This window comes from Phascolarctos cinereus, unplaced genomic scaffold (genome assembly GCF_003287225.1).
Source record: "Phascolarctos cinereus isolate Bilbo 61053 unplaced genomic scaffold, phaCin_HiC Scaffold_726;HRSCAF=1367, whole genome shotgun sequence".
Classification (NCBI taxonomy): Eukaryota; Metazoa; Chordata; class Mammalia; order Diprotodontia; family Phascolarctidae; genus Phascolarctos; species Phascolarctos cinereus.
In genome coordinates this window covers 360,031,511-360,175,689 of record NW_027556098.1, presented here as the reverse complement: position 1 = coordinate 360,175,689, position 144,179 = coordinate 360,031,511, and the positions used below count along the sequence as shown (strand labels likewise).

Genomic DNA, 144,179 nt, shown 5'->3' with positions numbered 1-144,179 from the left:
CCACCCAGAAAAGAAGTGTGCCCAGATGCTGGTGCCCTGGGCTAACTCTTCATTTGCCCTATGTAAGTTACAACTCTGGAGCCCACCACCACTGAAGATGAGAAGAACAAAATGTGTACCTTCCCTCCTCGCTTTCACCTCACACACACACATGCACACACACACACACACACACACACACACAAACACACAAGCACTCACACTAGGATTATAAACCTACAAGCTCCTCCTAGCCCAGAGCGAGGGCACTAAGCCAGGTCTTGAAGACAATTTGTCCATCCTTTGCTAGTAACATTTTAGAGAAATAACAGATTGGAGTGAGTAGAATGAGCACTAGAGTCTAGCATCAGAAGCATCTGGACCTATCCTAGGTCACAAAATCTCACTGACAATGCCAGGAATACAGTGAAATTTACTGACTCGTATGATACCCTATATGTTGGAAATCAATCTTATATTCAATTAAACAAGTATTTGTGTGCCTACTGAAGCAACTAAATGGCATTTTAGAGCCCTAGAGTTGGAGCCAGGAAGACTTGAGTTCAAATTTCACCCCAGAAATTGAGCAAGTCACATTAATCAGTCTGTTTCTTCATCTGTAAAATGGGGAAAATAATAGCATCTACCCTGCAAGGTTTCTGGGAAATTCAAATGAGCTAATACAGGTAAATCTGGACTCTCTTTAAATGCTCACTGTCACCATCATCATTGTCATTAACAAGACACCATAGGAGGCATGGGATATCCAGAGACAAGATGCGACCCTGCCCTCAGGGAGCTTACTTTCTACTGAGCTATCACACTTCAAAATAGGTGATCTCTGTCTTACAAAGTTGCCTCCACTAGTCTAGAATCTAGAGACAACCCAAAACCACTTAGGCAAGATGACGCAGAAACATATCTAGCCAAATCTTCTTTCAAAAGCTGTTGCCCTCCAGCCCTAGCCTGTAGCAAAAAGCACTGAACTTGGAATCAGGAAGACCTGATTTTAAATTCCGGTTCATCCTCTTACTAGCTGTGTGCCCCTGAGGAAGTCACTTAACTTCTTTCAGCACATTTCCTCACCTGTAAAATGGGGGTAATAGTAGCACCCATCTCCCAAGGCTGTTGTGCAGATCAAATGAGCATTTTGCAAACATTAAAGCACCAAAAGAAACATGAGCTGCTATGATTAATAACATTATTATTAATATCAATACTCCAAGGACCTCAAGTGATGCCCAGAGACTCTTTTTTCTGGCCATTCTGAAACCTCTCAAGAGAACCCAACATAGAGCCAAGGCTGACTAGCATCCTACCATAGGAAGATGGGAAGAGGCTTGTAGCCTTTCATGCATAGTCATAAAATACCAAAGCTGGAAAGGTCCTTAGAGATCATCTAGCCTTTTATAAAGGTAAAAACTGAGTCCCCAAGAGGAAGTGACTTACCCAAGGTCACAAAATGAAGTAGTGGCAAAGTTGAGACTATAACCTAGGTTTCCTGACCACCAGTATGGGGCTCTCCCCGTGGCACTCACCCTTCCTCCAAGACCTAAACAGCAACTTCCCATCCCCATTGTGATCTAAAAATACAGGGCTTGCCAAAACTGGGAGGAGTGGGATAAAAGATGGGGAGGGAAGAGGAGGAATGGAATCCTCTCCTGGCTCACACTTGGCTTTTCCACTGGGAATTCTAGACACCTTAAATAAGAGCCGTGGAAAGAATCTAGTATTAAGACAATGCTCTGGACACTCAGTTGATTTCCCCAATTTATTTCCTAGATTATTAGGCAGGTTGGCCTAAATGTAAGTAGGCATTATGTAAGCAGGAAGGAGGCTTTAAGGAAATTTTGAATGCTTCCCTCGGAAACACAGCCCAGCAGGACAAGCTGACCACGCCTGTCGGCCTCTGCCCTATACGTGTCTGAATTTAGCTGATGGGGTCTGTGCTGGGAGCTTGGTTTGTTCATGCTGCCAGCAGCCGGGAGTTTGTGGGCCTTGATTACACCCAGCAGGGAGTCCTTCTTAGTGATGAGAGAGAAAATATTCAACAACCTGTCTTTGCAATGTGCTGATCTCTGAGAGAGAGAGAGAGAGAGAGAGAGAGAGAGAGAGAGAGAGAGAGAGAGAGAGAGAGAGAGAGAACAACAGATAACAAGAAAAAGAACAAGAGACTGACAGAGAAAAAGATAGAGAGAATGAGAGAGAACAAGAAAGAAGAGAAAGAAAATGACAAAGAAAGAGAGAGAGAAATAGAGAGAGAGGGAGGAAGGAAGAGGGACAGAGAGAAACACAGAGACACAAGTGCTTGCTGCGGGGATTTCTTTATTTTTCAGGGTTTCTGAGATCATCCTTGCCATTTCCCATTCACACTTTTTATTTTCGACTTGGTGTAACTTTGGGCCAAAATAACACTCCTACCCAAGTCACAGAAGCATGGAATGTCAGAGCTGAAAGAGACCTTAGAAAATGCAATGTTATGGTATAGACCATAAAAGGACAGAGCTGGAGGGAGACCTTAGAAAGGAGAACATCGAATGTCACATCTGGGAGGGTCCTTAGAGCATAGAACATAGAACATCAGAGATAGAAATGGAACGTGGCATACATTGTCAGAAGCGATCAGATGGTGGGTCATTTTGGCTTAACCCTTTTCTTCTATTACAAAGGAGGGGTCAATGTGTATGGAGGGGCTAATGATAAAAAAAAATTATTATGGTGTAAAAATCATCAATAATTTTTTAAATTAAAATGATAAATATATTAAATCTTCAATGACATTGCTAAGAATCACTTTAAAACATAGAACAAAGAATGTCAGAGCTGGGAGTGATTTCAAAATATGGAATAAAGAATGTCAGATCTGGAAGAGACCTAAGGACATAAAACACACACTGTTAGAGCTGAGAAGGACCTTAAAATGCAAAATACAGAATGTCAAATCTAGAAGGGATCCAGTACACAAAATATTAGAGCTGGAGGATCCTTAGAACAGAGGATGTCAGAGCTGGGAAAGACCTTGGAATGTGGTGTTTTAGAACATAGAACATTAGAATCTAGACAGGGATCATTCAACCCCCTCTTCTGATAGAGGAATAAATTGAGGCCAAGAGGGAAGGGGAATGCCCAAGATCCCTGAATGAATTTTGGAGGGAAGTGGGAGATCCTGGGCATTGGGTATGGAGGCAAGACCTTGGGAGATGGTGGACTTCAGACCAGACAATGCCTGTGTATCATTTCAGGGTGTGCTCGTGTATGGACAGATGTCTATATCTGCCCTGCTCTCTCTCTGTGGATTGTCTGCGGCTCATTGTGGTTTTAAATGAGCTACCTTATGTCCCCCTTTCTCCCTCAAATAAAACTCTTCAGATACTGAGCAGGGACCTTCCCTTGAAAAGTCTATTTTAAATTTTTTCCTCAACCATTTAAGTGGGTCAGACTTGAAACAATTGAGTTTGGAACACTCCCTACGGAAGGCCCAGGACTCTAAAGTTGGGGGCAGGATTGCCCAGGCCTTCAGACCAGGGGCTGTTCCCATACCCCAAGAACTCTCCCAAACAGACATTCCTTCCAGCTGGTCTGTCCCTTGGAGCCTGTGCCATGATGAGAGAACTGTCTCCTCCTTTGTCCTCCTACTGGAGAAAGAAAAAGAGAAGGCCACAGACAATTCTCAAAGCAGCCAATAGTCTGTCTGTCCTCATGTGCTTGTGACCCACCCTACTCCTCCTGTGTGGTCACCAGGGTCACCAGAGAAGACCCTCTCCAAAGGGCATTCACAGTAAGATGTCCACCATCTCCAGCCATTCTTTTATGTACTCCTTCCACAAGGGTTTACAGGATACCTACTGGGGACAATGCCCCAGCTTCCAAGGATACAAAGATGGGAAGATGAGGTCTCTACACATAGAGAGCTTACCATCTAATAGGAGAGATACTGTGACCATGTAGGTCACTACAAAGCAAGGTGGGATGAGATACAGGCTTCGTACCAGAACATAAGGATGAAAGTCAGAAGTCCAATCCTGGCTGTGTCATATATTCCCTGTACAATTTTGGGGAAGTGACTTTCATTCTCTGGGCTCCAGTTTCCTCACTAGTAAAATGGGGGCAAGGCAGAAGGAGGCAGGTGTTAGACTCAATGATGTCTGAGTTCCCTTATAGCTCTAAATGTATGACCCTATGACTCTAGTCTCAACTCAGCCAATGACTTGCTGTGTGGCCTTGAGCAAGCAGCTGGACCTCACTGAGCCTCAGTTTCTCCTTCTGTAAAGTTGGGATTTTTAAGGTTCCTTCTAGGATTCTATGATAAATCCTCAAGGAAAGCCCTCTGGCCATCCCACCTCCCCAAGACTGAGTTTCTCCTCCATCGTTGGCCAGCCCCCAGGAGGGGTATACTGATCCAGTAGGTTTTTCAGGAGCAAGACAAGTGAGTAGCATGGGAGGGGGAAGGCCGATTCTTTGAAACAAATGAGCCCTTTCCCTCAAAACTCTTATCAACACAATAACTAATTATGACTCAGAGGACCGCAGACTTTTCAACAGAGAGGTGGTGGATTATAAGTAAAGAGCAAGGCATACATACGTTTTCAAATGTGGCCAAGGTGTTTAAATGTTTTGTTTCTTTGTTAAAGAGAAAGTCTATTAACTGGGGGAGTCACTGGGCAGCAATGTGAAAAGAATTAATAAGACTTTTTTTTTTAAACAAATGGATCCTCTCCAGGAATGGGTGTCCATCCATTGGTTCTGATGTGAGCTATGGACCCAAGTTCCCTGAGCTTTTCCCAGGCTCACCCATTTCTGCCCCATAGCAGCAGAAAAGACAATGGTAAGTCCTCCTTGGCCTGGTCCCTAAAAGGTCATCCCCGTCATCATCAAAGCAAAGGAATGATTAGACGCTGCCTCAATGAAACTTCCCAGGGAAAGTTCCTCCAACTTCGTGTGGACAAAAATAAGCGAAATGCCTAATCTCCTGTAACGGTTGGTTGGGAGGCCAGACTGCTCCTCGGATGTCTCTGCATCTCCTGCCTAAGTCTGAATTTAACACCAATAAATGAGCCCGTGCTGGAGCTCGGAGTTCGTTCGCACTGCCGGCAGCCTGCGAGTTTGTGGGCCTTGATTACACCCAGCAGGGAATCCTTTTTAGTGATGAGAGAAAAAATATTCAACAACCTGTCTTTTCAGTGGGGTTTGTTGGACACACTCCCCAGCTTCGGGATGAGACATATGCAAGTTGTGGGAGTAGAGCTCCTGTCACTGGGCCAGAAACACTCAGAAGCGTTCCCTACCGGTTGGGGGCCTGGGGGAGGGGTGCCACCTCAAGAGTGGGGCAGATTACAGGGCCCCAGCTCCCCAGGGACAGGGTGGGAAAGGGATGCAGCCAGCAGTCCGGTCTAGGGGGCTTTGTAACATCTTCGAACCCCTCTCCCCCAAAAATCCACACTTGCCAGCTCCGGTTCCTGGTTCCCATGGCCCTACAGTAGGCCCAGGGCACTGGCAGCCTGAGCAGGCCTCAGGCAGGCGAGGGGCCCAGGATGCTGCCAGGGATCTCTGGGGAATATTGTATTAAGCACCCGGGAGCTGCGTTCCTGTTCCGGGGATCTGCGTTTCACAGAACAGACGGGGTGAGAGTGTTTGTGCTATATCCAGATAGGCTTAAAATAATGTCGCTTGGGTAGCTTCTGAAACCGCGGAAACTACAGCAAAGTCATCCAAGTCTTTGCCAGGAAACTCTCCCAAGTCAGGTAGTTGGGGTGCAAGCCAGCACTAGGCCCCGCCAATGAAGGTCAGGGGTCCCCTAGGGCCTCTGGGGGCAGCAGGATCTTTTTCAAGCTACCATCCTTTTCCAGCCAGCCCCAGGGGAGTAGGGGGAGAGAAGAGCTAGAAAACACTGGACAGAGAATCAAACTAGTTCCTGTCCCCAATTTGCCTTTCCCCTGTCCGGGCCTCAGATTCCCCATTCTGTAGAATGGGGGAGGGGGGAAGAGGGCAAGTAGATTAAATGCTATCTCAGACCCCTTCCAGCTCTGTCATTCAGGGTTCCTAAGGGGGAAGGCTGCAGAGTTGAAGGTGTAGCGCCAAGCCCCACAAACACATAAAAAGGATCCTCAGACAGTCTGTAAACTCCAGGCCACATGGAGGCAGGGGTGCTCACTGCTACAGAGACCAAGTACCATCTCATGCTTTAGACAATACTAAGTTGAACTGATAGCAAAGGGGGACAGGGTGGGGGGCTTCCATTCATGTCAGTCTTGCCAAGAATGTTCATCTATTTGGTTTCTATAAAAACAGGAGAGGATGCTGGACAGTTGCTGCCTCCTCCCCTAAGAGCAAGGAACATGGCCCCACTGTCCTCCCCAAGAGGGTTTCTCCTTGGGAAGCTGCAGCTGCCCAAACTGAATCGAGTAAGAAAGCAGGAGAATGCTGGGGAAGGTAGACATCCTCGGTCTGCGCCAGGCTAGGAAAGCCCCTGGGACTAGTATTGTAGAGTGCCCATTCCAAATTGGGAACATCCCTACACCCAGGTTGAGAGTATCCTCATGCTCATGATGGGGAGGACCCCATGTCTGAACATGAACCCCATGTTAGGACATCCTCTGAGTCCAAGCTAAGGGGGTGGCAGAGAGAGTTCTGTACTTGGAGGCATGAGGGCCCCAGCCACCCACAGGACTACCATCTTAACTCACTCTCTGACTCCTCACCTCTCTTCCAGCTCTCCTTCATGTGCTGGCCTCTCCAATTAAAAGGTAAGCTCCTTCAGGGTAAGGACTGTCTTGTTTGCTTGGATTTGTAACCCTGGCACCTAAGCTAGCACACAGAATTTATCATTCTATCTATATAGCCTGCCTGTAAAATTTGGTAGTGTGATGCAGTGGACAGATAACCAAACTTGGAGCCGAGAAGACTTCATCTGTGAAAGAAAGCAGTGGGACTCGGTTACATCCACAATCCTAGTTCTAAATCTGGGATCCCATGAAATTTTCTGGGCCTTAGTTTTCTTATCTATAAAATGAAGATGGGTTTGGCGGGGCGGTCCCTTCTAACTGCAAATCCATCCCACGATCATTTTACCAGGCAAGCCAGGGCAGTGCCTGTGCCTGGTCATGACTGTCTGAGTGGTAGCATCCTGATGTCCCAGCTGGGACCATCCCCATATCTGGGTCAGGATTGGCTTGTCCCACTCTCCAGGCTGCTGAGACAGCCCCCACGTCCTGCTGGGTATAGAGAAGTCGCCATATCCAGGGTAGGGGAGCCCCTAAGTTAGGACAACCAAAGCCTCATTTGTAGGCAAGTCTTGGGGAGTCCCTATGGCTGCTCTGAAACAGAGGGCTGGGTCTGCACCAGGCAGCGAGCATTCCTCTTGTGGAGATGATCAAATGGGACAGGAAATGTAATGTATTTTTGCAAGCCTGAAAGTGCCATACAAATGTTGGCTATTAGTATTAGCGTGGTGACAATAGCAACGATAACAATATATCTCACATACGTAGAACTCTTTAAAGGTTTACAAAGTACTTTACATCCTAGGTGTCCCAAAAGTTTTAGTGAATTTGTAAGCTTTTAAAACTTACTGGGGCAACTAGGTGGCTCAGCAGATAGAGCACTGGCCCTGCAGTCAGGAGGACTTGAGTTCAAATCTGGCCTCAGACACATGACACTTACTAGCTGTGTGACCCTAGGCAAGTCACTTAACCCTGATTGCCTCACCCAAAAAAAAAAGCCAAAAAAAACCCCAAAACCTTATTGAGTCATTAAAGTTTTAATAGCTTAAGGCTGAACTAAGATTTTTGGGCCACCCTACATTATTATCTCACTTGATCCTCACAACAGTCCTGTGAGCTAATGCTATTTTTTTTTCACTTTAGCCATGTGCTATTATTATCCCATTTTTACATGTGAGGAAACTGAGGCTCAGAGAGTGACTTGCTCAGGGTCATACAGCTAGCAAGTGTCTGAGGCAGGATTTGAACACGGGTCTTCCTGACTCCAAGTCCAGCACCTATGCCACAGTGCCTCTCAGCTTGGCGAAGAGATGATCAGCAACCACAGCAGGGGTTTGGAAATTGGCACCAAGAAGAACAGAAGGAAAATGTTGTTCTTCAGTCTTCGTACACAATTCTTCATGACCCCATTTGGGGTTTTCTTGGCAAATACACCAGAGTGGTTTGCTATTTCCTTCTCCAGGTCATTTTAGAGATGAGGAAAGCTAGGCAAACAGGGTTAAGGGACTTGCCCAGGGTCACACAGCTAAGTGTTTGAGGCCAGATTTGAACTGAAGAAGATGAGTCTTCCTGGTTCTGAGCCCAGAGTTCTATCCACGGTGCCACCTAGCTGCCCCAGGCAGATAGGGAGGAGCATAGTCAGGGCCTGAGCTTCCAGGGAGTCTGGCTGTGGGCACAAGCCAATCTCCTGGGATCTGCCCCTGCTCAGCCTCCCACTGCAGCAAAATACATTTCTGGAAAATTGTAAAGAGTCTAGAGCAGGGCTGTCTTTGCCTCGGGCTAAGAGGAACACAGCCAACCCTCTCTTCCACCAAATTTCCCAAGGGAGGGTAGCTAGTGCCAGCTCTACTTCTGTCTCCATTGGCAAAAGTCTAGTGTCCAGATCATTATTAGAACTCCCATTTCTTTCACATTTTGAAGTTCACAAAATACTTTGCTCACAACCATAGGTAGTGTATTATCCCCATCTTACAGATGAACAAACTGAGGTCCAGAGATGCGAAGCACCTTGCCTAAATTCACCTCACCAGTAAGCCTCAGAGTCAAGGTCATGAGAAGTCACAGTCTTGCTGGGACTAAGAAGGGCTGGCCCTGATCAGACCTGCCTTTGGAATATTACATCTAGTTCTGAGCACCGTATTTTAGTAGTGACGTTTTAACAAACTGGTGTCCAGAGGAGGAAGACCTTGACGGCCAGAGTATGCGAAGTCCTCAAACCTTGTCCCAGAAACGTCCAAGCCATGGAAACTTAAACAAGCCACTGAAATGCTTAGTCTCAGTCTCAGCTCCCTTATGTGTAAAATGGGGATAATAGAGCAAAGGAGAACCTACCACAAAGGATTATCGAGAGGCTCTGGTGAAATCTGTGCAACCTTTGAAGAAATAAATAAATAACCAATTTATTTGTTATATTTTTATTAGTATTTATGTTTATATACAAACACATTTGTATATTTATTATATACCATATATAATATTATATATAATAATGAGTGTTTTACACATATTATATATGCATTATGTATACCTATAATAATATCATTTTGGCCTGCTTCTAGTACAAAGGACACCAACGAACACATGTATGTATGTATGTATGTATGTGTATATCCACATGTATTTATATATCCACACATATGTATATACCTGTATGTGTGTGTGTGTTGTGTATACCATATCCACACCCACACATATATGGCACAGAGGATTGACCACTGAGAGCCCAGTCATAGTAGCCAGCACAAAAGTCTGCACTTGGTGCCAACCCATACGGATGCTTGGAGAACCTGCTTACCTATAGGCATGCATCATGCAGGGCCCTGCTTTCCACTTCTGAGCATGTACAGATACGCTATGACCGCTTCCTGTCTACTTACTGGGTCATGATGAAAAGCTCTTCAATGGGCTTTCGAGTCAGACTTCGGTGTGCATAGAAAAGTCTCCAAGCAAGGAAGTCATCTGTCTTTTCTGGTGATAATCAAGTCAAGGACTTCTATAAGCCTCTGCTTGGTTCACAGAATACAAGAGGCAGCATCAGAGTTCAACTCTCCTCCCCACCTGAGCCGACCTAAAGGTGTGAGCATATGTCGTGGCTATTTTTCTGTCTCTGTTGTATGTGATTCTTTCCTAGTCTTAGGTGGACAGGGGTTGGAGATAGCACAGACTGGGCTACAGCCTTGTGTGCCTTGAAAGGTTCAGATGACCCACCAGAAGTCCAGGAACTAGAGTTCATCTGAGAGTTTGCTGGCATCCAAGCCCAGTGAGGAGCGCAGCCTTCAAGATTCAGCTCAGCCGAAGATGGACCAGACAGCCAAGACCCTTGACTTGTCCATCAGCCATGACATGCCCGGAAATAAACTCTAGGATGGAAATGATGGTAGCAACCACTTTAAGGTTGAACCCACTCTCCACAGAGACCAAGGTGATAAAGGGGAGGGTATGTCTCAGGTTGGAGGTAACCGTTTGTATTTCTGTTCTTGCTACATCTTCTCAGTACATATCCCTTTATAAAAACAAAGTGATATTAATTGGTTATCAGTAATATTGAGGGGATAACAAATCACTAGTATCAATGATAATGAAGTGATATCAAGAGCAATGACAAGTGATATTAGGAAGAAAACATCAGAATTGGGGTCTCAAGCCAATAGCATTAAAGAAAACTTTACAAACCCTTAGGATTACACCTAGAATACTGAGGGGTACATGTAGCCAATTGTACTTGGACCTGACTTGCTAGTGTGTATGTGGGTCGGGAGACTATGTTCACAGTGTATAAAGGCTACACCTACAGGCACGCCTCAGAGCTATTGTGGGTTTGGTTCCAGACCACCATGATAAAGCAAATATCACAATAAAGCAAGTCATACAAATGTTTTGGTTTGCTAATGCATATAAAAGCTATGTTTACACCATACTGTAGACTAAGTGTGAAACAGTATTATGCCTTTGAAAAATATACACACCTTAGTTTTTAAAAATACTTTATTGCTAAGAAACGCTAGCCATCATCTGAGCCTTCAGTGAGTTACAATTTTTTTGCTGGTGGAGGGTCTTGCCTCGATGTTGATGGCAGATGACTGATTAGGGTAGTGGTTGCTGAAGGCTGGGGTGGCTGTGGCAATTTCATGAAATAAGACAACAATTAAGTTTGTCACATCAATTAACTCTTCCTTTCACAAAAGATTTCTCTGTAGCAGCTGGGCATCGCCAGTCGTCCTGACCTATGCCTTGCCACTGGACTCCGATGGCTCTGGAGGAGAGAGTGGAGCCGATGACTTTGCACAGCTCTGCCTCACTTAAATTCGATTTGCTTGCAAGTCAAGACATCAGCCTCCTAATACCATCGGTCCTCTTCAAAGACAAAGGACAAACAACAAACAACAATTTCTGTAGCATGAGACACTGTTTGCTAGCATTTTGCCCACGGTAAAATTTCTTTCAAAATTGGATGCAAATCCTGCCACTGTTTTATCAACTAAGTTTACACAATATTCTTTAATATTGTTGGATTTCAGGGAGTAGGGAGGCCCAAGGAAAGGGAGAGAGATGGAGAGCGGGGGGATGACCAGTTGGTGGAGCAATCAGAACATATGCAACATTTATCCTATATGGGTATGGTTCATGGTGCCGCAAAACAGTTACAGTAGTAACATTAAAGATCACGGATCACAGATCACCATAACAGATATGATAATAATGGAAAAATTCAAAATGTTGTGAGAATCACCGACATGTGACACAGAGACACAATGTGAGCACATGCTGCTGGGAAAATGGCGCTGATAGACTCGCTCGATGCAGGGTTGCCACAAACTTTCAATTTATTTTAAAAAAAAAGCTTATCTGCAAAGTGCAATAAAGTGAAAGGCAATAAAATGAGGAATGCCTGTGTGTGTGAGGATCGATTCAAGAAACGGGAATCAACAAGCATTTAATAAGCACTTACTGTATTCTAGGAACTATACTAAGTGCTGGGAAAATAAATACAAGCAGCCCCCCCCTCAAAAGAGGGAGTCCCTGCTTTCAAGGAGCTCCACATTCTAACGGGAGAAGACAACGCATAAAAGAGAAATGAAACATTGTAGGGGAAAGGGGCATGATGGAGAATCTGTCATGGGTGGATTCAGGAGCACAGCTGAGAGAGGAGTGAATGGGTGAGCATGGCTGGCCTAGGCCCTTCCTCAAAATGGAGGTTCTGAGAGGAACTCACCAGTGGGAAGAGAGTCACAGAAGTGGAGGGATATTCCAGGGGGAGAAGGCCACAGGTGAGGAGGCATCTTCCAAAGTGAGAAGGGAGCTGAGAAATGTTGCCGGAGTCCAGAGAATCAAGCGAGGAGCCAGGAAAGGAATAGAGATGTTCGGCCTGGAGAAGAGAGGATTTGGGGAGGACGTGACAGTTTCTTCAAGTTGATGGGAAGAGGAATTAGGCTTCCTCTACTTTGCCCCAGAGGCAGAGCTAGAATTGATGGGGAGATGTTTCAAGGAGGCAGATTTCAATTCCGTGTATGGAAGAACGTCCTAAGGGTGAGAGATACCAAGAGTAGGATGGGCTGCTTGGGTAGTTAGTGGAATCTTTACTAGAGATCTCCAAGCAAAGGACAGATAACCACTTGTTGGGGAAAGAACGTATCTTGGAGTGGATTCCACTATCATCATGCCCCCAAGCTGGGTACCTTTTCCCGTCACCCCTCGCCCCCCACTTTTCAATTTCCTTTTGTGCATTGTCTTGTACACCTTATAATTTAATAGGAAAAAGAAAGACAATCTTAAAGAGCTCCTCCAAGGACAAGGATTGTCTTTCTTTTTCTTTTTTGTATCCTCGGTGACTAGTACAGTGCCTGGCACATAACAGGCACTTAATTAATGCTTATTGAATTAAATCGAATTGAAAAAATGTAGGGGTGCTTCCCAATTAGTTACAAGGAGTTCAGGGTGGCACTAAGGTTCCTGACAGCTCTGAGATCTTGTGTTTCTTTGATTCTAGGATCCTTCATCTGTCCTCTCCCCCTGCCTGGAAGCCCTTGTACCCTCTTGCCTAGGGACACAGCAGCCTAGCCCTGACTCACAGGATATGATAAAAAGAATAGATGACATTTACATAGTGCTAGAGGGTTTGCAAAATCCTCTATATGGATTATCTCATTGGAACCTCAAATAACCCTGCGAGGTTAGGTGCAATAGGCATTAGTGACTGAGGAAGCTGAGAATGAAATGAAGCAACTTGCTTGTGGTCTAATTAGTGTTGGAGAGAGGATTTGGACCCAAGTTTTCTCTACTCAAAGTCCAGTGCTTTATAAACCAGACAATGAAGCACCATCAACCCAACCATCTTGTAACCATGGAGAAATGTGCAGTTGTGTTTTTCAAAAAGCCATGTTGGGGAGAAATGGAAACTCATGGGGTGCTTATGGCTTAACCCCCTCTGCAGATCTAAAGATGCTTTTGTTTGGTTAAGTCATAAAAACCTATTATATATAATTTGGTTTGCTCATAAAATTCTCATGTTTGGGTCAATTTAGAGATGTGGAAATTGGGGGGGATAGAAGAAAATGGAGGAGGGGAATGATTTTCTTTTTTGTTTTTGTTTTTCTGAGGAGGGAGGGAGTCCAAGGCGGGGACCGAAATTTTCTTTTTCAAGAACTGTATGGTTTTCCCTCAGGGCTTCATGTCTCCCACATCTATCTCTTATCTTATTCTAGAAGCAGCATTCAATTCTATTCAGCTCAGCAATATCTACCATAATATTAGGCACTATGCTAGACACTGGGGATACAGAGACAAAAACTAAATCATGACTGCCCTCAGGAAGCTTACATTCTGGGTTGACACGTACACAAATAAACACACACACATAATATAATTTTGTGTGTGTGTGCGTGTAAATACATATATACTTACATACATATACATATACATATACATATACATATACATATACATATACATATACATATACATATACATATACATATACATATACATATACATATACATATACATATACATATACATATACATATACATATACATATACATATACATATACATATACATAGGAGGTAGGGGAGCTGTAAGGGGGAGGATTATCGAAGCACCTCCTGGAGGAAGTGGCCTTTGGTCTGAGAGTTGAAGGAACTCAGGGATTCTAAGTAGAGGTGAGAAGGGAGAACATGACAGGCATGAAGGAAAGCCCGGGCAGCAGCTCATGCTTTCATAGTGATCTACAATAAGGTCTGGCAACCTGCCAGCCTTTCAAAAAAGGGTGTCAAAGTGGGGGTGGGGCAGGTGGGGGGACTGGAGAGACCCTGGCTCTGTGATAGGTCCCTTCATAAGTGCTTGGCAGGGCCATAGAAACGCTGGCCAGTCCATGATGAGCCCCTGAAAATCAGCCTCCACGCCTTCCATTTTTTATCAAACGTGCATGCTAAGCCTAGATCATAATCTCCCCCACCAAGGAATTATTATAATCATATCAACCACATTTTTGTTGTACCTTAAGGCTTACAAATTCAAATCAATTCAATGAACACTTATGAAGTATTACTATGTTCCAGGCACTGTACTAGGCACAGGGGGTAGAAGAACAAGAGAACAAAACAGCCCCTGTCCTCACAGAACTTCCAGATGGTTGCTAATGTTCCTTGAACCCCAGGATCATTCCAGGGTGGGGAGGTTGGGAGGGGCAGCTATAGACAGTAAACCCGATATTTCAGAGGGAGAACTAACAGTTGGGGGAGAGGAGGGTAGGAAAAGCTTCCAGTAAGAGGTGGTTGGTGAACTGAGATTTGAAGCTGTGAAGGGGAGGAGAAGAATGCATTCCAGGCATGGGAGGAGATGGGAAGCCAAACTAGGGAAACTGAAAGTCAGCAAAATCAATTTCCATGGAGAGTATGTGAGGGGTAACAAGATAAAGACTGGAAAGGTGGGCTGGAATGAGATTGTAAAATTCCAGATTAGGATATTTAAATGTCAAACAGGAGTTTCTAGTTTATTCTGGAAGCAACAGGGAGGCACTGGAGCTTCTTGAGCAGGGAAGTAGCAATGTACTTTCCACACACTGGTCCCTGTTGTCTAAGTAGAATGTGTCATCAATTCGATTTTAGAGATTGGGAAACTGAGCCCTGGAAAGAATTATATGATTTAGAATTGTAAGAGAACTAAAAGGTCATCTGGGGCAACCTAATCATTTTACAGTTGAGGAAACTGAGGCTCTCAAAACACAGAGGCAATAAATATCCAAGTCAGGTCTTGAACCCAGGTCCTCTGACTTCAACCTTGCTACTCACAGAAACCATGTGCTCTTGGGAAGGGTCCCAACATTAATAATTAATTTGAGAGAAGAGGGAGACAGAGGTACTGATACCAAAATAAACCAAGAAAGAATCTCCTGGTGTGTCAAATGGAGTAGCTCTCTTTCATTCTCTCTACTTCTCCAAAACCTATCCATCCTTCAAATTCCATATCAAGTACCACCACCTCTGGGAAGCCCATCCTTGATGAGTTCAGCCCACAAGAAACCTCTCTCATTCCTCAACTTCTACAGTCCAACCTAGTCTCCTAGGATCATTGATCTAGGGTTCAAGGAACATTAGCAACCATCTGGTCCAAGGGATCTTAACCTGGGATCCCTGAACTTACTGTTTTTTCATGTCTTAACAATTACATTTCAAAATAATTGGATTACTTTGTGATCCCATGGTCTTTGTATATTTTTATATTGTGTTTTAGAGAAAGCTAGGCAGTACACTGGACAGAGTGTTGGTGTCAGGAAGACCTGAGTTCAAATCCTGCCTCAGACCCTTACTAGGATACCTAACTAGGATTCCAGTTCATCTAGGACATACAGTTTGTGAAGGAGAATAATATTAAATAAATCAGGATATATATCATTTTAGACCCCAATCAAAATTGGGTTCCCTAAACTCTACCCTTCATTCAGGGCAAACTTCGGTTCAGTGTCCATTTAAAACCACAGCTCACAAGATTTGCCCAATGTTTGATTGTTTGTTCTTAGAAACTAAGTATGGGACAGAGACTTTCAAAAAAGACACTAAATTAAAAAGTATAACAAAATGAATGACAAGGAAAAACTTCCTATACCCAAGGGTGTGTATAGGGCAAGTCAATTAAAATCTCTCATCCTCAGTTTTCTCATCTGGAAAATGAGGATAATAACAGAACCTACCTCCCAGGATTGTTGTGATGATAAAATTGGACAATATTTGTAGAGTGCTTTGCAAATCTTAAAATACTATGTAAATGCTAGCTACTAGCTACCTGTGTGACCCAGAGCAAGTCACTTAACTGCTGTCTGCCTCATTTTCCTCATCTATAAAAAAGAGGATAATGATAGTACCTACCTTTCAGGGTTGTGAGGGTCAAAGAAATTTTATTTGTAGAACACTTTGCAAACCTTTAAGCATTATATAAATGCTACCTTTTTATTTTATGTATTTTAAAACATTCTGAGGAAGGATCCATAGGCTTCACCAAAGTGCCACAGGCTTTCATAGCATATATAAAAAGTTAAGAACCCCTCATTGGATCTAATCTAGTCACTTTACAGACATTGAAATTGCAATCCAGAGAGGTTAAGTGACTCCCAGAAGGTCACACAGGTAGGAAGGGGCAGAGCTAGAGTTTTAACCAAGTCCTGCTGTTCCAAGTTCAGCACTCTTTACTGTTCCATGCCATCTCAAGGAATCCTTATTGTGTGTCAAACCTTCATTCCATTCTCCTATCCTTTCCCATTATCTAATTCCATCAGACCATTCAAAACTTTATCCCTTCAAACCAGAAAATGCAAATCTGAAATATGTTCATGAATGTCAAGCTCTTCTCCCTTTCCAGAATGAGTTCCCTAGGGGCAAGCACTGTGTTTTCCCAATCGCCTGGCTCCCTCACAACAAAGTCAACAGCAGTCCTCAGCCCACTCACGGCCCAAGAGAAAATTTGATTGAAACATCAGTGGGAGTGGACAGAGGCCTGACCAATTGTGGACTGGCTCAGTGTGACTAGAGGAAGGGTGAGAGGGTAACTCTTTGGGCTCCCCTCCTTTAGCCAGAGCGGGAGAGAGAAGTGAAATGTCATCTTGAAGCTACCTGTCCCAGCCCAGAACAAAGGATCAGCAGCAGCAAAGTGTCCCCCTGAAAGGTGGGAGGATGGGGAAAGTCAAAAAGCCCCACTCTGAGCTGATGTTTCATGACATACCTGGTGAGCTGTTCTACACTGAAGCTGACTCCCTAATTACTTGATCCCATTCATTTAAGAGAATACTCCCAAAGAGGATCCCTAAGAAGATGGCAGCTCTTCGGGATGGGTGCAACAGCAGTCACTAGTCCTGGGTTCAAGACCCAAAAGACACTGCAGCTCACTGACTGTGTGATCTTACACAAACCTTCCTCTGAGCAATTGGGGAGCTAGACTAGATAACATCTAAGATCTCTCTCAACACTGGTAGTCTGTGTTTTATGACCTTGAGGGTCAATTTTCTCCAATTTTTTCAAATGTAGCTGTATCGTCTAAGAAAGACACTGCTCTCACCTGTGGGCCATCAGGAAAGCTCTCCCAGGCTTAAGGCATTCTCATAGTTCATGAGCCTTTACCTATAGGTTTACTTTTACCAGCCAACCAGAAGATTGGCTCAAATGAAAAATGTCTAATCAGCCAGCAAAGTAGTACTATTTCTCCCATGCATATACCTGGGGTGCACTCTCTTACAGGTCATCTCAGAGAACATCTGTACTGTGAATAAGAAATACTCAAATAGAACACGTGTGTGAATCACATGTGGCCAGAGCAATTTACATACACCTCTAAAAGCCACTCACTATTGAATATCATATCTTCTCCTCGCTGGGTATAATACCTCTGCTGGCAATGTTATCTCCACTGGACATTGCTAGTGGTCTCATGGCTACCATGCTTTTCTCTAGACTTCACCTCTTCAGGGCCATCTGCTAAGCTGTTGGTGCCTATCTGCCATGGTGTAATAACTACAAAGCCTCTCCCTCACAGGAGCAGGCTAACAGTTCTTAAGCCCACAAAGCCAGGGCTACGAGCGACTATACCCAGCTAAAAACAAACAGACCATAATTATGTCTATGCTTTTGACTTATGTCTGGTGCTGATTTTAGATCTGTGGCCCCTGACAACTGTCTAATTAAGGGTTAAATATTCCTTGAAATGTCTACTTAACTTCTGATGGAGTTCCTATGACTCTCTAAAATAACCCAATCAGCGACTCTACCAAAAAAGAAAAAAAAAAGACCTTCAAGTACTGTGTGGAAACTGGGATTACAAAGCCAGTTCACTTTCAATATACTTCCCTGCAAATGCAGTTGAGTAAGAGCAAAAGCTAATCAAAAAAAGCAAGGTCATTTCACTACACCCTCCTTACCCACATTCTTGAATATTATATGTGTGTATGTTTGTGTGTACATACACACATATATGCACACATACATATATATGTACATGTGTATATATTTTATTTATATATTCTGTATAATGCACTATAATATATGATTATATTATATTTAATACATTTATTTTATGGATAATTCTATTTTATAATATATTATAATATTATATCATAAATTGTTATATATATGTGTGTATGTGTGTGTGTGTATGTACACACACACACACACATACATGAATACCAAATTGTAGAAAATTAGCTACCTCCTCTTTGACCTACTCCCTCTAAGTGGTCTTTTCTAGGGAGCATTAGGTCATTGAAACAGAGCCATTCAAGATGGACCAGCATGGGCCTTGTCCTTTACACCCTTTCTACGGCCTTAGGAGCTAGGTCCAAAGCCCAAGGCCCAAAGGATAGATCAGAGATCTTTTGAAGCAGTCTTTTGTCAGTTCCCTATGCCTCACGCTCCCTGCACCTGGAGGGAAGTCAGGTCTTTTCACCAGTATTGTAGAAGCTTTATTTTAATTAAGGATCTTAATAGAGAATTCTTTCTTGTGTGTGTTGTGGGGTTTTTTTTCCAGAATAAATTAAGGAAGTAACTTTGATGCGATATCATTTTCATCTAATCAGCACCATTCTCAAATTACCATATTGTTTTCCATTAGAAACACCCTCAGCCCCCGAATTGGATAATGGTGTAAGTGCTATCCAGCAAGATGCCTCAGTCCCCAGATTTGGTCAGGGAAAGGCAGGTGGTATGTTGTGAGTTGCTGGGCAAAGTCAAGACTTCACCAAAAGACCCCCCTTGGCCACAAGCATCCTTGTGCCCTCACCCTGGGGGACTGGCAAAGGGGAAGGATCCACCCAGGGCCCTCCCTGGGAATGTAGCCTTCTTGGGGCTGGAAGGACGCCTGCAGAGCTGGTTGGGCAAGATTGGAACCAGCCCGAGGTGCTCCTGCCTGGCACAGGGCATGAGAGGGAAGAGAGGTCAGATTACTTTTCCTGCGCCCTCCACTACCACTACACTCTGCAGGGTAGCTTCACAGAGAAAGGCGACAAAGGTGCCAGTAAAAGGCAAGATAGAGAAGAGACCCCCACTTGTAGCTTGGGTGGGTGTGTCAAAGATAGATCACACCAGGTGGGGGCCCTAAGGGCTGGTGGAAGTTTGTGAAATTTTCTCCAAATCTAATTTCTCATCTATGACATGAGTTACACAAGAGCTCAAAAGGCTTGTCTCAATAACGACCAAATCAGAGAAAGTGAAGAGGGAATCCTGAGTGTAGGCAGCCAGCAGGAGGGGAGGGGAAGATTCCAGAATCATAGTTTTTGTTTATTTGTTTCTTTCTTTGTTTGTATGTTTTTAAGGTATTAGGGAGCTTAGAGATTAGCAAGTATCATGTGGCAGCTAACTGATGTATTGGATAGAGCACTAGCGAAATAAGTTCAAATCCAACTTCAGACAACTACTAGCTGTACGGCTCTGGACAGGTCACTTAAACTATGTTAGCCTCTTTCTCCTCCTCTGCAAAATGGAAATAATAACAATAATATCCATTTTACAAGGTTGTAGAAAGGACCAAGTGGGATGATATATGTAAAATGCTTTGCAAACCTTAAAAGATACTTTACCTGTGTTAGCTATTATTACCATGTTCAGGACTCTGGATCCATTTTGCAGATGGGCAGTATTCAGAAGAGGAAAGTAACTTATCCAAGGCCACACAGCAATTAAATATCAGAGTCAAGACTAAAATATATCTCCTGATTCCAACCTCAATGTTCTTTCCATGTAGGTACATGTGTGATCATGTACATGTATGTCATGTGTCTCTTCTGTCAGAACACACGGATGCCAGATCAGGTTATAATTTCCCAGGGCAGAAAGAGGATCCTTAAGAAGTTAATTGGTACAGGGTCTTGGTTCAACAAGTGGCCAAGGCATCCCTGAGTAGATGGATAGATGGATGGCTACCTTAGTATAGCAAGGACTGGGTAGCAGGGTCAGGTCCCCAGCAACTATGAGCCACACTGGAATGTGGACAACACAGGACAGAGCAAACTGAGAGATGGGAAGCAGGGAGGGGAAGGGAAGGGTCTTGTAGATCTCACAGTTCAAACCAAACAAGGGGCTTGCCTCTAGTTCACTTTACCATAAAGAAAGAATACATCCAAGTAAGAAACCAGGATTCCAAGGTCTGGGAACAGCAAAGACAATGATGAGCAGAAACAATAAAGATAAAAAGAAGAATAAGGCTATTTTTACAGGGCTTCATTTACTAGAGGCATGATCTTGGGTGAGTTCTTTCACATCTCTAGAGCTCATTTTCCTCATCTATAAGATAGAAGCAATATTGCAATGCATGCCTCACAGGGTTTTGGAGAGGAAAGCATTCCGTAAACCTTAAGGTGCTACATAAATTGAAGCTATCATTATTTTCATCATTATTATTATCATCATCATTATTATCACTATTACAAATGAGAAAACTGAAGCTCAACATCATACAGCAGTACTAGTAATAGTAACAATAATAACAGTGGTGATTATAATAATGATAATAACTGGCATCATACAGTCTTTTGATGTCTGCAAAGCATTTTATATGCCTGTATAGCATATAGTATAAGGTGTCTCAAAAGTCTTGGTATAATTCTAAGCTATTAAAGCTCACTGCACTAAGTCTTTTGGGACATCCCTGTATAGAACTTTGACTCCCCCAAGCACGGTGTACTTTTCAGAGCCTTGCACAAAAGGCCCTTACCAGTCTTGGCAGATAAAGTTTAGAGTCCAGAGTTGATCAATCAAGAAGCATTTATTAAGCACTTACTATGTGCCAGGCACCTTGCTAAGGAACAGTGTATACAAAGAAAGGCAAAACCAGGACCTGCCCTCAAGGAGCTTATATTCTAAATCCAAGAGATAAGGAACCAAAAGAAAGTTTAGTTAGAGAGAAGAGGCTTTCTTCTCTAAGAAGGAAAAGCTCCCAGACAGAAAGAAGACCAGCCCTTGTGGACCTGCCACAAGGCCCAGCCAGCTTTTTTTTTTCCTTGTCTATTCTATTTCTACTAGCTTTTTCTCCCAAGCTGCTGGTGGTGAGGGCTAGATAGAGGGGCCCATCTCCCAGCTCTTCTGGCCTCAGCACGAACATGGTCTTCCTTTGCTTTAATTTCAGACAGAGGTTATGTTTCTCAAAGGATCTTTCCCAAGAAAAGGGAGGGGCCACGTGGTGCAATGGGAAGGGCTCTGGGCTGGAAGGCAGAAGGCTTAGGTTCAGCCCACCTCTGCCACCAACTCACTGCCCTCATCTGGACTTCAGTTTCTCCATCCCTAAAACTAGACACAAGAATCTCTGCCCTCTGTGAACCTGGGCCGTTTTCTTCACCTCTCTGGGCCTCAGTGTCTTCATATATAAAATGAGGAAACTGGGTATTAATGCCTCTATTACAGCCCTAAAAATAATTCCTAAAGCCTATGAGGTATAGTTTTTCAAAAGAACTTTATAATCTTTAAAGAGTCTTAGAAATTTGAGCCGCTATTAATTAATATGAGCTGCTAATTATCTTTTTTTTTTTGGTGAGGCAATTGGGGTTATGTGATTTGCCCGCAGAGTCACACAGCTAGTGAGTGTTATGTGTCTGAGGCTGGATTTGAACTCAGGTCCTCCTGACTCCAAGGCCCATGCTCTATCCACTGTGACATCTAGCTGCCCCCTAATTATCCCTTTTTATTTAAAGGTTGAAGGAAGTTAAGTCTGAAAAGTATAGAGCAGTACACTTGACTTCTATTCCAAGAAATACTCTAAAACACATTGTTAAAGGGATGGTTTGTGAGCATTTAGAAAGGGAAATAATAACCACTAAAAGCCAGCATGACTTCATCAGAAACAAGTCATACAAGACAAATTTTGACCCAATTTTTTAAAAAGGGGGAAGACAATAGAGTCCAGAAACTTTAAGCCAGTGAGTCTGACTCTATCAAAAATTCTAGAATGCATTATTAAAGGGTTGGTTAGTGAAAGTCTAGACAAGAAGGCATGATCACCAAGATTCAGTATGGCTTCATCAAGAACAGGTCATGCTGGACTAAGCTTGTCTCCTTTTTTGACAGGGTTACAAGGCAGGTAGGTCAGGGAAATGCTGCAGATACAGTTTACCTGGATTTTAGCTACGCTTGGAACAAAGTCACTCCTGCTATTCTTGCCGTAGGGTGAATTCAGACTGGTTGAATGGACAAGCCCCGAAGGTAGGCGTTAATGGTTCAATGTCCACTTGAAAGGAGGTCCTTAATGTAGTGTGCCCCAGGGATCTGTCCTTAGTGCTGCTGTGCTATTAAAGTTTTAGAAAGACTTAGATAAAAGTTTTGATGAAATGCTTACGATATTTTCAGATGACATAAAGCTAGGAGGGACAACTAACATGTTGAATGGCAAAATCAGGATCCCCAAAGATCATGGCAACTAGAAACCCGAATAAAATCTAATGAAATGATATTTTTAATCCAGAGTTGTAATTTAATAAGAGTAGGGAACTTGCAATCTTCACTTGTGCATATGAGCAACTAATGTGTAACTTATCATCTTGGAGAACCGTCTGGGGCACGAAAATATAAAGTGATTTGCCCATTGTTAGTGATATAACTAATAGATGTCAGAGGCAGGACACGAACCTGCTGCACTGCATTAAGAAAGTAAAACTTAATAGGAATAAACATCAAGTCTTGCATTCGACTTCAAAAAAATCACCTTCATAAACCCAGGATAAAGTTCTAGGGGCAGCCAGACATCAGTTCATCTGACAAAGATCCAGTGAGTAGGAGTTAACAGCGTTCATTGGATTAAAGAGTGTGGAGCTAGTGGAGTCTAATGCCTTCCGCTCCAAGAATGGATCGGATTGGAATATGTGAGCAGTGATTTGAATATCACTATATTAGTGATTAGCTCCAATTTATCCTGGGTATAGTTCATAGTTTGAGTGTTGTCTCCCCATTAGACCATAAGCTGCTTGAAGACAGGGAATGTCTTTTGGCTTTTTTTTTTGTATCCTCAGTAGTTAGGCAGGAAGGAAGGAAGGAAGGAAGGAGGGAGGGAGGGAAGGAGGGAAGGAAGGAGGGAAGGAAGGAAGGAAGGAGGGAGGGAAGGAGGGAAGGAGGGAAGGGGGGAAGGAGGGAAGGAAGGAAGGGAGGAGGGAAGGAGGGAGGGAGGGAAGGAGGGAGGAGGGAAGGAGGGAAGGAGGGAAGGAATGAGGGAAGGAAGGAAGGAAGGAAGGGAGGAAGGAAGGAAGGAAGGAGGGAGGGAGGAAGGAAGGAAGGAAGGAAGGAAGGAAGGAAGGAAGGGAGGAAGGAAGGAAGGAAGGAGGGAGGAGGAAGGAAGAGGAAGGAAGAAGGAAGGAAGGAAGGAAGGAAGGAAGGAGGGAAGGAAGGAGGGAAGGAGGGAGGGAGGGAGGGAGGGAGGGAGGGAAGGAGGGAAGGAGGGAAGGAGGGAGGGAAGGAGGGAAGGAGGGAAGGAGGGAGGGAGGGAAGGAGGGAAGGAGGGAAAGAAGGAGGGAAGGAAGGAAGGGAGGGAGGGAAGGAGGAAGGAGGGAGGAGGGAGGGAGGGAAGGAGGGAAGGAAGGAAGGGAGGAAGGAAGGAAGGAAGGAAGGAGGAAGGGAGGGAGGAGGAGGAAGGAAGGAAAGAGAGGGAAAGGGAGGGAAGCAGAGAAGGAGGAAAGCATTTAGATTTCAACAAAGCTTTTGACAAATTCAGATGCTATACTTGTGGATAAAGTGAAGAAATGTAGCCCGAATGAAGGAACAGTTTGTTGTTATTCATTCGTTTTAGTTGTCTCTGACTCTCTGTGATCTCATTTTGGGGTTTTCTTGGCAAAGATACTGAAGTGGTTTGCCATTTCCTTCTCCAGCTCATTTTACAAATGAGGAACTGCGGCAAACAGGGTTAAGTGACTTGCCCAGGGTTGCACAATCAGTAAGGCCAGATTTGAACTCATAAAGAAGAGTCTTCCCAATTCCAAGCCCGGCACTTTATCCCCTGCTTGGATGAATGAACAAGCCCAAGAATAGTCATGAATTTGGTCAGTGTCAACTTGGAAAAGAAGTCTCTAGTGGAGTGCCCCAAGGATCTGTTCTTAGTTTTGTGCTGTCCAAAATTTTCACTGATGACTTGGATAAAAACATAGCTAGCACACTTGTCAAAATTGCTGATGACACAAATCAAAAAGGGATAACAAGTATGAAGGATGACAGGATCAAGATTCAAAACTATCTCAACAACCCAGAAAAATTAGCCAGATCTAACAAGATGAAATCTATTTTTGAACTTAAAATTTTGTTGATAAAAAATGACAGTGAGATGTGCACCTAAGGAAAATCACTTCAGCAGCAGTGTGAAGGATGGACTAGAATGGAAAAGCTTGAGGCAGAGAGACTAAGCCATTTCTTCTCTCTGAGCCTGTTTCCTCATCTGTAAAGTGAGGAGGTTGGGCGCAGAGACCTCTAAGAGTCCTTTCTAGCTCTAAAACTAGGATCTTTTGAGCCTATGCTCTTTACCTTCTGTATTCTGTACTCCATTCTGCCCATATTTTGTGCTCCTTCTGCCCATATTCTGTGCTGCAGCCAAACTGAACAACTCTCTTTGCCCCACCCTCATTCTGTCCTCTCTCACATATGTGAATTCATGAACATTGTCATTCATGGCTAGAACTCACCCCCTCCTCATCTACTCCATTCAGTGACTCCTCCTGCTTCAAGGTCCAGCTCTGGTACCACTTCCTCCATGAAGCATTTCCTGATCTTTCTCCTCTCCTCTCCCCCCGTATTCTTGGGGATATTGATCTGACTGTCTCCTTTGGCCCTGTCTCCCATCACAGACTAGAGAAAGAGCTACTAACCTGTCTACGGCTTTTGTGTCCAGGTCCAACGAGTTACTCCATGTTCTACCTTCTATTGTGTTAATAATAATATTAATACATTTATATATCATTTTGAAGTTTACAAAGGGTTTTTATTTGCACTGTATATGATTTTAATTAACAGTCCTACAAGGGAGGTACCACTAACACTGTAACTGGCTATGTTTGTACCCAAGGCATCACAAACCATGCTAAGAACAAACACGCTCTCAAGCCAGAACACCATATCCCAAGAGTGATGATCCTGGGACTACTGGGAGGGAGGGGTTTCACTGATGGGATGAGGAGAAGAGCTCACCTAGGCTATAGCTACTGTTGTGAAGAAGCAGATTATTTGGTCATTTCCTATTTTAGCTAATTATTCTTAACTTGGTGCTGAGCTATGTTATTTCTTTTGCTTTCAACACCCTCTAAATTCAAAGCCCTGGGACAAAGCCCCATCTCCCTGTCCTATGTTATTCTACTATTACTATCCCTATTTACAATACCTAATTACCTTTCCACCCTTCCTGCAACCTCACCCCTTCTCCAAACTTTTCTATTTCTCCCAAGGGTACTGCTTTGTTCCGTTGGCCAGATTTCATAGGCTCCCATATTCAGTTGGTTGCCAAGTCTTTTGGTTGCATCTCCATGACATGTCTCTGATCTATCCCCTTGTCTCTACTCAGGAGGGCCATCTCCAATCACCCTGATCTATATCTGGCCACTGGACCCAGATGGCTCCAGATGAGAAAGTGAGGCTGGTGACTTTACACAGCCCTGCCTCAGTCAAATCCAACTCACTTGCACATCATGACTTCACCTTCCTGATGTCCTGGTCCTCTTCTTGAACAAAGAATAAACAACAAACCCGAGATCAGTGTCTACGAACACTGCCACCACCCTAGTGGTGGCATATCCTGCTCATCCCAAACCGTCTGACATACACATATCTGTTTTCATGGTGTATCTCTCCCGTAGAACATGAGCATCTCAGGGTGCTTTTTCCTTTTGTCTTTGTAGCTCCAGAGCTTGGGATGAGTGCTTTCCACATGGGAGAGAGGAAGGGAGTCTGAACCTGTGATTTCATTGCCATAAGAAATTCCCCATGAGGAAACCTCTACCAACATAAATCAACTCTTCTGCAGCTGACAGCCTTAGAGTAAGGATTAGAGTAAGCCTGGGGGCCCATGAACCTGTTTCTTTAATATTTGGATAATGGTATTTCAGCATGGCTGGTTTTCTTTGTAATCCTATATGTTTTACTTTATGCATGTAAAATCATGTTTATGAATAGGGGTTCATAGGCTTCACTCAACTGACTGGACCCCAAGAACACACAAAAAAGGTTAAAAATCCCTGTCTTAGTGAGTTGCCTGGGGCACTAAGAGGTTCAGTAATTTGCCCAGGATCACACTGTGTATAATCAGAGGCTAGACTTGAACCCAGGTCTTGCTGACTCCAAAGCCAGGTACCTTTTTATCTACTCAGTCGCCCAATCTAGCACATAACAGCTGCTTATTCAGCATTTGTTGGGTAGGATTGGAATCTACAGATGAGGAAAATGAGGTTTGGTGGTCCCACAACTAGTAAGAATTCAGATTCAGGTCTCCTGACCCCAAAATCCCGAGCTCTGTCCACTACACCATTCTGTCTCTAAGTAAGTATAGGTCTCATCTCCCCTTAATTTAAGGGGAGGGACTCTGTTATTGCCCTTCTTTGCCAAGCACAGGGTCTAGAGCCTATAGAAGGCACAGATGCAATGTTTGTAGAATTGAATCGAATTGATGCACTTACCTGAGACTAGACCCAACAGGTTCTGTCCCCAGGCCATAGTCAGAGTCTTCTGCGCTTGGTAGGACCTGCTAGAGCTTGCCCTTCACTGGCAGAGCCTCCAATAGCTCAGGGTCAGCTCCATGCCACCATGGAGCCATTGGAGGGGGATGGTACTGAAGGGGAAATTTCTACATACAACATGCACAAAAAGAGTCACTGACATAGCGATACACCTCTATTATGACAATACTTTTTGTCCATCATCTCATTTGAATGCCACTCCAGCTCTCTGAGGTTGGCAGTCCAAGTATTATTATGCCCATGGCACACAGGAAGAAACATGAGGCTCAGAGAGGTCGCACGGTGAGTTACAGAATCAGGACTCAGCTTGATCCTGGGGACAAGAGTATATTTTAGCCGCATCCACCTTTGAGCCTGCCCCAGCATGTCCAGACAGAGCTCACAACACGTGAGGTGCATTAAACAGGTATCCCTTCTGCACAGGTGGGGAAACTGAGGTTCAGAGAGGTTAGGTGAAGTGTCCAAGGTCACACAGTGAGTTAGTTGCAGTCAGGACTCAGCTTGATTCTGGGGACTAAAGTGTATCTTAATTGCATCCACCTTTGAGGCTACCCTAGCGTGTCTGGGCAGAGCTCATAACCTATGAAGTGCATACTACATGCATCCCTTCTGTACAGATGGGGAAACTGAGCCTCAGAGAGTTTAACTACCTATGATCACACAGTTAGTTAAGTATTAGAGGTGGATTTGGACCAAATCTCTCTTGATTTCAGGTCCAGCACTCTCTGCAAAGAGTTATGATGCCTCTGGCATGAGGGGCTGGCTCCTGGAGGAAGAGGCAGGACTTCCGTGTCCCAATTGTGACACCCAACAGCCCCAGCTTGTGGTCTGATCCAGGCTGTGGGTGCAAAGGGAGCCCACAGGGGTTTGAAAGCTGTTCCTAGCAGGGCAGAGAGTTGAAAAGAGTGGGAGCTCCACCCCAGCCCCCCCTCACCCCACCCTACCCAGGTGATCTCATACCTGCCTCACACCTCTGGTATTCAGCCTGATGCTATCTCCCCAGCCCTGAGGTTACTCCCTAGAGATGGGAGGCAGATGAGCCTGCAGATGGAGCCGATTACCCAAAGCAGCAGTGAGCTGCGGCTGCCAGGCCCCAGCCCAGCCTGTCCCCTGCCCCCGCCCCCGCCCCCACCCCCGCTTGCTGCCTTCCTCATGGGCCCAACGATAGGGATTGTGGGAGCCCATGAGAAACAACTATCATGGTACAGTGATTCCTGCCTCTCCTCTGCTCTGCAAATGGGGGCCAGGTGGCACCCATTCTGCCATCTGGACTAAAACAAGATTAGGTAATAATGCCTAGGAAGGCAGTGTGGTCCAGTGAGAAGAGAGCCACACTAAGGATCTAGAGGTCAGAGTCGGAGTCCCAGCACCAGCCCCTTTGGGTCACCTTTCTCTTCCTGCTCTTTCTTCAGAACTCTGTCCAGGCTCATGCCCTTTCCTGGTCTTCCACGTTCATTATCTTGGTGATAGCTAATTTGTCACTTTCCTCCTCTTCACCTAGGTCATTGATCCAGAACTGGAAAGACAGTGTAGGACTCTAGACACCAGGGTCCTGCTCCCAGCACTTCAACTTCCTGGTTATCAAGTTATCAAGTACAAACCTCCTGTTCTACAAATAAGGAAACTGAGGCCCAAAGAGGTTAGGTGACCAAGGTCACACAAGCAGTAAGTGACAGAGCAAGGATTCAAACTCAGGTCTGGTTACTCCAAGATCAGCACTCTGTGCTTGACTAGGCATAGTTGTCACAAGTTTTTTCTTTTTCTTTTCTTTTTGTCTTCTTCCAATGGAAACAGGGAAGAGTTGGGAGAGAGAGAAAACAAATGCTCATCAATTGAAAAATAAAATAAATATAAGTAAAATAATAAGTATAAGTAAATAAATAAAATAAAAGATCAGCCCTCTACACTCAGCCTTCTTTCCACAAGTCCACATTACTACCTTCCCCTAGATTAACGGTGATCAAGTCTTGCCAATCCCACCTCTTCTATGTCTTCTAGAGGAGCAATAGAGCAAATTGGAAAGAACACTGGACCAGGCTTCAGGGGATCTGCAGATTCTGGATCCACCACTTCTCTTCACGCAGCTTGGGCAAGTCACTTTACTGTTATGGGCCTCAGTTTCCCTCCCTGTAAAATGAAGGAAATAGACTAGAGGAACTCTGAGACCCTTCTGGCTCTAAATCTAGGACCTTATGACTTTGCATCTAGCCCTTTCCCTCTATCCCCACTGTTGTTACCACAATATAGGCCCTCATTACCACCTGCCTCACTGTCCTCCACCTTGGTCAGATCTTAATTGGAGCACTGTCCTTGGTGCCCATTTTAGAAGCTCCAACATTGATTAACCAGAGCACATCCAAAGGAAGATAAGCCAGGACTATCATACAAAGATTAATTGAAAGAACTTGGCATGTTTAGCATGAAGAAGAGAAGACTTGGGAGAAACTTGATAACTGTATTCAAGTATTTGAAGGGCCGTCACATGGAAGAGGGTTCAGACTTGTTCTTCTTGGCCCCAGAGAAAAGAATGAGAGGTAATGGCTGGGGGAAAGGGAGAGAAGTTCCACAGAGGCAGATCTTTGGCCCCACATAAGGAAAAACTTTTTAACAATCTGAGTTGTCCAAATGAGCTGGCTCCCGAGGTAGTGAGTTCCACATCACAGGAAGTCTTCAAACAGAGGCTGGCTAACTAGAAGAATCAATTCAGAGACAGAAGTGACTTTAGAGGTCATCTGGTCTAATGCCCTCATTTTATCGATGAGAAAACTGATGTTAAGTAACGCGCCCAAGGCTCCACAGCTAGTAAGTATCAGATCCAGGACACTTGTCCCCAGGTCCTCAGACACCAAATTCTCTTACTACTTTCTCATGCCACTTCTCCCTGTCAGGGATGCTGCAGAGGCAACTTCTGTTTAGGCTGGGATTGGACTAGACCACTCTGAGGTCATTTCTTGGACCTCATTTTAGGACACTGGTCAGCAGGAGAAAATCCAGAGGAGGATGCCCAGGACGGTGAGGGAAGTAGAGATCAGGCTATATAAGAATGAGTCGCAGGAACTGGAGATGTTTAACTTAGAGCAGAGAAGATTTAGGGCAAATCTCCAGCTTGGAGATGCTGTAATTGCCTCTGCACAGATTTCTCTGCCTCCAGCTTCTCTTGACTCCAATTTGTCCTTCACATGTTCCCAGATTCAGCTCCCATAAGCACAGACCTGGTCATATTGTTTCTACGATTCTACAAGAAGGCGTAACATTTTGTCTCAAAGAGTTTACAATCTAGTTTCAGAGCCAAGATCTGCAACAAAGAGAGGTCCCCACACAGCGCTATTCTGGGGGCCAGTCTATAAATTACTCAGGATCAAAGGCCTTCATTTCTGGTCAGTGGGGATTTGACCCAGATCAAGGCATCAAATATTGGCTAAGTGGCTATCGTGTGTAGAGCCCCAGTGCTGGGCCCTGGAATGGGGCTACTACAGGTTTGATCTAGGACATGGTACCCCCCCACCAAAGAGCTTACAGTCTAGAAGGGGGCCAAAACATAACAAATAAAATATATAAGACTCCATGAAAAGGAAGTACATCAGAGAGGTGAAAACCCAAATATTGTACGGAAGGTCTTTATGGACCAGAGGGTTTCAAGGAAAGAGGAAGTAATATTTGAATTGGGCTTTAAAGGGTCTTTAGGAAGCCAACAGAGGGAGGGGAAAGAATGGCATTCATGAGCAAAAGTGGAGATGCTAGAGAGCAAGGAAGATGCCCAAGATTTGTTAAGTAACTTGGTTTGGCCCAGAGTATATGAAGGGAGGGAGAAAATCTAGAAAGATAAGGGGGGATCGAATGCAGAGAGCATTGAATGTGAGACTCAGGAATTAAAAGTTTTACTCTATAGGCAAAAGCAGTCCCCCACCCCCATGGCATGGCCCTTTTCCTCCCCCAATCCAGTCCTTCTCCTTTGTTTTCCTCATATCCTCTCTCCAGTCTTTCTTCGTACCAAATATGTATACAGACACATATGTATGGGTGTATGTGTGTATAAACATATATGTGTCTGTATGTGTGTATGTAGTTGCTGTTTAGTCATTTTTCACTAATGTCCAAATCTTCGTGACCCCATCTGGGTTTTTCTTGGCAGAGATACTGGAGTGGTTTGCCATTTCCTTCTCCTGATATATATATAGATACAGATATATAGAGACACACACATACATATACTGCCAGATACAGATATGGATATAGATATAGATATAGATATAGATATAGATATAGATATAGATATAGATATAGATATAGATATAGATATAGATATAGGTATAGTATAGTATAGTATAGATATAGATATAGATATAGATATAGATATAGATATAGATATAGATATAGATATAGATATAGATATAGATATAGATATAGATATAGTATAGTAGTATAGGTATAGTATAGATATAGATATAGATATAGATATAGATATATATAGATATAGATATAGATATAGATATAGATATAGATATAGATATAGATATAGATATAGATATAGATATAGATATAGATATAGATATAGATATAGATATAGATATAGACATCCATGTCCCCTTGTTTTATGGATTTGGGAAACTATAGCCCTAGAATCATAAAAATCTCAAGGCCCCAGAAGCCATCTTGTTGTTAAGTTATGTCCAACTCTTTGGAACTTCATAGACCATACTGTCCATGGGATTTTCTTGGCAATGATACTAGAATTCCATTTCCTTCTCCAGTAGATTAAGGTAAATAGAGGTTAAGTGATTTGCCCAGGGTCACATAGCCAGTCAGTGCCTGAGGCCCGATTTGAACTGTAGGTCCTCCTGACTCCAGGGCCAGTGCTCTATCCACCAAGAAGCCTAGCTGCCTCCAGAGGCCTTCTAGTCCCATCCATACTTTAACTCTCTTCTGCAACATGCCTGAGAAGTTGCCACCCAGCCTGAAGAACTCTGGCAAAGAGGAGCCCCATTTCACTTTTGGACAATTCTAATTGTTGGGAGGTTTTTCCCTATGTAGAGCCAAAATTCTGCCTCTTAGTAACATCAACCCACTGCTCCTAGGTCTGACCTCTAGGGCCAAGGAGAACAAGTCATCTGACCTCTCTTTTCCATTATAGCCATTCTGATATTTGAAGATGGCCAGCACATTTGCCCTGAATCTTCTCTTCTCTAAGCTAAACATCTCCAGTTCCTGTGACTCATTCTTATATAGCCTGATCTCTACTTCCCTCACCGTCCTGGGCATCCTCCTCTGGATTTTCTCCTGCTGACCAGTGTCCTAAAATGTGCAGCCCAGAACTGAAAACAGTCCTCCATAGATGGTCGAACATTGGGACCATCACCTTCCTCATCCTGAAAACTATCCTTGTCTTATGCAGCCCAGGATCACATCAGATGTTCTGATTACCATAAAGCATTGTTTAAATTCAAGCCACTACAGGTTAGGGTTAGAAAGGGTGGTCTTGGAACCTGGACTCAAGCCTTGTCTCTGACTCGTGCTGGCTGTATGATCCTGAGCAAGTCACTTTACTCCTTTGGGGTCCATACAACTATGAGATTTGAAATTGTAGAGAAAGTGCCAACCTGCATCAGTAGAAGATGTTTACTCACCTGGGAGTTCCCCATCCAATGAGATCACAAACTTAGGCAGCAACCCTATGACCATAGAATTGTTGACACAAGCTCAGCTTGAGAACAATTAACATGACGACCAAAATGACGGAAAAGAAAACAACTTTGAAAGCCTTCAGAACTCTGAACACCTCAGTGATCAACAATGGACAGAGGACTGCTGGTGAAGTGTGGATCTTCCCCTCTCTTGGCAAAAGAGAGGATGCATGAATGTATTTTCAGACACGGGGCGGGGAGAGGGTTGGGAGTCTGTGGGAAGGAACAGTGATATAAAAAAGAGAGTGTATCAATAAAACAATTTTAATGATGTAGAGGGAAAATTGAGCTTAGAGTCCCCTGAAAATCCCTAGTTTCTTTCACATGAACTGCTGTCTAGCAAGTAGCTTAGTTGCATTTCAATAGGACCCTCTTGGAGACAGAATGCCTTAACCAAAAAGATAGGTGGAAAATTCTGGAAATTCAGGCAGTTAGTGGGGACAGGCAGATAGATAGGGTGAGGGAACCAAGCAGATAGCCTCCTCTCCATGTATGTAGAGGCTAACCTTGGGTCTGGGAGGAGCTCAGGAACAGAGGGGCCAGTAGCAGAAAGGCCCCTGGATTAGAAATCAAGAGTTGAGATTTCAAATTCAGATTTTGAGTCTGACTCTGAGAACATGGGAAAATCACTGTGTCTTCTGGGCCACAATTTGTTAAATCCGTAAAACAAGAGGACAAGGTTAAATGATCTGTAAAGTTCCTTCTCTATGTTCTGGGTGGCTCAGTGGATAGAGTCCTGAACTTGGGGTCAGGAAGACCTGGGTTTAAACCCTGCCTTAGACCTTCACTAGCTGTGTGACCCTGGGCAAGTCACTGAACCTCTGTCTGCCTCAGTTTCCTCATCTGTAAAATGGGGATTGTTATAGCACCCACATCTCAGGATTTTTGTGAGGATCAAATGAGATGATATTTGTAAAAGCTTTGCAAATCTTAAAGTACTATATAAAAATGCTAGCTATTATTACCATAACATTTTATGCCCTACAGTCTCATCTGCTTTTTTTTCCCTTTTTTGGCTAGGCAATCAGGGTTAAGTGACTTGCCCAGGGTCACACAGCTAGTAAGTGTCAAGTGTCTGAGCCTAGATTTGAACTCAGGTCCTTCTTGACTCCAAGGCTGGTGCTCTATCCACTGTGCCACCTACCTGCCTCCTCATCTGCTTCTATAGCTAAGGTCCATTCTAACTCAGACATTCCATGTTCTAAGGGTTCTCCCAGCTCTGGCACTCTATGTTCTAAGGTCCCTCCCAGCTCTGACATTATCTGTTCCAAGGTCCCTCCCAACTCTAACATTCCATGTTCTAAGGCCCCTTCTACCTCTAATATCCTCTGTTCTAAAGTCCCTCCAGCTCTAGTATTCTGGGTTCTAAGGTCCTTTCCCATGCCAAAAAAAAAAAAAAATCTCTGCATTTGTCCTTGCTGCCAGCCCTCACCAGGCCCTCTCAACATTGGCGGCTGTGAGTGGCTGCTGTTACAAGGTGGGGGCCAGGGACCAGGGAAAAGGGGGCGGGGGAGGGGAAGAGGATTTCCCTCTGGTGTTCTGAACCTTTCAGGTGGTGATTGACACATTCTCCCTGACATTTGCCGGGCTGTTCGTCTTCCCTCTATCTGAGGAGCTGGCGCGGGGGCCTGCTCGTAAACTCCAGGCGCAGCATAGCGCCGGGTGGGCTGGGGGCCCCAGTGGGGAGGCCAGCCCGAGGGCTGATTGATGACCCGTGGATGCTTCCTGATGCCACCAGCGTGTTTTATGATGTCATTAGGAGACTTCAGCCGCATTAAGGAATCCCTCATGACATCATAAAGGACTTGATATTTCGCTAATGTTATTTCGGTGGAGAGGCACGGGGACATTTTATCGTCCCCAACACTCCCCCAAGAATTAGGAGTTGTCTAACAGCATCCAGGAAGAAATGCAAAACTAGTCAAATTCACACTCCCCGGGCGATGGCTGGAGAATGCTAATAGGCCTGCATTCCTTGGGGGCCAGAGTGGTTTTAGGTGGGAAGCATGATGTGTTTGTCAAAGCGGGCCCAAAAAGCCATTCTCCCCGGTCCCTACCCTTCCCAGAACTGGGCACCATTTGCTTTGGAAGTAGCAATGAGCAGCCAGACTAGAAACCAGAAAGCCTGTGGTCTGACTCTGACATTAACTCATTTTGTGACCTTGGTCAAGACATTTCATCGCTCTAGGACTGTGCAAAGATTGTGCAAAGCAGTGTCTCTCTGCATGTTAGGGTGACGGGTTCAGGCAGGACCCACCTCCACATAGAACTCTGTCCCTAAAGTGATCAGTGACCTGTGCTCAATCTCAATCCTGCTCTCATGTGGGAGTGCATGTCATAGGATTGTGGGTGCAGAGCTGGAAGAAACCTCAGAGCCCGTCCAACCCAAGGGTTCTTAACTTTGTATTGTGTCATGATGCCCTCCGGCAGCTTGGTGAAACAGATAGACCCCCTTCTCAGATGAATGCTTTTAAATGGGCAAAATAAAATACATACAATTACAAAGAAAACTGATTGTATTGAAATAGTTAGTACAATATTTCAAAAAAAAATTCACAGATCAAAGATTAAAGGTCCTTCCAGCTGAGGAAACTGAGACTCATACCTGTCAAAGGTCATGTAAGTAGTAAACAGAAGAGCCCAGATTGAAAGCTGATATTCTTTCCGCTCTAACTCACCGGGTCAGATTCTCAGGCTGTGGTTCCAGAGGCACAGGTCTTGTCTTCTGTGCTGCTCTGCCCCAAAGATTCCTGGGGCTGGCTCTGGGTGAGAGAATAGGGAGGGAAGGTTTATATTTGGGTACTGTCCGCTGGTCTATCTGTGTCTTAAAGAAGTTCAGATAATAGTTGTAGCTGCTCAGGTAGCCAGAGTCAGTGACCTCTGATGGCAAAAAGCTCCCAGAATATTCTGGCAGGACTCATTTCTGAAAATATAATTCGGAGGTCCCCTCCAATCCCCTGGATTGTCTAATAAATATTCTAACGAGAAAGGGACAATGCTGCTGTAATAGGTGTGGCTACGTGGGGGGACAGGGGCAGGTGGGAGCTTGTGATTGTTCATTCCTTCCCACCTGCTAGGACTTTCCTTAACAAATTAATGCTTGATGAATTGAACTGAATTGAATTTTAGTCTACAAAGAAACCCCTCATCAGGCAGGTTCAGGCTTCTGTGCAGCTCCTCAAAAGTCTCCATCTGTCCGATCATATTGCACTGCGAAGGGCCCTGGGTTCTGGTCCCATTTGTTCCCCATCATATTGTCTAGGTCAGTGAGGTCAAACTGAAATAGAAAGGAGGCCCACAAAATTGTACATGAGGATCTTTGCCAGTATGAGTCAACAGAAAAAGCACAGGTCAACATTGCTTATGTTTTATTCTATTCTTATTTGTCTTGTTAAATATTTCCCAAATTACATTTTAATCTCATTTAGCCACACTCCAGAGTGTTGTGAGCTACATGTTTGACAGCCCTGGTCTAGGTAACCTTGACTATGGTCACTTCCTATGTCTGGGCCTCAGTTTCTCATCTGTGAGATGGGAACAATAATCCTGGTTCTGCCCCACTTCACAGGACTAATGTGAGGACCAGACCTTAGTATGTATGGGAAACCCCTTTGAAAAATTGTAAAACAGGGGCAGCTAGGTGGCACAGTAGATAGACTACCAGCCCTGAAGTTAGGAGGACCTGAGTTCAAATCCAGCCTCAGATCAAACACTTGACACTTACTAGCTGTGTGACCCTGGGCAAGTCACTTAACCCCCGTTGCCCAAAAAACAAAACAAAATTGTAAAACATTGTGAAAACATGAAAACTGTGATTAAGAATTTTCACTTCAGGGCTATCCCTAAGGAAACAGAAAAAAATGAGACTGATGGATTCAGAGAGGGCAGAAAGCAGCCTCAGTGAAGAAAAGAGGAGAGCCTGACAGGCAAAGGCAAAGGGTAGAAGAGAGATGGGTGGTGGGACTCTACCACTGACACACTGGATAACTACAGTCAAGTCATCCCCCAAATTTGGCCTCTGACACTGTGTGATCCTGGACAAGTCACTTAATCTCTGGTTACCTCAGTATCTTCATCTGTAAATTGGGCATAGTAATAGCACCCACCTCCCAGGTTTGTTGTGAGAATTAAATGAGATAATAATAATAAAGTGCTTAGCACAGTGCCTGGTACATAATAAATCCTATATAAATATTAGCTATCATTATTGTCATTACTGGGCAGCTGAGCGCTATGCCTGGTATTAGGATAACACATCTTGCTGAGTTCAAATCTGGCCACAAACACTTACTAGCTGTGTGACCCCAGGCAAGTCACTTAACCCTGTTTGCCTCAGTGTTCTCATCTGTAAAATGAGCTGGAGAAGGAAAGGGCAAATCACCCCAGTATCTTTGCCTAGAAAACCCCAAATGGGGTCACAAATATTCAGACATGACTGAAAAACATTGGATCAACAATAATAAAAAGTATTATTATTATTATTATGACCTAATCCAGGCTTAATAGAATCCTAGATTCCAAGCTGGAAGGAAGGTCATCTAGTGCAACCCCCTTATTTTATGGAAACAGAGGCCCAGAGAAGTTAAGCAGATTGCCTGAGGTCACACAGGGAGGGAGTGGCAGAGGCAGAATTCAAACCCAGGTCTTCTACATCCCAACACATCATTCTTTCTTCTTCACTAAACTGCACTTCACAAGAGGAAAGGAGAAGAGCGTGCTGCAGAGACTGGAAAAGTGAAGACCGAGAGGAAGGAAGGGAGGGAAGGAAGGAGGGAGGGAGACACAGGAAGAGGAAGGGAGAGCCGGGAAGAGCATGAAGAGACACTAAAAGGCAGATAATTATCAGCTGTCAGTCAGGGCATGGCAGCCAGCCAGGGAAGCACTCAGAGCCTCGCCAGCCAGTGCAGCCCCATACTGCTGCCTCCCAAGTTGCAGAAAGTGCAATATTTGTCTTGAAACAGCATAATTCGCCATCCAGAAAATGAAGTGCTATTAGAATCATTATAGAGGGATACGTTATTAGATCAGAAAACGTCTGAGGGGAAGAACCACCCATTCGGTGACTTTCAGCCCTTCCTGAAGTTTTCTTGGTCCAGGCCGAGGGGACCAGCCCTTCCTCTTCACCCAGGGAGGACAACCACCTTCCACCTGCCCTGATCATTGGAAATAGTTGTATTTAGACTTTCAGGGCCTTGCTCCTTCAGAGGCCTCGTTAAGCAGGGCACTAGAAAAATGAGAAGATGAAGACAATTGGGGAGGCAGCCTGATAGAGCAGATAGAGTATTGGATTAGGAGTCAGGGGAATAGGCTTCAAATCCTGGGTCTGTCACTTACTAAGTGACCTTGGTCAAGTCATTTCCCTTTCTAGACTCCAGTTTCTTCAACTGTAAGATGACATTCCTTCTAGCTTTAAATCTGTGATCCTGTGACTTGTTCCATGACCCAACACACAGTCTCCCACCCTCAATAGCTGTTGTTGTCGCTGGGTCGTTTCAGTGACGTCTGACTCTTTGTGACCCCATTTGGGGTTTTCTTGGGGAAGATGCTGGGGTGGTTCACCATTTCCTTCTCCAGCTCATTTTACAGATGAGGAAACTGAGGCAAACAGGTTTAAATGACTTGCCAAGGGTCACACAGCTAGTAAGTGTCTAAGGCCAGATTTGAACTCATGAAGATGAGTCTTCCTGACTCCAGGCCAGTCCTCTGGGCACTACGGCGCCACCTAGCTGCCTGATAGCACTTTGGATCTAACCTAAATCCTTCATCTTAGAACTGTTAGAAGGTCAGAGATGTCATTCCATCACTTCCTAGTTGCTGCAAGTCACTTCTACTGTCTTAGCCTCAGTTTCCTTCTCCATAAAATGAGGATTTGGATTCAGAAGACTTGAGTTCTAATTCTGACTCCACTTCTTCTCATATGTTTGCCTTGACCCAAGCAGCATAGGGCTGAGCCCTGGATTGTCTCTACCCTGCCAGAGGAGAAAAGACAACTTCAAGGGACGCAAGAAGGAAGGCCCAAGACTGAGATCCTACAGGGAGATGGAAGGAAGGAGGAGAGGAAAGAGAAAAGAGAGAAACTGAGGGAAAAGGGAATAGGAGAGAGGGAAAAAAGGGAGAAATGAATGGTGTTGCAATGAGGAATTCTTACACTATATGGGCGTGGCAAAGCTGGGGAAGAGCAGGCCAGTGGTTAAGGGTTGAGGAAGAGGACAGTCCACCCAGGTACATTTTTACTGGGAAAGGAGGCAGCTCATCCCCCAGAGAGCATGGTTCCTTTAACTCCTCCCAAATCTTGGTCACAGGCAAAGTGAAGGGAAAGAGGGACATCAAGGGAGGTAGTACCCTAGGGACTGTGGCTGAGTTAAAATGAGGGGATGGTGGGCTACACATTGGACGGCTATATGGGAAGGAATCATGCCCCACTTAGATGTGGGCACCCTGGGGCAAAACCCCAAATACCCCTGCATTAACTACAGAAGGAAGAGAGATAGTAAAAAGAGGAGAGAGAAACCGGAGTAGAAAAGATGAGGAAGAAGCTTCTTCCTCCCTCTGCTCCCAAAGATCCCTATTGCAGGGGGGATGGGATTCTGAGGTGAGAAAGAACAAGGCAAGCAGGTAGACATCCCCTCTGACTCAGATGAGTCTGACTCTGTTTTTCAGCTGTCTTGTGGCTGGTGCCTGGTTTGAAGAGTCCGCCTGGGTAAGAGCAGCAATGGAATAGATCTGGATAGATTTTTTCTTTCTTTCTTTGTATCTGCAGCTCTTTGCACAATGCCTGACATTGAGCTCTTAACAAATGCTTGCTGGCCGACAATGAAAAAAATCCTGTGGCTCTCAGTTTGTTAGCTGCCTCTTCTTTTTCAAGAAGAAAACTAAAAACCAGTCAAAGGTTTCTTGAAGAAACTGGAGATGTTTCATCTGCAAAAGAAAAGAACATTTTTCCTCACACTTGTAAATTTGTGATGTTTCTAAAATGCTTTTCTTCCCACACCACAATTCTAAAAGATAGATATTTGAAGCATGATTATTTATCCCAATTTGCAAAAGAAATAATTGAAAACTCTAAGAGGTCAAGTCACTTATACATAGGCACACATCTTATAAATGCAGTGTCAGGAAGTAAACCTATACATGCCAAATCTATCATCTGTAAGTCCTTTGTCTGGCATTAAAAGCCTGGTCCCTAAGGTCCTGCCTTACCCATCTTCCTACACCTGAGAATCCCAAAACAGTTCAGCAGCACCGGCCTTCTTGCTTCATCTCCTAATTGCTTTGCCATGATCTGTCCCCCTACCTAAAATGTTCTGCCCTTTCACCCCTTCCCAGGCTTCCTTCAAGGATCAGCTCAAATCCCACCATCTACAGGAGGCTTTTCCCAGTCCCCCCAGCTGCTAATACCTCACCCTTTCATATTATCTTCATCTACACTGTATATATCTTGTATATACCTAGTTATTTACATATCTTCTCCCTTCTGCTTAGAATGTAAGCTCCCTGAGGGCAAGGGCTTTTTTTTTTTTGCTTTAAATGTATCCCCTGCATTTAGCATAGTGCCTAGCATATAGTAAGAATTTAATAAGTACTCAGGAAGACCTGAGTTCAAATTTGACCTTGACACTTACTAGCTGGGTGACCCTGGGCAAGTCACATAACCTCTCTCTGCCTCAGTTTCTGCAGTTACAAGATAGAAGTAAGATAACTCCCATCTCTCGAGGTTGTTGTGAGGATCAAATGAGAAAATACTTGTATAGCACTATGTGTCTGGCACATAGAAGGTACTTTAAAAATGCTGGTTCCTCTATGCCCAAAGGGCTATAAAAATGTGCATACCCTTTGACCCAGCAATACCACTTCTAGGTCTGTATCCCAAAGAGATCATAAAAATGGGAAAGGACCCACATGTACAAAACATTTATAGCAGCTCTTTTTGTGGTGGCAAAGAACTGGAAATTGAGGGGGTGCACACCAGTTGGGGAATGGCTGAACAAGTGGTTTATGGATGTAATAGAATACTATTGTGTTATAAGACTTCAGAAAAACCTGGAAAGAATTATATGAACTGATGCTGAGTGAAGTGAGCAGAACCTGGAGAACGTTGTACACAGTAACAGCCACATTGTGTAATGATTAACTTTGATAGACTTGTCTCTTCTTAGCAACTCAAGGATTTAAGACAATGCCAAAGACTCATGATGGAAAATGCTGTCCACATCCAGAAAAAGAACTATGGAGTTTGAATACAGATAGAAGCATAGTATTTGCTCTTTTTTCCCTTTTTTTGTTTGTTTCTTCTTTCTCATGCTTTCTTCCATTGGTTCTAATTCTTCTTTATAACATGACTAATGTGAAAATAGGTTTGAATATGAATGTATATGTAGAGCCTATATCAAATTGCATGCCATCTTGGGGTGGGGGAGGGGAGAGATGAAGAGAATATTTGGAACTCAAAATCTTATGGAAGTGAATGTTGAAAACTAAAAATAAATAAATTTTTTAAAATGCTTGTTTCTTTTCCCTCTCAAGACAAAACTAAGATTTATAAGAAGGAAGGGACAACACATGATAGCTACCTTCACATATCTGAACCACTAGGTGAATCCATGGTGGAAGAGAGAGCATAACCTCACGGAAAATGGAAGTCCAAATCAACCTACGTTTGTCTTGTAATACTTCCTAGGTATGTGATTTGGGACAAGTCACTTCTCTGATCACCAGTTTCCCCATCTGTAAAATAAGGATACTAATATTCTCAACAGCTACCCCCATAGGGCTGTTTCAAGGAAAGTGCTTTGCCAACATTAAAGTCCTAGAGAAAGGTGATAGCACTCTTAGCTCTAGAGAATAGAGAATGGGGAATGGACAGTAGGGAGGCAGGCCTTAGCTCAATAGAAGGAAGGGCCTCATTAAGGTCTTGAGGTCTTCAAGCACAGCCCAGATGACCATTTGTCAGGTAAGGAATAGAGGTGACTCCTTTACTGTATGGGTTAAGCTGGATGGCTGATGAGGTCCTTTCTGATTCTCAAATTCTGTGATTTTAAGCTCTAACACTCAAAGTTGTCCAGCAATAGAATGAGCTACCTCATGAGGTAATGAGTTCCTCATCACTGGAAATACTCAAGTAGAGGCTGGATGATTCATTCACCTCCCACCCTCTTCTTTTTCACCTTATCCTTTCTTACCTCTCTGCTCCCTAAGGAATCTTTTAAGAGAATGTCTGCATGGGGTCTAAGGATGGACCTCAGAAGTGCCTCCCAGCTCCCAGATTCCCTGTTTCAGGCCTGGAGGAGCAGAGCATCTCCCCAGGGTTCCCGTGCCCTCCTCACCTCTTTCAGCACTGGCTTCTCACCCCCGCTGAGGAGGAGACAGCTCAGGCGCCCTATTTACCATTGTCTCTGGAACATGAGCTGTCATCAGCCCACCTCTCCTGACTGTCTTGCCAGATTCCTTCTGGGATCAAAACCCCGCAGATGCCGCCTCTCAAACACAGCTTCCTGCTCCCCTCACCACCACCAGCCCAGCCCTCAGCCTCCCCCCGCATTCCCGACTGTCAGATTTCTCCAGTCACCTCAGGGAAGGTGCCTCCTACTATTCCTGCTGCCCTCCCCGCTGAGAGGGAAGAAATCTCGGGTTCTGGTATAGAAGGGGCAGTGAAAGCAGAAAGTGCAGGTGAGGAACGTAATCCAGAAATTCAGTACTTACCTAGAGAATGTGGATAGATTTCAGGGGGATTGGAAAGATGGATGGGGAAAAGCAGTGTCTGTATTTTCAATAACTAAATGAAATTTAGTATTTCCTTCAATTATTTAAAAACACGATCCTGGACGGTGGTCTTTAGACTTCACCAGACTGCCAAAGGTGTCCATGATACCAGACAGGGTCAAGAGCCCCTTATCCACCATGGCCCTCTGCTTACACAGCTGAGAAGATGGAGGCCCAGACAGGGAAGGAATTTGCCCAAGGTCATACTGCCAGTTGGTAAGACAGTCAGGATTCGAATCCAGGTCTTCTGGTTTACAAGTCCAGGGCTTGTGGCAATATGCCATTTGGACCCCTACAGCTTCTGCGGGGGAGGGGCAGTAGCTGGACCCTCCCTTCTGCTTAACCACATTCAGCAACAATACAGCTCGTTATATGATTTATAATTGCCCAGTAGGCACTGGTTTACCAGTACCCTCATTACCTCTCATCTAAATTATCCCAACAGCTAATTGGTCTCCCTGTTTCTAGTCTTTTTCCCCTCTTTCTAATCCATCCTCTACATGGCTTCCAGAATAATCCTCTGAAAGCACAGGCCTGACCTCATCACTCTCCTGCTTCAGGACCTTCAGGGGCTCCCTGTCACCCCTAGGATGACAGACAAACCTGTCTGCTTGGCATTCGAAGCCCTCCCTTCACAATCGGTCTCTTACCTACCTTTGCAGTCTTATTTCAGGTTGCTCTCCTTCACATACTCTATTCCAGCCAAAATGACCTCCTTGCTTACTTGGTATTCTCTGAACTCGGCATCCTAACTCCATCCTCCAAACTTTTGCCCAGGCTGTGCCCCCCTCCTGGGATGCATTTCCTCCTAACAACTGACTCTCAGAAACCTTCTGTTCCTTCAAGGCCCAGGTGCCACCTCCTACAAAAGGACTGGCCTGATCCCCCAAGTTGTTAGCACTCCCCCCCATACTCAAATTATCTTACATAACACTTACCTGTTTACATATTGTATCCCTTACTGGAATGTAAACTCTTTGAGGACAGAGAACAGTCTTTGCTTCTTTGTCTTTACCTTTGCAACCCGAGGACGTAGTACATGGTTGGGACTTAAAAATATTTATTGAATTGAATTTCCTCCCAACAGTCCTGGGAGGTGGATAATGCTGGTATTATTATATCCATTTTGTGGGAGAGAAAATTGAGAGGGCACCAAGAGATAGAGGGACATAAAAAGACAGAGACAAAAAACAGGGGAACAGAGAGTAACAGAGACAGACAGAGAGACACATACAGACAGAAACCAATGGATGATATGAGACAGAGACAGATAGCAACATATACAGAGAGACAGCAAGAGAGAGACATAGACAGACTCACAGAGACAATGCCAAAAACAGGCAGAGAGGGGAAGGACTGGCCCCAGGTCACAAGAATAATCAGAGCAAGAGCTGAGATTCAAACCCAGAACTTCTGACTCTAAATGCAGGGGTCTTTCAGTCAGCCAGTCAATGAACAATTAATTACTGCTTGGGGTCTATCGTGAGCACAGAAATGTGTCGGGCACTGTGAGTGAGAGTATAAAAGGACAAAATCAATGAATAAGCATTTATTAAGTACCTACTGTTTCCAGGCATTGTGGAGAAAGGGGAGGCAGAAGGGAATAAATGTTTATACTGTGTTTGCTACACGCCAGGCACTTTACAAAAATTACCTCATTTGATCCTCACAACAACCCTGTAAGATAGATGCCATTATTATCCCCATTTTACATTTGAAGAAACTGAGGGAAACAAGTTAAATGACTTGGCCAGGGTCACATATCTAATACATGTCTGAAGCTGAATTTAAACTCAGGCCTTCCTGACTCCGTGCCCAGCACTCTATCCACTGCACCATCTAACTGCACCATGTGCTACATGCAAGGGCTACAAAGACAGAAATGAAATAGGCCCTGCCCTCAGGAAGCTTGAATTCTACAAAGCAGACAAACTGGGAGCCTCAGAGGCAGGGGGCACTATAACATCCAAGGGCTTGGCTTGCAAATAGCTTGGATTTCCCCCTTCCTCCCAAATCAAAATAACCAAATAAACCCTCCCAGTTTTGCAGATTGTCTGACGGTTTCTGAGCTTCAGAATGGGAAACAAGGTCCTCGGGGCTCACGGCATAATAGCTCACATTTATGTAGCCCACCCTCCCAATTATGCAAACTCTTTATGAGAGTCATCTATACGCAAACTGAAGGCATGTTGGTAGGGAGCAAGCAGGATTTCGAAAGGAATACTCAACCCCGGACTACATCCTTACCGTTTCACAATTAATGAAAAGATGCAGAGGACAGAAGATCCCCGCATGCTTGTTGTCTGCTGGTTATAACAAAAAAAAAAAAAGAAGGTACGTGATTCAGCAGAGCAAACTACCACTTCGCAACTCTCTTGCAACAAGGTGTCTCCCATACATACATCAAAATCATTCAAGATTCCTTGAAAGATGTTAACAACAGAATAATAATAGCTCGCATTTGCATAGAACTTTAAAATTTGCAAAACATTTTACATGTATTATCTCATTTGATCCTCATAACAACTCCTGTGAGGCAGGTGCTATTAATTTCCCCATTTTGCAGACTGGGAAACTGAGGCTGAGAGGGGTCAAGCGATTAACCAAGTATCTGAGGCAGGATTCTTGACTTTTGAGTCCAGCCCTCTATCCACTGAGTCACTTGGCTACTCATTCAATGCCCTTCTGATAATAAACACCAGATGAAGCATCCAATGGGGAGGTAGATGGTCACCCAAGGTACCGGCCACTGTGTTCAGGGTCCAGACTGAAGAGGGATTCCCTGTAGATGGTGAGGTCTTCCAGATCCTAATTCGCAGATAGACATGCTGATTGGATAAAGGCCCTGGATGTTGCCAGAGCCTACCACAAGAGATCTGTAAAAGTTCAAAGGAATTTGGCCTGACCGTCCACGCAGGACAGACAAAGTGGGGGGTGAAGGATACCTATGGGCCAGATTTCAACGTGTCTTTGGATGGGGACCCTAGAGAATTTGTCCAACAGTAGCTGTGCCTGGGCTAGGCGATACAGATGGACAGCACAAGAGGGGTCCAGAGTTGAACAGGAAGAGGAGAGCAGGACCACCGGCCTTGGGGAAATTGTAAAGTTCCTTTATTAACTCCCCCAGTTTCCCATAAAAGCAAAGCCCCATCTTATCAATACTAACATTCTACTGGTGTTGCTAGAAGGAGTGAGACATGGAACACAATTGCCTCTGAAGAATGAAAAATGAGCATCACATGCAGGGGGCAGTGGAGAGATACACGGTGAGTGTGAGAAGACTGCACCATGTGAATCAACTAGGAAGTCCAAACAGCCAGAGGAGCAGACAGACGTCACCAAGGAGCGGTGTGGTAGAAGGTCACGTGGCGAGGGAGGGATGGCAGGTGGACAGCCAGATTGTCTCATGGGTACCCTTGCAATGTCAAGGGAAACTTGAACACAGATCTGATAACCCCTACATCCAATAGCATGTTGTCTACCTGTTTCTGTCTGTTTCTGTATGTCTATCTCTCTTCTCTCTCTCTGTCTCTGTCTCTCTCTCTCCTCTCACTCTGTCTCTGCCTCTGTGTGTGTCTCTCTCTGTGTCTCTCTGTCTCTGTGTCTCTGTTTCTCTCTGTGTCTCTGTGTGTGTGTGTCTCTCTCTCTCTCTCTCTCTCTCTCTCTCTCTCTCTCTCTCTCTCTCTCTCTCTCTCTCTCTCCCCCCCTCTCTGTCTAGGCAGTAGCCTGGTGGTCCCCTGCTCCCAGGGGCTCACTCTGTTAGTGACCTACTTAGAGAAGACACCCTATCAGCTTTATCGGTCCTACATCTCAGAACTCCAGAATTCAAGCAATCCACCAGTCCAGAGTCAGTGTCTCCCAGGATCAAGGATTACAGGCATGTACCACCACACCCAGCATTTGGGCCCTTTTTGTTTCTCCAGCTCTTAACCCACTGTCTGGCACATAACAAACCCTTAATAAATGCTGGTTAACTGGCAGACTAGAAGACAGATTCTCTATATATGATGACTGCACTTGTTTTCAAATGCCATTGCCTCCCAACCACCCTTACCCCCTACCCACCTAAGTTGAAGTGCCAGGAGCCAATGTGGATTTTTCCTCTTGAGTACATTTCCATGGAATTATCTTTGCTCACAGACTGAGTTCTTTGAGGCAAGGCTTAGTTAGATGGGACCTTCTGAGAAGCTGGGGTGGGTGCCAAGAAGCCTGTTGGGAACTGGGAAGTACCCTACAATGGTTTGTCTCAGGGACACCACTAGGTGGGGGATCCTCTTATCCCCCTCAATGGCAGAGCCAAGTAACACCAGTGCCTGTAATAAATGTCAAGATCACTGGAAGAAATAGGTGCTGCCATATTGAAAGGGCCCTGGGACTGGTGAAACTCCATGATTCAAACCCTCAGGAGGCTCTATGTCTCACCAAGGACCAAGAAAGGGCCACTGGATTTGATTGTAACAGAAAAGGAAGACTGCGTTTTGTTTCATTTGGCCCCGGTGGACCTAGAGGGGGATTGGGAATTTTAGCTAGGCAGATTTAGACCCTGCAATAAGAAAGATATTCCCAGCAATCAAAGCTATTTAGCAATTGAGTTGACTGCCTCAGAAAGCAGTAAGCTTCCCATCACTGAAGGTTTTCAAGTGGAGGCTGAGGATGTGAGATTCACGCTTAATTAGGAAAATTGGGCTGGATATCCTAAGATCCCTTCCAATTCTGTGACACTATGATATTATAATATTATGAAAATACTTTATTGTAGTTAATCAGGCAAGGCATGGAAAGAACAGGACAATCAATCAATTAGCATTTATTAAGTGCCTACTGTGTTCCCGGCACTGTGCTAAGCACTAGACAGAGAACAGGTAAATTTTGATTAGGGTGGTAGGTATGGGCAAAGGGAAAGACACCTTAGGGAAATTCACTCATGGAGGAGAAATGTTGGAATGTCTGGAAAGAGGGTTCCCCACCATTTGGTATTATGGTAAGCAAGGCGTTGAATAAAAAAAACTAAGAAGCATTATGTCTAATGCAGTTACAAAAAAAAAGAAAGGAAAGGAAAGGAAAGGAAAAGAAAAGAAAGGAAAGGAAAGGAAAGGAAAGGAAAGGAAAGGAAAGGAAAGGAAAGGAAAGGAAAGGAAAGGAAAGGAAAGGAAAGGAAAGGAAAGGAAAGGAAAGGAAAGGAAAGGAAAGGAAGGAAAGGAAAGGAAAGGAAAAGAAAGAAAAGAAAAGAAAAGAAAAGAAAAGAAAAGAAAAGAAAAGAAAAGAAAAGAAAAGAAAAGAAAAGAAAAGAAAAGAAAAGAAGCAAAGAGAAGAACATGGCTTCAGTTCAGACAACGTGGGCTCAAATCCAAACTCTGCTTCTTACTGCCTGAGTGACTTTGGGCAAGTCACTTAAACTCTCTGATGCCTCGGTTTCCTCATCTGTAAAATAGAGAGTGGAGGTCATCATAGTATCCTCCATCTAGATGCCAACTGATCCAAACTCCCAGATTTACACATGAGGAAACTGAGGGGGAAAGAGGTTAAGTGATTTATGTAAGGTCACATAGGTATTAAGTGACAGAGCAAGACCTGAACCCAGGTCCTCTGGCTCTAAATGCAGATCACCTGGAAAGTTTCTCCCAGATTTAAATCTTTGACCCCATGATCCCCATGATGGACACTGGAGTAAGTCTGAATAAGAAAAAGGTTCCTTTCCCTGAAAGAGACAACAAATCCAGGAGTTCAAATCCAGTCTCAGACACTTACTAGCTGCCGCTTAACTTCTCTCTGCCTCAGTTTTTCTGTCTGTAAAATGGAGACAATAACACCTGCTTCCCAGGGTTGTTGTGAGGATTATGTGAGATGATATTTGTAAAGTGCCATGTAAATGTTGTTGTTGATGTTGTTGTTATTAAGGGACAAAACACCAATACAGATAGCCGCAATATACATAACATAATCAGCACACTTGAGAAGTACTAGCACAGTGTTCTGGAACAGGAGGGTAAAATGTTTACCACCAGAAGGATCAGGGGATGGGAGGGGAAAGGACCTAAAAGGTAAAGTCCCAAAGAGGCTGAGGGACATCAGAGACAAATTTTCCCTGTGCCACCACCAGCCTAGGAGTACCAAAGACAGGTGGGCCAGGCAATCATGCTGGGCCATGCATGGAGGAGCCCTCAGGGGGCTATCAGATGAGGAGCATCGAATCAGATAGCAATGGCAGTTCCTTCCCCCTCCCTGCCTGTCGCTCTCCCCCTTCTCCAGGCTCAGATGCCAAATGAGCTCTCTGGCCCATGGCTCGGCAGGAGGTCCCACAACCCAGGAGCTGCTAGAGGCATCTGGTGGGCTGCTGGAGCACAGCTGGGAGGAAGCTTCTTGAAAAGGAAGGAGGAAAGGTCACAGGCTTCAGTGCCCAGCTGCTGAGGGAGATTATTCAAATGGGATGGTGAAAGCTTCATCTTTAATTGATAGAGCTCTGGGAGCTAGTCGAGCAGAAGTTAACACCTGGCAGGGGTGGGACTCTACTACCTGGGCAGGTGAGGCAGGCAATAAGGGGGCTAGGAAATATTGGACTTTAGCACTTCCACAACAAAGCCCAATTGTCCTCCAGCTCCGCAAGAGCTGGGCTAGCCTATATGGGGAAGTAAGGGGCAGAGCCCTGGACCAAGGGTCCCGAGTTTCTAGTCTCACTCCTAACCCCATATCTGTGACCTTTGGGACTCTTTTCTCATCTATAAAATAAAAGAGTTGCCAAGGATGTCAAAAACAGAGAGAAAGGCCCCACATACACCAAAATATTAATAGCAGCACTTTTTTCCTGTAGAAAAAAAAATGAAAACAATATGGGAGTCCATCAACTGGGGAATGGCTGAACAGATATATGAATTTATTGGAAGATTATTGTGCCATAGGAAAAGATGAATATATGGAATTGGGAGAAGTATGAGAAGACTCATATGGATTGATGCAGAGTGAAGTGAGTAAAACCAAGAGAAAAAATATACATGATGACTGCAGTAATGTGAATGAAAACAATACTGAAAAGCAGCCAAACTCTAATTAAGAGGAATGACCACTATTGGCCCTAAAGATGATGAAAAACTTACCTCCTTAGTGGAGAGGTGGGGGCTACGGATGCAAAATGTTGCATACACTGTTTGGATAAGGTCCCTAAGTGGATTGGTTTATTGGTTTATTCTGCTCTGTTACAAAGGAGGGTTCAATGAGGGAGGGGAATATTAGGAAAAATAGATGAACAAAAGTCATCACTAAACCCTTTTTATTAAGTGAAATAAAATGAAGGGATGGGACTTGATCTCTAATGTCCACTCTAGCTCTAGTAATCTCAAAATAAATCCAAAGGAACAGCTTTAGAACAAACTCTCACAGAACCATGAAATCTCTGAAGTCATAGAATTCAGAGCTAGAAAGAAAGGATTACATAGCTCATCTAGTCTGGCCCAGCCTGACCAAAAATTTCTTACAACATCCAACTTACAGTGATGGAAAGAAACATACAGTGATGGAAAACTCACTATTAATGAAATGAATAGGGAGGGAACATGGTCAGCTCTGTTTTTGTGGCTTCATTTTAGCAGCTAGGAGAGAGAATAATTGGAAAAAGAAGAGACTGGAGGCAGGGAGTCCAATTAGGAGGCTGTTCCAATAGTCCAGACAATGGCAGTGAGGGATCTGTTTATACATTTATCTGTAAGCTTAGAGTGGGAGGTCTTCTAGTCTGGTTGGACTAGAAGAGGACATTTTCTCAGTTTACAGATGGGGAAAGTGAATTGCCCCAAGGTCAGTCATCTAGATAGGGGGCTGGGAAATACTGGATTTTAGCACTTCCCTGACAAAGCCCAATTGTCCTCCAGCTCCACAAGACCTGGGCTAGCCTATATAACCAAGATAGTAATTCATTAGTTCACTGGAGAAATGGGACTTAGCACCGTGTGCCAGGTTCTGTGTATAGTATTGGTGGATTAAAAGAAATACACATACTCATCCATAGGTAGAAAGGATATTCGCACACAAATATTGCATGTACTGCACACATATAGAGATACACACCCACATTCACACAGTCTAAACTCACAGGCCTAGGCTGACTTGCCTAGACTCTGAGGTCAGGTACCCGGTACCTATCATTGCCTGCCCTCAGTCCAATCAAGGCCTCCTCCCCTGGCACACACCAACACCTAGGAACAGAGATCAGTCTAAGCTTCTCTCCTGTGCCCAAGCAGGGCTCCCCCTCCTGCAGGCCCACAAGCCCATTGGCCCAGGACTCCAGCCCCAGGCTGGTGTTAGCCTGCTCTCCTGATCTTGCTGGCTTGGTGAGCTCAGACCCAGCCAACTTTCACACCCAGATGTGGATCGGGGCCAGCCTGAGGCTTGTACCAGCCTGACAGAGGTGTGAACAGAGACAGGGTAAAAGCAAGAAATTCCTTCTATAGGAGTGAAAGCTAAGCATCCCTAGCTGGGCGGTCCCAGCACTCAGGCCACTCTAGTGCAGTCCTAGGCATCATGGGAATAACCTTAGGCTGGGCTGGGCTGGGCTGAGCTAGAACATGTGGCCTAGAACGTGTGGGCAGGAACCAGTACTGACAGTTTTCCCGAAGTGCTCACTGGCTTTCCCTTCTACCATCAACGTAAGTAAGTTCCCTTCTCCTCCCCAACAGGGCAGAAGCAAGGCCATGTGACTGCCTGCTCGGCCCAAATGAGCCTGGTGAGGTCTTTGTTGGGGCCTCCAGATGTAGTAAATAGGAGGGTCAGAGAGCTAGAAGCCCAGAGCGACCCCAACCCCTCGGCCTATCAACCTCAGCCTGCTGCCTAGGAAAGGCAATCTAGAGATGAAATATGAGGGCCTAGAAACTCAGGAGACTTGGTGACACCAAGTGACTCACCCAAGGTCACACACATAGTAAGTGTCAAAGCCAGACCTCAAATCGAGATCTTTTGATTCTAAGCCTGATGTTCTTTCTATTACAATCAGTCAGTAGGCATTTAGTAAGCTCTGACTATGCCCCAGGCCGGGCCAAGTGTCGGGGATACAAAGAAAGGCAAAAACCAAGTCCCTTTCCTTGGGAAGCTCCCGTTCTAATGGGGAAGATAAACACACCAGCAAGTAGATTTGAGAAAGGTGTAAGAGTATAAATGGAAAGCAAATGGACTCAGAGGGAAGGACAACTGGTGAAGGCTTCTTGAAGAATAAGGTTGGAGCTGAGTTTTGAAGAAAGCCATAGAAGCCAGGAGGCAAAGGTGAAGAGGGACGGCATTCCAAGCATGGGGGACATCCAGGAGAAAGTCACCGAGTCCTGAGATGGAGTGTCATCCACCAAGAAGGGGAAGGAAATACGCATTCGTAAAACGCCTACTGTGTGCCAGTGCAGCACTTAACAGTTATCAGCTCATGTGACTAATGTAGAAAGAGTGGCAAGAAAGCTGGAACCCACTGGATCCTGGAGAACCCAAAAGGGCGTAAGACTTCTTTGTTGAAAGCAAAGTGTAAGACTGGGAAGATAGGAAGCAGGCAGCCTCGTGAAGGACTTTGAAATCCAGAGGACTTTAATATTGTTGGGAAGGACCACTTTGACATTTGAGTAGAAGTGGACTAGAGTGGGGAGACACTCGAGGCAGGCAGACCAACCGGTAAGCAGGTTATTGCAATGGTCCACGAGGGAGGTGATGGAAGGGGACAAGTTCAAGAGAGGCGTCAAGGATGTCACCAAGGTTGCACTCTACCTAATGCTTCCCCTTCCCTCTCTGGGGCAGAGTATTGGGTTAGATGACCCTCCCATTCAATCACACAGTTTTTCCCACCTCTGACTTTCATTTTGCTAAGGACTCCCCTCATACACATTCTACGTTCTATGCTCCACTAACATTCTGTTCTATGTGTTCTAAGATCCCCTCTGGCTCTGATATTCTATGTTCTACGGTTCCTTCCAGGTCTAACTTTCTATGTTCCACATGTTCTAAGGTTCCCTCCTAGTCTGCCATTCTGCATCCTAAGGTCTCTTCCAGCTTTGACATTCTGTGCTCTATGAGTCCCCAGTGAAGGGCAGCTACCAGGCCACCAGGTAGGCCTCAAGTGGTGGTTACTGGATAAGACGATGTCAGGTAGGAGGGAGCCAATTCCCAGCTTCAGCTGCATCTCTAGCACCTCAGAAAGCAGGCTTGGCCACTCCAAACAAGAGGGGATTGGTTTCACTAATTAGTTTGAATAATTCTTTTGACCCTAATTAGCTGCCTGTAATGTCCCATTTGCATATAAGAAAAGCCTGCCTATTTGCATATTTGTAAATCAGGAGGGTTTGTTGCCCAGCAGGCTCTGGCAACACTGGTGCCAGGGAGCTGCCCCGTGATGGGAGTGACTGGCTAAGGGCCAGGGAGGCTGTAGGCACCTTCCCCTGCCGGCCAGGGGGGGCAGCCCCACTGAGCCACTGGGAAGGAAGAATGGGTTAATTACAGGTCAGGTTGGATGGAGGAGGGAGCCTAAAGCTGCTATTTTGATGGAGACAGAAAGAAGGGGAAACAAAAAGGGATTTCAGGACGCTCTGTGCTGGGAGACCTTCTGTTCACGTTCTCAGACTCGATCTGCAAACATTTGGAAGCAGGAAAATTAGCTCTCAATAAGACGAGGAAGGGTGGGAGCTGAGGGTACACACATGCAAGTACAAACCCAAGCACAGATGTACAACCCCCCCCAGAGGCACATTTACCTGCACACAGAGAGACAGACCTACCCCCAACCCCAACACCCAACCCCGACCTTCCTTATACTACTTTCACTTTCCAAGGCGTGCACACAGGCACATGGACTTACAGAGTTATTTATGCTGAGGGGCACACTCAGGCTTGCACACCTCCACAGACTCACTCGTGAAGAGGTCCAAGCTCACATACCTACACAGACTGACACACGTTCAACTTAAATAAATATCGATTAAATTCCCACTGCATGCATAACCCAAGTTCAGCACTGGAGAAACATAAAGTGCCCTGCTCTCCAAGAGGCCTCCACTCTGATGGGGACTATAAGACAGATAATGAACATACAGCATCACATGGGCATCTTAGGCAAAGAAAGTGCTATAAGGAGGCCTGAGGTAGGGGTTTGCTGGAAGCACCTCAACCTCCTGGAAGCCGGTTGTTAAATTTTCTGTGTAAACATTTACACCTTGGAAATCAAAGGCTGCAAATCAAGGTTTGATTTACTGTTTTATTGATTGTCCGGACTTCAGGGAGTGATGGAGAAAGTGTATACAATTCAGATTAAATTTTAAAGCATGTGTTTTCAGAGAGCCTGTTGTTAAACTTTTGCTAGCATGCCACTCCCTGAGAAAAAATGCATAGACCAAGGTTATCAGGGAAGATTTCATGAAGGAACAGCTCCTTCAACAAAAAAAAAAAGGTTCTGTTTTCTAGGCAGAGATGTAATGGGGGCCATGTATCTGGCAATAATTCCAGGCTGTCATTGCTGCTCTGGGATCCTTCCTTCTTCCCCGTAATGTCCCCCTTGGGAAAAAAAAGGGAAAGGGCACAACATTGCTCTCCTTCCATAGAGACCCCATCAGTTACTCAACAAACAAGCACTTATTAAGCACCTACTATGTATCAGGCACTATGCCAAGGATACAAAGAAAGACAAAAACAGTTCCTGCCCTCAGGGAGCTCCTATTCCAATGGGGAAACAACATAGAAACAACCGTGTACATACATGATACAAGGCTTGTCAGGAGGCAGGTGGAGTCACTTAGCCAGTGTATGAAGAGTCCTATGTGATACTCGGGCATCAGGATTCCCCAAGGGCTCAGGTCAAGAGGGTCAAGTCTCTGACCCTAGCATTATACTTGGTATGCGCCCAGGGTCTGGGAGAAGGGAAGCAGGCCCTACCTTATACCCACAACAGCCTTGGACGCCAGGCAGAATTGGACCTCTATACCTCACACTTCAGAGTGATGCCCTCCCTGATGCCTACAGGCACCCCAGGTCCAAGCCGCAAGCGTAGGAATCATAATTCACCCTTGTGCGCTGCGCTAAAATTTACAAAGAGCTTTCTTCATCACACCCCTTCCAAGGTGAGCCATATAAACATTACACTTCATTTTACAAATGTCAGAGAGGGTTAGAAATAGCTTATCCAAGGTTATCCAGCTGTTAAGGGTCAGAGCTGGTATTCAGACTAAGGCCTCCTGACCCCAGGTCTAACAACTTTTCCACTACAGCCCATTTTCTCTCTTGTAAAGAAGATGGACAAGACTAGATCCTTAGCCCCAGGTCCCCTGCCTTTGTCCAGGTTCCACACCAGGGCACTGGGTTCAGAGACACAATCAAAGACACAATCTGCCCTCCGGGTCACTAGCAGCTCTTCTCCAGGGCCTGTGTTTCCAAAGGGAACATAAATCATCATCATGATAATAATTAATATCTTTATTATATATATATGCATATATATATATGGTTTCAAAAGGTTTCTCCAGTTAGATTCAACAAACATCCATTAAGCACCAACTGTGTGCAAGGCATTATGAAAAGGAAAAAATAATGAAACTGTTCTTGCCCTCAAGGGGCTTACATTCTTCAAGGCTGGGGATTCAACAAATAGACAGGTAAGCAAGTGCAAAGTATACACAATAGAATACAGTGATTTCAAAAGAAAAGGCATGCTAATAGCCAGGAGAATCAGGAAAGGCCTCAAATAGGAGGTGGCCAGCTGTGAGCAGAGGTGAGGAGGGAAAGCATTCCAGGCACAGAGGACAGCCTATGTAAAGGAATGGAAACAGAAGATGAAATCATGGTCAGGGAACGGCTGGAAGGCGAGTTGGAATTGAACAGGGAGTGCACAAAGGGGAATACGAGATAAAATAAGACTTGAAAAGTCAGGGGGGACTCAGATTGGGAGGAGGAGGGGGTTTAAATGCCAGGCTGAGGAGCTTGCATCTGAGCCTAGAGGAAATAGGGAGCCAGGGAAGAGTTTTGAGTCAGATCTGCCATGTTAGGAATATCAGTGTGGCAGTTCTGTGGGAGGTGATAGCGGAAGCATTATTATTCCCATTTTACATAGAAGGAAACTGAGGCTATCAAGCGAGAGGCCAGATTGAAAATCCAGGTCTTCTGCCTCCAATGCTGTCCTCACTACCTCGGGCTGCCTCTGCATGGAAAGGTGGGTCTTGTCATAAACAGGTAGATGTCTGTCCCTTAAACCTAGGCTGAGCCTCAGCATTTAAAGATGGGGGAGGTGGAGGGAGAAAGAGAAAAAGGAGTAAGGAAAGGGGGGGGAAGAAATACTGGGAAAGTCTGGCTGATGCAGATTGCTTGAGACATGAATATTCATCAGCGAATGGGGAGAGCAGGGAGTTTGCCTAACAGCTCCACCCACCTAACTGAAATAAATGTCATCGCCTTTGCCAAGAAAGTGCCAAAGGAAGCTGGCGGTGGCTCCCAGGCAGACAGCGCCAACCGGCTGGCTTTCAGACTCAGGCGGAGTGGTCCTTTCCTATACCAGGAACTGGGCTTTGAGAGCTTGGGAGAATAGTGGTTAGAAGGGAACCAGCCAGGAAAAGGTTCACTCTGCCACGCACCAGAGGCCCCACAGCTTGGGGGCTGCTGCTCTGCCAGAACTTTCCCCAGAGCCCATTAAGCCGTTCAAGGGAGGCCCCTGGGCGCCCACACCACATTCCCAGGATTAGCACAGTGAAGAGCAGCTCCCCAAGAAATAACACCTGTGGATTCTAGACTCTGGGCTGGAAGGGACTTCCGGAGGGTGCCAAGCCCAGCTCCCACAAAGCCACAGCATCCAGGCTGCTTGGATACCACTAAGGCTGGGGAGATCACAACGCCCCCAAGGCAACTCACTCCATTGGTGGCTACCTGTTAACTGTTGGGAAGGTCTTCCTTCTATTGAGTAGAAATTTTCCTCTTCGAAATTTCCGCTGTTGTGGCTACTTCTGTTCTCCAAGGCCATGGAAAAACAAGTTTAATCCTTAGTCCTCCTACATGAAGACAGACATCATAGGATAATAATCCCTGCAACTGAAAATAAAACTAATAATCATAGTAATGGTCATAAAGGGGGCTTGAAAGTTGATGAAGCACTTTCTTCTGAGGTAGGTATGGAAAGTATTGTCCTTCTCATTTTGGAGGTGAGGAAACTGAGGGTCAGTAACTTGGCCAGGCTCACAAAACCAGTCAAATCAAAGCCAAAATCTGAGCCAGGGCTCTCCTTGGTCCCAAGCCTAGCATTCTTCCTACCCCAGCTTCCTTCAAGTCTCAATTACAACCCACTTTCTACAGGAAGCCTTTCCCAATCCCCTTAATGCTAGTGCCTTCTCTTTCAGTTTTATCCATGTTATTCTGTTTCCATCTTATTTGTACACCATTGTATATGTTGTCTCCCCCATTATACTGTGAGCTCTTTGAGACCTTTTAGCTTTCTTGTATCTCTAGTGTCTGGTACATAGTAGGTGCTTAATAAATGTTTATTGACTGACTGACTGTACCACATTGCCCCTCCTGACAATAGAGTAGGATCCAGGGCAGAAAAAGCCCTTCGAGATCATCTAGTCCAAAGCCCTCCTTTTACTTTTGAGGATCCTGAGGCCCAGAAAGGTTAAATGACTTGTCCGTGACCACACAGAAAAGAAGCACAACCAGGACTTGAAACCAGCATGCTTTCTGACTCTAAATCAGATATGGCCTGGCCCTAAGGCAATAAGATAGACTAGGTGGTCCCTGGAGGTTCTGGGAATCCACAAACTACTTGGACTCATGGCAGGCCAGGCAAAGATCTAAACTTTGCCAACTATCTTTACCACCTGTGTCTTACTCTGTTCTCTTCCAGCCTAACCCAACCCAATCCAACTTGGCCTTGGCCCTTCTTGCTGTCTCTCAAGTACCGCTTTGGACACCTTCCTCCTGACAAGCACCTCAAGTCATAACAGAGACTTCATTAGGCTCCCTCCACACTAGATTTTGAATCTGGGAGCCCTCTCCCAATTCCCTTTTTCCCAACCCAATTCCCCCAGATCACATTAGCTTTTCTGGCCTAATTTCATTATACTGACTGATGGACACCTTCCCACCCTGCACTGTTGAATCTGTTTGATCTAATTAATAAGAGTCTACCATATCACCAAATGACAAAATGTCAAAACTAAAAGAAGGCTTCCATACAGAACACAGAATGTCAGAGCCTGGAGGGACATTGGAATCTAGAATGTCAGAGCTAAGAAGGGATCTCAGAACCCAGATTATTAGAACCAGAAGGAACCTTAGAACATAGACTATCAAAGCTAGAACAAGGCCTCAGAGCAAATACTGTAGAACATTAAAGGTAGAAGCAGCCTTAGAACATATACTGTCAGATGTGGAAGGGATCTTAGAGCGCACTGAACATCAGAGCTAGAAAAGAACCTTAAAATATATCATATGTCAGAGCTGGAGGGAACCTTAGAACATAGAATATTAGATTCTGGAGGGCCCATAAGGGCATAGAATGTCAGAGCTAGAAAGGGACCTAAGAACACAGATTATTAAAGATAGAAGGAACCTTAGAACATAGACTATCAAATCTAGAAAGGGGCCTCAGAGGAAACATTAGAGGTAGAAGAAGCCTTAGAACATATACTGTCAGACCTGGAAGGGATCTTAAAGCACACTGAACATCAGAGCTAGAAAGGAACCTTAAAATATAGTAAGTCAGAGCTGGAAGGAACCTTAGAACATAGAATATTGGACTTGGAGATCCCATAGGAGCACAGAATTTCAGAGCTAAAAAAGGACCTTAGAATATAGAATGTTCTATTTGAGAGGGATCTTAGAACATAAAACGTAGAATCTTAGAGCTGGGAGACCACAGAACACAGAATGCCAGGGCCAGAAGTGACCTTGGAGCATAGAGCATAGAAAATATCAAGGTAGGAAAGGATCTTAACGATGACCTAGTTTAAATCACTCCGTTTACAAAGGGGGAGACTGAGAACCTCAGAGTCGTAGCTTAAACAGTAAATATTGGTTGGATTTCTACCTTATGCAGCACACACAGATAGATAGAAAGTAACAGAGTCAGACTTCAAGTTCAGGGCTCTGAGCCCTTCCAGCCAGCCATCATTCTGCCCCACCAAGTGACTTGGGAGAAGCAGAGATCAGAGGGAGCACATTCTCTCCCCGTTTCTCCACATAGCGCAGAACAGCTCCACTCAGCATGAAGTCTGTGGGCGGCTCAGCTCTCCAGCTGCTGCTCATCTTATGTAGTTCAGTGTGTACACATGTGGTTTAATGAGTTTATGTGTGTTTTCTTACCTTCACAAATTGTTCATTTCAAACACAATTTCCAAGATGGGGTTTGGGGAAATAATGTACTTATAGCAGCCTGGGCTAACTGAGTGAATCCAAGAACCCTTCCCCAGATGACTTCAGTGCTGCGTTGGGGAAACAAAGGAGACTTATTAGGGTAAATAAAGGAAGCTATATCCACCGATGAATCAGAGTTGAAAGGGACCCCAGAGGCCATGGAGTCCAACCCCATCATTTTACAGATGAGGAAACTGAGGCACATGGAGATGAAATGATTTGCCCAGGGTCACATAGGTTTCAAACTCAGGCCTCCCTGACTCCACATTTAGTCCTCTATCCACTAGGACACTTAGCTACCTTTCTATGCAACTAGATCCCACAATTTAATAAACGTGTCTTCAGTTCTGACTGCGTACAGAACCCTGTATTCCATTCCAGGGGAGATACAAGGTCTAGATAAACCACATTCCCTGCCTTGCTGGGAGCTCACAGTCTAATAAGAGGACAAGATACACCCAGGACACCATTATAAGCAATAATGCAGGGTGAGTGATTTGGAGAGGTACAAAACAACATGCCCCATGAGGACTGAGGGGGAAGGATTATAGGATCATACATTCAAAGCTAGGAGGGACCTTTGAGGTCCCACTGTTTCATTTTACAGACAAGAAAACTGAGGCTCAAAAATGTAAGTGACTTGCCCAAGGTTACATAGCTCATAAGTAACTGAGGCAGGACTCGAACCCAGGTCTTCCTTACTCTGAGTCCAAGGGGGATTAAGGAAGGCTTCATGGAAAGGGGTGATATTGCAGACCAATAAGCATTTATTAAGCACCTACTATAAGGAAGAGGAGAGGCTGGCAGGAAACCTGGATCCAGATCCTGCCTCTTACCCAGCTGTGTGACCATGGGTTATTATTATATACTATTATATTATATAATATAACATAACATATATTATATACTAAGATTACTTAGCCTCCCAGGTCCTTTAAAGGAAAGCCTTTGTTCCCTCATTGTGAGTTTACTACACTGGTGAACTTTACACAGGTCTAAACAACAACATATATGCCAAGTACTGTGCAAAGCTCTAGGAATACAATGATAAAATGAAAAACAGTACCTGTCATCAAGGAGGTTGGGGGGGAGGGGTGTGGGCAGAGGGATACAGAGGGAATTTGGAGTTCAAGGACTTGGGTTCAAATCCAACCTCTGCCATTCACCACCTGTATGACCTAGAAAAAGTCACTCAGTCTCTCTGGGCCTCAGTTTCCTCATTTGTAAAAAGGTGACTCAACTATATGGCCTCTAAAGTCCCTTCCAGTTCTAAATCTGTGTTCCTAAGACATATCAGGATCAGATCTGGGAGAGTAACTATTTGTGGATTGGGGCCTCAGGGGCTTTATTGAATAAGATCACAAGAACATAGACTTGGAACCACAGAAGGGACCTCGCAGACCATCAAGTCCAACCCCTCATTTCACTGATGAAGGGCTGAGGCCAAGGGACCTGCCCAAGGTCATAATGACAGTAAGAGGCAGGGTATTGATCTCCATCAATGAGAAGAGAGACCTATACCAATAGGTTCTCAGGTTACACTTGTAATACCTATCTCATAGAACTATTGTTAGGGGGAGCAGGGAGAAAGTATCTAGTAAGCTTTAAAGTGCTGCAGAAACATAACAATCCGGGCAACTAGATGGCACAGTGGATTAAGCTCTGGCCTTGGAGTCAGGAGGACCTGAGTTCAAATCTGATCTCAGACACTTGACATGTACTAGCTGTGTGACCCTGGGCAAGTCACTTACCCCCGACTGCCTCACCAAAATGCAAAAATAATTAAAAAAAAAAACAACGATCATTAGGACTTCCCCCAAAGCAATTGATCCATTTATAGAATTGATACCAGGACTTCAAGGGTTAGGAAGACAGGGCCAGCAGCAGAAGCAGAGATGGAGTACGCTGGGCTGAGTTGGGCTAGAAGAGGAAACAGACAAAGATCTTGGGGTGCTTGCCCCAGTTAGTTCTCCTCCCTTGACCTTCCATGAAGCCACATAGGTCACAGGTTCCTAGGACCTCCAGGAACCATCCAGCCCATCTCCCTGTCTCAAGACCCAGCCATGTCTGACCTAGATTTGGAGTACGAAGACCTGGATTCAAATCTTGACTCTGCTACTTAAAACCTGTGTGGCCACAGGTAAGTCACTTGCCCCTTCTGAGTCTCAGTTTCTTCAAATATGAAATGAGAAGACTAGACCAGGTGGCCCCTAAAGAACCTTCCAGCTAGAACACCCTGTGATTCCCTATCCTGGATTCAGAGCATATGCTACCTGGTATATAAAAAATGTAATATATAGTATTATATTATGTTATATTATATTACATTATATTATATTTATTATATTATATTACATTATATTATATTATAATAGTATATAATATATTATTATATGTTAATATGATATATCATTATAATATATTATATATCTTGGATTCAGAGCATATGCTACCTGGTATATAAAAAACATAATATACAGTATTATATTACATTATATTACATTATATTATATTATAATAATATATAATATATTATTATATGTTGATATGATATATCATTATAATATATTATATATCTTGGATTCAGAGCATATGCTATGGTATGTAAAAAATGTTATATATATTATTATATTATAATATATTATATTATGCAATATAATTATTGTATTATAATGATATATTATTATATGTTAATATGATATATAATTATACAATATATTTATAATATGCAATGCATTATATAGTATATTATGTTTATAATATACAATGTTAATGCTTTAAATTTCATAATATACAACATATTATATAATATTTAATAGCCTTCAGCAAACATTCATTAAGCTTCTAATGCATGCAGGGGCTTAAGGTTCATGCTAGAGATACAACGCTAGACACAGCCCCAGCACTTGCAATCTGATGGAATTCTAATCCTACCTACCTTTTTTCTGCATACCTCTAGTCTCCCTGAGGTAGAATTTAAGCCTCTTCAGAGCTGGGTCCTGTTCTAGCCAGTATCTCTTTGTATCATCTGCAACTAGAATTGCACCCTGCATTACACATGCAGTAATTGAATCTGTTGTTGTCGTTTGGTTGTTTCAGTCGTGTCCAACTCCTCGTGACCCCATTTGAGGTTTTCTTGGCAAAGATACTGGAGTGGTCTGCCATTTCCTTCTCCAGCTCATTTTACAGATGAGTAAACTGAGGCAGAGTCAAGTGACTTACCCAGAGTCACACAGCAGGTGCCTGAGGCCAGATTTGAACTCAGGTTAATTGAATAGGAACTCAATAATGATAATTAGCAACACATATATATACGTGTATACACACACACACACACACACACACACACACACAAACACATGTATATTCATATATACGTGCACATATGTGTACATATCCATGTGTGCAATAGACTCATTACGATGAATCGCACCATGCTCAGAGTTGTAAACATAATTACTATTTCCCCCAGGACCTACAGAATGGGATTGCCTTGCCTACCCTGGGAAACTTGCACGGTACCAAGGAGGGAAAGTGTCCAAGGCAGGAATGTTATCCTCTGCCATCCTCTAGACAGGAAACATGCCTCCATGGCATCAGCACAATGGCCTCTTGGCTCCCCTACCCCTATTGCCAGCCTAATTCCAAGTCTCTCTCAGGTTTCCACAGAAGTACAAGAAAGTTCTCATGCAAGACAGCAGTTTTCTGAGATTTGTGTGACAAGGCTGGGTAAAATTCAAATGACTCTGGGTGATTTAATCCATTTGGGGCCCTGGCGGTAAATCAGCAGAAGCCAGAGCTGACACACCGGCCCCGAGAAACCTGCAGGTGGATGATATAAGTTTATCAGCAGATCTACAGGTGAGGACTCAGACAGCCTTGAATTGCGGTGGGAAGTGCTCTCCTCGGCTCTGAATACATTTGGAGTGTCTGCAGCCTCCCCGCAGCCCTGTTTCCACCCAAGCCTGGCCTCTAGCTGGCTGTGGTGTTCATTCACCCAGAAACAAATGCATTTTCAGAAGCTGTAGGAGGAACCCGGCCTTTCCCATCTCTCCCTGCAAACATATTCCAGGGTCAGGGATGTCACATTGCCCCCAAACCATAGAGGGGATTCATGCTTCAGGCAAGGAGCTGAACTAAGTGAGCTTTAAAAGCCAGCTCTAGGGTTTTAAGGCCTTCCTAGCCTGGCACTCAAGGCCAATCTGACTTTCCCTTTCTATCTGCACCCTTCTCTACAATCTAGCCAAATTGGCTTACTCATTATCATCTGAATGCTTCCAGTATTCTACTGCCTCCACACCTTTGCTCTCAGGATGCCCTAAGCCAAGAATGCCCTCCTTTCTTCTCTACCTCATCTTTTCCTATTGAAACTCAATCCAGCCTTCAGAGTTTAACTAAAGTACTCCTATGAAGGCCCCCAGATGGAACTGCTCTAATATTGTCTTTTCTGGGTTCTAAGGTTCCATCTAGCTCTGACTTTCTACATTCTGAGTTCCCTTCCAGCTCTCACAATCTATATTCTGTGTTCTAAGGCGCTTGCTAAATATCTCCTGTAAGCTCCTAGGGTTAGGACCCCAGGCCTGAGCTAGGTAGGACCAGACCTGGGGCTTTGCTGGGCCATTGGAAGGGGCTGTTGCTGATTTCAGAATGGAACTAGGCTTTCTTTCTCTCTCTCTCTCTCTCTCTTCTCTCTCTCTCTCTCTCTCTCTCTCTCTCTCTCTCGGCTTTGTCTTGGAGAGATCCATTTCTTTTCTCTCCCCTTGTCCTGAGGTAGGTATCATAGCCCATCCCCAGGGTCCAGAGAAGCCCAATAGCCCATCCCCAGGGTCCAGGAGAAGCCCACAACTGGAGCTGGCCAGTGTCCCAGTCCACTGAACAACTAAGACTCAGTCAGTCCTGAAGTGATATTGCTATAGCTTTCTCCAGTGGCAGGGAGGGCATTCTCCAGCAGCTTCCTGGCTTCAAGGGCAGTCCAGCTGGGTACAGCTTCTGGTTTGTGCTTGGGGCAGAGGAGGCTACAGCTTCAGGGTCATGCTCATCACTCTCCATCTTTAGAGAGAGATTCAGATTGTCAGAACTTGAAGGGGCCTCAGAAAGCATTTAAGCCAACCATCTTACAAACGGGAAAAAACAAGGTCCAGAAAACGAGTGAAAAGATTGGCCCAAGTCACACCCCTAACAAATGGCAGGGTTGGTCCTTAAAGCCAGGTCCCTGACTCCCACTTCAGTGTTCTTCCATCCACATCCCTTTGCTACTGGACTGAGTCCAAACCCTGGCATTAGGGGCCCTCCACATCCTGTCCTCAGCCTACCTCACCATCCTCATCACTCCCTTCCCTCCCTGCACACACATTCTGGTCCACTCAGGCAGTGTCCTCCCTCACTGTCCCCTACAAAGGGAACTCTTGTTCCTTCCCCACGAGGATGCCTTCCCTCCCCCCCACCCGGCCCTTGTTTGTCCAAATCCTAGCCACTATTTAAGGTCCTGCATGAGTCTCACCTCCTCCCTGATTCACCCCTACCCTCCTACAGGGCCTGTACACAGGTGTATTTAATACTTCTTTGTTGAATGGAATCAGTTCTCTGAACCCCTAAAACAGCCAGTAACCTGAACAATAAAACAGACCCTCTATTTTTGAAGTCTGATAACATTCTCAAAGAATTTTATGACTTTTAATAAGAGCTCATATTTCTCTCCCATTTTCAAAGCGCTTCACCCACATTTCCCACAGATTCTCAGCATCTCAGAGCTAGAAAGGACCTCAAAGACAATGCAGTCTAACCTGACCTGAAAAGCATTTTCTTCTACATCTTCATTCAAGCTTCTCCTTGAATACCTCCAGTGATGGGGAACTCATGACCTCCTGAGGCAGTTAGTTCCCACTCATGTGATCTTCACACCAATCCTACTAGGTTGGGAGGATAGGAATGAGTATCCCTATTTCATAAATGAGAAAACTGAGGCCCAGAGAGTTTCAGATCCCACAATCATACAGCTAGCAATTGGAGAAAGCAAGGCTCAGACAGAAATCTCTGCATGCATTCTTTCCATTGCATTATTTCCCCCAACACAAAGTGCAAGCCCCTCAAGTACAAGGACTTGTTCATTTTACTCTGGTTTTCCCCCCACAATGCCCAGCATAGGGCTGAGCACACAGGAAGTCCCCTTTAAATAAACCCTTCTCAGGGGGCAGCTAGGTGGCGCAGTGGACAGAGCTCTAGCCTTGGAGTCAGGAGGACCTCAGACACTTGACACTTATTAGCTGTGTGACCCTGGGCAATTCACTTGACTCCGATGGCATCACCAAAAAGCATAAAAAAATAAATAAACCCTGCTCAGCAACTAACTCACTGAATGACCTTGAAAAAGTCTCTAGACTTTCTGGACTGCAATTTCCTCATTTATAAAATGAATAGAGTCAATAGGTTCTTTGGGGTCCCTTCTACCAATAAAGCTTCAGGATTCCCTTCTATCTAATTTTGACCTGTTCTTAAACAAAAAACGATAGAAAAAATGTATTTCCACAGATTTATCTGGTGAACATACCCTGAATGAAAATTTCACAGGAGGCCGGGATGGCTCAAAAAAAAGCAAATTGTGGGAAATTTTATAAGTGGAAGCATAGTAAAAACAAGCCTAGTTACCTAATGACTTAAATAGTTAAGAGCCTGGAGGAAAAGGTACAGCATGTGATCTTGAGTAAGTTGATCGTGCCTCAGTTTCCCCACTGTGAAGAAAGGGCAATGGGCTAGATGAATTCTGAGGTAGCTTTCAGTTATGACATTCTGCTTCACCTCTAATGTTGTATGGAAGCATCCCTCATTGCTGATATGCTATTTTCTGAGGCCCCTTTCAGCTCTAATATTCTTTGTTCTAAGGGCCCTCCTGTCTCCGGCCTTCTGTGTTCTATGTTCTAACGGCCCTTCTAGGTCTGACATTCTAGATGGGTAGAACACAAGACCTGCAGTCAGAAAGACTCCAAATCTGACTTTAGATACTTATTAGCTGTGTGCCCCTGGGTAAGTCACTTAAACCTCTGCTTGCCTCAGTTTCATCATTTGCAAAATAGAGATAATACCTCTGAGGATACTTGTGAAGGAAAAGTGAGATATTTGTAAAGCACTTTGTAAACCTTCAGGTGCTATATATAGGCTAGCTATTATTATTATTATTATTATCATTCTGTATTCTAAGGGCCCTCCTGACTCTAACATTCTAAGATCCCTTCAGTTCTGATTTTCTATGTGCTCAAGTCCCTTCTAGCTCTGACATTCAGTGTTCTAAGGTCCTTCCCAGCTCTGACATTCTGTGTTCTAGAATCCTTCCCAGCTCTGACATTCTGTGTTCTAGAATCCTTCCCAGCTCTGATATTCTGTGTTCTAAGGTCCTTCCCATCTCTGTCATTCTGTGTTCTGATGGCCCTCCCACTTCTGATATTCTATGTTCTGAAGACCCTCCTAGATCTGTCATTCAGTGATCTGCATTCCAAGATCCTTCCAGAACCTTCTTAGGTTCTATGGTTCCATGACCTGGAATAGCTCTCCCCACCTCCAGAGTCCCCGTTCAGAAGGTTTCTCGCAGGAACACTCCCTGCCTCTCCTGCCTTAGACTTTGGTGAGCAGCCCCCATATGAAAATGCTGGGACGCTCCCAACGCCTCCCTCCCTTTTCTTCCCCTCCTTCCCAAATCTGCTCCAACCTTCCTATTGCAAATGCCTTGTTTATTTCAATATCAGCCTTATTACTTTTCTGTTCATGCAAAAAAAAATTATGAAAACAGATTTAAGGGGGAAAAAAAGTATTTAATGAGTAAAACTGTCTGCGGTTCGGTTTCCTTCCCAGGGAAAAATGGCTGTGATTTTGGCATAAGAAAAGAAAGCTCAATAGCTTCACTTCAATGCAGCTGCCAGGAGGAATACATTTCAGAGTAGACCAGAACCTTAAAATTAAACAGTATTTCTTCCCAGCAGACACTTCCTGCACTTGATTCTGTTTGGCAGGTAAATGTTCCCAGTTAAACCCAGGATTCGGCTCCAGCAGGAACAACGTGAGCAGCAGCCCCCCAAACTCCTTATCTCAGGGTATCTGAGGGCATCCTCCTCATCCTTCACGGCCCCTTTCCTAGGCCATCTAGTTCCATCCCAGATCCAGACCCAGGCTCTGAGAGGAGGCTTCTGGGGACAGTGATCAGCGCCAGCTTCAAACATCTGGACAGAGACAGCTACAACTAGTTCCCATCCTCTCCTTCCCACCCTTAACATTCAATCCCAAGGTGAAAAGGCCATAGATTTACAGAGTCTCAGAGCTAGAAGGGACAAGTGAGGGTATCCAGTCCAAACACCTTCCTTAGGACAAGAATCTCTTCAACAACATTGCCTACAATGTCATCCACCCTCTGCCTAAATACTTTCAGTGGTGTTAGTTCACCACCTAATAGTGCCCTCCATTCCATTCATTAAGGCTGTTTGTTAAAAAATTTTACATTTTATTGAGCCAAGATCTGTCACCCTAATTCTACACTCTGGCATCAAACAGATCACCAGTGTAAATTGCCCTTAAGTTATTCCCAACTAACCAGAAAGATTCCCCAGACAATGATTACCCTGGGTTTTCAGGGTACTAGGAATGAACCCACACTCCTAAAACTAGGTCCACAAACCCCCCACTAATGTGTTTATTTTTCAGTACTCAGCCAGATGATACAGTTAGCTCAAAGCAAAGGCATTTACTGGAAAACCTTAGAATATTTGCAATAGAATGTTCTCCCCCCTAAACTTAGGGTTCACACTCCTACCACCATACACACCATCAAAGGGGAGGATGAACAAGTATAGAGATCCCACACATGAGCAACTCACACCTCCAATACTATAGTTCCTCTGATGTTCCCTAATATTGTATCCATACTGCTTCTCACTGATAAAGACATCTTGACTGGACCTGCTCTCACATGGGTACGTTCTATAGCTGGGCCATCTCTCTGTAGGGAATGTTGATCTGCCAGTTGGCCACAGTCTCTACAGTCTCCATCTTGGCTGAAGTCCTTGGCTAGGGCATTGGCAGGCTCTTTCAGAAAGAATTAGAAGCCTTACCTTAGGACCAGTGGGAAGACTTCTGAGTGGGAAACCTCAGAGTCTCAGTTCTGCCATCTCCCAAGTGGAAGGATCCAGCTCAATCCTCTCTCTCTCTCTCTCTCTCTCTCTCTCTCTCTCTCTCTCTCTCTCTCTCTCTCTCTCTCTCTCTCTCTTTCTCTCTCTCTCTCTCCCTCCACCCCCTCCTTGACTCTCTCCACAGAAGACTGTAGGTCAAGAGTCCATGCTCCTGAATCCCCCTATCAGATTACAAGCAAGCACGTGTCTCCTATAGCCATGTGCTGCTGCCATAATATGTCACCGCTGATTAAAGGGGAAAAGAGGGAAGAGACGGAGGACAGGCAAATTCTTCCCCTTGTGCATTCTTCAATAGGTACAAGGGTGAATCTCTAAAGATGAGGACACTCTCAAGAGGAGAGTTTCTTCTTGACTGCCTCAAATTGGGGACTGATTTGCTTTTTTATCTAGGCCACAATGGGTGTGGCTGATCTTCTCAATCACTCTTCAGAAGATCCTGTGGACCAGTGATATCTATTTTAGGGCAAAACCCCAAAGTTTAAAGAAGGAGGAAAATTACCTATTTGTACAAAAATATTTATAGCAGCTCTTTTTGTAGTGACAAAGAACTAGAAAATAAGTAGGGAGGGTCATTAATTGGGGAAAGGCTGAACAAATTATAGTATATGCATGTAATAGAATATTATTGTGCTATATGAAATGATGAAAGGCAGAGAAGACTAGGAAGATTTATATGAACTGATACAGAGTGAAGTGAGAAGCATGAGAACAATTTGTGTAATGATGTAACAATAATGTAAAGAAAAGAAACTTTGAAAGACTTAAGGCATCTGATCAATGTAATGACTTAGTGATGATTCCAGAATACTGATAGCAAAGAAGATACTACCTACTTCCTGAGAGGGAGGTGAAGAATTCAAGATCCAGAATGAGGGAAGGGAAAGAAGAGAATAAGCATTTATACAGTGCCTACTATGTGCCAGGAATTATGCTAAGAGCTTTTTTTGATCCTCATAACAACCCTACAAGTAAGCGTTATTATTATCTTCATTTTACAATTGGGGAAACTGAGGCAAACAGAGGTTAAGCAATTTGCCCAGGGTCACACAGCTAGTAAGTTTCTGAGGCCAGATTTGAACTCAGGTCTTCCTGACTCCACGCCCAATAATCTATCCACTGAGCCACTCATGAGACATATTTTTTGACATGGCCAATATGGCAATCCACTTTGCTTGATGATATGTATTCATTACAAACATTTTGTTTTTCTTTGTATTCAGTAAGAGAGGGGTGAGATAAGAGGCAAAGAGAGGTTAGGAAGGGGGTTCCCATTCCCCCTCCAAAAATGAGAAGAGAACAGAAGGAAAACCAGAAGGAATCACAGACAAGCAGGACAGCTTTGAAACTTCCATGTTGAATTTATTATACACTTTAAAAGGAAAGCAAGCTCTACATAATAGAGATTCACTATTTCATGTGCAATACTCCCCTTCTGTTCTATAATCTATATGGAAATGCTCATTTTATTTAGTGTTTTAAGTGTTGAATTTTTTTAAAAAGAAAAGAGATTTTTTAAAGTATGTTCCCTGTACCCCATAAGTTGCCTTTATCCTATAGTCAGTGCCCCATATACTCTCAGTAAGGTGATAGAAAAAATGTCTTCACTTTAATTATCCACTTGTTACAATGGCCCCATACTATCAGGTTGTTTAGAAAACTCTTTCACATTCTGTAATCAGATTGTTTAGGAAAACCCTTCAATTTAGTCAAAGACTTCCCCTGATCCACCTCTTTTACACTGGAGAAACTCAAGCATTGTCTTTTTAAGTGCCTTCTAATCATGGCCATTAATGAATGTCATCAGAGTCTATGTGACCCAGTTTTAGACAGTCTGAAAATTAACAGTTTTTGATGAGGATCCAGACCTACTATATCCCATGGTCCTGGAGATTACACTCACCCCCAAATACATGGTTATACAAGTTCAGCAAATAACTTTTTTTTTATTTTCTCATAGATAATCACCTGTCTTGATGCATGTCTTGATACATGCAAGCCTTTCTAACCAAAAAATAATTAGAAAAGAAAAAGGAAGAAATGAAAATAATTGGAAAGGGAAAGGGTAAGGAGAAGAGGGGAAAGGGGAAAAGGAAAGAAGAAAGGGAGGATATGGGGAAGGGAAGGTGATAGAGAGAAGGGAAAGAGAAAGAGGAAAGGGGAAGGGGAAAGGGGAAGGGGAAAGGAAAGGCAGAAAGGTGAAGAGGGAAGGAGAAGAGGCAGGGAAAGGAGAAAAGAGGAAGAGAGAAAGGAAAAGGGGAAGAGGAATGGAAGGGGAGAAAGGAGAAAGAAGAAGAGGAAAGAGAAAGGAAAGATGGAAAAGGGGAAGGGGAAGGGGAAGGGGAAGGGGAAGAATAAAGGGAAGGAAAAAGGGAAGGGAATGGAAAAAGGAGAAAGGGAAGGGAAAGAGGAAGAGGGAAAGAGGAAAAGGGGAAAGGGAGGGGAAAGGGGAAAGAGGAAGAGGGAAAGAGGAAAAGGGGAAAGGGAGGGGAAAGGGGAAAGAGGAAGGGGGAAGGGAAAAGGAGAAGGAGAATGAAGAAGGGAAAAAGGAAGAAGAAAGGAAAAGGGAAAGAGGAGAGTAAAGGGAAGAGGAAAGGAGGAGAATGGAGAAGTGGAAAGGGAAAGAGGGAAAGGGAAAAAGGGAAGGGAAAGGGGAAAGAGGGAAGATGAGGGAAGGGAAAAGAGTAAAAGGGACAGAGAAGGGGATATGGAAGAGAAGAGAATGGAGAAGGGGAGAGAAAAAGAGAGAGAAGACAGGAAGGACTTACCGTCATGTAAAAAAATAATTTTTGTGTTCTGGGTGAAAATTCTAATAGTTTCCTTCAATACATAAATTTCTCCAGTGGAGTCCTGAAGACTCATGGAGCATTCCAAATGGCGGTATAGACAAATGTTTCTCCAGTGTTTCCCTTCAATTGCATAGGCCACCAAAAATTTCTCCACTGGATCCCTGCAATGCATAAAGTATTCCAAGTAAAAGTTTAAAAAAAAAGAAACTTTAAAAGCTCAAAAATACCTGAAAGATATGTAGAGTCCAAAAAAGGCTAATCATTTAGTTGGATATCTAGGCCATCAGGCAAATCTTATCCTAAGGCCACATAGTTCATAAGGATCTCAGAGGAACTCCTTTAACTAGGAATCTTCTGTGTGGCTCTTGGTGCACCAATAGCCACCATTCTAAGGACAGAACATTCCTATCACTCATATCAGGACTTCCCTACTCATAACAGACACAGTAATACAACCAAAATCAGTTCTTAAGCATTCAACATATAAAACATATATTCAGAATATAAAAATTACATCAAAGCAACTGGTCAGACAAAACATCAGGAAATTTATTATATTCTGAAAACAAAATAAAAAAGTAATGAGTTAAATAGAATTAAATATTTAGATCTAGACATCTCCGTGGTTATCTAGTCCTACCTGCCCTACCCCAAGATCACACAGGTAGTAAGTACATTGCAGAGACACATTCCAAGCCCAGATCGCCTGATTCTTTCCTCTGGTCCAGGCCATCTCCCATTAAGTTGTAGATTCAAGCAGCGGCTAGACGACCTCATCTCTGAGACATACTGGGGATTCTTGTTCAGCTATGAATTGGACCAGAGACCCGCTAAGGACCCATTTCCTCTGCATTCTGTGACTCTTTAGAGGCCTTTGGTATATAGTAGGTATCATCAAAGCTTGCTGATGAGCTGCTAATTAAAGGCTTCCTGACCTAGAGCATTAGGAAACTCAGGACCCCCTGGGCAATTGGGGGTGGGGAGCATCATAAAGATGCAGAGTGAGAGCATTTATCAGGAAGAGGCACCGAAAGGGGGACCTGAGAATCCACTTTGGGGCCTGTCATACTTCTGTCTCCTTGGGGGGGGCATAGTGATTCTTCCCAGGAGGTATAGAAAATGATGGTTCCAGCTATACGGAATCTGGATTTGAATTCTAACCCTGCCACATATTATCTCTATGGCTTTGGGCAGGTCCTTCACCCTCCTAGGTCTCAATTTTCACATCTACAAAATGACAGGGTTGAATTACTCTATTAAAAACTCTTCTGTTTTCATTTTAAGGCTCTTCATGATCTGGGGCCAACCCATCCTTATTATCTCCCTGTCTACACTCTACAGCTTGGCCAGACTGGACGTCTTCCAACACAGCCCTCCATCTCCTATCTCCAGGTCTTTTCAATGGCTGTCCCTTATGCCGGGAATGCATTTCCTTCTGGCCTCTACCTCCTAGGGGCCCTGTTTCCTTCGAAATTCAGCTCAAATGCCATCTCCTACATAAAGCCTTACTCGATGTGCCCCTTGGTCTCCCAGTGACCCCCCAAAAATGTATCTCCTACTTATTATACATATATATACATATATATGTATATATGTATATATATATGTATGTATGTATGTATATAGGCACACATAGTTAGATTCACTTAGTGAACAATGGATCCCTGAAGTAGGGACATTCAAATTCACATTGCTTATTTTCATTGAGCTGCAACCAATTACTATGGTTTACCTAACTATAACTTTGAATATTGAGAATTGGAATACAGGTGACCTCTTCAGGAGATTCATTATTCATACTAATTGGGACCTAGCTGTGATCATACATGCATTTATTGTCTTTCCCTCTGATTAAATGTAAGCTCCTTAAGGACAGGAAATGGTCTCTTTTTTTTTTAACTTTTTACCTACGGCACCTAGCACTGTACCTGACACATAGTAGGTACTTAACACCTCTAAGGTCACTGCAGGTTCCAAATCTGTATGATGTGTGTGTGTGTGTGTGTGCGCGTGTGTGTGTGTGTGTGTGTGTGTGTGTGTGCACGCGCGCGCGCTCGCACGCATGTATTTACCAAGCCCTGACCTGGGTGCTAGAACCAGCTCCTGCTAGATCGAGGGGTGTTTTAGAGCCAACTCCAACTTGGTCAGGAGAGTAGATTGTTAAATTTTCACTGTGCGGCAGCTAAGTGGTACAGTGGATAGAGCAACAGCCCTGAAGTCAGGAGGACCTGAGTTCAAATTCGGCCTCAGACCAAACACTTGACACTTAGTAGCTGTGTGACCCTGGACAAGTCACTTAACCCCAACTGCCAAAAAAAAAATTCAGCGTGAGCATCAACACCTCGGAAATTGGCAAGTTCTACATACTAGGACTTGATTTGCTTTATTGATTGCCTAGACTTAAGAAAGTGGTGGAGAGAATGCTAAGAAATGCAAATTAAACTTCAAGGGTGTTGGAAATACTTCCCCTCCCCCTCCACCCAAAGCTGGTTGTTAAACATTTACCAGCACATGGTATAACATGGTAAAGTGACTTTCCCAAAATCAAACGGCTAATATCAGAGCCAGGACACAAATACAGGTTGTCTGACTACAATCCCAATGTTCTTTCCAGGATTTCTAGGATAGCCCCATCAGACAGATGAGGAAACTGAGGCTCATGATAGTGACATTAATCACCTGACAGCATACAGGTAGGAAGGGGCAAAGTCAAAATGCCAAATGAGGTCTTCAGACTTGAAGCTCAGGCTCTTCCTAGCACTCTACACTGCCCTATGAAGGAAGAGCCAAGTTATACCATGTAGAGCTGTGTGAAGCCCAGGGACAAATGGCTGCATCCTAAGGTCTCCATCTACTCTGGTCTGGCTAGCTCCCAGGGTCTGAGGCCCCCCACCCCCACCCCTGGCCTCCAGCACTGCTCAGCTCCAACGTCACCTGCTTCCCTAGTTGGGCCTTTCCTCATCCACCCGCTTCTAGTTCCAAAATACCGCCATGGGTTCATGTGCATCTGTTTTGTATATTGTTATGTGTGTACTTCCGTCTCTCCCAGCAGAATAGAATGTAAGGTCCTTGAGGGAAGATATTCTTTCTTTCTTTTTTTATCTTTACATCCCGAGAGTCTAGCATAGCACCTGGTACACAGTAGGCACTTAATAAATGCTTGTTGATTGACTGCCCAATTAGAACCAAGAGCCAATCACTCAACCTCTCTACAACTCAGTTTCCTTATCTATAAAATGGCACTGTTCTAATATTACACGGTTTGGGGTTTTTTGGCTAGGCAATGGGGTTAAGCGACTCACCCAGGGTCACACAGCTAGTAAGTGTTATGTGTCTGAGGCTAGATTTGAACTCAGGTCTTTCTGACTCCAGGGCCAGTGCTCTATCCACTGTGCCACCTAGCTATCTCTAACATTATATGTTTTAAGGCCCCTCTCAGCTCTGAGATTCTCTGTTCTAAAGCCCCTTTCATCTGCAACATTCTTTTTTGTAAGGCCCCTCCCAGCTCTGACATTCTGTGTTCTCAGCTCCCTCCCAGTTCTGACATTCTCTGTTCTAAAGCCCCTTCTAACTCTGACATCCTGTGTTCTAGGGGCCCTCACAGCTCTGATATTCTCTGCTCTAAGGCCCCTCCCAGCTCTGACATCCTGTGTTCTAGGAGCTCTCAGCTCTGACATTCTGTGTTCTAAGGGCCCTTTTGGCTCTAAATTCTATGTTCTAAGGGCCCTCCCACCTCTGACATTCTCTGTTCTAAGGTCCCTCCCAACTCTGACATCCTATGTTCTAGGGGCCTCCCACTTCTGACATTCTCTGTCCTAAGGTCCCTTTTGGCTCTGAATTCTATGTTCAAAGACCACCATCGCCACCCCACCTTGGCTTTCTGTTCTGACTTTCTCTGCTGTAGGGCCCCTTCTAGCTCCAGTGGTCAGTGACTCTCTAATTCCCTAGAAGGGGCTGGCTAAGCATAAGGGGCTGTTGTGAGAAGGCAGCCATCAGAGCTGAGACTAGAATCCTGGATCCTAGGCCTAAGTTCAGCCTCTGGATACTGTGGCAGCTCTATTTTCTCTCTGCCAACTCCACATGGCTGTTATTGGACCATTGTGCATCCTAAAGCTCTCCTTCAACAAGAGCGGCCACGGCAGCAGAGCGCTCCACCGTGGAATGTTAGGGCTGCTCAGAGCTTGGCATTTTGGTTTTTACGAGAGAGTCTTTAAGCTGGAATCTGCTGTCATGCTGGCTCTGTGCCAGGAGAGGATGGGGAGGGGGAGGCTGACAGAGGAACCCTCCCCTACAATGAGTCCCCCCAGAGGCCTGAAGCCACAGACTAGGGAGAAGGGGCCAGGGACTAGAGCTCCCTGGGCAGATTTCAGAGCCCAGCGTGTGCACCACTGTAGGGAAATAAATGGGGCAGAGTAGGGTTCCTCTATGTGAGGAGCAAAGTAAAAAGCATTTGGAAAATCCTAGGAAACAGGGAGGCATTTCTGCAAATCCTCTCCCATGCCTAGTCCAGAAGGTTCCCTCCATTTGTTTTTTGGGAAGTAAATATCACACACCACAAAAATCCACATACACAACTTTACCCACAGATATGCAAAGTCAAAAAGACACACATGCAAACACAGAGGTTTACTGCCTGTGCACACGTGTGCTCACACACATGTACACACAGATGTGCACACATACACACACACCCCTTCAATGGAGATACTCCATTGTTACACATGATTTTGCCTGGAACCAGGCAATGGGCGCATTCATAAACAAAGTTATAAATACACACACCCGCAGACAGAAGAACAAAAGCACTTATGTGCACATGCCTATATACACAGCTTCACCCAGAGATATTCCAAGTCATAGAGGCCTACATTGGCACACACATACACTCAAGGTCACAGAAATATTAACAAATCCACATAGACTCACAATCTCAAGATTCAACCAGGGCTTTTTACTGCACAAAAGAACCCTAAATACAGAGACAGAAGAGAACGTAGAAGCCTTAGCATTTTACAGATGAGGAAACTGAGGCCAAGGAGATGAAGTACCTTGCCCAAGATCAGAAACCTAGCAAGTATCTGAAGCAGGATTCGAACTCAGGTCTCCCTGCTGCTGAGCCCAAAGCCCCATCCTCTCCCTCACCTGTTTACAGGCACACTATACATATGTAGACACACATAAACAACAGAGATGCATGTAAACACACAGATGGCACATAGACACACCCCAATTTCCATTGTTGTCCTATATTTGTCAAGCAAGGTAAAGAGAGGAGCTAGTCTTTTGTTCAACAACTTCCCATGGTCTTTCTTAATTCCCTCCCCTCCACTAGCCCCACTCTCCATGAGGAGTTTTCCTTGCTGACCCCACAGGGACACATGCCCTAATTATACCCTTCCTACTTCCACCAGTGAGAGGGAGGGATAGGATGGGAAAAGGGGATAAATTCACAGGCCTTCTGCCTTCATTCATTCATTCAACCACCATTGATTAAGTAACAACTATACAGCAAGGACCTGTGTTCTCTCTCCACGGAGAGACTGAATAAGAAACCATTTTTACTCTCAATAAGCTCACAGTCTAATGCCACAGAACCTCAGAACATGACATGTTGGAGCTCTGGGTCCCTCACGGACTCAGGCTCATGAGAAGAGACAGTAGAGAACATCTAGATTTTTCCCTTCAAGGGAAAGTGCACGTAAATAATCATCCAGCAGGATGTGATCATTGCCATGAGTTTCTGATTGGCCAGAGTTCATCACATCTAGCCCTGACCTAGACCCATCCTGATGCTTCCCCACTATCTGCATTGTTACCATGTTCCTGAGTCCCAAACTCCACCCACCTCAGGGTACCTCATCTTGTGCCTGGGTTTCTGATTGATAAGCACTGGCCATATCAAGACCACACTTGGACCATGGATGCTGATGGTCCCTGGCTGTCTTCATGACATACCCCTGTACCTAAGTCACTTTCTTCCCTGCCATATTCCCCCACCCCCTACACTTTCCACCTCTAGCTTTGAAAAGAACAATCAAATCAACACCACCATTCCTGCCCAGGACATCTCCATCCCCTATTCTTCCCATCACCATTCCCTCTGACTTCACTCTCCAAAACACTCCACCCTGGTCACCACTCTTCTCTATGCGCCATCTTCCTCTATTAGAAAGTAAGCTCCTTGAGAGCAGGGATTGTCTTACTTGCATGTATATCCCCAGTGCTTAACACTATACATGTAGTGAGCACTTAATAAATTTTTTCAGTCATTCATTTATTCATGGATAACCAATAGTGCACCAGATATGGTGTCGGGAGACCTGGATTCGAATCTCTGCTCAGGTATTTATTGCCTGAGTAAATAGGTAAATCACTTTGGTCCTCTGATTCCTTGATTCCATTAATGTAGGGAACTCTTATTAAGGGAACCCCCTCTGCTCCTATAGATGAGGACCAAAAGAGAGGAGAGAGAAGGGGGGGGAGGATGAGTGAGAGGGAGAGGAAAGGGGAAGGAGAGGGGAGAGAGAAGGGAGAGAGAAGACAGAGAGAGAAAGAGGAGTGGGAAGAGAAAGAGAAGGGAGGGAGGATGGGGGAGAAAAGGATTGAGAGGTATAGACAGAGAGCAAGGAGAGGGGGAGACAAAGAGAAGAAGGAGGGAAGGGGAGAGAACAGGGAGACAAGGAAGGAGAGACAAAGAGAGGAGAGGGAGAGAGGGAGGAGGGAGGGAAAAGAGAGAAGGAGAGAGGGGGAGAGAAGGAGGGAGAGGAGAGAGAGAAAAGAGAGAGGAGAGAGGGAGAGAGAGAGACAGAGAGACAGAGAGAGAGCTAAATGCTGGAGATGCAAATACAAGCAAACAAGACAGTCCTGATCTCAAGGAGCCTACATTTTAACAGAAGATAACACAGAAAGAAGAGCTAGAAATGAGGAGGGGCAGTGAAAAGGGTTCTTGCATGTGGGGTCACTGAAGCTGGTGAGCAGGCAGAGACGTTGAACCTGGAGCCCTTCGAAGGGGGCATGGCCGGAATCTCCCCAGAGAAGTGGTGGTCTGGGCTAGAGACTGGCTGATCAGGAAAGGAGTCCAAAGGGCAGAGATGTCCCCAGGGGGACCAGGCTGCTGGTGAAGTAGGAAGTCAGGATTGAGAGCTGGGCAAGATGTGAAGCCAGAACAGATGGAACCCTTCATTAGAAAAATGACTTGCTTGGGTTCAGCAGCCCATCTTCAAGAGATACCTGGAACACTGTCCGGTTAAGTGATTTGACCAAATAATAGGTGTCTTGAAATCAGGACTTCCTGACTGGTCAGCTCCCTACCCACTGTGCCCAACTGAACCCTCCTAGGACATAAATGTGTCATGTTATCATTACATGAGAGAGCCAAGATTGGGGGAGGGGGGGAAGATGTTACCAAAGGACAAAGGTGGGAAAGATCACTTCCAGACAGAGGCAATCAGGATAACCTTCATGGAGGAAGCAGCATTGGGGCTGAGCCTAGAAAGATGTACAGAATTTCAACAGGCAGAGATTTGCAGTGGGGGCAGGGGCAGGGGCAGGGATGGCACTCAGAGGAAGACAGACTACTTTACAGCCCACATCTCTTTCCTCCTGGGGATGAAAGCAAAACAAATTTAAGGATTAAATCACACAGAGGCATAATCCCCCAGGGGAACATGGCTATGATGATGATATTGCACAGGAACTGGGTTAGGGCAGGAGAGGGGTGAGTACCCTTTCAGCAGGGACTCATTAGGAGTCTTCCAGCCAGGAGAATATTACTGGGGCTTTGCAGGGGCCTGGTGACGGATGGCCACCACAGGGCAGGGACTCTCACCCTCACACTTGGCAGTTTCCTTTGTACTGGAAGGAGGGGAGAAGGTGAGGAGGCAGCAATGACAGAGCATATGCCTCTACTTGCAAAGGCCAACCTTTACAGGAACCTTGTGCTGGGGTAGAATTGAAGGAAAAGTGAGTAGAGGGGAGAAAACGAGGGTGGGGAGGGGAGTCAGGCAAATTTAGCAAAACCAGAAAGCACTGAAATCTCAGACCCTGGCTAGGAATTGTCTCTCCCCAAAAGAGCTTCTCTAGGCCCCTATGGCCCCCAGACATCAACTGACAGGAGACCAGTTCATTTGCCAGTTCCAACTTCACAATAATGCCGTCCCCCTGCCTCTTGATGTGGGTCTGTCGCCTTGTGGTTTTTTTTTCCTCTCTGCCTCTCTGTCCTGTTTCTTTGTCTGTCTTTCTCTCTTTCTGCCTTTTCATGTGTCTCTGACTCTGTCTTTGTCTCTGTGTGTCTCCCTGGGTGGCTGTCACTCCGGCCCCCAGGAGTACCGCTAACACACCCAGCCTGCAACATTGGGCCCTGACCTTGGACTCAGACTCATGAAGTACATATACACATGCGTATGGATCTACGCATGGGTGTTTGAGTATGTGCGTATTGCATATGTCTGTACACTCATGTCTTCTCCTGGAGCCCTCAGCATCTCATCACTCAACATCCTTTATAAGGGGGCTTTTACTGTTGGATCCCAAAGCACTTCCATGTCTGTCAGCTCATTTGATCCTCACACCAACACTGTGAAGGAAGCAGGGCAAGGGGGAAAATTTTTTTTTTAAAGAGATAGGGAAGGACTCATTCTGCCTGCCTTACTTAGAGAGGGGGCAGCAGATTCCCAGAAGGGGGAATGACCTGATCGATGTCACAGAGCAGAGATGGACAAACCATAGCTAAGCATCCTGACTTAGTACCATGCTCCCCAGACCTGCACCACCTCCCCTATTGCTATGGTAACAGCCACGTAGCAATGATCAGAACAGAAGCTCGAGTCCTAGCTAGCCCCAACCTTAGTTCCATGAATCCCCTAAATGTGGTCCTGTGGAAAGAACCCTGGATTCAGAACCAGGAGTCTTGGGTTTGAATCCCGACTGAGCTACTTACTCCTTTTGTGACCTTGGGCAAATTACTTACCCTTTCTGAGACTTAGTTTCTCCATCAGTAAAATAAAAATGTTAGATTATCAGGGGTGGGGAGTCTTCAGCCCTCGAGGTGGCCTCGAGGCCAAAGGTTCCGGTCCCTGGATGGTCTCTAAGACCCCTTTGGGCTCTAAGTCCTATCATCTATGTCTGTGACCTTGGCCTACCGTGCTTTAGGGAATCTATAGTTCCCTTGGGCTGAGAGCCCCAGAATCTCTGGAATGAATATTTTCTGTGTCCTCACCCTATCTTTGTAAGATAGGCTTAGACTTTACAGAGTCTATAGAATTGCTAAGAGGATAGGGGAAGGGGCCTCCAGACTGATGATTTTTCCTCAGGACTTAACCGGGTTTTGTTTTTCGTTTTTTCCCTAGCCTGGAATATGATTTTAGAAAAGAATATCCTGGTAAGAGCCCAGGACTAGGAGTCAGAGGACCTGCTTTCCTATCCTGACACTACCTGTATGACTAGGATCAGTCTCTTTCTGAGTCTAGGACTCAGTTTCCTCTTTTGCAAAAATAAAGAAGTTGGGCTAAGATTATCTCTGAGGGTCCCTGCCAGCTCCAAATCCCATGAATATCTTAGGGTGGTGAGGAAATCAGTGCTATGTTATCTCAGCTCTAAGCCCACAGCCCAATAGAATCCTCTGTTCCAGCTCCTGGGGGATGCAGGGGACGCCTCCTTCCCCCATGCACAGGAGAAGGGAGGCACCCGCTTCCCTCACCATCCACTCTGGGGCCTCCCCATTTCTCCTTCCTTTTCATAGCCCTGTGCCTGCCTGCCCGCCGTTTGTAGTTATAGAGCTGGGCCTCCACAGAGTAATTTACTAGCAGAATCTCTCTCAGAATACAGCTTGAAGCCGAGCTGTAAAAACAGCTGAGGGTGTAAATAATTCATGCAGACAATATGACTTTTTTATGTAAATTCGGTGCATTAACCCTCTATTATAATGATGGACGACAGATATGGGCGACGTTGCCTTGGTAAGAGCTAATGGATGGCCGCCATAAATTCACAGCACATTTTATTGTGTTGCTAGAAATTGTGCCTTCCGGCAAAGCTGTTTACTTTTATGTAAAACTCTAGGTTCCCTAAATATTACAAATATTTTACATCCGGCTCCTCAGCATTTGGGCGCAGGGCACAAATCAAGCTTTCTCCATGTGAGTTGTAATTAAAGGTTTGTTGTTGTTTTTTTTCCAGGGACAATTATCTCCAACTATAAAAAGAAATCTTTTTCCTCCCTTTAGATATTCCGTCATTGACTTATTAACAAATCCTTTGAAGAAGGAAGGACTCTGGAACCTATCTCCCAGTGTTGCCACGGTGGAACTTGGAGCCAAACAGATGAGAGGGAGAAGGAAGAATTGGGGGGCAAGGTCCTGGTAACTTGACTTTTATGTCTGTTGTTGCTCATGCTTACTTACACATATAATATTCCTACTCTCCCGTCCCGAGCTCCCTGCCCCCTTCTCATATTTCTTAGTCACAGTAATGGAAAAGAGTCAGAAGACCTAGGCACATCACGACCTTGCCTTTCCCTTGCTACACAGCCTTGGTCAAGATGATCTGCCCCTTCCCTGAGCCTCAGTTTTCTCTCCTCTAAAATAAGGATGTTGGCTGTTGGACTAAATGATCTGAAACCCCATCTAGTTCTAATATTCTACACTCTTTGCTCTAAAATGCTATATTTAAAAGTTCCTTTCCAGCTCTTTTCCAGTGCTAATACTTTACATTCTGAGGTCCCTTCCAACTTAAACATTCTATGTGTATGTTCTAACACTCCATTTTCTAATCTCTTTTAAATTTTATTTTAAATTTCAATTAACAAAAATCTAGCCTTCTTTTCAGCTCTAACATGATATGTTCTAATACCCCGTGTTCTAAGGTCCCTTCTAGCTTCAGAAGTCTTTGTTTTAGGGTCTAACATTCTATGTTCTGACCTTTCCAGTTGTAATCTTTTACATTCTAACATTCCCTCTTCTAAGATAGATCCCTTCTAGACCCAACCTTCTGTGTCCTAATTCTCCCAGCTCTCACGTTTTCTGCGCTTGATATGCCTTCCAGCTCTCAGCTTCTGTCTGTTCTGTTCTAAGTTCTAATGTTCCATGCTCTGATTCCATCAGGATAATATTTTTTTTCCACCTGCCTCATTGAGCAACCAGGTCCATCCGTGAAAGAATACAACCTGTCTCTTAAAGGGCATCTCATCTTTCTCAGGTCTGGGTCACATCCTAGTGCCAGGGCAAAAGCTGTTTTCCCCTCCCAAGCCCCCAAGCCCACAGCTCCATGGACTAAAATCTCGTTTTTGTTCTTTTATGGATTCTTTTTAAACCTCCAGCCCTGGAAATGCCCTTTTCCCTCTCCTGCCCCTCTCCACAAGCCCACAACAACTCCCCACCCCCCCACCCCCCTGCCAAGGCTGACGATCGTTGGGGATACCGTCCAACTTCTCCCAGGGACTAAGGAGAGAGAAGTATGACAAGAGTCATTTGTCAGACACAATGCCGTGGCTTCTCCCGCATAGAGTCACACCAGCCTGTAATGAAAGGAGGCAGCTTCTGGAACAGCCAGCAGCTTTGAAAAGAACACTCATACTTGTTTATTGTTGTCATTAATATTAATGGTGAATCCCGTAAATATTCACATAATTGGATTAATATCATTAAGGAATGCTGAGATCTCAAAGCACTTCTAATTATGCATTTAATTAGGTCTTTCAACCCTGTTGGATGGCCTGCCTGCACCCTAAACCACACTGTTGTCGTCCATCTTCCAAACCTACCCCCCTCTCCCCCACCCAATGCTTTTACGTCTGTGGCTATCCAGAATATGGTGCGTAGTCCCAGATGAGAAGTCAGGACCCCCAGGTTCTAATCTTCACTCTGGCACTGACTTCATGTGTGACTTGAGGCAAGACTCTGGGTCTCAGTTTCCCCACCCATAAAAATGATGAGGGGTGGTGAGGTAGGGGTTGGTCCCTTGGGGTTTTCTAAGGTCCTTTCCATCTCTGTTTCTCTGTGTTCTGTGATTCTCTGAAGTTTCTTCCAGTTTTAATTCTATGATCCTATTATTTTCTCAGGCCAAAACAAAGCTGAGAAGGTGGCTGTCTAAATCCAAGAAATTTTATCCTGGAGGAGCCTGGGGGAGGGAAGAGAGCCAGGGGTATTTGCTCCCTCAGCTCTCCTCATGTGGCAGCATGATATAATGATCAGAGCCCTTGATTTGGCATTAGATGGCCTGGGTTCCTCTCCTGGCTCTCTACTCCTTACATTTTGTATAACTTTGGACAAGTCCTTTCCCTTCTCTGGGACTCAGTTTCCCCTCTGCTAAAATTAAGGAGTTGGACTCAGGAATACAGTGGAATGGAGTGAAGTGGACATTGGGCCAACCGTCAGAAAACTGTCTCTGAAGCCTTACTCTGACACTTACTTTTACCTTGCTCTATTTAATAATCAGGGCCTCCGTTTCCTTATCTGTAAAATGAGGCAGTGGGACTCCCCATCAAGCTCCAAATCCTCTGATTTCCACTACTGTGACAGAAGTGGCTCCAAGTTGTATTTGAAGGTTTCCAACTGAGATAGCTCAAGTAGAAGAAACATTATATTTTCCCCAAAGGCCCTAATTTCCTGAAGAGTCAATAAAAGACACGTTGTGATAGAAGTGAGAGGGGGGAGGGAACCATTTATTAAATAAAAGCAGAATGCAAAGAAAGACCTGTTAATGACATCACTCTTCTCACCAGCCTGTCAATTTCGGGGAGTAATAAGAGGATGGCTAACAGGCTAATTGCACATAAACCGACTTAATAAGGGGACTTATTTGACTTTGTAAGCCCCGGTGACATTGTTCTCCACTCTGTTAGATGGGTCAGAGAGGAAAAAGCCTCGTCGGTACGACAAAGGCCACTGGACCGAGAGAGTTCCAGGGTTCAAGTCTCAGCTCTGCCAATTTCCCAGCCGAGGGACCTTGCCCCTCTGTGAAGCCTCACGTTCCTCATCTGTAAAATGGGGGCTATTATCCCCACCCACCGAACCTACTTCCCTCCCAGGGTTGTCATGGGGGTCAATTAAGAGAATGGACATAATCACAAAGTAAAGTGCTTTTGTTATGAATATTATTGGTAAGTGAGAAGCCAGCGCTGGAGGCCCAGCCTGAAACTCCGGGTATTGCCTTCCTCGGCTGAGCCTGCAGCATTGGCTGAGATTTCTAAATTGGGACTTTCGGATTTTGCACCTTATTCTTCTGACATGCTTTACTGCCCTGAAGCCACTTTGCAAAATTCATCGCGGCTTTCACATGCTCCGCTGCTTCCTGGGACCAATTCAATCTTGAACAATAGCCGCGTGAGCAGAGGAATAGGGGAATGGTACACTGGAGAGGCAGCCGGGCCCAGCAAGGCGGGGGTGCCTCCGCGACCCACGGCAGACAGCGACGAGCGCGCGTGCAGGAGGCAGCATGAAAAAACATGAGCTCGTCCTGCTCGTCCTCTCCGCTGCCGCCAGCGCCACTGGGAAGACGAGCTAGTGGTTTCATCCGAAAGCCCGGCTGGCCGGCCGGGAAAGAGGCAGCCAGCCACTCACTCCTTGGGAAGCGAAGCGACCTCCTTGTGTTCACCCCGCCGCCGGGGACAGTCTAATGATTTTAAAATCGGAACAAAGAATGCTAATGTGGGAGGAGGACTTAGAATGTAGAACACAAATGCCAGGGCTGGGAGGGAGCTTAGAACATACAATGTCAGGGCTGGGAGGGCCCTTGGAACACAGGATGTCAGAACTAGGAGGAAGCTTAGAACACAAATATTAGAACAAAGACCATAGAGACTCAGAACTGGCAGGGAACTGAGAGTGCGGAATATTAAGGAAGAATGGAAGAAATATTTATTAAGTACCTACTAAATGCCAGGCACTTTACAAATATTATATCATTTAACCCCAACAACAACCCTGGGCGTTAGGTACTATTATCATCTCCATTTTACAGATAAGGAAACTGAGGTCTGCTATCTCATTAGCAGAATTGATGCACCAGCAATCCAGGGATTTTTGGAGATGGAGTGAGGTCTACACATATCATGGGCTGCCAAGAGCTGGAAGGTTCAGGTACCTGTTGACACCATTGCGGATGGATTCTGAAGCTCTGAATACAGACTTGCCCAAGGTCTCACAGCTAGTAAATAGCACAGGCAGGAATCAAACCTAGGTCATCTGAATCCAAGTCCAGGATTTTTTCTACCTGACCCACCTATATCAGGTATCTTTCCGAGGTGTGACCTAGATTTCAGAGTCCTGAGGCCATCCCTGAGGGTTTTTAGACCCATCTCTGAGAGATAATGAAATTTGGTCTTCTAGGGGAGCCTGCCCCACAGTCCTGACAGCTGAGAATACAGAGTCTGCAGGCTGTGCTCCTTCTCTTTCTCTTGCTGGGCATTTCACAAACACACACACACACACACACACACACACACACACACAGAGAGAGAGAGGCTCACACACACTGTGACGTGGGTCAAATGGAACTGTCTGTTGGGGATGGGGGGAGGCCTGTCTGAAGTCCCTTGGAGCATTCACATTTTTGCAGCTAGGGAAGGAAGTTGACATGTTAGCCAAGCTATGACAGTGTTTTGCATAAATGCTAATTTATTAATTACCATTTATGAAAAGATGCAATTAAAAAAGTTAAAATTTTTTGCTTCAGAATCAGTGAGGCAGGTGCCCCCCCAAAGTCTGTCACAAATGGGTAGTCCAGCAAGGAAGCTTTTGTGAACCCAATGCTCGAACCACTCACTTGAGGTCAGAAGACAGAGCACCTGAGGAGAAACAGCCTAGTTTGATGAATGCATGCATGGCTGGCAATCAGAAAACCTGAGTTCAAATCCTAAGGCCACCCTTGGCCTGATGGGTAACTGTGGAAAAGCCCTTTCCCCTCTCTTGGCCACAGTCTCCTCCCTTGTCAAATTTGAGTGATAGACTAAATGATCTTTAAGGTGATGCTCAGCTTATGTGAGCTGGAGGACAGGGACTGGGTTTCTCCCTTCTTTTGTATTTCCAGTGTGGGGCACAGTGTATATCACAGAGTAAGTGCTTAATGATGCTTGTTGATTGATCAAAAAAAAAAAAGTTGGATCTTACAAGGGAGACAGAGTCAGGAATAGACACAATTGATAGAATAGGAGCAGAGCTGTGAAGAGGTTCAGACAAAATGCTCAGGTTTCAGGGAATGTGGGTGAGGGAGAGGGAGAGGGGGATGCCTCATGGAGAAAGTAGATTTTTTAACTGTCATTTGTGACCCTGGAGACTAGGGTGAAGAAAAGGATCAACAGACAAGGTGTCAAGCAGTCCTGGCATGACTAAAAGGGCCCCCAGAGATCCCAACAGTTCTCCAAAGCTCTGGGCATTAAGCAAGGAACGAGTGCTGTGCCCACTTCAGCCCCCTCCAAAAAAAACACTGCAGAAGCTGCGAGACTGATTGCTGAAGAGCAGCTCATCGGCTGGTAGAAGAATCAGCCCCTTACCTGGCTGTGATCTAACCCCAGAGAAATACAAAAGGCAATGAAGAGAAAGTCTGAATTCGAGCCAGAGAAGACAGCTCCTGCTCTACATACCTCCCCCTCCTTCTTTGTCCAGTAGCAAAAAGACTGCACCAGCAGTCCCTGAATTTTTGGAGACTGGGAGTGAGGTTTATTTATTTTGCAGGTAGCCAAGGATTACAAGGTTGCCAGTACCTGCTGGCACCATTGCAGATGGATTCTGAGACTCTGGATATGTACCTATCAGTCTAGTAAGAACTTAGATTTGGCATTGTTCTAAGGTGCCTTCTAGCTCTCACATCCTTTGTTCAATATAGTAAAATCCCTTCTCACTCCTATTCCACGGACGTTCTGTGTTTTCTGTGCTAAGATCTCTTCCAGCTAGCATTTATAAAGCGCTTTAAGGTTTGTAAAGCACTTTTATATGTGTTAAATCATTTGATCCTCACAACAACCTTGGGAAGTTGGTGCTATGAGTATCCCCATTTTATAGATGAGGAAACTGAGGCACAGAGAAGTTAGGTGATTTGCCCAGGCTCACACAGCTAGTGTCTGAAGTAGGATTTGAATTCAAGTGCTCTTGACTCCAAGGCAGCTAGGTGGCACCATAGTGCACAGAACACTGGGCCTGGAGGCAGGAAGACCTGAGTTCAAATTCAGCCTCTGAAACTTACTAGCTGTGTAACCCTGGGCAAGTCACTTAACTCCAATTGCCTCAGTTTCCTCATTTGTAAAATTATCTGGAGAAGGAAATGGCGAACCACTTCAGTATCTCTGCCAAGAAAACCCCCAAAACGGATCATGACTGTAAAACGAATAACTTCTTGACTCCAAGGCCTGCTCTCTTTCCACTTCACCATCAAACTGCCTTCTTGGACTAGAGCTCAAAGACCTGAGTTCAAATCCAGCCTGATACTAGCTATTTGACCTTGGCCAAGTCACTTAATCTCTGTTCTTCAACTGTAAAATGGGTGTAATAATAACTCCTACCTCCAAAGACTGTTGTAAGGATCAAATGAGATATTTCTAAAGCACTTAGTATGGGGCTGACTCTTAATGGGCCTCTTAATAAATACTTCCTTCCTTCCTTCTATTCTATGGTCAGTGATTCTTTCCCCCTGACTCCACCCCCCACTCCAATCTCAGCCCCTCAGAGAGAGCCCAGAATAGCAGGAACCTAAAGGAAGGTAGAACTGGTGCTGAGGACATACTTCTATGGTGGCTGATGTTTCTGATTGTCCGAAATCTGATTTCCTTTTAGCTCACAGCCTTAGTTCCATCTGGCTCAGGAGAATTGAGAGCTATAGGAGACTCGAGGGCCTGTGTCCTTCAGTAAAATGTGCTTCAGGAACCAGAGTTACCCCTGTTGAGGGAGTGGGGGAGGAGTAGCCAGAGGAAGTAGAGGGTCCTTGGGTCTAGGGAGGGGCTCACTGGGGACTTCAGGGGCTCTGAAGTCGTCAGAAGGGAGCTGTGGGTCCCCACAGTGACCAAAGCTCCCTTTGTCCCAAAGGTCAGGAGCACCCAGCCAGCTGTGGGGGAGTTCCGCTTCCCCCCTCCCCCAGCCCACGGCCCAGATGTGCGTGTTTGCACAGCCGATCGAGTATACTGAGGGGGCCTTGTTAAGCAGGATGAAAGCGGGGCTTGTGGACCGGCTGTCAGCCTCCTCCCCACACCCCCATCCCTGGCCCGCCCGACTCCATGACACACATCCAGGAATGCTGCTGCCACTGGACGAATGGAAACCTGCTCCCCCAGGCTCTCTGACTTTTCCTTTCATTAGAGCAGTTTCTCCCTTCCATGGAACCCACATTTTACAGATCAGGAAAGTGAGTCCCAGAAAAATTAAGTGGTTTGCCCAAAGTCACCCAGCTAGTAGTGTCTGAAATAGGATTCAGACCCAGGTCTTTCTGGCACCAAATCCAGAAGAAGAAATGGAATCATAAATCCACAAAGTCAAATTAAAGAGCATCTAGTCCCAATGCCAAAACTAGGGCAGGGCAAGTGGTACTTTGCCCCAAGGCCAAAATTTTAAAGAGCATCAATATTGTTGACCCAGGAGCTCTTCCTTCCCTGCCTATCCTACCCTACCCTACCCTACAGTAACAGCACACTATATTCTACCTTCCCTTCCACTATGTTAAAAATGTCACTGAGTCCCAGACATGCTTTTCCTCCCCCCTCCCAACATGGAGCCACATCCCAAGGGAGCCTACCCCACCTCACTTGCCACTTTTCCCAGGTGCAGAAATTTCTATTTGCATCATTTTACAGAGAAAGAAACTGAAATCCAGAGAGGGGAAGGGGCTTACCCAAAGACACATATCAAGTGAACAACCTAAGGGAGAATTTGAACACAGACCGCATGATTCCCAGCAATTTTTTACATTACATGAGTCATGGTCTAGAATTGAAAATCATAAAGAAAAAAAATATTGGCTTAACGTACTAATTAATAATAATAATAATAATAATAATATCAACTACAACCAACATTTACATTAGATTCAACATCTGTAAACAACTTTCCCTACAACTGTGTTGTGAGACATAAAGAAACAGTAATATTTCCCCATATCAGAGATGAAGAAACTGATGTTCAGAGAGGTGTGACTTACTTACTCAATGCCACTTGGCTAAGGTGTCAAATCTAAGACCAGAATTCCAGTCTTTGGACTACCAGCCCAGAGCTCTAGTCACAGAATCATGCTGAACTTACCATAATGATAATAATAGCACTTTACATGATGATTCTCACAATAACCCTGTGAGGTAAGTGCTATCGTTACTCCCATTTGACAGATGAGGAAACTGAGGTTGAGATTTGTTGAGTGACTTGCTCAGGGTCACACAGCTAATAAATATCTGAGGCAGCATTCAAACTTGGATCTTCCTAACTCCAGGCCCAGAGCTCTATCTACTGTACCACCCAGCTGCCTCAGTAATTAGAGCTTCCCAAAAATGTTAGGAAAATAATGAGCTTCCTGTCACTAGAAGTATTTCAGTAAAGACTGGGTGACTTCGTGAGGGACACTATAGAAGGAGATCCTCTGAAAGACTGATGGAGAGGGGGAGTATAAATTGGAGGTCTCTGAAGACCCTTCCTTTTCAGGTTCCGGATTCTGCTTAGTCCCATGTTAAATCTATGTTTGTTGAATGAAAAATGCCCTTTCTTACTAGATATATTCAATGAGTGACGCCCATAGACCCCCTTCAACATGGTGTCAGTATCAGTGGTCCACCATTCTCTCCCAGTTCTTCCAATGATGAGAGAGAACTGGGAAGCCGAATGGGCCCTGGCAGTGTGGCCTGGGTCTCCTCTAAGCTTTGGCCTGTTTACCTTGGGTAGTAGGAACCAGTGCTGGGGCTGAGCTCTGCAGGCTGTAGGCATGGTCTTGCCTTAATGAAAGCATAATAACAGCTCCCATTTCTAGAGTCCTTTAAAGTTTACAAAGTGCTTTGTGCCCAACCACCCAGTGAAGGAAGGAATACAAATTTGTGGAATAGTACAAAGAGCGCTAGACAGAATGAGACATATATTTTTTGGACATGGCCAATGAGGGAATTTGCTTCGCTTGACTATTCATATTTGTTATGAGGGTTTTGTTTTGTTTTGCTTTGCTTTTTCCAGTAGGAGGTCGGGAGGTAGGAAACAGAGGAAATAGATTTTTTTGTTTCAATTTTAAATTAAATTAAATTTAAAAAAAACAAGAATAGATTTTTATTTCTATTAAAAATTAAATTAAACAAACATAAATGTAGGGGAAAAACAAGAGGTATCCTAAAAAAAAAAAAGGAAAAAGAACAAAAAAAATAGCACTAGACTAGCAGTCAGGAGACCTGGGTTTGAATCCTGGTTGGGACACTTGCTAGCTACGAGAACCAGAGTGAGTCACTTTGCCTGTCTGAGGCTCTACAGAGAGGTTACAAAAAGGCAGAGACATTCTTGTATGACCTACCTCCCAGGTGAGAGAGAAGTGCTTTGTAAACCTTAGAGCTCTATAGAAAATAAAATTATTTTTACAGATGAGGAAACTGAGGCCAAGGTCATAAATCTAGAGCTGGGAAAAAACCCTAGAGGCCACCTAATCCACTATCTTCCCTTTAGAAAGGAGAAAACCAGGGCAGCCACCTGACTTCAGATCCACTATACCCTTCCATTGAACAACAATGCCTTGAATGGGATGGCAGTTGACTTGCCCAAGGCCATACAGCTCTCCCAGTTTCCAAGACCAGTACACTTGCCTGGCCTCCTGACCCTCTTCAATCAACTGTGCCTTCCCAGTCTTCGGCATCTCTACCCTCCATCTTGGCAACAAGACTCACCACAGAAGTGGATATATAAACTTTCTTCTCTTTTTGGAAAACAATCTCCTGAAAATACACACACAGAGAGATGGACCAGGGTATTGAAGGAGAGGTCAGATGGGCTCACAGTGGCAGATTCAATTCAAGTCCCTGTTGATTAAGCACTTGCTATATGCAGGGCTTCCCGTTCCTTCAGTGTTAGGGCCGCACAGATGAAAGCTAACACAGTCCCTGCCCTCAAGAAGCTTACCTTCTATTGAGGTATATATCAAACATACACACAAGTATGATATAATGTGGCGTGCGATGGGGGTAAAGTATTCTAGGGAAATTTGAGGAGGGAGAAACACTTTCAGCCTGGAGCATAAAAGGCTTCATGGAGTTTTCTGAGCTGGACCTTGAAGGAAGGGAGATTTCTACAGATAGAAATGAGATGTTAGGAGGAGGAAGTACCAGTATACATTCCCTCCCTTTCTAAGACTGATGAACAGCTCCTCGAAATCCCAAGTCAAAAGTCACCTCCTCTAGGAAGTCTTCTCTGATTTCAATTGTCCCCTCTCCCATCCCCACAGTAAGGATCTTCCCATTCAGACCTCATTCAGTCTCTGCTTCCTCATTCTCTCATGCATGTATTCTTTAATACTACATATCATAATATATCATAGTTATATTGGTGTCCTGTTCCTCTTCTAAAGGGTGAGCTGCATGAAAGACCAGCCAGATATATACAGTGTTCTACACATAGTAGGTGCTTCATAAATGGTTGTTGTTGTTGTTGTTGTTGTTGAGTTCCTTTGTGAGGGGAAGAGAGGGCAGTGGGGAGAATGACCTGTGACTCTGCATGGAAAAGAAAAACGTGGCTAGGAAACAGTGAATCAGCTCTGTTGGGCTGGTACAAAGTGTGCATGGCGTATAGGGTCTAACTAGAAAGGTAGGTTGGAGCCAAATTGTGGAGAGCCTTGAATGACAGGCTAAGGGATGATTATTTTATCTTAGAAATGTAAGGAACCACTGATTATTGTTTTATTTTTTGAGCAAGTGAGTGAAATGACTGGAGGCACTATGCTTACAGAATAAATTAATCAATCAACATTTATTAAGCACCTAGTATGTGCAAGGCACTATGCTAAGCACTGAGCCCAAAAGTTCTCTGTTACTCCACATTTGTTTGTTTTATTTTACCTCTTCCCTTCATTCCCTAGTAAAGCTTTTTTTAATCTAAACATATCTCTGGTGGATTAAGAAGAATGTTTGCCAATATCTGGTAAATTTGAACGAAAATTTGATTCATATGTGAATTGCCCCTTCTCCCAACTTCTTTTTTGTTAATGGCACCATCATCTTCCCAATCACCAAGTTCTTAACATTGGAGTCATGTCTGGAGTCATCTCTGAGTCCCCCCATCCCTTTTCCTCAATGTCCAAACCTACCTCAAGTCCTGTCCATTTCACTTTCACATCTCCATTCCATTCACTCCATATCCAAAGCCAGCAACCTGGCTCATCATCTCTCCTCTGGCCTATTGTAATGTCTCCTGCTTCAGGAGTGTACTGAAGCCAAAACTAAGCAGCTTGTTAAATGTTTAATGAGCATTTAAGAAGCAAACAATCACTAAAATCAGGGCCTGATTTATTGTTTTGTTGATTGTCTAGACTTTAAAAAGTGTTAATACAGAAGATTAAATGTAAAAGTGTATGTGCAAGGGGCAAGTAGGTGGTGCAGTGGGTAGAGCACGGTCCCTGGAGTCAGGAAGACCTGAGTTCAAATCCAGCCTCAGACACATAAACACTCACTAGCTCTGTGACCCCAATCGCCTCGCTCAAAAAAAAAAAAGGGTGTGTGCATACATTTTTTACCCAGAGAGTCTGGTTATTAAACATTTACTGGCATACCCCTGCCCTACCTCTAGCCATTCTCCTTGCCAATCCATCTTCCTTAACAATTGCCAAGATAATCTTCCAAGCCACAGGCAGAACCATATCACTCCCTCGCCCAAAGACCTTCAGTGGCTCCCTATTGCCTCTAGGTTAAGAGGTTAAACTCTTTAGCCTGGCCTTGAAGACCCTCACCAATACGGTTTCAAGCTAACTTCCCAGATTGTGCCAGCCAAACTGAACTATCTATTCCTTGAATTCAACCTGACATATCCCACTTCCACACATTTGTACATACTATCTCCCCCCTATACCCAGAATCCTTTCCATTTCTGCCTGTTGCAGCCCTTCCTTTCCCAGCTCAGAAGCCAATTCCTCCATGACATCTTCCATGATCTTCTCATACATTCCTCCCAGCTGAAAGTGAACTCTTCAAATTTCCTTAGACCATTTTGGTTTTATGAAATACATTCCAGAAATACTCCCTGATTATCAGTTTCTTGTTACAATCTTCCTCCCAGCTGAAAGTGATCTCTTCAAATTTCCTTAGACCATTTTGGTTTTATGAATGACATTCCAGAAATACTCCCTGATTATCAGTTTCTTGTTACAATCTTCCACCTCCACGCCTTTGCACAGGCCATGCCTCATACATGCTTTTCTTCCTTGTCTCCATCTTGCAAAATCCTTCTCTTCCTTTGGACACTCAGCTCAGGTGCCCTCTCCTCCTTTAGCTGAAAATAATCACCTTCCAGATGAACTCTGATGATCTTTGAGAACAGACAGACATGTCCTCCTTTCTTTTTCTGCCCTCATGTATCCTATCTTGTAGGAGTGATAATTACCTATATACATATGCTTTCCACTACCTCCCAGTAGAATATTAATTCTTTGATGGCAGGGACTGAGTCTTTTTATAATCCTTGTATCCCCAGCACCAAGGACAGTGCCTTGGACCTCGTGAAAAGGGGGGGGGGAAGGTTTGCTGAAATGAACTCGAACTGAGTGGGAAGTTGCTGATCTCTTGGAGCAAGGAGCTTTTAATTTCTTTTGTTTCTGACCTGCCCAAGGGATAAAGAACCCTCTGTAGACTAAAACAGACCAGATAGTTCAGGGAAAAGGAACAGAGGTTTTATTTATGCTGTCCTAGAAAGAGCACTGAATTTGAAGTCAAGAGAGCTGTGCAACTTTGGATGAGTCACCTTACCTTTCCAAGCCTCAGTTTCTTCATTTGTCAAAATAAAAATAACACTTGCAATGTCTTCTTGAAAAAGCCATTACAGGGACCACTTGAAATGTAGGTAAATATAGTGTTTCTTAAACATGAAGAGCTATCTAAATGTTAGAAAATACTATTTTCTGTCCATTAACATTCTTTTCTGATGATCCTGAGCTCTAGAAGGCAAGGCCAGGGGAGGAAAGGCTCTGGAATGTTCTGCCAAAGTGCAAAGTCTTCAGTGTGAAGCAGTCTAGCTAAACTAGGTAAGGCTTATGGCCAGAAACCACCAGATAATGAAGTACTTTGGCCACAGCAGTGACAAAGGGCATTTCTCTAACTAAGCAGTAGATGGTGCAGTGGATAAAGCACCAGTCTTGGAATCAGGAAGATTTGAGTTCAAATCTGGACTCAGACACTTGCTAGCTGGGTGACTCTGGGCAAGTCACTTAACTCCTACTTGCCTCAGTTCCTCTTCTGTAAAACAGGGACATACTGGAGAAGGAAATGGCAAAACACTCCAGTATCTTTGCCAAGAAAACACCATGGACTTGTTCCATAGAGTAAAATGCTGTACAGCATATGAAACAACATATGAAAGAGCTGAGCTCTGTATCTATGGACAGGGTTGGGTCACTCTTCTTCCAGTCCAGGAGATCACAAACTCGTAGGGAGCTGGGCCTGAAGTCAGGAGAATCTGGGTTCAGCTCACTGGCTACTCAAGGCATAGGCAAGTCTGCATTAATCTAAGCCCCAAGTTCCTCCTCTGACAGGAAGATAACACTACCTGTAATATTTACTTCACATAGTGGCAGGGAGGATCAAATGAGCTCATGGATGCCAAAAGCTCCTGTAAAGGTGTGCTGTTCTTATAAAGCAGTTTGTTGGGGGCCTCGGAGGTAGAGGGAGGGAGGAGCCTTTCTTCTTCTAAACTAGGGGCCTGAGCTAACGCAAACCAACCCCCCACTCCCAACCCCGCGCGCCCCAGGCAATGCCAGGACCCAACCAGAACCCTTCCCCACCAACAGCCAGCCAGGAGCTGGAGCCCGCTAGCCACTGCTCGGAATGCGAGTCCTCCGGGCAGGGCAGGACCCAGCCCTTCCTCAGCCCCAGCCCCAAGGCCTCAGGTTCACCCACCCGGGGCGGGCCATGAATCCACTTCTCCATTTACTACCCTAAGTAGTGCACTCTGCATATGAGAAACCGCAGTGTTATCAGAAAGCATTTCAAAAACATATGTTTCGCCGAAATGTGTTGACAACTGCAGAAGCCAAGTTTTTGTGAAGTCTCAGGAGTTTCGCCATGACAAGCAGTATTAATGAATGGAATTAATTAAAAAGCATTTCCAGATGAAGAGGGGTCTGCGGCGGCCCGCGCGGCTCCATACATTGAGGGGTGGGGGTGGGGGGAGCCGCATTATCATGCAGCCATTTGTAAGGAGAGGTTTGCCTTCCGAGACCCCCCCCCATCTCGGGCTGGGTAACGTTGGCAGCAAGCTCTTCCACTCCTCCCGGTGGGCCAGTGGGCTAGAAGCGAGAGAATTGGGGAGGGGGTTGGAGAGGAAAGGGGCCTAAGAGGAGTGGGAGGGGGCAGCCGGGAAGAGGGTGGGGGGGAAGGTGCTGCAAACAGGGAGCCTCAGAGCCTCCCTCCGCTACCTCCCTCCCCAACCCTTCGGGGTTCAGGGCCAGGCCCCGCCCCGTCCCTCCCCTCCCCTGCCCTTTCTGCTCCAGTCCCTCAAATCCCCCTCCAGGTCCTTCTCCACTCTGTTTCATCTCTCTCCTCCTCTCCAGGTCTCCTTTTCCTGTCCAGTCCCCTTTCTTCATCCTCCCCCTCTCTCCCTACCCCACACTTACTCCTCTCTCCCCATTCCTTCCAGTTCCTAGCTCCATCCCCGTCCCAGCTCCGCCCTTCCTCCTCCAGCTCCTCTCCCTCCAACCCCAGTCCACCCCCTCTCTATCCACCAGCTCCTCTCTTGGTCCACCCCTCTTCCCCCTCCAGTGGCCCTCTCTAGTGGCCCTCCCCGTTCCATTACCCCTCCCTTCTCTCAGTTCTTCTCTCCAAATGCCCCTATGTCTATGCCTTTCCCAACGCCCGCACCTCAGCCCCGGGCAGAGCAGCTTCCCCACAGCACCAATACTTGAAACTCTGAGTTAGTTCAATGAAAGGACTAGGGGTTGGGGGAGGGAGACTGCTAGAGGAATAAAGAGCGACCAAAGGGGTAGGGGGAGGAGGGAGAAAGAAGCAGGAAAAAAGGCTGGGCCCTAATGTCTAAAGAAAGAAGGGAGAAAAGGGGCAGGAGGAGGGAGCTGGGCTAAGCTGCCCCTTCAGTCTGCAACCTTCCTGAAAATGACCCAAGCCTGTTCCAGCGACCTGGGCAGGGCCTGCACCCAGGTAACACTCCAAAGCTGTGCTGAGAATTCAAGGCACTGGTTTTCCTGGACTGTAGGAACTCAGGGCACCAGGATGCTAGGTAAAGGAGGTGCAGGCTCTCTCCTGCCTCATGATGAACATAGTACTCTACCTCCTTTCTTGCCTCTTGTATTTTTCTCCTCTTTCTCTTCCCCTCCTCGATTTCCTTCTGATGGCTCCTAGTCTCCCTGCTTCTCCTGTCTTTCTCCCAATGTCCATGCCTTGGAGCTGCAGTGGAAAAGAAAGAAAGAAAGAAAGAAAGAAAGAAAGAAAGAAAGAAAGAAAGAAAGAAAGAAAGAAAGAAAGAAAGAAAGAAAGAAAGAAAGAAAGAAAGAAAGAAAGAAAGAAAGAAAGAAAGAAAGAAAGAAAGAAAGAAAGACAGACAGACCCAAGCCTGTACTGGGAATGAGAAAAGCCTGATTCTAGTCCCACTGGGCCACCACAGTAAATCTCTTTGTGACCTTGGGCAAATCACTTTCTCTCTCTAGACCTTAGTCTCCACATCTGTAAAATGAGGCACAAAATCAAATGATCTTCAAAGTCTTTTCCCACCCTACATTCTCCAGTCTGACATTATATTATAATTATAATTATAATTATAATTATAATAGCTCACATTTATGTATTGCTATAAGTTTTTACAAAGCACTTTCTGTATTCCAAGGACTCTTCCATCTGCAATATTTTATGACCTATAAAATCTCTTTGGGTTTGAAGTCTATATTTTTTTTAATTTTTTTAAAGGACAAAGCCTTTTTTATTTTTTTCAATTACAAATTCTTTCCCTTCCCCTACCCCCTACTTCATCCACTGAGAAGGCTTAAAAAAAAAAAACAACCAATTACAAATATGTACTCATGCAAAACAAATTTCTACATTAGACAATGGGCAGTACATAATCTAAGGTCCTTCTACATTGAGCATTCTATGTCCTAAGTCCCTTTTAGATCTAGCATTTTATAATCCAAAGTTTCTTAAAGTCTGATATTATATGTTCTTAGGTTCATCCAAAGTCAAATGTTCTAGGTCCTAAAAAGTCCCTTCCAGCTGTCCTAATAATGCCCCTCCCAACTCTGATATTGTGTATTCTAAGGTCTCTCCTAGCTTTACCATTTTATGTTTTGAGTTCTTTCCTAGCTCTACCATTTTATAATCTCAAGGATCTCCCAGCTCAAACATTCTCTGTTCTAAGGGTACTTCCAGCTCAAACATTCTAAGTTCCAGGCTGCTGAGTCCTGCTCTGGCCAGCACTGCACTTCAGGATGAGGGAGGGATTCCTCTCCCACCAAAACACCCTCCCCCACATCACCATGGGCAGAGAGTAAAGAGAAGTTTATACTCTTCTGGGAAGTTGCCAATAGTTCCACTGGACTTCTAATGCAAGAGCCACCATTGCCACCTTCAGCAGCTCACCAAGCCACCAATCCAAAGGATGACAGGGTGCCTGGTGGGGCAGGAAGGTCTCTATGAATCAGCCTCGTTCAATGCTAGTTCTCTGCTGTTGGTATTGCTATTTGAAGGGGTAGCTTACAGCCCTAGTGGGACCATTGCTGCAGGATGTTCATTAGAAATGGCAATCCTGTTACTCAGCCTCTCCCTTCATCCCCCACACATCAATATTTAATTTAATTACCCATGTTGTGGTGCAAGTCACATCTGATTTAGGGGATAACCATATTTATTTAGTAATGAGAGATAGCATGCCCCAACTGTCACTTCTCTCACTGGGAGTCAGCAAAGGGACTCATAGAATGTCAGAGCTGAGAGAGACCTTAGAACACAGAACACAGAACTGTCAAAGCATAAGGGCCCCTAGAACATAGAATGTCAAAGATGGAAAGGACCTTACAACAGAGAATGTCAGAACTTAGAAGAGACCTAAGAGCATAGTGTCAGAACTGAAAGGTATTTCAGGGATCATCTCATCCAACCCATTCCTTTTACTGATGAGGAATCTGAGATCCAGGAAATGAATATGACTTGTCAAAGGTTACACAAAAAAGTTAGCAACAGATTTGAGGTCTCCCAATTTCCTCTCCAATGCTCATTCTAATATTATACTTACATGTTTTCATACATACATATACTTACATATAGACAGGTATATACATATGTGTGTGCATATATGTATATACACATATATGTAGCCTTCCAATGAGAAAGCAGAGATCTTTCCATACCCTGCCATCCCAGGGACTCCTTAGGATGCCAGTAGAAGCCACTTGCAAAAAAAGCCCCAAACCAGTCATGGCCTATTAGAATATCTTCAGTCTAAACTCATTTTAAAGAGGAGAAAAATCAATGCCCAGAGAAGGGAAGGCACCTGCTCAAGGTCACACAGACAGTGACTTAAATGGGTCTCCTGAATCCCTGGTTATCAGTCAATGTTCAAGTTTCAAATAGTACCAAAGAAAGAAAGAAAAACTCCACTCCTATGGCTATCCCTTAGGGCTTCCAAAGGAGAGCAGTCTGGGGGAAAACCCCAGGGAGAGTCACTTAAACATGTAATTCTCTCTAAGGACTTAGGAAGGTAGGGTCTGATGTCAGCTGAGGTTCTCTGGGCTGGGTTCCTGTAGCCTTAATGAATGAAACAAGATGACATCTCCACTTTTGTTTCTGGCCAGGATGAATAATTTACATGTCTCATCAGTGTCTCCTCCATCCTAGAGGAATTGGGTGGATATGAGTGGGGGAGGAGTTCAAGTCAATGGGTTGTGAAGTGTCTTTTGTCCCTGTGCAATGCTTCCATATGTCATTGTCTCTCTCCATGTCCCCAGCACAGTAACTTACATATATTTTCAAATTTGAGCAGAACCTTAATTGCCTACACTTGTGCTTATCCCAACCTCTCCACACTTTTAGAGCCCACATGATCCACATCTGTGTTTTCCTGGAGATCCCAAAAATCACAGAATTTCAGAAGGGAAAAGACCTCAAAGGCCACTGAATCTAATGCATATCTGCCCAAGGATCCTCCTGCCAAAAATCTGACAAGAAGTCATCCAGCCTTTTCTTGAAGGCCTCCAGTGAGAGGGATCCATTACCCCCAAAGTAGACCATTCCACTTCAGGACAAGCTGTCATTGTTATGAAGTTTTCCCTGCCTTCGATCCCAACTTTGCCTCTTTGTGACTCCCACTACTTCCTTCTGGGACCAAGCAGCACATATCCAATAATTCTTTCATGTGACAGTCCTTCCAAATGGATCAATTCAATTCCTTCCAGGTCAACATTTAAGCACCTACTCTATGTAAAATATAAATATTTGAATATAGCTATTATGTGCATCATAAGTTCTCTTTTCTCCAGGCTGAACATCCCCTGTTCCTTCACGATAGCTTCATATGACATGACCTCAAGGCTCTTTGACATTCTGGACACTGTCCAACTTATTCTTTAAAAAATATGGCACCCAGGACAAAAAGAAACCATCCAAATAGGACCCACTCAATGTACTGAAGACTTCCCTCGAATTCTTTTAGGATTTTATGTAATACTTGAGCTGTCCATCTGCTGTCTCACATTATTGCTTTGATAGACTAGGGTTGTTTTGGTTTGGTTTGGTTTGGTTTTTTGGCTAGGCAATGGGGTTAAGTGACTAGCCCAGGGTCACACAGCTAGTAAGTGTCAACTGTCTGAGGCCAGATTAGAACTCAGATCCTCCTGACTCCAGGGCCTGTGTTCTATCCACTGTGCCACCTAGCTTCCCTTAGACTAGGAGTTTCTTAAGGGCAGGAACTGTTTCATTTTTCTCTTTGGATCCCCAGTGCCTAGCACATAATAAGCACTTGGTAAATGCTTGTTGATTCATTGATTGATTGATTACATGACCTGTCTACCACAAAATCACAGAATCTCAGAATTTAGAAAGAACCTCAGAAGCCATCAACTCCAACCTGTACTTAAGCAGGAAACCAGCACTCCAGCATCTCCAGCAAATGATCACTAACTTCCCTTGCAGAACTCCTTTGATGGAAGCAGCTCACTACCTCTTGACATAGCCCATTCCACTTTAGGAGAGCTTCACTTATCCGAAAGTTTTTCCTCAGACCAAACCAAAAACCTGTTTCCCTGTAACTTCTCCCCTTCTCTTCCTAGTTCTGCTCCCTCTCTTGCACGTGATAACCCTTCAGGTATCTGAAGACATGATGTCTCTTCTCCAGGCTAACCACCCCATGTCTTCCAATCGGTCCTCATACAACATGGTCACCATCTTACTCAGAACTAAGCCAGTGAGAACCATGGCTGTGGGCTAAAAGGAAATCGGACTATAGACATATAGAAACTTTAGCCTCAGTCTCAGTATGCCCCAAACTTAGGTCTTGCCTTCCCTCAGGTCTTTGCGGCCTAAGCCCTCCCATTGGATGCTAGGAAGCAGGGAGGGCTCATAGAACATAGAATGTATAAGCTTGAAGGAACCATAGAACACAGAATGTCAGAACATCAGATAACTTAGAACATAGAATTCTGAACAAAAAGGGATCTTAGACTACTAAACATGAGGTTTCAGAGTTAGACGAGATCAGAGCTAGAACAGACCCTAGAACATAGAACATAGAATACAGAACATAGAATATCAGAACTGGAAGGGATTTTAGAAAACTGAAAATAGACTGTTAGCTAGAAGAGCCCTTAGAACACAGAATAACTAAGCTAGAAAAGATTTCAGAACATCAAACATAGACTATCACAGCCAGAAAGAACATTCATACATAGACGGGCTCCAGTTTATCAAGGTCCTTCTTAAAATGTGATGGTCAAGATGGAGCACAATAGTGCAGACATAGTCTGACCAGGGCGGTGCCCAACAAGATTATCACCCCTCATTCTGGACCACAATCGCTCTTAATGGATTCTGATAGTAAGTTAACTCTTCTAGCTCCCATATCACCCTGTTAACTAGAACTGAAGAAACGTATGCCCTTTGTCCAAGGGCCAACCTAGCTAGGTGCAAAGGGACCCATTAGTGAAGACCATTTACTAAGGCATAAAGGGGTCACAAACCATAGCAGCGGCTAGAGTTCCCACCCTGATGAAATCACCTATCTTTGAGGAATTAGTTGCAGTTCATTTACAGCACTTTGCAAAGCACCTTCCTCCCAGCATCCCTGTGAAGTAGATTCTGCAAATATTGCTATCTCCATTTAAAACATGAGAAAACTGAGACTCAGATAGAGGAAATGACCTGCCCAGGGTGATACAACTAATAAGTAAAAGAACCCAAGCTCAAACACAAGTGTCCTGGCCCCAAGTCCAAGATTCTTTCCTTTGTGCCAGGAAAAGATGGTATAAGGCAGAGTGCCTTGTGGAGTCCACTAGGTGCCCACAGGGACAAGCACCTGACTCACATGGCAGGAGAAGGTGCTGATGAACAAGTACAGCTGGGCCCCCTAGTCTTTAGGCCAGACTGAGCAGACTCATGGCACAAAGAAGTTGATTCTTGGTCAGCTCAATCCTTGGTTTTCATGAAGACAGAGTGACAAACTGCCAGGGTATAGAGTGATGCAATCAAACCCAACTCAATCCTGCAGCACAGAATATTTGCAGTCATCCATCTGTAGTCCCACATCTGTTCAGAGTGATGTCCATTTGCAGAGTAACATATGTCTGTAACAGCATCTGTCCACAGAATGAGGTCTGTCTCCAGCGTGGACTCTTTCTTCAGCGTGATTTCTGTCTTCAGGGAAACATCTGTCCACGTGGTGGCTTCTGTTTGTCGTGTGACATCTTTCTGCAGGGAGAATATCCACCCTTGGAGATGTCTGTCTTCAGAAGGATGTCCATCCATATTGTGACATCTATCCACAGGGAAACATCTGTCTACAGGGGAACATCTGTCCAGAGTGTGACAACTATCTATTAGGGGTTATCTGTCTTCAGGATGACTTTTGTATGCGGTGTGACATCTGCCTGCGGGGGAGGGGGAGGGGATGGTGGAAAGAGAAGGAGCTGAGGAGTCATCTGCCCCAAGTGAAGTCTGTCAACAGAGGCATGTCTGTCCTCAGTACGACATCTGTGCCCAAGGGAAAATCCATCCATAGCACTCTGCCTGTCCCTTGTGTGACTTTCCTCCTGGCAGTGGTATTTTGCCTAGGTTTCTGCTAGTCTCAAGAGGATCCCTGAAGCAGGATGTGACCTCCTGCAAACCAGATGTTTGTACCTGAGGCCAGACACATCTGCTTCTTCTACTGTGCAAGTAAAGGCATAGGGAGGCCCAGGGAAAGGGGGAAGGAAAGGGCAGGTGCATGTCTCTTGCCTGTAAGGAGGTTGCTGCCCATACATCTGAAGCATCCAGTCATAGCAGTGGCCTCCAGGCTGTCTGGAACCTAGCCAACAAGTGTCTCTTTGATCTCTGCACCTGCTGTATATAGCTGCTTCCCTTCCATCATGGGCTGTTCCCACTCAGTGTCTTCTGATTTTAGACTCTTAGAATGTTTTTGAGCTGGAAAAGATTCTGTCATCCAACTCCCTGCCCATTTTACAAAACAAGAAATTGAGGCCAAGAGAGAAGAGGCTTGTGTAAGGTGACATAGCTAGGTAAAGGCAGAAGCCAGACATGGCACCCAGGCATCCCTACTCCTGGCCCAATGTTTCTTCCACTACAACATGCTATCTTTCTTCCAGCCTCTTCCCACAATGCTTTCAGGCCCTTCTCCTTCATGGATAACTGGCTTTTCTTAGCTCCTCAATGTGCTAATTGTTACCTCAAAGAGTAGGTGTCCTCCTGGCAGCAAAGAAACCTAAAGAAAGGCACCCATCCCAGCCAGAGGCCACCAAAAGAAAAAAAAAGAGGCATTAGGAGTTAGGAACAGAATCTCAGTCTGGAAGTCTAGACACAAGGCACCAGACCCATCTCAGTCATTGTTCTCCCATAGAATGTGGTGCCTTCGCTCTATTCCCCTCCTTCAATGAAGCTGTGGAAGAAGGCTTTGAACAAGGGAGGAAAGGAGCCCTTGGTCTAAGAGACAGGTATAGTCCCTGCCCTTTTTGGGCAACCAGTAAAAGAGTAATTAAAGAGATGTGTAAAAAAGAACTTAAGAACATGTGTAGAGTATCAATACATGAAAATACAAATACAAACTGCATTCAAAATTGCTGAAGGGGCATAGAGTGAAAAGGCTTGGGTGTGGTTAATTAGGGAATTCTCAGAGTGTCTGAACTGGAAGGTACTTCAGAACATAGAAGAACTGGCAGGGATCTTGAACACAGAATATCCGTACTGGAAGTGGCCTTGGAACAGGGAATGTCAGAATTGAAAGGTGTCTTGGAACATACAAGGCCAGCTCCAGAAGGACCTGGAATATAGAATTCAGAGCTCGAAGGAACCTTTTTTGTTGTTGTTCAGTCATTTCAGTGGTGTCTGACTCTGTGTAACGTCATTTGGGGTTTTCTTGACAAAGATATTGGAATGGTTTGCCATTTTCTTCTCCAGCTCATTTTATAGATGAGGAAACTGAGGCAAACAGGGTAAAGAAACTTGTCCAGGGTCACATAGCTAGTAATTGCCTGAGGTCAGATTGGAACTCAGGTCTTCTTGACTCCAAGCAGGGTGCTCTATCTACTGTGCCACCTATCTACTCCTTCAGAGCTGGAAGGGACCTTAGAACATAGAACGTTATAGCTGAAAGCAATCTTGAGGACCACCTAGCCTAATCCCTCCTTTTATAGAAGAGAAAACTAAGACCCCAGGAGGGAAGATCCTACAATAAATTGACAGCTTCTTGCCAGTTTTGAAGCCCATTATTCTCATCAGATCCAAAGAACAAGGATTTTGGCCTCCCTTGTGAGCAGGGCTCTGACCACTGACCTTCCTTTCACAAAGCTGTATGCTTTCCCTGGATTATTCCCTCCCATACATGTCAGATTCATCATGTCTGTGATTCACAGAGCTTCTACTTCATGAGAGGGCCTGGCTTCCTCACTCAGTACCCTCCCCACTGTAACATCTGGAGCCACCACCCTCTAGAGCTGTGAATACACAGGTATTAGTATGCCCCCTGGGGGGTTCCTGCCACTCCTAGGTTGAAAGCAGAGCTGGCTCTGGGACAGGACAAAAATCTATTTCTTTATCGGTTTCATGATGAAATGACCCCAAGAAATCCCCGGCCAAAGGCCCTCCCATCCCAGAACACCCCCACAGAGGTTTCTCAGCACAAGACACCTCTAAATAAAAAGTTCCTTAGCCCGAGGACCCCTACATGCAAAAACTCCTCTGACAGTAAGTTCGTCATATTGCATGTTGTCTCCCCAATAGACTGTAAGCTCTTTGAGGGCAGGGACTGTCTTTTGCCTTTCTTTGATCCCTGGCACTTAGCACAGTGTGTGGCACATAGTAGATGCATATAAATGCTTGTTTACTGATTTGTTGACTGTCCTATTCTTTTCCTAAGCAATATTAAATCTTGGCCTCTCCTTTGATCCCCCAGCCTCCTCCTTTGGGGAAGGAGGGTGAATGTAGATAGAAAGAAAGGATGGATGATGCCTAAAGCCCAACTATGAATGAGTGCATTATCTTTGAAGGAGGGGTGATCAGAAAGCCCATAAAAGCTGGCATCTACTGGCAGCTCTGAGTGATGTTTAGGAATCCTGCACCCTGCTAAAGTCTTATGGGAGTTTTGAGTCTTTTTCCCAAGGAATGTAGTTATGCTGCCTTTCATGGTTAATTCAATGTCAATTAGCTGATTGCTAGCCTCCCTCTAACCAGACCTTATTCAGCAGCAGCCCAGAGTAGAGAAGGAAAGGTGAGGGAAAGCCTTCAACAAGCCAGACATCGCATCTTAATCACTCAGCTCTGGCCACCACCTCAAAAAAGGTGCCACAGATAGTCTGTCCCTATTTTATCAAACATTTCTGCATATCCCTGTTATTTCTGTGGCTCCCACATAATCCCAGGAACCTGAACAGTGGGAAGCTAAGGCTGCTTTCCAGACCAAAGCCATTAGAAGTTTCTCTCTGAAGAAGCTTAGGGCTCCAGCTTTACCAGTAAGGAAGCCTTCTTCCTCCATTCTTCCCTTCCCCAGAGTTCTTATGTCATTAGTCTAGACCCAGGTGAAGGGCAGCCTTCCCTCCTTCTCTCTGTCCTTCACTAGATTGTAGACTCTGGGATTTTCAGCACCATGGCCAGTGATGTCCCTCCTTACAGGTGGTGTGGAGGGAGTGGGAAAGGGCAAGGAGAAAGAGGGTTGCTGAGGAGGAAGGTGATGAAGGAAAGGATGAAGCATCAAGCTGCAGCCACACTCCGGAGTCAAGGTAATTGGTGCTCAAAATCTCCCTCCCACCACTACCACCCTATTGGAAGAAGAACTCTGGGACCCAAGACAGGGACTAATACGTTTTATTGAGGATGGAGAAGGAAGAGACACCAGAAAAGAATCCATCAGTAACTATTTTTTGACACCCTGGTTGCCACGCACTGTGCTAGGCACCGTGGAGGGAAAGAGAATTCCACTGAGAGTTTATTCCTCATTACAGTGTGTATACAGTTATATAATATATATTATGATATGTAACACGCACATGTGTATCCATTTGTAACATAAATGTTATATCTGTTTATGTTATACCTGTTATTACAATTGTGTGTAGTAACAGGTATTACAAATGGGACTCAATTAGTGAGACTAATAAATCCCATTAAGTGGCCACATTATTTGAATTCACATTGCATACTTCCATTGCACCGGAACCAATTTTTCATATTCTATGGCTTCAGATTTATAAGTACGAATTTATAACTTTGAGACATGTGACCACTTTATGGGATTCATTGTTAGCACTAATCAGGATCTAGCTGTATATTATGGATGTATATGTACAACATACCCAAATCTGAAGCATATGCACTCATATAACATGAATACTGGCACATGCTGATACATAACACATATGGAGATATCATGTGCATGTATGACATGTATAGATATTGACTGCAGGAAGGTTGGGAGCACATTGTGGAACGTGTATGGGTTATGTAATGAATACACATCTGTGGGGTTTGCATATACAGTGAGCACAGCACAGGGATGTTGGGTGATGTGCAAGGGGTAACATACATGAATAATGTGTACAGGTATGCTATCCTAAGATTTAGAACTAAAAAAGACCTAAAGATCATCTGGCCCACCCCACCCCCATTTTACAGAAAAAGAAACTGAGACCCAAGAGGGGAACTTATTTGCTCAGTCACACAGACAAGAAGTAACAGAGTGGTTTGCACATGCATATAACATTATGGACAAGTAACATACAGGGGCGTGACCTGAACAGAAATGTAATTTACACAGGGGCATGATAACTTCAAGTCTTTCAATAACAGGCAACTTGGATGTGATGTTGAAGTAAAAAGAACCTTTCCTCTGAGGCCTCAATTTGGGGATAGGAAAGACGTTTTCATTAAGACAAGGACTTCACAATTATGATGCAAGTGATGGTAGTTTTCTGCATCCCCTTATGTGTTCAAACCTCAGGAAAGGACTGCTCTTAGTGCCCCGAATTTGGAGTCAGAGGACTTATGTTCCAAGGCATTAGTTACACCTATGCCACTTTGGCTAGAATACTTTCTTCCCTTCTGTTTCCTTGCCTGCAAAATGAGAGGATTGAGCTGAACGATCTCTAAGTTCCCTTTCAGATTTCAAAGTCTTTCCCCTAAAATATGATTCTGAACTTAAGCCCAGAAAAGAGGCGAGGGTAATCTCTGTTGAAATATAAACTCTGTAATAAAGCAAAATTGAATGCCTCATAATTATAATGAAAAGGCTTGGCCCCAGAGAAGAGTTGAGAAAATGCACCATACACATCTCTCCCCCTCCATTGCAGAGTCTGGAGGTGGAGAATATTACATAAACTCTCAACATGTTGGTTCATAGTGGAAAGAGAGCTGGGCTTGAAACAGATAGATGCAGTGTCAAGCCCTGCCTCTAACACAATACTGACTGTGTGACTCTGGGTGAGTCATTTGATCTCTCAGTGCCCCAGGCAACTCTCTAGGACTATCAATTACAAAGAACCAAATTGCATTGGTTGTAGGAGCTTCCTTACCTCAAAGATTCCTGTACCAAGAAATCATAGATCTAGTCCCTATTCCTATCATCATACCAGGCAACGTTCATTGGGTAAGGGAGGGGGACAGATACAGTGGGAAATCAATGTTGTAAAAACCTAGAGCATCAATAAAAATAAAACAAAAACTCAGGGCCTTAAATATTTTAAAAGTACAATGGACACCAGCCTCCACTAACACCCTCCTGCAATGCCTCGCCCTAGGACAGAGGCGACCCTGGCCTATTGAAGGCTGTACCAATGGAACACAAATCACTAAGGCCTATTAAGCTGGAAATTGTTCAGCTCTGGACCCTGCAGAGGCTGGATGACTGTCATCCTAGAACCAGTTAAGCTGCTTAGAAGAGAAAGTCTCGTCAACAGAAAGTTGGCTACCAGGTAATGATTTTTTTTTTGGCACACACCCACACCAGTGAAACCTCCTCTATCTTTTGAGATACTGCAGTGAAGAGAGCAGAGTAGGGTTACTTTTGAAATGCAAATGCATGTAGTGAAGCCGGAAGATGGCCCTAGAATGTTCCCAGTTGCAGCAAGGTCAGGAGGAAGTGGCTGTTGAATGAAGATGCATCAGTAGAACCCCAGGAAAAAGGAGTGGGGATCAAGAAAAAAAGGTGGGGGAAAATATGAAAGTTCCAGGGGAAAATATAGAAGGTACTTCATAGACCTTAAAGCAATAGGAAAATATGTTATGATTAATAATTCTGTTGGCATCATTATTGTTAGCATTATTATTATTTGCTTGCACTGTGCATGACCTATATATACGTAGTCATTTCCATGTTATCACCTCCATTAGAACATGAGCTTCTTCAGGGCAGGGACCTTTCTTTGTATCTCTGGTACTTGGTACAGTGCCTAACAAATGGTAGGCATTTCATAAATTCTTGTTGACAGACTGACTGGTTGAGTGAAAAGAAGGGAAAACAGACCCACCATGATGGATGCCAGATGCAGGGCACTAGCCAGAACCCATCAATATGGTAGAAGATAGAGGAAAAGAAAGGCAGAAGAACAGGATATGCAAGTATGTTAAATGGGGAGGGAAGGGCCAGGTTCACTGAACAGAAAGAGAAGAGGGAAGAGGAGACAGCCAAGGACACAACTGAGCTCCTAAGGAAGAGGGTACTTTTGATTCGAAGGGGAGAAAAGACCTGAGGCCCAAACAGCAAACAATCTTCCTCCTTCAGAGAACAGAAGGAAGGCTAAAGACCACACCTTGACCTTAATCCTAGGGTGAGGGGAATAAGGCTGCACTGAGAGATGCATGGAGGGTGAGTAAGGTTCACTATCCTCTGCCCTGATCAGAGTACTCTGGAGAACCCTGTATAGTCATGGGATCCCATTTTGGGAAGGAGTCCAATAAGCTAGAATGTGTCGAGGGAGTGCAAACGGGATGGGGAAAGGACTGGAAACCATGTCATCAGAGGATGGCTGGGCTCAGTATGGGGCCAAGGATATGGCTCAGTCTGAGGGCAGGTATAATTAGCACTCTGTCTGCTACTAGGTTAGTTAAATCTAGGAGTAGGATTAGAGCTCAGGCTAACATCAGAGTTTAAACTAAGACTAGGATTAGGTCTCATTCTAGGGTTGAGGCTAGAGTTCAGTCTATGACTAAGACCATGTTTCTATCCGGGGTCTAGATTGGGGCTCCATTCTATAGTTTAGCCATGCTGGACTTCCCTGGTCCCAAATCTGGCTTGACACAACTCAGGAGACCTCTGAACATCATGATGGCCAGAGGAGGGATAAGTGACTGCTAGGACCAGGACTTTGTCTTGGACTGAGATTGGGGCTGGGGCTCAGGGACCTACTTCAGTTTCTCTGGTCTTTGAACCAACAGGGCTGAGTTCTCCCACCTCCTGTGGAAAACAGGAGGGAAGACAGGGAGAGCCTCCTTAGGTTTCTACCTTCCTGTAGAGAACCTGCCTCACATCCTAAAGGAGTTTGGTGAAGGGAAACCCCAACACCACTACCACCAAAGAGTCAGACCATGACTGGAGAGATGGGATGGCAAGGATGTCCCACTCAGGGGATGAATGGTCATCCTAAAAGGCACAAGGATACAGTTAGAACTGTTCAAGTGTGGCAGTGGCAGTGACAGGCCTGGCCCCTTTGCCAGCTTCACCTTAAAGGCCTAGGGCAGGGTTTCTGTGAATTTGGTTCTTTATCATTTTATAACCTCATTTCAATATAATTCTATGTATTTCATTTTATGCATTTAAAAGCATTCCTACAACGGGGTCCATAGGCCTCATCAGATTGCCAAAGGGGTCCATGATACAAAAGGTTAAGAACTAATGGCCTAGATGGAACTTCTCCTTCAGACAGAGGTCTAAAGATCTCAAGGATACCACGCCCTCTAAAAGGCCTTGACTCCTCCTAAGAGTGAAAGATCTCTGCAGCAGCCCACATTCAAGTCAGGCCTCCCTGGCATACACTGAAGACTACAATGCCTACTCTGTGCCAGCTAGATAGTGAGCGTCCTAGTGAAATAGACTATTTATAAGTCAGAAAATCACAGATGCAACTCACAGCTCAGGACCAGAATTCTGGGTTTATATTGCCTGGGCTCAATCTTAGGCGTGATCTCTCAAAAATTTCTCTCCTTGGCTCATTTTATCTCCCTCCAGGCTCTCTCCTTCAAATATCAGAATCTGGTTAATGTCAAGATCTCTCCAAGAAGGGTATAAGAGATCTCAGCTCTCATGCAAGCACTCAGGCTAACGATATATGGAATATATAACAGGCTTTTATTTCACATGACAGAAAATGCAGAGATTTCTAACTAGCCCTATAAACAGTCAAGACAGCTCTCCTCATTCCAGGAGGCCCACCACCTGGAGGAACCTATACAGACCCAGAGTTCTACCTTCAGCTTCAGTCCCAGACCAGCCCAAACCACCCCAGACAACCTTTCCACCTCTGCTCAAACAGCCTTCTTCCTCCTATTGGTGAGTTTCTCCCCAAACCTCCACAACAGCCTTACTCTCTTCAAACCCAGGCCAGCTCCTTAAAGGTTGAGAGTGTCTTTTGGCTTTTAATTGCATTCCCAGAACTTAGTGCCTGGCATGTAATAAGTGTTTAAGAAATATTAAGTTCAGGGCAGATAGGTGGTACAGTGGATAGAACGCTGGCCCTGAAGTCAGGAGGACTTTAGTTCAAATCCAGCCTCAGACCAAACACTTGACATTTATTAGCTGTGTGATCCTGGGCAAGTCACCTAACCCCAATTGGTGTTAAAAAAAAAAAGAAAGAAAGAAAAGAAAGAAATATTAAGTGTTCTATCTATCTTTTTATCTACAATTCTATCTTTAAATTGTCCCCTTCTAACCCCCATCATAGGAGAAAGCATTCATTGGCAGGAGTAGGGAACCTGTGGCCTCGAGGCCACATGTGGCCCTCTAGGTCCTCAAGTGCGGCCCTTTGACTGAATCCAAACTCCACAACTGGCCCCGAGACTGCAGGTTCTGCCCCGCCCTGGGTTGGAGAATCAAGCATATCATCCCTTTTAGCCCTGCCTCCCTCAGAGATCTGAACAGTCCCGACTTACAGCACACCCCAGCAAGGTTTCCCTGTTCAGAGGAAGAAATGAGGACCACTAGAGAGCACCCTCCCTTCTGCTGGATCTGGAGGGTCCCCATAACTAGTGAAGGGTAAAGTCTGAGTTTGTTCCTCCATATCTTTTCATTCTGTCTCTTTGCTATTCCTTGGTGCCGGATCCAGTTTCATCCCAGAACTCTTCCTTTGGTCCAGGAATTCCTCCTCTTTTTCTCCAGAAGACTTGGCCCCAGAATTCCTTCTGCTTGTCCAAGAATGCCTATTCTTTCTAGACCACTTCCAGCATACACTGGAATGTACACTGACATATCTGTATTCTTATGGCTGTTCCTATTGCGGGACGATAGAGGGAGCTAGCTGACACTTCCCTGGAAGCAGTATGGGGATACGGGGCCATGGAATTGTAAAATTCCCTCAATGGAATTGGAGTCTCCCCTTCTCAGTTCTGTGTCTCTCTCTAGCTCTCAGATATGTATGCTATCCCTTTTTAAAGGTCAAATAGAATGGTGGGACTCGGTTGCACACCAACCATGACTCAATCAACCATCCTCAATATGGCACCAATGAGCCAAGCACCTAGAGTAAAGGTACCCACACCCCAACAAGGAGACACCATCAATGGCAGAACAAAATCTCAAATGTGGCATCAATGGGGATGTTTGAATCTACAACTTCTAAAGGAAGAAGCCTTCAAATCCAGGAAGAAGGCCCCCTCCTTCAACCTTGTCAACTTTGGCCCAGATCCTCCTGGTTGTGCCCATTATACAGATACAGATGGTTGATTCAAAGTACAATCTTGAAACCTTTTCATTCCTGACTTCCCCTACACTACAGTTCTTTCTCTGTCCAGCCCTTCCTCTCATCCTCTCCCTAAGCCTGTTTCTTGGACTTCCTAAAAAGCTCTCTTTGCTCTTTATCTTCTAACTTTCTTCCCCTCTGCTTGGTTTCCTCCTCCCTTCTGGCATCCCTAGATACCTGTCTCCTCAGCCTCCTGACAAGAGACAAATGATAGAAAAACAAAATCCCAGCCTCTCAGTGACTGAAGAGACCTGGAGCATGAATCCCTTCACCAACAGTCTAAATGAAGTGGTCATCCTCAGACTTTGAACTTGAACTTAATCCCTGGAACATCTAAATACCTGAACGCTTCCAGCATACCCACTATGGCCCCACAACTATACACAGACACAGTGATGATTTACAACAGGCCCCTGTCACTGGCCTAAGCAGACATGCTATTGCGGATGATCTAGGGACAAACATCTGCAATTGCAGCAGGGCAGATGTCCATTCAATACAAGAAAGAATCTCATCACAATAAGAGCTCCCTCAAACTAAAATGGGCTTCCTCCCGGGGAAATAAGCTTCCCATTTGTAACTGGAGGCATTCAGTTGGACCTTAAATGACTATTTGTTAAGGACATTATAGGGAAGATTCTTTATCAGGTACAGTTTCAAGTACTTGTCCACTGAGTTTTTTAAAGGTCAAGTGGAATGATGGGACCCAGTTGCACATGACTCAATCGACCATCCTCAATATGGCACCAATGAGCCAAGCACCAAGGACAGTAGCCAACCAAGGAGATACTATCAATGGCAGGACAAAGGCTCAAATGTAGCTCAGAGCTTCCAGCTCTAAGATTCCATGGCTCTAGAATCCAAAGACTCTTTGGATCTTCAAGACACACCCAAGGTGAGTATCCCAACATGATACTAAAGAGCTGTTTGTTTCCTCCCCACTGGGCACCTTTGGGTGTTCCCCTAAAAGGCCAATAACTAAAGGACTAGAATTTCTTGTGCATCTGTTTACTGACCTCCATGGCTTGCCAGCACTAGGACTGCTTTCCCAAGTGTTTATTTGAGCAGGATAAGCAAATGATTATCAGCAAATCTGCCCATTTAAATAGAGAACTTTTTCATAGAGCCTCTCCATTTCTGTGTCTGTCTGTTTCTCCCTCTTCCTCTTTATACTCTCTCCCTCTCCCTTCTTCCTTTCTCTATTTCTGTCTCTTTATCTGCCTCTCTACCTCTGATTCTGTCTCTTTGTGTATCTCTGTCTCTCTCTGTCTTTCTGTCTGCCTCTGACTGTCTCTTTATGTATCTCTCTATCTATGTCTGTCTGCCTCTGACTCTGTCTCTTTGTGTATCTCTCTGTCTCTCTGTCTGTCTGCCTCTGACTATCTCTTTGTCTTTCTATCTCTATGTCTCTCTCTCACACACTCTCCCTCTTTCTGTGAGTTTTGCAGAAGACAGTTTTTTATCAATTTTTTTATTCCAAACTTAACAAACACCAAATAAAACAGGCCTCGCCACATGCATAAAAGAACAGAAACCAGAGGAGTGTGTGTGAAGCTGCAGATCTCTATTCTGTTCATCCAGAAGACAAAGTAACAAAATGAAAAATGAAAGGCAGCATTGCATCTTGCCCCTGAGAAATCACAGTCTTAGTGACAGAAGGGACCTTGCAAACAATTTAGTCCATTCCCTCATCTGACCCAGGGGAAAAGCTGAAGCTGCCCTCGGGGAACTGAACTGTCCAAGATCATACAGTGAGTCAGTGGCAGAGGAGAGACCCAAGTCTTCTCATTTGCACGCTGGGACTTTTACACATCAAACTGCTTCCTCTCTCTGGTCCCTGATTTTTTTTCCATTTTATCTTAAAACTTTTGCTTTTGGGGCAGCTAGGTGGTGCAGTGGATAGGGCACCGGCCCCGGATTCAGGAGGACCTGAGTTCAAATCCGGCCTCAGACACGTTAACACTTACTAGCTGTGTGACCCTGGGCAAGTCACTTAACCCCATTGCCTAAAACAACAAAAACAAACAAAAAAAAACCTTTTGCTTTTACTTGATGGACACGTCCTAACAAATACCCAAACCCACAACAACTACTGAGCACTTTCCTGAAATCTGTTAAACAAAGTCAGGTTCCTTCTTCGCCACCACCCATCCATTCATTCATTTATCCAGCAAACAAATAAACAATGAATAAGCACCTATTTCATGCCAGACATTATGGAGGGTGCTATTTTCACTTGGGTGTATAAACAGGGAATACTGTTTCCCTCATTCCTGGGATGTCGCCCTTCTCTCTGGAGACCTCCCGGGGTTCCACTTTGACCCAGTTCTGGCTATGTCATCTACGTCTAGTCCAGGCATGGAGAACTTGCGGCCTCAAGGCCACATGTGGCCCTCTAGGTCCTCAAGTGTGGCCCTTTGACTAAATCCAAACTTCACAGAACAAATCCTTTTATTAAGGGGATTAAGTTCAGGTTCAGTCAAAAGGCCACACCTGAGGACCTAGCCGACCACATGTGGCCTCAAGGCTACAGGTTCACCACCCCTGATCTAGTCAGTTCAAAAGATCCACTAATTATGGCTCTAGGGTGAGGGGACAAACTGTGCAGGCAGGTGTGGCAGGTTGCACGGACAAGTTCATACAATTTAGGCAACTTCAAAGTGGTTTGAGGCTCCATCTCTGTGGTCATGGACTCCGTGGAAGCCCTGCTATCCTTGACTTTCGAGGTTCCCATCCAGCCCACCTGCTTGACTTTCCAAGCACCAATTACAGCTTTTACCCTTCCCTTTTTTTCCTGGAAAATTAGAGAAGCCTGGAACCTCAGGGATGGAAAGGATCTTGGGAAACATCTAATATAGCCCAGATCAGAACAATAATCCTCACTACAACACCCTCAACAAGAAGTCACCCAACTTGTTGGACAAATGTCAGTGTTAGGGAATGTGCTAATTCCCCATTCTATTCATGGGCAGTTCTAATTAATTATTAGAAAGGGGTTTTTTTTACATTAACTCAAAATCTGCCTCACTACAACTGCACACCACCACCACCACCAAAATGTTCCCAGTTTTACTCCGTCCATGCAGAGCAACCCTCATGCCATGAGGATCTACTGAAGGAATGGAAGTGATTAGCCCGGAGAATAGAAGACGCAGCAATGACATGATGCCTGTTCTCAATTATTTGAAGGGCTGCCCTGTGGAAGAAGGATATGAATCTTTCTCTTTAGCCCTAAAAGGCGGAACCAGGAGCAAAGGGACATATTTAGGCTTGATGTCAGAAAAAAAAAAACTTCCTCATGATTAAGGCTTCCTCCAAAAGTGGGGCAGCTAGGTGATACAGTGGTTAGAGTGCCAGACCTGGAAGCAGGAAGATTTGTCTCCCTGAGTTCAAATCCAGCTTCAGACACTTACTAGCTGTATGACCCTGAGCAAGTCATTTAATCCTGTTTGCCTCAGTTTTCTCATCTGTAATAATGAACTGAAGAAGGAAATGTTAAACCACTCTAATATCTCTGCCAAGAATATCCCAAATGAGGACATAAAGAGATGGACATGACTGGAAAACCACTGAACAAAAACCGCCAAAAGTGAAATGGACTGCCTTGACAGGTGGTGGGTTCACTCTTTAGAGGTCCTCAAGCAGTGGCTGGCTGACCACTTGTCAGGATGTTATTGTGGGGATCCCTTTCACATGTAGGTCAGACTAGATAGATGGCCACTAAAGACCCTTCCAACTCTCCAATTCTGTGATTCAGTGTGGTCTAACCCCCCTCCCCTACAGAATAACTCTTCAGATACACACAGCTATCACATCACCCCTAAATCTTCTCCCTACTCCCCTGGTTAAAGATCCCTATTTCTTCCAACTAATTCATATATGGCACAGTCTTTAATCTCTTCACCATCCTGGTCATCATCTTCTGGAAATAATGAATAGAGATATGGTAGTAAAGAAGAAAGAAGAAGGAGGGAATAGGGGAGATGTGTGAGCAGGTCATTTTTGTTGCTTTTGTTGTTGTTCAGTCATTTTCAGTCGAATCTGACTCTTTATGATCTCATTTGGGGTATTCTTGGCAAAGACACCAGAGTAGTTTGCCTCTTTCTTCTCCAGAATATTTTACAGATGAGAAAACTGAGGCAAACAGGGTTAAGTGACTTGCCCAGGGTCACACAGCTAGTAAGTATCTGAGGCTGGATTTGAATTCACAGAACAAGCAGGCCATAAGGATGGTATAGGCAGCTGCCCACTCTGTAGAAGGGGAGCTCCAGTCAATTCCTGTCACCAGCCCCTCAGCTCTACACATCCGCACTTCTAAGCCTCTGGAAATGGGTAGCAGGTACAGGCATCCAGGCCAGAAAGCAATCTACATTAAACATAAGCTAAAGGACCAGAAAATCGCAGCCTCAGGTAATAAATTGCTACACAAGAAATTTAGTGGGAGGGATCTTTTTATGAAGCCCAGCACTGAGGCCCCAGGAAAGGGCGGAGAGCTGGGCAAATAAATACCATTTGCAGATCAATGACTAGGGCCTGTCAAACCTCATCTGACCAGGACCTGCAAAACTGGCCATACCAAACTCCCTCCTGGCCCAGTGGTAGGAATTAATGAATCAAGCAAATCACTTAGCTTCAATTTCTTCCATCTATAAAATGCAGAGGGGATAAGGAGGTGGATCAGATCATCCAAGGACCCTTCCAGCTGTAATGTTGGATGCCCTAAGAGCCATTTCTGTTCTAACATTCATTCCTTGGGTCCATATAAACTCTGACACTTTGTGTTCAAAGGTTGCCTTTCAGATATAATATGTATTCTAAGATCCCTTCCAGTTCTGATATTCTGTAGTCTAAGGTCCTTCTCATTTCTAACGTTCTTTATTCTAAGGTCCCACTCAGCTCTGACTTTCTGGGTTCTAAAGTCCCTACCAATTTGACATTCGATTTTCTAAGGTCCCTCCCAACTCTGACATTCTATGTTCTAAGATTGCTCCCAGCTCTAATATTCTTCATTCTAAGGCCCCTTCCAGCTCTGACATTCTATATTCTAAAGGCCCTCTCAGCACTGACACCTTGGTTATATCAACAAGGCCCAGAGACAGAGGTAAGGGTAGACATTGGGCCCTGGGGGAGAGGGAGGACTAGTGCATGGGGAGAGAGGAGAGAGTGTATGTACTCTGATTCAAACCTGGGTGACTTGGGGCCAGCCCTGGCCTCCCACCCAGGGCTGCTCTGCTGCCTGGGGGTGTGGGGGAAGAGCCTCTAGGCTTTGCCACCTGAGTTCTCTCCCTCCCCCAGCAGGTTATCAGCATGAAAACAGGAAGGATGGCAGCACCATGAATAAAACATGAAGCCTCTCCCCTGGCAGTCAGGCAGGGCAGGCAGGCAGGCAGGCGGCTCCCTCCTCCTCCTTCATGGAGCAAGCGAGCATGGGGGAAGGTAGGGGAGCAGGAGAGCCAAGCCCCACTAAACCTTCATCCCATTCTTCTCTTTCTCTCCTTTCTGAAAGCCTCCTGGATTCAGAGCTACCTGCAGGCCTTCTGACCCTGGGATTGTCTGTGACCTTCAGAGATCAGAAATAGTCAATTTCAGTCTTATGGATGGAGATAGGGATGGGGGGAAATAAGGGGAGAAGGGAAAGACCTTCTTCTGGCCCTGGTTACAGCTCACTGGTAAGGGGTGAGGACTGGGGCTGACAAAGGCTCAGTGGAGATGTGCGGAGTCATCTGGTCCCCCATAATCACTGAGAAATCCCTGAGATCAGTCTTCTCCAAGTCAAAGAGGCACTGTGATCCCAGTGGGAAAAGCACAGGATTCTGGATCAGAGGATTTGAATTCAAAGCCTAGCTCTTCCATTTACTGTCCTCAGTGACCTTGGGCAAGGCTCTGGGCCTCAGTTTCCTCAAAATAAATGGGTAGGATTAAGTGACTTTTAAGGTCCCTTGCATCTCTAAAGCTCTGATCTGGTCATCTAAAATGATCAAATATTCCATAATTAAAGGACCAGCATAGTGGATAAACTGGTGGATTTGGAATCACAAAAACAACCTTAATCATTTACTAACAGTATCACCCTGGGTATCACTTAACCTCTCTGAGACTGAGTTTCATCCTTTGTTAAACAGGGATCCTAATAGCACCTACCTCACTGGGGCGGTGGGAGGGTCAAAGGAGACAGCTCATGGAAGGTGCTTCTCAACCTCACAGAGCCATAGGCATGAGAGCTATGATCAAAGATTGTCCCAGCCCCACATATTTCCTTTTTTTTTTTTTTTGCTTTTTAGGCAATTGGGGTTAAGTGACTTGCCTAGGGTCACACAGCTAGTTAAGTGTCACGTGTTTGGTCTGAGGCCAGATTTGAACTCAGGTCCTCCTGACTTCAGGGCCGGTGCTCTATCCACTGTGCCATCTAGCTGCTCCTAGCCCCACATATTGTCACTACTATGGGAGTTGACAGCATGGCCCAGTAAATGGGGCACTGGCCTGGGAGGTGAGACTCCCTGTTTCTAACCCAGGCCTTGGCTTGTTTTGTAACTCTTGTCCACTCTAGTACTCAGTTTCCCTCTCTATAGCATAGAGAATAACCCCTACCCATGCCTAGAGTTTCCAGTGACCGTGAGACATTGGCCAAGGGGGTAGAGGGAGGTAGCACCGACAGCCAAGCCTGGATTAGCCCCAAAGCTCCCTGCATGATCTCTAAGCCATTTCCTGCTCTTGGCTCTAACTTGGCTTGGGCCCCTAATTAGGATCAGGCCCACTAAGGTAAGCCAGCAGGGAAGCAGGAAGCCTTTCTAGGGACACCATGGGGCTTAATCTGCAACCCAAGGAAAAAAGGCCAATAATGGCCCAGGACATGGTGGGATAGGCCCCAGACAGGTAGGAGGAGAACAGGGAGCCCAGGCCCTAGTGAAGGTGCCAGGGAGGACTGGCTAGCACCCTCTGGGAGCACCTGACTACTGAACATGAGGGCCCAGCTGGAGGGAGGGCCCAACTGCAGTGCCATGGCTGGAAGAAGGCAGGGTCCCAGCCAGAAGGGAAACTGAGGCACAGCTAAAGGAAGAATGGCCACTAGTAGTCCAAGCCCTTTCTGCTCCTGCTTCTGCTTGCCTGGTACAGGAGACAGAACCCAAACTCGGGAGTCTGGACAGCCGGGTTCTATATGGTCCGTGTTCTTCTACCTACCAGCCACACGACCTCAGACAACTCACTTCCCCTCTTTCCTCCCTGTCTGTCTGCTCCTTTATCTAGTAGTCAACGCTTGCCTCTATCCATGAGGACACTTTCCCACTGTGCCCAGGCTTGGACACTTTCCCAAAGGCAGAATGCCTTCTCCACAAGCATTCTGCCCTCCACCTGCCTCTTTCCTGTGCTCCAATGCATTTTTGTAAAAGACCAGAGGATTGAGATCTGGGAGCACCGCTGCTGTGAGTCTCACATGAGAGAAGGGGTGTAAAGCGCTTCAGAAACCTCAAAGCCATGTAAATGCCAATTACTATTGGTGGTTGTTGTTAATCCAGTTATCAGGCCTTCAAGTTGGTGACAACTTCATTCCCTGAGCCTTGTTCATACAGCAGTCCAGGGGCGTGCTGGTAAATGTTTAACAACCTGGCTATCCAGAAGGGAAAAAAAAGAGTGTGCCCACATACTTCTTAGCTTAATCTGCATTGTTGACACTTTCTTAAGTCTAGACAATCAACAAAACAATGAATAGAGCCCTGATTTGTAGCTGCTCATTTCTGAAGTGCACGTGCTCACCCTAGACATTTCACAATTGGGTCTTGTGTTAAAGCTGGCTCCAGCACAGCCCCGTCTGGAGTAGACTTAGAAATCATCTGGTTAGTCCCCCCCTCCCTGCTGTGGACTCAGAGGAGGACAAGAATTTGCCCAAGATCACACTGTCTCACTCATTATCTCTCTGGCTCTCTCACCTTCTTCCTCTCTGTCTCTCTGTCTGACTCTGTCTATGTCTGTCTCTCTGCCTCTGTCTCTCTCTGTCTCTCTTTCTGTCTCTGTCTGTTTCCTTCTCTTCCACCCCTCCATCCTCAGCTGTCTCTCTTCCTCCTTCTTTGTCCTTCCTTCTTCCTATCCTTTCCTCCCTGCCCCTGTATTTCTCTGCCTCTCTCAGACCTTCAGATTTAAGGCCACTCAGGAGTACCACTTCCTCCACAGAGATAACCTGGACCAGTGCCACTCTGCTCGACTCAGGGGCAAAATCTGTGTTTGCTGCTAAGCCATAGAGCAAGCAGGTACAGCTGCAGGCAGAGGGGCCTTTGATGACCACACCTACTGGACCAACCAAAGAATAAAAACTTGTGGCAGGGGAGCAGAGACTGAGGCAGAGACAGAGACCAAGAGGGAAAACAGGAGCCCAGCTGGATGCCTCTTTCCAATCCCAGTATTTGTGTGGCTGGCCGCCCTCAGCAAAGGAGTCAGCACTCGGGATATCTCTTGATGTCTTTGCAGCCAGAAGTGTTTTTCATAAGATTTAGAACTAGAAGGTGGTTCAGAACTTAGAGATAATCTAACCCTTCCCTCTCATTTTACAGAAGGGAAAACTGAAGAGATTGACTAACTTAAGGTCACACAGATTGGAAGTGGGAGAGTCAAGATTTAAATCAATGTCTTTCCTCTCCAAATCCAGTGCTTATTCTACCATTATTCACTAGTCTCTACTACCAAAAAAAGCGTGGGGGGTAGGGTGTAGAATTAAAGATGAAATAGGACCTGAGTTCAAATCCAGCCTCAGACATTTAACTAGCTGTGTGACCCTAGGCAAGTGATTTAACCCTGTTTTCTCAGTTTCCTCATCTGTAGAATGAGCTGGAGAAGGAAATGGCAAACCACTCCAGTATCTCTGCCAAGAAAACCTAAAATGAGGTCACAAAGAGTCACACAAGACTGAAATGACTGAACAATAACAACAAAAAAGAGAAGCTGGAAGGCAAGGAGCAATAGTGAACCTCCACTGGGGTCTCCCCTGGGGGAATCAAGGTGAGCAGCAGTTTGGGGATGGCCCTACGATCCCCCACTTCAAACATCTGGGGACCAGAGTCAATAATGGCTCACTCTTTGCTTGGGTGGATACACTCAAGGCACTTTCAAGTCCTCAATTGTTGCCTAAAGATGAGGGGCTTCGTACCCAACACCCTGACCTGAAAAGCTCTGCTCTCTATCCCTTCTCATTATCTCTCTGTCCCAGTCTCTTCTCCCTCTTTTCTCTCTCTCTCTCCCTTCTCTTATCTGACATTTTTCTTCTTTTTCTCCTTGCCTCTTTGCCTTTCCCCCACATATCTCCCTTCCTGTTACTCTCTGTCCTTTCCTCCCATCCCCATTCCCCTAGCCCTAGCCGACTACCCTAATGCACTTCCCAACCCCTGGAGTGCCCCTGCCAAAGATCCCTTCCAAGGACCTTCTCCAGGTTCCAGCATTTCTCCTTCCTCCTCCCTCTTCAAAACCTGAGCCTTATATCTCCTCCCATCATGGTCCATATTAAGGCACTAATGAATGAATCTGACAATGACAATATATTACTCTTGCCAATGAAGATAGCTGCGTTTCAGCAGGAGCCTTCTGGAGACAATGCCCTAACCCAAAGACTCTGGTGGGGAAGTTTTGCAGACAGGAGGCTTTTTATGAGAGAAACAGATAGGCAGAGACAGAGACAGACAGACAGAGACAGAGACAGACATCTGTGGAGATCTAGAAACTAGAAACATTCACAATATATTTTAGATGTCCCGGTGGCAACCCTGAATAGAAACAAAAGAGCCAAAGAATTATGATTATTGGCAGGACTAGGGGGCAGGTAGAGCCAAACAGGGGATGGATAGTGATCATGAGATTACAGATTTAGAACTGAAAAGGACCCTACAGCCCATCAAGTCCAGACCCCTCATTTTACATGAGGAAGGTGGAGTTCAGGTTCAAATGATTTACCCAGAATCACACAGTAAGTATCTAAGGCAGGATCTGAACTCAGGTCTTCCTGACTCCAGGCCTTGCACTCTATCCATTGCACCACCTAGCTGCCCCCTCCCCACACACACACACATACATACATCTTACTGTCTTGTAAAGCCTTACAGGTGGCCTGGGAAAAGAGAGGTTGATATTAATAAATTAACAGATTAATTACACATGTTAATTAATACATGTAAATTAGATGCAAATCAATTTAGTTTTAATATTTAAAAATCAATGAGTCTATATCACAAGGTGTCAGGGTATCTGAAAGATGCCTGAAGATTTTGGGACAGGGATTTCGGGGATCTCAGAAAGTAAGACTCTATAGACTTAAGGTGACTTAGGACATCAGTGGTATTTCTAACATATGAGTCACTATATTTTTAAATACACCCACCTCTCCCACTAGAACCATCTATTTGTCTCTTGGACCCAAGTGGAATCTCCTCTGAGATTCAATTCAAAAACACTTATTAAACACCTACTATATTCTAGGGGGTTAGGGCAATTAGGTGATGCATCCGATAAAGTTCCAGACCTGGAGTCAGGAAGACTCATCTTCCTAAGTTCAAATCTGGCCTCAGACACTTACTAGCTGTGTGACTCTGGGCAAGTCACTTCACCCTGTCTGCCTCAGTTTCCTCATCTATAAAATGAACAGGAGAAGGGAAATGGCAAACTACTCCAGGATCTTTGCCAAGAAAACCCCACACGGGTCAAAAAGAGTGTGACACGACTAAAATAAAAGGACCAAACAATAACATATCCCCACCCCAGGGGTGGGGAACCTGCAGCCTTGAGGCCTGCTCTAGGCACTGTTCTGGGCAACTGGTAAATAAAGAAAAAAAAGAAATAATTCCTGACCTCAAGGAGCTTATATTCTACTACAGGCCTCTCTCCCAACAGGGTGGGAGACTGAGGTTGCCCTATACCTCATGTGTCCTGAGTCACAGAGAAGGGTAGACAATTCAGAATAAGGCCACTTTATCAAGGGGACAATAGGAATTCACAGGGGTTAGGGTCCGCTCCCCCAGTCACCTCCCGAGTATGTGTCTTCATCATCTCTCATTTAGACTATCAGAATGGCCACTGGACTGGTCTTTCCATTCCCAGACTCCTCTTCCTAACCCATCTTTTACAAAGTTACTGAACTGATACTGATAAATGCACAGGTCACTCCCCTAACCTAGAAGCTTCAAGAGCATCCTTTGTCTCTCCGGTAAAATACCAATTTCTCTACCTGACATTTAAAATTTCTCTATTTTGACATAACATGGCTCCAACCTATCTTTATCAGCTGATTTCACATGACTCCCCTTCACATTCTCTATGTTGCAGCCATGCTGTGGTTGGTTCCCCATACGCGATATTCCATTTCCCACTGCAGTGTCTTTTCCCAGGTCGCCCCTCATGCCTGGAATGACCTCCCACCTCTTATAATCCCAGGCTCCCTTCAAGGTTCAGACCAAGTGAAGCCACTTCCCATATACACAGTCTTTCCTGATCCTCTATCCACTGGTATTGCTCTTCTCCAAAGCCCCAAATTACTTGGTATTTGGTCCATTACACATGTTATTCTTTCTAGGAAAATGCAAGTTCCCTGAGGACAGGGATTAATTTGTTTTTGTCTTCACGTCCCCAGTGACCAGTACAATGCTTCGCATACCTAATAAATACTTATTACTTCTTAATATATGTTTATTGAAGGGGCAGTTAGGTGGCTCAGTGGATACAGCACCGGCCCTGGAGTCAGGAAGACCTGAGTTCAAATCCAGCCTCAGACATATACTACTTCCTAGCTGTGTGACTCTGGGCAAGTCACTTAACCCCAATTGCCTCATTAAAAAAAATTTTTTTAATATATGTTTATTGAAGAGGACACAAAGGTAGTGGGAGAAGAAACAGATGGACCCAGGGAATGAAGCAGAAGATAATAATAATAATAGCTAGCATTTAAAATATAGCACTTTCAACTTTACAAAGCCCTTTACATATATTATTTCATTTGATCCTTACAACAGCTTTGAGAGGTAAGTGTTATGGGGAAACAAAGGAAAAAAATAAGCATTTAAGCACCATATACCAGTCACTCTACTAAATGCTTTATAAATGTTTTATCATTTGATCCTCACCCCAACCCTGTGAGGTAGGTGCTATTATTATTGTCCCCATTTTATAGATGAGGAAACTGAGGCAGACCAAAGTTAAGTGATTTACCCAGGATCACACAAATAAATGACTGAGGCTGGATTTCAGGTCAGGTCTTCCTGACTCCAAGCACAGCATTCTATCCATTTTACCACCTAACTGCCAGCACCAGAGGGATGCTCTGAACAGGACCCTCGGACCAGCCATTCCTGTGTGACTCTAGGCCTAGGGAAGACATTGGATGAACCCTGAAAAAAAAAAAACACATAAGTCAAAAGCCCTCTGCCAGCCCATAGGCCTCCCCAACCTTCAGTTTTATGCTGCTGAGCCTCCCTTTGCATGTTTGATCTCAGTAAAGTCGTGTTCACGTGGCATCTTGGGAGCATCAGAAAACTGTGAAGTGTGAAGATATAGTGAGTATAACAAGTCAGGCCAGGGGGCCAGAAGAAAGAGCACTGAATTCAAACGTGAAAGACCTGAGCTCCAGTTCCACCCCTGGTGTGTGACTTGGGACACCTTGGTGTGACTCAGCTACCTCTCCTACAAAATAGAGGAATTGCACAGTTGATTTCTAAGGTCTCTTCTAGCTCCCAACCCTATGATCCTGACCCTGAATTAGAGGCAGCTCTGAGGCTTTAGCTTCAGAACCCAGAGAATCTCTGGCTTGGAGTTTTCCTAGAAGAATCCTGAGCCCAGCTCTGTTGCAGACTCTCCCTCCCCTGGATCACAGCAGGCTCACCAGGGAATTAGCTTTGGCCTGGAGTGGGAAGATAGGCCGCAGGTGAGGCAAGTGGCCACTGCTCATTCTCAGGAAGGAAAAGACCACTGAGCTGGGCTGCACTCAGCATGATTCAGAAGGAAAAATAGATGATTTGGTCTTTGGCTGAACCAACAGAGATCTGGTGACCAGAGCAACGGAGGTGTCCTGCGCCCTCGCCAGACCATTTCTGGTGAACTGTGCCCAATCCAGGTCACGTACTCTAGGAATGACATTGCAAAGAAGGCAGAATAATACAGTGCAAAGAGGGAGAATTTGGCCTCAGAAGACCTGGGTTCAAATCCTAACTCTGACTTCAATACTTATTTGACCTTGGACAAGTATATATAACCTGCCTGGGCCTTCATTTTTTGTCCATGACTGGGTGACCTCTCTGGGCCATTCCAGCTCTGACTCCATAATCTTATGATCTGGACTGGACTACGTGCCATATGAGCATCAATTAAAAGAACCAGGTATGCTAAGTCTAAGGGAAAAATAAAAACATATAAAATGTAATATAAAATAATTGAAGATAAAAAAAAATTGAAGATAAAAACAAAAGAATTTCAAAAGAATTTTTTTAAAAAGCCAGGCAAGATGCTGTAATACCACTTACCAGGAAAGCTGAGGCTGGTGAATTATTCGAGCTCAGGATTTCTGAGCTAAAATAGAGCTACTATACATCAGATATCCAGACTAAGTTTGGAACCAAAGTGGTGAGCCCCCCGGCAGGGCTGAGGAGGGACACTAATCCACCCAGATCAGAAACAGAACACGTCAAAGCTCCCATGCTGTGGGTAGGCTGAGCTAATATAACAAAAATGACAATCCTACCTAAGCTAATTTACTTATTCAGTGCCACACCAATCAAACTACCAAGAAATTATTTCATACAGTTAGAAAAAATAATAACAAGATTCATTTGGAAAAACAAAAGGTCCAGAATATCAAAGAAACTAATGAAAAGAAATGTAGGGGAAGGTGGCCTAGCAATTCCAGATCTTAAATTGTATTATAAAGCAGCAATCATAAAAACTGCTTGGTACTGGCTAAGAAATAGGGAGGTGGATCAGTGGAATAGGTTAACTATGCAAGACACAGCAGTCAATGACTATAGTAATCTATTATTTGATAAACCCAAAGACCCCAGTTTCTGGGATGAGAACCCACTCTTGGAAAAAAACTGCTGGGAAAACTGGAAAGGAGTATGGCAGAAACTAGGCATAGACCCAAATCTCACACCATATACCAAAATAAAGTCAAAATGGGTTCAGACTTAGATATAAAGGCTGATACCATAAGTAAACTGGGAGAACAAGGAATAGTTTACCTATCAGATCTATGGAGAACAGAAGAATTCATGACCAAACAGGAGATAGAGAACATTATGAAAAGCAAAATGGATAATTTTGATTACATTAAATTGAAAAGTTTTTGCACAAACAAAGCCAATGCAACTAAGATTAGAAGGAAGGTAGAAAATTGGGAAAGAATTTTTACAACCAGTCTCTCTGATAAAGGCCTCATTTCTAAAATATATAGAGAATTAAGACAAATTTATAAGAACACAAGCCATTCCCCAATTGATAAATGGTCAAAGGATATGAACAGACAGTTCTCAGATGGAGAAATTAAAGCCATCTATAGTCATATGAAAAAATGCTCTAAATCATTAATCAAAAAATCTGAGGTACCACATCACACCTATCAGATTGGCCAACATGACAAAACAGGAAAATGATAAATGTTAGAGAAGATGTTGGAAAATTGGAACACTAATACATTGTTGGTGGAGTTGTGAAATGATCCAACCATTTTGGAGAACAATTTGGAACTATGCCCAAAGGGCTACAAAAATGTGCATACCCTTTGATCCAGCAATAGCACTTCTAGGGCTATATCCCAAAGAGATCAAACAAATGGGAAAAGGACCCACATGTACAAAAATATTCATAGCAGCTCTTTTTGTGGTGGCAAAGAATTGGAAATTGAGAGGATGCCCATCAATTGGGGAATGGCTGAGCAAGTTGTGGTATATGAATGTAATGGAATACTATTGTGCTATAAGAAATGATGAACAGGCTGACTTCAGAAAAACCTGGAAAGACTTATATGGTCTGATGCTGAGTGAAGTGAGCAGAACCAAGAGGACTTTGTACACAATAACAGACACGTTATGCAATGACTAATATTGTTAAACTGAACCCTTCTCAGCATTATCAGGATCTAAGACATCTTCAGAGGCCTCGGGATGTAAAATGCTGTCCACATCCAAAGAAAGAACTATGGAAGTCGAATCGCTCTCACTTATTTTTACCTTCTGTTGAGTTTTGTTTCATCTTTCTGATGGTTCCTCCTATTGGTTTTAATTTTTACTTACAACTTCACTAATGTGAAAATATGTTTAATGGGTATGTAAATGTAAAGCCTATATCAGATTATGTGCCATCTTGGGGAGGGTGCCAGGGAGGAAGGGGGAGAAAAATTCGCAACTCAAAAGCATATGGAAGTGATTGTTGATAAATCAAAATAAATTAACAAAATTTAAAAAAAAAAAGCTCCCATGCTGACCAAAGTAGGAGTGGGGCCTTCACTGGCCACTTTTAAGATAGGGAGGCCTAGTCTCAGGGACAGCTAGGTGGCACAGTGGATAGAGCTCGGATCTTGGAGTCAAGAGGACCTGAGCTCAGATCCGACATCAGACACTTGACACTTACTAGCTGTGTGACCCTGGGCAAGTCACTTAACCCTGACTGCTTCACCAAAAAGCAAAAAAAAAAAAAATGACAGAAACACTTAGGGGGAAAAGAATGGCCATCTGCAAATCTGTGAAGAACTGTCATGCAGATGAGGGATTCTATTTGCTTGGTTTGGCCCCAGAGAGCAGAACTGGGAGCAATGGTTCATCATCATCATCATCATTGTTATTTAATAACACTTTAATAGCATTTTAATAAAGTTATATTAATCAATAGTATATAAATTAAATATAAATATATTATATATAATATAGCATATAAATTAAATTATACTAATAAATAAATTATATTGTGTTAATATTATATTAGTAAATAATATATAGCACTTTTTAAAGTACTTTACATGTTAACTCATCTTATCTTCACAACAACCATGGAAGTCAAGTCCTATTATTATCCCCATTTTATAGATTAGGAAACCAAGGCAGACAGAGATGAAATTACTTGCCCAGGGTCACATAGTGACAGAGAAAGAAAGAAAGAAAGAAAGAAAGAAAGAAAGAAAGAAAGAAAGAAAGAAAGAAAGAAAGAAAGAAAGAAAGAAAGAAAGAAGAAAGAAAGAAAGAAAGAAAGAAAGGAAGGAAGGAAGGAAGGAAGGAAGGAAGGAAGGAGAAGGAAGGAAGGAAGGAAGGAAGGAAGGAAGGAAGGAAGGAAGGAAGGAAGGAAGGAAGGAAGGAAGGAATATATATTTATATTACTGTATTTCAGTCTAACTGGTTTCCTGGATAATCTCATGCATTTCATGCATTTAAAAACATGACTGAGAAGGAAGGAAATAAGTATTTCCTAGTTTCAGCAGACCGATAAAAGGGTTCATAACACACCCAAAAAGTTAAAAGTGCCTGCAGTAGACCATCTCTCAGGTTCCTTAAAGGTCTAGTGTTATGAATCCCTGGGTGATTCCATGGCAGACAGAAGAAGGGGTTCACCTAGGGATTGTGGGGACCTGAGGGCCTACACGATCCCACACTATACCTGCTGAATCCCTCTCAGCACACCAGGAAAAGGAGAGTGTTGTGACTTCATCCTACATCAGTACTATCCAAGATGAAAGTAATGTAATTATTGGGCCTCAATTGGGTAACTACTGCCCCAGAGCAGGTTCACCCAGGGAGAGTGAGATAAGGAGCTGATTGCTGAGAGCAGGCAAAGAAGAGAGCATTCCTCCCCACCCACTCAGCACAAATATTGTTGGAGGGTGGGGTGCAGGGGTGAACAGGTGTCCTACTCCATAGTGTGGTAGAAAGAGCCCTGGACAGGAGACCAGCATTCTGGTCCTAACTCTGCAAAGAATTGGCTGTATGGCCTTGGGTAGGTCCCCTCTCATCTCTTGGCTTTAGTTTCCCCATGGGAAAAGATGAGAGGGTTATATATACTTAGTGATCTCCAGGGTCACCGCCAGCTCTGAAATTGTGTGCTCTGAGGTCCTCTTAAGCTCTGATAGTCTGTGTTGTGAGGTTCCCATCTCCACCTCCACCCCACCCTCAGTCAGCTCTTATGTCCAGTTCTCACACTCAGAGGTTATATGATTTTGTGAGCGTGGACTTACTCCCTACCATCCCCATCCTCCTTCCTCTCTAGTCCATACAATACAGGTTATTGGAGAAATAGGGTCTAAGACTTGATTGGAGAAGTGTTCTACAATACAAGCACAAAGGTGGGGGGGGGGAGAGAAGAAAGTGAGGAGGAGGAGAAGTGCCCTGAATGGAGCCTTACGCGCCCACAAACTAGCTGAAACACACAGACCAAGCCCAGATTATAGATAGGTGCCTTCTAGAGAGCTGACCCCAGCAAGTACAGAAGGATGGCTCATGGATATGGAAATTGAATCCCAGAAACCTGCAAACAGAAACCTTCCCACCCCAGCTAGCCTAGCTGGAGATTCTCCCCTGGGACCTTGGAGCCCTATCGACTCTTCTCCTTCTAATGGGATAAGGGATAACCCCCATTCTTATCATACGAGCTCGCCAGGCCTAGGGAGTAGGGGATACTTGAGCTACATAACTCATCAGCACAGAAAATCAACGCTGAAGGGCTGACTGGGCTAAGAATTTAAATTATCCCAGACTCCCCTACCCATTCTCCTTCCAACCCTCCCCTCCTTCCCCTCTTCCCCTAGTGGGGTGGAAGCTGAAGCCAGCCAGAGAAAAAGTTTGCTTTGTGAGGAATGAAATCTAGCCCTCAGCCTGGCGGGGTGATTAATCCCCCTAATGATTTACTGATTTGCAAAGAGCCTGCTTTGCATATCGAGAGAGCAGGGAGATACATTCAGCCAGTGCAATTCCCCTAAAAATGGATATAAATATCCCAAGCAATTGACCATCCCCAATTTGAATATTCTGCCAGTGCATCATGGGGGAGCTGACAGGCCAGGTCAGGAAAAAAAAGAAACCCACCATGGAAATGCTTAGCCCAGGGCAATATTTCATGCCCTCCATCAGCCCAGAGCTCCGCCCCTCCGTTCCCCCATTCCAGCTTGGAACCCGGCTCAACAGAATCAATAAATAAAAGCTGCCTACCTCCACCCCTCCTTCCAACACCACCACCCCCCTCACCCCTAGGGAAATTATCCTCCTGTGGACAGCCACGGAACCTGGGCAAATCATTTCCTTTCTCTGAGCCTCAATTTCTTTGCGGGTAACATAGGGATATCATACTGCCAGCCTAGCTAACCTCACAGGGTTGGTTTCAGGATCACCATGTGAGAGTGGGCGGTCATTGCCCTTTATAACTGTAAAGTACTATATAGAAATATAAGTTATTATTATTATTGCTTTTTAATTATTAATATTACTGATTGACCCTGACCCAGGGTTATTCATAAGGTGACTCCCTACTTCTCAGGCAAAACAACAGAATGAAGCAAAGGAATGACGCAGCAGAAAAAAGACCTGGGTTCAATACCTGGCTCTGCTCTTTCCTGACTATTGCCTGTAATGTCACCTCACCTCCCCGAGGCTTGGTTTCCTCGATTGTAAAATGGGACATTGGACTAGATTCTCTGTAAGGTCACTTCCACCACTAACATTGTGTCACCCTAAGCAAACACTGCTGGAGGAGTATTAATATTAGGTTGGAAAAGATTTTCCCAGAAGGAAAGTGGACAGTCCTAAGGTCAGTAGCTAAGACACCCTACCCTTCCTGGTAGAGAACTTTAGGCATAAAGAGGAAAGAAGGCAAGGGGAAGAAAGGTAGATGGGACAGATGACCTGTGACATGCCCTGCTTAAGCTAGGAGTCTATGATCGTCTGAGCCAGCTGGGGTGATGCCAGGTTTCCCTCAGGTCAAAACTGATACACATTCCAACCCAGACATGCTGAGCTGAGTGAGGCAGGGAGGGGCGGCTCAGGTGCTGGGCACATAAACAGCTGTGGGTGGTGAAGTCATTCCTGAAAAGATTTAGCAAGAGGCAAAGCCTACAACAGCACAGAGGGGAAGGTAAGCAAGGGAGACTTCCTAAGGAAAGGCTTTTCCTCTGGCCCACATGCCCTCTGGATCATAAGCCTAAGGTGGGGAGGGAGGAGGAAAGGAGCTCTAATGACCACACTTGGGTGGAAATACCACCCTGTCTTTTTACTCTCTTTAACAAACTAGAAAGGCAGGGCAGAAATGATTCCACCCATTTTGCACTTAAGGAAACTGAGATTCAGAGAGGAAGAGCCTTTTAGTTATTCTGAGGCCACACAGAAAGTTAGGAGCAAACCAGGAATAATAATAATGACATTTATGTAATGCCTATTGGCACCTTACAAATATTGTCTCATTTGATCCTCACAATGAATGATCCTGGTAAATAGGTGCTATTATTATCCCCATTTTAGGAGGAAACTGAGGCAAACAGAAATTAAGTGACTTGCCCAAGATCACAAAGCTAGTATCTGAGGCTAGATTTGAACTCAGGTCTCTTAAGGGTTTATTAAGAAATAGACCCAAGTGGAACCCAAAGTTTTAAAAACAAATGTTAAAAATTGTTTTCACATGCAACTGGGAAATAAGATATACAGGCAATGGGGTAGAGAAATCTATCCTGCCCTATAGGAAAATAGAAGGGGAAGGGGAGAAGAGAAGTGGGGGAGATAGAAGGGAGGGCAGATTAGGGGAAGGGGTATTCAGAATGCACACTGTCTTGGGGTGGAGGGAGGGACAAGATGGGGAGAAAATTTGGAACTCAAAATCTTATGGAAGTGAATGTTAAAAACTAAAAATAAATAAATTTTAAAAAAGAAAGAAAGAAATAGACCTCAGGCTCCTCTATAGTTAGGAAGATAAAGGAGAGTGGATGCATGCAGAAACAGGTCAGCACCTTCCCTCAGACACAAAATGGGTGTCCACAAAAATGGGGTCCCTGGTCAGAGAAGCACATTCTGAAGGGTACACTCAGGACCTCCACTAGCTTTAATCTCAACCCCTTTCATGCTCCTCAGGCAGGATGGGATTCTCTGATGGGACATAATGCTACTTGGGACGGTCGAGAAAGGGCCAGGGCTAGGACCCCAAAGCTGACTCCTCCCAGGGAGCCTTTCCAAATGGACCTGCCCTGAATTTGATCATCTGTTATTACACACACACACACACACACACACACACACACACACACCCTACAGCCTCCCAGGCTTCTTGGAGGAGGCAGACTTTGTACTCAGAAATGCTGAGAAGTCACAGAATTCACAGTTAAGCAAAACGCATAATGAGATGAATCAGATTAGTGGACAGGGCAGAGGACTCCGAATTGCCTTGGAAGACCTGGGTTCAAAGGCAATTTACTTAACACATCTTTCTATCTGTAACATGAGGGCATTTTGCTCAGAGGCAGCTAAGGGCTCCTTCTGACTCAAAATATATGAGGTGCAAAGGACTTTAGAGATTATTTAGTCCAACCTTCAGTTATAGACTGGTGGGGCGAGGAAAGTCTCAGAAGCTCTGGTTTTGAATCCTTACTCTGCCACTTAATAACAGAGTGACCTCAAGGTCACAGGGCACAGACACATCTATTATATTAACACATCCCTTCCTTCTGAGCTTTGGTGTCTTCTTCTATGAAGGGGGGGAGAGACAAGGAACTGGAATGAATGCTTCCCACTATCTCTTCCCACTCTGGTCATCTCTGACCCCATCACCGCCTCCCCCCACCCATCGCAAGGACTTCTCCTTCGTTTCTTTCTCTCTCAGACCTAGTAGAGTCTTGTAACTGACCAGCTAGGGTCTGGTAGTCTCTTGATTGAAGGGTGTGAGACAGAGCTATGCCCCCTCCCACACTCTAGGATAAGCAGTCATAAGATAAAAACTCCCCTCATCCCAGCTGCCTCTAACAAAACTGGAACAATAGAGAGCCCCTGGCCTTCCATTCACAGTAAGTCTACCCAGCCAGGGCCCTGGTGTTTTCATGTGACTAAGACTGGGGCGGGGGGGGGGGGGGGGTCTCTGATTAGTATCTGTAACTCAGGGGTATAGACCTATATCTGTAGTATTTATGCAATTTGTGTATGTAACTGCTTTTAGGAGTGTTGTCCTATGTGAGAGTGTGTATATAGTTGTGTATGTTGTGTATGATTTCTGCCTAGCTACACTTAAGTGTGGCTGTGTGTGATTTCTGTGTGACTATGACATTTCTGTGGCTTTCTTTGTGCTTAGCGGCCATGGCCCAATCTATGATATTAGCATGTGGAAGTCAATGTGGCTTGTATGTGTGTGGCTATGTCTGATCTCTGGGATAATGAACAGAGCATTGGATGTAATGTGTGTGGCTGTCTTTGCGTTGTTCTAATATGTATGTGGAACTGTGTGAATACACTGCCCTCTACAACCCTGTCAGAGGCCTGCAGGACTGCCCTCCCCTCTCCTACCCCATCTCCAAGCCCTCCTTCTTGTCAGCCCTTCCCCATCCTGCCCCTTCCCCAGACAGCCCCCGCCTCCCTCCTGAGACCCCCCACAGAGACAGGCCCATCTGCTGGACGATCAGTGACCTGTGTCAAATGAGGCAGGAGTTTGGGTAGGCCGGACTCATTCTGGGCCAGAGCAGGCAGGCAGCTATGCTGGGAAAGCCCCCAGCATGGGAGTGGAGGGAGGGGGAGGGGGACAGATTGACTGATGTGAAGGGGAGCCCTAAAAAAAAGAGAAGGGGGGGCAGGAGTAAGGGGGGGAGGAAGACAGGCAGGAGCTGCCCTGGCAGAAGCACTCTCTGGAAACAATGGAAAAAAGCACTGGGGGGAAGTGCTTGTTTTCCCTCCCTGGAGAAGGGAAACTTTGGACACGCAGTGTCACACCACAAGTGCCCTGATCTGGGTAGCCCCTCGGATGTTTCAGAGTGAGCCTCCCCTTGGCCTGGTGTGCTTTAGTATGTCTGTTATCATCTGAGTACGTGTGATAGCATTTGTATATGTATGTCTAGACATCTATCAGTGCCTCTATCTGTATCCACTCTTGGGCACACTAAGGATTCTGTTTCTGTCTCCATATGCCTACTCCAGCTCTGCATGCTACAGGGTGGCTGACTATGTGTATGTTTGCATCTGTGTGTGTTAGTGTCTGTATGTGTCTGTGAGGGGTCTGCATATATCTGTCTGGTCTATGCGTATTTGCTTGTGTGTATCTATTTGTGACTGCATCTGTGGGGTCTGTGTATTTGTCGGCATGGATCAGCCTCCCCGCCTGCCTGCCTGAGGGCCGGTGTTGTGCAGGAGAAAAATAAAAAAATATATATTCAGCTGGGGGAAGGGGGAGGGGAAACACAGCAAAAGCCCTGGATTTGTTTCCCAGCTCTATCCTTGGTTCCTTGGGTCCATCACCTTAGGCAAGTCACTTTCCCTTAATTTCCTCACTTCTGTCCTGTCTCCCAGAGCTGCTGAAAGGATCAGGTGAGATCCAATGAGTTTCGAAGAAGAATCCAGTCCAATGACCTCATTTGACTGAGAATGGATAGGAAAGTGCTTCTGAAAGTGGAAGCTGGGAGTATTGTTATGTGTGGGGATGAGCTCTAACCAAGAAGGAAACCCCTCTCCCTGCCCCCACTCCCTTTGAACAGAAGATCTGCTTTAACCCAGGCTTGCATGGTTAAGTCCTTGCTGATTTGGGTTCTAATGCCCAACAGAGGCACTTCAATGCAATGGCTTGAAACCTCCACTCCCAAATTGGAAGAAACTTTGACTTAAAAAATAAATCCTAATTATTATCATTCCAAATCTTGAAATTCCAAAACAGAGGAATGAATTTGGCTTTTTATTCTGAAAGAGAAATCCTATATTCTGTCTTTTACATCTCTTCTAGCTCTAATGGTCTGTGGTTGGTGTTCTAGCATAGACCAAAGCCTGGCTAGGGTAGCTGGGTGAGATTGGGGTAGGGAGCACAGCTTAAATACTGCCCTTCTCCACATATCATCAGCTTCTACAGGCAGCACGGATCTGGGAAAATGCTCTCAAATTAGAGTAGCCAAATAGGTTAGAACAGAGTACATAGACTGCTAGAACAAGAAGGGACCCTAGAACATCAAAAAGGACATTAGACTACAGAATTCTAGCACGGAGAACAGAGAATGTGAGCTGTAAGGTGCCTAAGAATTTCAGAATTGGAAGAGATCCTAGAGACAGACTAGTTTAACCCTCTCATTTGACAGATGGGAAAAAATAAGGCCCCCAAAATAAATGTGAACCGGTGTCCAGATCTTGAAATACCAAAACAGAGAAAGCAAATGTGACTTTTTCCTGGAAGTCCTACGTTCCTTGTTCTAGCAGTCCCCATCAGGGGCTCACTTCATTTATAAGCCCCACCCAGTCTCCAAAGGGTTGAAGTACTTCTGCCCTTGAGGAGGGAAATAGCCAGGCTGGTGTCAGGTGCTAAGTCACAGCCTAGGTGCTCACTGATGGCTGAGCCTAAATCTAGAGTACCACTCACTGTACAAAACCCATAGAGATACTTCCGGAGGGATTTTTTTTCCTCTCCCTAAGCTTTGCCCACAGCAGCTACCAGCATCGGCCCCCAACAGTGATCACCAGGTCATGACAAAATTTCACTCAAAGGCTCACGGACTGAGGAGGTCCACCGAATTTGACATTGATGCCGAAGGCAAGTAAGTACTGTACTGCTTTTAAACACTTATCATATTACCAGAAGATTTCTGCCCCAACAAGAAATCAGTATTGAGGTTACATAGTCAACAGGGCAGTGCTCTTATAAAAGGGGTGAAGGCCAGATTCAGAACTGCTGAGTGAGAGCAAGCTTTTGTAGGCTTTTAGAAATGGAAGAAATTTGAGAGACCTCCCTAGTCCAATGGTTCTTAGCTCCCCAAAGGATCTTAGTTCATCAAAGGATCTGGGTTCTCCTCCCATCGCTACTGCTTACTGTATGACCTTGGACAATAACCTTTCTAAGCCTCAGTCTTCTTATCTGTAGAAATAAGGGGGTTGGGCCTTTTGGCTCTAACTACTATGATCTAACTACTACTTTAAATGACACTCAAGTAGAACTCACAGACTGCATTCAGTCAAAATAATAATCACTGTCCATTTATTGATTCAATGCTTTTGGGTTGTTTTTTCCCCTCCAACCAAGGAGGACTGGATGGGTTTGCTTGCCTGCATTTTCCTGTCACTGAAACTTTTTTCTTCCTAGACACCATTTGGAAATCTAGTTCCCTTGTTCTACAAATGGGGGAGCTGATGCCCTCAAATCAATAGTTCAAGTTCACCCTAGCTGGGAAATTAGTGTCATGGCTAGGACTAGGACCTATGACTCCTGCCTCCAAAGACCAGGTTCTTTTCTGTCACCTAGATTGTGAATCTTGATCTGCTGATCCCAAGGAAATGAATCAGGGCAGAGGGGAGAAGCCTTTTGAAAGGCAAAAAGAAGAAACTTACCCAACAGGAGGGTCCTGCCTCATAGCATCAAAAGGGCAGGGCCTCAGGAGCACAGCCATCTGACAGCCTGGAATGAGAAGACATTTGGGAAGCATTTCATGGCTATCCTGGACACCTCAGTTTTCCCAGACTTAGCCACATTAAGAGCCTAAGGTAGAGACAAAGGGAGTAACCCCTGAAACTATGGGTGGTGACAGGGGAGAACTGGGAATCTTCCCCCCCCCATAGGGAGGTGGAGTAGCCAAAGTGTTTGTCACCTATGGGGTAACTGACAGAAGCAGATGATATACTCCTCTGAGGGTCTTCACAGGCTTCAGTCACCATCTGAGAAATCTCTCAGAATGGTCAATGTTTCCCAAACCCACTTGGGAATCTCCAGAGAAAATAATAATAATAATAGCTCCTATACTATAGCATTTTATGTTTTACAAAAAGATTTTCAGAAAACCCTGAAAGATATGCAGTGCAAGTATTATTGTTATACCCATTTTAAGGATGAGCAAACTAAGACCCAGAGAGAATAACTTAAGTTCAGCACTCAAAAAATGACAGAACCAGAGATGAACTAGAGCAGACATCATCAAGCCTATAGATGAAGAAGTTGGATTAGAGAGGGGGAGGAATTTGCAATAGTAGGAAGTAGCAAAGGGGAATCTCACTTTAGGTCTCCTGAATCAAGGCCTATACTCATTCTACCCCCACTACATGAAGCTGAGACCTGATTAATGCTTAGCTGACCACCTGCTTGGATGGTTTTTGTCAGGTATCTTTAGTACGGGTTTCCTGATGGTCTGTTCATAGAAAGCCCTCACTCACCTCACTCTGAGGCCCAGTCTCAATTCACAAACAGCTGCCTAAGAGAAGTAATGAGGGAGGGAAAGAGGGAAGAAAGGAAAGAGTGGGGAGAGACAAGGAATTTCAATGGCAAAGAAGAGATTAGTCCCCTCTACCAGTTCATGTAGCATACACACACACACACACACACACACACACACACACACACACACACACACGCGGCACACAGCCCGGGATCCCTAGGGATCAGAGATTTCTCTGGCTATAATCTCAGACCTGGGAAAAGACAGGAGGCTGGTGGAGGGAGGAGATGGATTGAGGACTGGCAACTAGGGAGCTTGGGTTCCTGAGGATCTGAGCCCCTCCCTGAAGCCTCTGCTTCCCTTCCATGCAGTGAGAACATGATAAAACTCCCAAAGACTCTCTGCTATGGCTGAAGTTTTTCTGCCCAAGGCCCTTCAGCTGCCTTTAATCCTGGAGTGACCAGCAGAGTACTTGAACCGTGGCCTGGCTCTAACTGTCTGACCCCGGTGAAGGTTGAGGGAAGGTGTATCAAGATGTCTGTCCTCTTCCTTCCTTTCTTGTGCTGCTCTAGGAACATAGCCTGCTGAAGACCTAGGACATCCGACCCACAGAAATGGTAGGAACAAGAGTGAAGGGGTTTCCAAGGTTTCTCTGACAGAGCTCAGCTCCCAGCCAGACTTCCACGGAGGACAGGCTGGACAGCTCCCCACCCCAGCAGGTTTGCCCAACCAATCCCCCTCCTCAACCCTCCTCTCCTGCCAGGCTGTACAATGTCTCCGTGGGGAAGGGGGAGGGGGCAGTGACCTGGCTGTGACCCCAGTCACTGAGCCTGTCAGGCCCAGTGGGGAAGTGGAGCTGAGAGCAACTTCCAGAGAGCCCCGAGGGGGCCGGGCCAGAGAGGGAGAAGTCTAAGTACCTGGCCTCTTCCCATGGCAACGAGCCCCCCCCCCAACTTGCCCCTTCAGAGGGCCCGATGACATTATCCCAGGGAAAAACACGGAGGTTGGGCTCTAACTCGAGCCCCTCCCTGACACCAGTTACTTTCCCGCTAGTGGGAAAAGAATGAAAGGGGACCAGAGAGGCCTGGGACAGTGGCTTCTTTACTAGAAACAAACAGCCCTCAGTCACCAACTCGGTACTCACCTGGGCTGCAGCGGTGGGGCTGACTTAGTCGAGAGACGGAAGAGATCGAGCCCCAGCCCAGCTTGGCCGGGCCTGGAAACCCCGGTTCTGGCTCTGTCTGGCACATAGCTCCAGCACTTTGCGTTTTGCACCCTCCCCGTCTGCCTGCCTCGCCTTTTCCGGGGAGCCAGAAGGCCCCAGATCGGAACCGGAGTGGCCGAGGATCGAGATGGGTGGGCCCTCAGGAAAGGAGAGCGCGGGTCAGGGCGGGGATAAGTAAAGCCGAGCCGAGTCCACAACGAGCCCGGATCCCGTGCCGGGGGCTCAGGAACCGGACCGCGGTTCTACCTCTCAGCTCTGTACTGCAGGGACTAGAGATGCATGGGGAGGACCAGTCCCGGAGCAGAGCAACGGCCTCTCCGAGAGGAGGAGCCGCGGGGCTGAGCAGCTTCAGGGGGAACCTGAGCGCCTCCCAGAGCCAGCCCTGATCCCCTGGACAGGGGAACCGAGGAAGAGACTCTGAGCCTCCTTCTCCTGCCTTGCCCAGAAAGAGTTATCTGCACTCTCCCGGGTTCGTTGCTCATGGCCGTGGGTCTATCTTGGGGGTCGCCACTGCCTGTGGCTAGCAGGGCCCACGCAGAGAGTGGGGAGAGAAAAGCGGGGTGCGGTTCCCAGGCCACCCCCGCGCCTCTCTCCCACGTGGCGGCCGCACCCCCGGGGGCGTGAGTGTGAATGTTAGGTGCGGGGAACTGGGGGGTGGGGAACAAGGGGGAGGTGGTGAATGAACCCCCTGCGGCCAATCAGCGGGACCGACACACGGGACCATCCGGAGCTGGAGGCCAATGGTGAGGGGGGAGGCCCGGGCCCGGCAGACAGGCGAGAGGAAAGAAGGGGGGCGTCAGCCAAGGGCTTTGGGGGGGAACGGGAGGCGTGTCTGCAGCCAGCCAATGAGAAGGAGGAGAGGTGGGGCTCCGGAGTACAGAGCGGGTCCCGGCTTTAAGCCGGCGGAGCGCGGCGGCGGGGCCCGCAGACGGAGCAGCGGCGGCGGCGGCGGCGGCGGTGGCGGCATGGCCACCACCGCGCAGTACCTGCCGCGGGGCCCGGGCGGCGGGGCCGGAGGCGCCGGGCCGCTTATGCACCCGGACGCAGCTGCGGCGGCGGCCGCGGCAGCAGCGGCCGAAAGACTCCACGCGGGGGCCGCGTACCGCGAGGTGCAGAAGCTGATGCACCACGAGTGGCTGGGAGCAAGCGCGGGGCACCCCGTGGGCCTGGCCCATCACCAGTGGCTACCTACGGGCGGCGGCGGCGGGGGCGACTGGGCGAGTGGCCCCCACTTGGACCACGGGAAGGGTGGAGGCGGCAGCCGCGGGGACGACGGCGGAGGCTTCCACGCGCGGCTGGTGCACCAGGGGGCGGCCCATGCGGGAGCAGCGTGGGCTCAAGGCGGGACACCTCACCACCTAGGCCCAGCCATGTCACCGTCACCTGGGGCGGGTGGGGGTCATCAGCCCCAGCCTCTAGGGCTCTATGCGCAAGCAGCAGCTTACCCGGGAGCTACCGGGGGCGGGGGCCTCGCGGGGATGCTAGCGGCTGGCGGGGGCGGCGCGGGGCCCGGCCTGCACCACGGGCTGCACGAAGACGGACACGAGGCGCAGCTGGAGCCGTCGCCGCCGCCCCACCTGGGTGGACATGGACATGGACATGCGGGTGGGCTCCATGCGGGTCACCTGCACCCGGGCGCTGGTGGTGGGGGCTCCTCATCGGTCGGGGAGCACTCGGATGAGGACGCTCCGAGCTCCGACGACCTGGAGCAATTCGCCAAGCAGTTCAAACAGAGGCGCATCAAACTGGGCTTCACGCAGGCCGACGTGGGGCTAGCGCTGGGCACACTCTACGGAAACGTCTTCTCGCAGACCACCATCTGCCGCTTCGAGGCCCTGCAGCTCAGCTTCAAGAACATGTGTAAATTGAAGCCACTGCTGAACAAGTGGCTAGAGGAGACCGACTCTTCCACCGGCAGCCCCACCAACCTGGACAAGATCGCGGCGCAGGGACGCAAACGCAAGAAGCGCACGTCCATCGAGGTGGGCGTCAAGGGCGCTCTGGAGAGCCACTTCCTTAAGTGCCCCAAGCCGTCGGCTCATGAGATCACGGGCCTGGCCGACAGCCTGCAACTGGAGAAGGAGGTGGTGCGCGTCTGGTTCTGCAACCGGCGGCAAAAGGAGAAGCGCATGACCCCGGCCGCTGGCGCCGGCCACCCCCCTATGGACGACGTGTATGCGCCAGGTGAGCTGGGACCCCCCCGGGGCCGGGGGCGGGGGCGCCTCGCCGCCTTCAGCCCCTCCGCCTCCACCGCCTGCCCCTCTGCACCATCACCACCACCACACACTGCAAGGATCCGTGCAGTGACCCCCCCTCACCCTGCGGGGCCCGGACTCGAGCCCCTTCTCCTCTGCCCACCGTGCCAACACTCCCCCCCCCAAAGGGAGCGGACCCCGAGACAGCGAGACCTAAAGGACAGTCGGGGGCTGATCCCGCCCGCAGCCCACGCGGACAGGACTTTTTGGTTTTTTTTGGATTTTACAATTTTAAAAAAGGCAAAGAAACTTTAAAATAAATAAATAAATACGACCCCGAACCAGACGGACGAGGACCCGAAATTGTCACGGAGATGGCGGACTGCCGGCGGAGCCTGGGCGGGAGCCGAGAGGAGCCGAGACCCCGAGCGGACTTAACCAACTCGCCAGCCTACCCACGGACCACCACCTCCATCCATCCCACTCCCGGCAGCCCTAATCCCCCAGACTCACAGGCAGGCGGGCGCGCACCCATCCCTTCCCTCCCTCCCTTCCCCCGGCTGTTTCGGGCGGGATCCCGGCAGCGTCCTCCCAGCAGCGACAGGTAACGCGATTAGGGGGAAGGGGAATCCCGGGGAGAGGGGCAGAGGAGAGGGCGCTCGCTGTACACACGCAAATACACATACTCTATCACACGGACACGCTTTCGGGCACACTTAGAAACACAATCACACTTGCAATCACACGCACAAACATACACACACACAGTTGGCGACCTCCATAAACACATAATCACTCTCCCTTACGCAGGCACAGTCATGCATACACGCTGAGGAACCTCCCCAGTTGGGATCCTGGGGGCAGCGAGGCCCCTAAAGGGTTAATGCTCCGGGGAAACTCCTGCACCCGAGGGGAGAGGCAGGGTGTGGAGGGAGGGGACCTTATTTTTTCCCTCCACCTCTTTTCCTTCCCAAATCGTGGCCCTTCTCTCCCCAGTCCTCCTGGTTAGTGGGTGTTGTTTGGGGTGGGTTTTTTTTTAATGTTATGTTTTTATTTATTCGTTGAGACGTTTTTCGTTTTTGGTTTGCCAAACTCCGCTCGGGTTCTTAATTTAAATCGCTGTTTACTGTATTTATCGGGGCTCTCGACGGGCGCGGGCGGGAGGGCACAGCAGGCGGCGGGGGAGCCCGGGAGAGGAGAGCCGAGTCTGTGTGTCTGTCACACAGGAAGTAGCCAAAGCTTTCATCTAGTCCTATCTATTCTCACACTCCCCCACCTCACCCCAGAAAACCGAAAACAAGAAAAGATGGATCGAAATCCTCAAACCCCGGGGATGCTTTCTGTTTCGTTTTATCCGAACCCGCATCTTTCTTCACCCCTGCAGGTGGAGGGGAGCTCTGTCATTCCCCTCCCTCACACCTTCAGGGATACTAGGAGGGCTGGGGACAGAAGGCCTTCAGCCCCCTCAGTATTCCCACAACCACCCCGGGGGCCCCTTTGTCCCCATCCCATTTTGAAAACACTTTTTGGAAAAGTTAGATCCCTATTATTATTGTTTTTAAACCCAGCGACAGAAACAGCCCCCCCGCCAGTCTTCCTACCCCAGACTCCCCTCAACTCTCTTTCTGCCTCCTTTAGCCCATCGCCCCCAGATGCAAGTCTGGGGACCTGGGAGCCTAGGAGAGGCTGGGGAAAAGTCCAGTCCCGCTTGGGGCGTTTGGGGAAGCACTAGCCCTGTAAATATGTGAGATATGTATGCGCAGGCCAGTGGTTAGAGGAAAAGGAGGAATCCGCTGTGCTGAGCTTATCTTGGGGGCTTGGGGTTTTCCATCCTAGAGAATTTTGTACGCTGCCTAATCTGAAGAGGATATTTTAATATGATTTCCGGATTTCTGACCGGTCCTATTTATTTTCTGGATGTGTCTGGAACTTCCCCTCCTTCCCTTCCTTCCCCACCCCACACCCTTCCCCCAGTTCTAGGTCTGTTTGTTACAGTTTAAAGTTTAATTTTATTATTTTTATTAATTTTTTGGAAAGCATTTTGGTGCATTCTGTTTGTATTTTAATTTCTAAAAATTGTAGACTGGGAAGTTCCCCCTTTATATTTATGTTATAGTAAATATTTTATTACTCATAAAACATGTACCCCATGGCTGTGTCCTGTCCTCTTTGCTGTAGCAGTGTCTGGGAAGGGTGGCATGGGTACCATGGTCATGAAACTGAACCTGGGACAGGGAGTATCATCCCAATGCCCCCATGGGTCAGGGTAAAGGTGGCTCGTTTCCATATAGCCCTCAACCTCCTCAGCTTATCTTTTTCCCAATGCCATGAGTCAGAAAGCCTGGTGTTCCAGGAGAGAACCCAATACCGCTCAGACCAGCTTCTCCTGAAAAGAGGTTGGGTTCAGCTCTGATTCTAACAGTATTAGAAACCAGAGTCTCGAGTGTGAAGCTTAAAAGGACAAAGCTACACCAAATTTCCCTTCTGGATATGAAGACCCTAAAAAAGGATTTTGTCTTCTGTTTTCACCACTCTGCACCAGAAAGCTGAGCACACAGACTTGGGGGCGAAGGAACTGGCTGGCCCCAGTCTGCGCCCTGAACCCCTCAGGCCACACCTACCAGATTCTAAACAAAAGCAACCTCATAGTGCCCCCACCTTCCTTGTTTGTTTCAGGGTCTGGGAAAGTCTCTTCCTTTGGAGGGGCCTTGGGAAAATAGAAGAATTCTCACACACCCAAGCCACTGGCATCCCCATGTTCTCCTGGGCCTAGTTCCACTTTTTAAAATATAAAATAAGTTGGCCCTTAGAGTTTCCAGTGCCTCAGCAGTTGGAAAGGTTAGAACTCTGACAGCCCCCAAACTCCCCGAGTCCATCACCTCTAACCTAGACTTTCATTCTTCCCTTCCATGGGTCATTCTCTTCCTGCTTTGTATTTAGGAGCAAAATGTCCATGTTTGATTCCCATTGGAATAGATTTTTTAATTTGCTGGGGTATTTGGGTATATAGGGCCAACAGCAGCCTCTTCCCTTGTGTGTTCATACCCATGTTCTCTTCGAGGATCTCTGGTTGAAGAAAAGGTCTACAGAGCACATCCCCAGTTTCCACTGATGCTTTTCTCCAAACTCTGGGTGCCGGTATGGAAGAGATGCCCGGAGAGTAGGAGTAGAAAGAAGGAAGGGGAAAGGAAAGAGGAATAAACAAGAATTTATTAAGCTCGTTCTATGTGCTGGGCACTGTGCTAATAAGCACTTTACAAATATTATCTTATTTGATTTCATTTGAGGGGGAACATGAACACTCGGTACTGAAGCTAGGAGGCTCTTTTATGCCCCTAGAAGAGGAACCTCCCATAAGCCCCCAAGAGCAGCTGGCTAGGTGTTGGTGAAGCTTGTGTTTTGTAACAGGACATCAGGCTGTAGGATCAGGGGCCTGGTCTTCAACACAGCCAGGAAATTTGAAGGCTTAACATCCAAAATCCTGTCATTTGGGGCCCCCCAACCAGTTTCACAGCAAAGCCCTTTAGCAATGATCAGGCAGAGGTCTTAAATTCCTAAATAGTCCTAATATTCTCTCAAATATATACCTCTTTCTTCTCTAGAGAAGCCTGTGCTAACAGTAATATTTTCCTTACAGTCACTTCTTTTTACCTTTAGTCCTAAAAAGAAAGTTGCATGAGCGTGTGTGTGTGTGTGTGTGTGTGTGTGTGTGTGTGTGTGTGTGTGTGTGTGTGTGTGATGGTAACAGCCAGGCCCCCTTTACAGTGCTCATCCCCCCACTGCTAGCCAAGTAGCTGGCCTTGGACTTACTCCTTGGGGGGGGGGCAGAGTTTCGAGACAAATTTGGGATGGTTTTAATTTATTCTTATTTCACTTCTACGGTCCTGTATATAGCAAAGGTCCAGGATAGGGACAGAGCAAGACTTTTTCTCCTTTGTCAGACTTCCTCTTACTTTGGGATGTATTTCCTAAGTGACTCTTGGGTCCTGTTTCAGGTCAAGGGGCCGTGTTCACCCACTAAAGGTTCTAAGGCTTTTCCCTTAGTACAAAGGCCTTAGCTGGTGTTTTCAAAGCCTCAAACTCGAATTCTTTCTCTCTTTTTTGTCCTTTTTCTCTTGTGGTCTCAGCCTTGTAGACGACTAACATGGAT

The 144,179-nt window shown here is 45.3% G+C and overlaps 1 protein-coding gene and 1 long non-coding RNA gene across 3 annotated transcripts; one reads left to right on the top strand and one right to left on the bottom strand.

Moving 5' to 3' along the window:
- Positions 1-54,764: 54,764 nt before the first annotated feature.
- LOC144454486 (uncharacterized) lies at positions 54,765-138,569 on the bottom strand. 2 transcript variants are annotated; one of them, XR_013482915.1, is made up of 3 exons: positions 137,754-138,569; positions 135,792-135,858; positions 54,765-56,281 (listed from the first exon to the last, which is right to left on the bottom strand). It is a non-coding gene; the product is annotated as an uncharacterized LOC144454486 (long non-coding RNA). The 2 variants fall into 2 exon arrangements; XR_013482914.1 differs by lacking the exon at positions 54,765-56,281 and adding an exon at positions 122,989-123,671 and having other exon boundaries at positions 137,754-138,566.
- A 216-nt stretch (positions 138,570-138,785) lies between these two features.
- On the top strand, positions 138,786-140,236 carry POU3F1 (POU class 3 homeobox 1). The gene is given in 2 exon segments (XM_020983610.2): positions 138,786-140,041; positions 140,043-140,236. Coding segments are annotated over 2 exon segments (1,341 nt in total). The 5' UTR covers positions 138,786-138,799; the 3' UTR covers positions 140,142-140,236.
- Positions 140,237-144,179: the final 3,943 nt, after the last annotated feature.